The 144,179-nt window shown below is 36.1% G+C and overlaps 1 pseudogene; it reads right to left on the reverse strand.

Moving 5' to 3' along the window:
• Positions 1-48,353: 48,353 nt before the first annotated feature.
• Positions 48,354-111,193, reverse strand: LOC118050911 (glucan endo-1,3-beta-glucosidase 7-like; annotated as a pseudogene).
• Positions 111,194-144,179: the final 32,986 nt, after the last annotated feature.

The raw sequence follows: 144,179 nt of genomic DNA on the forward strand, positions 1-144,179 counted from the left end.
GTTTAAGGATTTCATTAAACTTTTGACTAGTTTAATTAATCAAATCAAGGGTTTAATTGGAGAATTGATAAGTTTTGAGACTTAAGTTTAATTGGGGTCCAAATTGCCAAAATTAAAATCCAAGGACTAGCTTGAAAATGGCGTGGAAATGCAAGGATCCAATTACATTTTAACCAGGGGCTTGATTGCAAAATTATAAGAATTACAAGGACCAAATTGAAAGCAGCCTTTAGAACTAGAAAACGGAGTCGTTTTGCAATGACTGTTCACCGTCTTCTTCCTTTGCAACAGCTCTGCCATTAAAGGCAGAGACGTTTTGTCCGTTGGCATCCAATGCGTATATTTCTTCATTGAAGGCGTTGGTTACAAAGCATTTATGAGGTCGGCCGTTACCACCACTGAGGCTGCCGCTGGCTTTATAAAAGCTGGGCAAAGGCGACCTTGCAAAGAAAAGAGGGAGAGGAAAAAAAAACCGAGGAACAGAAATAAGAAACCCATAAAACAGAGATAAAAAATATACACATAGCAAAAACAGAGACTAGTTCAAGCAGTAAGCTAAGAAAACCAACATTAATATCACCATCTTCTCAATCGCCCTCTGCAAATCAAAAAAAGGAATAACCTAAGCAACAAGCCGTCACCTTCATCATCACCGAAACAAAAGGAAAGTAAAAGGGAAAAGTCATACACATACGAGAGCAAAATCACCATGTTGCAAGCCTCCTCGCGATCTCCAGAAGCAGGTAAGTCGTTCTCATCTTCTATTCATTCTTGTTTGAAATTGTGCAACTGTAAGAAGTGTGCGAAGGTAATTTAATTACCTTCGCACAGTTGATGCACACGTGAAATTGCTTCACGCGTGCATCCTAATTAACTCAGCCGGGTCGAGCCCAGCCCCTTTGGGCTGAGCCAGGCCCAACCAAAAAAAATAATAATAAATAATAAAAATGAAAATAAAAAAAAATAAAAAGTGTAGAAATAAAATTTTTGCATGTCTTAGAAAAATGTATTTTTATCAATTTATTCACTGATATCATGATCAGGAATAAAATATATATATATATATACACCTTTTTCTTTAGCTACGAATTTTTACCAACGCCAGAGTTGGAATTATTTGTAGTGGAATTTTTACCAACGCTAGAGTTGGAATTATTTGTAGTGGAATTTTTACCAACGCCAGAGTTGGAATTATTCGTGGAGGATTTTTTTTTAATTAGAATTATTCGTGGTGGAATATTTACCACGCCAGAGTTGGAATTATTCGTGGTGAAATTTTTACCAAACACTCGAGATCGAATATTGATTGACCCTAGAGTCAAGAATATTACGATTAAACCATCATTTTTTTTAATAAAAATAAAAATAAAAAAATACACATGCATTGATTTAAATTTATTTCGTAAGTTTCTTCAATATTGAAGTTAGAGTCAAGAATATCATATGTTTTTACACACAAATCAACAAATGTTTTTTAGCAATTTAAGAATAAAACAACAATGCAGCTTACCTCAGGTAGGGTGCGCTAAGGGTGCTAATACCTTCCCTAGCCTCAACCAGTCCCGTGCCATAGGATCTCTCTTGACTAGTTTGGGTTCCTAATGACCATAATACTAGGTGACGACTCCTCAAATAAAACATTTTTCCTAAAAGAATAAGATGCTAGAAATATGTTTCTTTTGAAAATCACCAAAGATTATTTTTAGGGTCACCGCGATGTCGGGTGCGACAGAATGACGACTCCACTAGGGAACATTGACTAAGCTTTGCTTTTTGTTTGTTAATTGCTAAAATGCTTGTTATGTTGAGTTAGGAGGTTGTTGCTTATTTTCTTTATTTATTTTTTATTTTATTTTTTATTATTTATAGCTTTAGCATCCATATTTATTCATATCATTCATGCATATATTGGATATAAATTTGTGCCTCCATGCGCCACTCATTTCATTATTTGTCATATCAACTTTAAGTTAAGTGGGGGAGTAACGGTACCCCAATGGCTTTAGCTTGGGTAAGACTCGTGAAACCATCCAACTCTCGTTTGATTGTTTACTTGGAAGTGGTTGATATGCCAAATTGATATTATTAAGGGCCTCTATCTTCACACTACTTGTAAGCCTCATATCGACCTTTCGAGGACGATCACTGAGCATGCGAGAGATGCAAGCCGTTTGTTTCCACGCACCAAATATTTGGCTGATGAGACAAAATTTACCAAGATGTATGAGAGGATTTTGCATCTTTTGAAAGTTCCAGTGTTGTCGTTAGCCATTAAACCTTTAATTCATTTTTGGGATCCTGATTATCGATGCTTTGCATTTGGGAACATCGATATGGTGACTACCATTGAAGAGTAAGGTGTTCTGACAGAATTTCCTGAAGATATCCATAAGGTATACTTTTATCACAAAGGTGAGAATACCATAGAGGAGTTAACCAAGTTGCTTGGAATCCATCAAATGAGCTTATATAGAGAGAAAAATAATTCTGTTGGTCTAAGATGGAAGCGACAAGAAGAGTTGTTGATTGCTAAAAAGTCTAATCCAAGTGCTAAATTGGAGGCATATAGAATATTGGCTTTGGGGATATTCGGGCTAATCTTTTGTCCTTCAACTGCTGGGATCATTAGTTTAGAAGCAGCAAATTTGTTTGTTGAGTATGAGAAGACCAAGATTAATCCTTCTGCCACAATCTTGGCTGAAACTTTCTTATCACTCAACCAGTGCAAAAAGACTGGAAAAGGTTCAATGAGATGTTGTGTTCCATTATTATTCATCTGGATGGTAAGCCACATGGAATCCAAGACACCATTATTCAGAAATTTTTGGTGGTTCGATCAAAAGCCACTCGAGCTATTTGTGTCAAGTGAATGGGAAAACTTTTCTGAAAACGATTGGAGAGTGAAATTGCAAGAACCTCCACAAAGCAATTTTATTTGGAGAGCTCCTTGGATGAAGAATGTAGCATGCCTAATGGGTTATGGAAAGAGGCCTTGGGTACCATTAATGGGAGTGACCGGATATGTTAGTTATGCACCTGCTTTGGTTGCAAGACAGCTTTGGGGCATACAAAGTATTCCAAGAACAGTGGGTATAGCTCAATTCACTGGAATCTATAAAGGAGTCACCATTGAGATGCTGGAAGACATTAAACAGGATTGGAAATCTCCGGTGCTGGTAAAAAAAGAGACTGGAGTAAGTAGTCCTACGGTTAGTTAAAGGTATCCTGAATGGCATAATGGAGGAGTCACCTGCATGGATCAAGTTTCTAAACCAGTGGGGGCATAAAGGAAAAGGGTAGATTGTGAAGAAGAATTAAGAGAACAAGTAAGGTTGTTGCAAGCTAAACTTAAAAACAAAGGAAGAGTTGAGTGCGTCTTTGGAGCATCAATTAACTGAGGAAAAAGCTACGAGAAAAATAGCTGAAGAAGAGAGGCACTCTGTGGGCCAAGACTGGATAAAGGTGATGGATAACCTGGAAATGCAAAAAGCTATTAACAAGATGTGATGGTAAAAGCTAAGCATTAGGAATAGTTGGCTGTCAAAACTCAAGCTACACTAGACTCACACATGGTGGATATAGATAAGTTCAAAGACCAATTGAGAAAAGTTGAGATTGAGACATTTAATGCTAAAGAAGAGCTAAGAACAGGGATCCATAACTGTAAGACCGAGGTGGAAGCTCTGAAATCCAAGCTGACCTGAGAGAAGTTAAAGACATTGCAATTAATAGAATGTAGAAAAATGCTAGAACAACACAATCAAACATTGGATACTTCCAATAACTTCCTATCTAGAAACAACTTAATCCATACCAAGAGGATAAAGGAACTACAAGATCAGATTGATCGTGCCGCCACAGAGGCTCATTTGTTACGAGTGGAAGCACGACAGGTGGAAGGGGATATTATGAAGTATCGACAAAGTTTAGATAACACTGATCTTTTCTTGAGGGCTGTAGCTAATAAAGGCAGTGCTTTGGCTCCTGTAATAGATTAGATCAATTCTTATGTAAACTTTAGAATAAATAATAAAGGGCTAAGACCCACATTTTTCTTTCGTATATGGTTGAAAGTCAAAATGGAAAACGGCTAAGCAGATCTCCTTTCGGTATCACAACAATGATATCAGATTGAAGCTCAAACCACAGATCTAAAGCAAAACGGCATGAGCGAATACTATAAATATCATCAGCAGTTTGGACACGATATAGACTCTTGTGAGGAGTTTAATTGTGAGGTGGAAAGCATGATGACGCAAGGGGTGTTGAGATTAATGAAACATAAAGAAGATGATTTGGTAGGAACATTGACTGGTTATGGCAATAAGGAGGAAGTTTGTCGATATCAACCAACTGAAGGGGGTCCCCCTAAAATGATCCTAACCAAGCCTCCAAATACTACTAGCAGAAATTATAATGCCCTGCCTTATAATTATGGTTATTCCTTTTGTAGCCGAAGTCCTACCCCAGTCTTCAATGCCAAGGTAGGAGGACTCACTAGGAGTGGGAGATGCTTTACTCCCGAAGAGTTAGAAAACCATAAAAAGGATAAAGGGAAGAATGTGGTAGAGATGAAGGAAGTTAATAAGCTGGTAAGTGATGAAGAAGCTAATGAGTTTTTGAAATTGATGAGGCATAGTGAATATAGCATGGTGGAATAGCTTAAAAAGATGCCAGCTAGGATTTCCTTGTTGTCACTGATATTAAGTTCATAACTCCATCGAAATGCCTTCAAAAGGTTCTCAACGAGGCATATGTTCCTCAAGACATCACATATGATTCTATAGAGCATTTGGTGGGTAGAATTCAAGCCACCAACTATCTTTACTTCACCGATGATGAACTTGATCCTGAGGGGGTCGGCCATAATAAGCTATTGTACATCACCGTAAAGTGCAAGGATTATGTTATTGCGAAGGTGCTTATAGATAATGGCTCTCCTTTAAATGTGTTGCCAAGACATGTGCTGGACAAAATGCTTGTTGATGCCTCTCACATGAAGCCTAATACCATGACTGCTAGAGCATATGATGGGTCACCTAGACCAATCATCGGGAATATTGATATTGAACTGGTTATTGGCCCTCAGCCATTCCAAGTAACGTTGCAAGTAATGGATATCCATCCATCATAAAATATTTTATTAGGGAGGCCTTGGATCCACGCAGCCCGAGTCGTCACATCTTCTTTACATCAACGATTTAAATTCATCATCAATGGGAATTTGGTGACAGTGAAAGCTGAGGAAACTCTGTCAATGACAAGAAATATATCGGTCCCTTACATAGAAGCTGAAGGAAGTACAGATGGAAATCTGCATGCGTTTGAGGTGGTAAATGCCAAATGGGTACCAGAAAATACCACACGAAGAAAGCTAGAAATCTCTAATGCGGTAAAAATGGCTGCTAAATACTTTTTGAAGCACGGGCTGCCATTCCAGTATGACCCTATAACAGGAATGCCAGAGAGGATCAACGTGATAAAGATGAAATGCACTTATCAGAGGTTCGGTTTAGGTTTTAAGCCTCGAAAGGCAGATTTCAAGAGAGCAATCGAGTCTAAAAGGGAAAGGAAGTTGGCTCGAATCGAAAGAAAGGAGTCTAATGAAGATCATATACAAATTCCACCAATCCACGTGACATTTCTATGAGCTACACAAGTGATAAAGGTTGATGGCGAAATTGAGAAGATGAGCAAGGAATTTAGCGGTGCTACATCCACTATCTGGAAGGAATCAATAAACAAGAACCCTAAGGAGGTTTTGAAGACGAAGAGAGCCCCTTTGAAGCACTATCCCAACTAACTGTGGGAGCTCTGAAAGATGACCCCTCTAGATTCATGAGAAAATTAGCTGATGGAGAAAAGTTAAACAATTGAGAAACTATGGAACTCCCGATTGTTTTCAAAAAGTAATACTTTCTTTATGTTTTTATTGTTTGAATAATTGTGTGTTGCCAATAATGATGGCTCAATATATTGGCAATTAGGTTTTGTTTGAGCCCTTCTATCCTTTGAATTTTAATGAGATCATGCACATTTTCTTTCAATCATACCTTCTTGTGTTTGAATGTTGTTTACTTTCCTGAAATTATACATGCATAACCAAAACACTTTCCGTTTTCAGGAAATCTAAAAGCGGATTATTGATAAACTCATAAACTCATTACACTAAGAATAATTGGCCCAAATTTGATGAAACTATAATTGCAATGGATGAGGAAGAATTTGGAGAGGAAGACCTCTAAATGTTCACAAAGTTGGTAGAACAATCTGTGCATACATGGAAGCCTGCAAAAGAAGAACTAGAATTGATAAATGTGGGCACCGAGCTTGATAAAGAGAGTTGAAAATAGGGAAGCTAATTACTACTGACATAAGAACAAAATTGATTGCTCTCTTACAAGAATATGTTGATGTTTTTTCCTGGTCATACGCTGACATGCTTGGTTTGGATTTTGATATTGTGGTGCACAAATTACCTTTAATAGAAGGTTATAGGCCCGTTAAGGAAACGTTGAGGAGGACAAGGCCTGATATTCTGATCAAGGTAAAAGAGGAGATAACAAAACAATGGGATGCTGGATTTTTAAAAGTAGTTGATTATTCTCAATGGGTCTCCAACATTATAGTAGTACCCAAGAAAGATGATAAGATCAGGGTATGTGTTGATTTTTGAGATTTAAATAAAGCAAGCCCGAATGATGATTTTCCCTTACCCCATATAGATGTACTTGTGGATAATGCTGCTAAGAGCTCAACTTATTCATTTATGGATGGTTTCTCTGGGTACCATCAGATTAAGATGGTTGAGCAAGATAAGAAGAAAACAACAATCGTCACCCCATACATGTTCATTTCCTCATAATAACAAACATACATATATCATGTTTATTTTCAAAGTTAGTATCTTAATGTTCAAGTGTTTGTATGACTCAATTCTTTTTTATTCTTACATATAATATTCATGTGAAAGTCTACTATCACTGTCTAACTTTGAACTGTTACTGTATAGACATTGCACTGTTATTGTCCAACCATTGTTGGCTAAACATTGAATTGTTTCTGTTTAACTGTTGTTGTCCAATTGTTACTATCTAGACATTGAACTGCTACAGTCCAACGGTTGATGTCCAACCATTGCTGTCTAGACATTGAATTGTTGTTGTTCAACCATTGTTGTCTAGACATTGAACTGTTATTGTCCAACCATTATTGTCTGAACACTCAACAGATTTTTAACAATATCTAGAGTTCTAGAACTCCATTTTAAGTGAGATTGATCTCGTTGGAAAACTAAGACATGAGGCTACAAGTTCTCTGAAGGAAGGAGAACCCAGTTCGGCCTCCAACATAGTCAAAATTGCTCATCAACCAATTAGTTCTACTGCCCTAAAAAATCAGTCACGACCGAGTCTCGGTTGGTAACCCATAACTGGAGTTCTACATCTCCAAATTGAGCAAAACTAGCTTTCTTGGTTAGCTAACATCCAAATCTACAATTTCTATGAGAAACCTGAACCTAATTCCCTCATCCTCCTACCTGAAATCTCACCGAAAGTCAGGAAACAAGTCTGTCCAGATTCATCTCTCCCCCTTCCCTTCACACAATACTTTCATAAACTACATACCACACATGAGCTTTAAATGGCCTCCCAGTTTCCATCAAATTCTAAAGCGCATGCCCTTAGTAAATCCTCTAAGATCTGAATAACTCTTTCAAATTGGCCATCAATTTGTGGATGAAAGGTAGTACTGATACTAAAATTTGTTCCCAAGGCACATTGTATGCTCGGCCAGAGACATGAAGTAAATCTTGGGTCTCGGTATGAAACAATTGATATTGAAACTCCATGAAGCCTCACAACTTCATACACATACATCTTAGCAAACTTGTCAATTGGACATGTCATCTTTACTGGTAGGAAAAGGGTAGACTTAGTTAGTCTATCCACAGTGACCCATATTGCATCATTTCCCCTCTTTCCTCTGGGTAGTCCCGACACAAAGTCCATTATGATCATCTCACACTTCCATTTAGGGATTGGTAATGGTTGTAACAACCCTGCCAGTTTTCGGTGTTCTATTTTTACTTGCTGGCAAATACTACATTTTGCCACGTAGCTAGCCACTTCTTGTCTAATATTTGGCCACGAGTAGTACTATTTCAGATCCTGGTACATCTTAGTACTACCTAGATGTACAATGAACTTAGACTCATGGGCCTCTCGTAGTAACCTTTGTTTAACGGCTTTGTTGTCAGGCACATACATACGTCGCCCCAACATCATTATTCCATCATCACCCATTCAAAAAAGAGTCTCACCCCCCATTTCAGTTTGATTCTTACTTCTGACACTTCATCATCAAGCTGTTGTGCCTCTAATATTTGCTCTCAATATCCTGACTTCACCCTTAATTGAGCCATTAAGGATCCTTCTGGACTCACATTTAATACTGGCCCCAATCTCTTTATTTTCTCATTCCAAATTGCTAGTCCACCCATAATCGCCTTGTCTTTACGGTTGAGAGTATCCGCGACTACATTCACTTTTCTTGGATGTTAATCTATAATACAGTCGTAATCTTTAATTAATTCTACCCATCTCCATTTTCGCATGTTCAACTCCTTCTGCGACATTAGATATTTAAGGCTCTTATGATCCATGAAAATTTGAACCTGGGATCCGTATAAGTAGTGTCTCCATACTCTTAATGCAAAAACTGTTGCTGCCACTTCTAAGTCATGAACTGGGAAGTTGATTTCATGAGTCTTTAGTTGTCTCGATGCATGGGAAACTACTTTTCCATTTTGCATTAGGAAACAACCCAGTCATTTTCTTGAGGCATCACTGTAGACTACAAAAGCCTTATGTTCCAGATGGAAGGGTTAGTACGGGGGCATTAGTTAGCCTTCTCTTCAATTCCTGAAAGCTCTCATCACACTCATTTGACCACTCTCATCTCATGTTCTTCCTGGTGAGTCGTGTCAATGGAGTTGCTATTGTTGAAAAACCTTCGATAAACCTTCTATAATACCCTACCAATCCGAGCAAACTATGAATTTTAGTTACCGTAGTAGGCCTTTCCCATCTCAAAATTACTTCCACCTTCTGAGGATCCACAAAAATGCCTTCTGAAGACACTACATGCCTTAAAAAGGTAACTTCTTTTAACCAGAAGTCACATTTATCCAACTTGGCATAAAGCTGGCGGCTCCTCAAAGTCTATAGTGTCTAACTCAGGTGTTATTCATGCTCCTTATAGGATTTGGAGTAAACCAAGATGTCATCGATGAAGACGACAACAAACTTATCAAGGCATGGTTGGAATACTAGATTCATTAAATCCATAAAAATTGCTGGAGCATTAGTTAATCCAAAGGGTAGTACCAAGAACTGAAAGTGTCCATATCGAGTTCTGAAGGTAGTTTTCGGCACATCTTGCCCTTTGATTCGCATCTGGTAGTATCATAATCTTAAATCAATCTTTAAGAATACTTTAACACCCTTCAACTGATTGAACAAATCATCTATCCGTGAAAGTGGATATCTATTCTTTACTGTCACTTTATTCAGATGATAGTAATCTATGCAAAGCCTCAGCGTTCCATCTTTCTTCACAAATAATACGGGTGCCCCCCAAGATGAGTTGCTTGGTCGTATAAACCCTTTGTCTAAGAGCTCCTGCAATTGAATTTTAAACTCATCCAATTCTTTTGGGGCCATTCTATACGGTGGTTGGGCTATGGTCGACACCTCAGGCAATATGTCGATGCTGACTTCAACTTCACTTTCTGGGGGTAGTCCTGACAATTCTTCCTGAAATACGTTCAGAATTCCCTTACAATTGGAATGTCAAACAATCTTATTTTACCCTTTTTTGAATTGATCACATAGGCAAGGTATATTGTACAACCTTTCTTTAACAATTTTCTTGCATCCATAACCGAGATTATATTTGTAAAGTTGGAAATTATCTCCTCCTTAAAGACTATTGTTTCACCCTTAGCCCCTTGGAAGGTTACTGTTTTTGTAAAGCAGTCTAAACGAGCCTTATTTTTGCCCAACCAATTCATACCTAGAATTATATCAAAACCACTAAATTCCAGGGGTATTAAATATGCTTCTAGTTCACACCCATTAATGTTAATTCCCACCCCTTCGAATACAACATTGGTTTCCACAGTTTTACCCAAAGGTGTCCCAATACTAAATCCTTTTTCTACCCTTTTTGTTTCCTTACTCAATTTTGTTACATTTTTATTTGCTATAAAAGAGTGAGTGGCACCATAATCAATCAAAACATGCATTTGATAGCCATTCATTTACAACATACCTTCCATCACATCTGATGTTGCTCTGACATCCTCGTAGATCATATGGAAAACCCTCCCTTAATCCCTTTAATTTTGCACTCTAGGTCATCCCCTATTTGAGTTAGCTCCTGACTAAGTCGAACTTTCACGGTCTATTTACCATGATGGACTGCTGATCACTCTGACTTTGCTGCCTATGTCTATGAGGCTGTTCAATGTTTAAATGGGGGCATTCCCTTTTAAAGTGACCCTTCTCACCACAGTGATGACATCGTCTTCCCAAGTACTGGCAGGTTTTCCACTTATGACCTTCTCCTCAGCATATATAGCATCATTCAGGAGAAACCAAACAACTCCCGAGGTGTCTTTGTTCACACTGAGCACATCGATTGTAGACAATTTCCTTCTGATTATTAGGCCCACTTGCAATTATAGCCTTGGAGCGGGTTTGACCACTTCCCGACTTCCCACCGGTATCCTGTCAGAAGCTAGTTATTGTCCCCCATTTCCTTTTGAATTGAGGGAACTTTTTGCCTCTACCTTTCTTTAGAAGTGGTGGCCTGCCTAAAAATTCCATATCCTTTCGCTTTCCTACACCCCCGTGACTCTGTTGGCCTTCTTTCATACAAGCCTCCAAGGCTTGTGCTGCTTCAATCAGTTCTCTTACTGTCTTGAATTGTAAAGCAATCAACCCCTGCTTCAATTCTTGTCTAAAGCCATCCCTTAACTTTTCTATCATGTGTTGTTCTGATGGGACATGATGTGGTGCGAATAGATGGGTTATGAAATCGTCTCTTGTACTTGAGTATTGACATTCCCTCCTCTCTCAAGGCTAGGAATCCTTGATCCTTTATCTTCCAATGATATTTGGAGTAATATTGATTCTCAAACTCTATCTTGAAATCATCCCAAGATAGGGTTTCTGTAGCCCTCCTCAACTGAACTGTCTCCCACCAAGTCATAGAATCGTCTGATAGTACTTGAGTAGCACAATCTACCCGCAGATCATGTGGTATCTTAATTTGAATCATTATTTTCTCCACCTTTCTAATCCACCTTCACGCCACTTCAGCATCATATTCATCTGAGTAGGGTTCACAACCCATTTCTCTCATACTTATCACCAAACGAACTAGATGTACCACGTCATTAGTAGTTGTAGCTACTTCTGAAATGGTTGGTATGATGTGTGCAGGTGAGGGTGCTGGCATAGAAGTGGCAGCATTAGACATACCTTTCATTACTGCTTTGACTAGCTGGGCTAGGAGCACTGGATCAACATAAGAAACATATGGCCCTGCAGATGTAGTCTAAGGGGGCTATTAATGATATTAATTATAATAAAACAATAAAATTTATAATACAAATAATAATATTTTTAATATTAACAATATTAATTATAATAAAAATAATAATATTTATAATACAAATAATAATATTAATAATAACAATAAACTTACTCAAGTTTAAGTGAGTGTGGCTACAACACCAAGCCCAAGAGCTTTAAGCCCCTCTTAAATGGCGAACCCAAAAGCCTTGGGTCTGACTGCATTACGAGCCCATTAAAGTTGGGTGAAGACTCAAAACCCAAGAGCATTAGGTCCTAACGCGGACTCATTAGACCAAGTTCTAACTATAGACCCAATAGTCTTGGGTCAGGCAAGACTGCAAGACCCAGGGGACGTGGGTCTGCCTCCTGCCATTCCCAAGCAATGTGGGTCTAGCATGCCCTTCCAGACCCAAGTTAATTAAAATTAAAATATTTGATTTTACCCTTCAAATCACATATATGTTTTTTTTATAGTAAAAAAATTTATTTGAAATTTATGAATATGAATGAATTTAAAAATATTTATGATATTAACAATAATATTAAACTTATCTGACTTAAGTTTTTATAGTTTTTAATACCCTCAATAATATTGGTTTTTTATAATAATAATATTTTTCTTCAAATTTATTAATTTAATAATAATAATAATAATTTTACCCTTGAAATCAAATCTATGTTTGTTTTTCAAAATTAATGATATATTTTCAAATTTTCTTAATTATGTTATTGATTAGTACTTAAAAGTGCATATTTATCAAGGTTTTATATCATCATTTTGCACTTGAAGTATCAATAACTCCTTAACTAAAGCATGTTTTATAATAACAAGTCTAATACTATAAGATACCTTAATATATGGTAAATGCTCATCTTAAATGCAGGCATATCACATAAATCAAAGGATTGATTGATGAATTCAACTACTGAAATTTGTGAAGATAAAGGAGAGGGTGAAACTTAGAAAAGAGATGTTGGTGCAGTACAAACTGGAACACTGTTCAGTAATTGGGTCATTCTCAAGTTCTAGATGTTCAAATGACCTCAAATTTTTACACATATTTGGTAAGACATAGGCCTACAACTTTCATGTTTTCATCAAGATCTAAGAAAGCCGTTTGCAAGTCCAAATTATAGCAACAACGAAGAAGTCCAAATCTGTCCTGCAGCCCGAACATTGTTTAGTGTTTGGCCCATATCTGGAGTTATAGAAGTCTAAATCACCTCCATTTTTTTTTCCTGGAAAGCTGAGTCAATTTCCTACAACTTTCATGTTTTCAAGTGGACCCATTTCTGATACTAGCATTTTCTTTTTATTCAGACAAGTAGATAAGGATTTTCACAATGTCAAAAGTTGGTCACCCACTCAACAATTAGTCATCAAATCAATAATTCCGAATTTTGGCCTATAAAAGGAGGCATTTGCCATTTATTTTGGGGCTGGGTTTGTTCAGATCAAGAACTTGCCATTCCTCTCTCTCTTTTTATTTTTTTTGTAATTCTTAAGTTTTGCTTTCATTAATATCTTGTTTGTGCTATTCATTTCCTTTTCTTTACTTAGTTAACTTGTATCTTGTTTATGTTCTTATTTTGTTTATTTATGTTTCTCTTCTTCAGTATGTTTAGCTAAGTTTATTATGTCAAGGTGAAAAGGTTACACTAATGGTGTAAGAATAAGTATAGTGTAAACTCAACATGGACCTTAATGTTTAATATTAACATGTCTTATCTTTTTATCTTACTAATTCTTAATACCTTGCTTGTTAAATGATTAATCTAGATTTGTGTTGTATAACACTTGGTACAACAAATGCTTAGCACTCTCATAGCCCAACCGTATGGTATTACCTACACCTGTGCTATGAAAGGAACTTGATTTGTTGTTAACATAAGTTAGCATCATGAATTCCTGACAATATTTAAAAGTTTGGTGTTACTTAAATAAGATAATTAATATGATCATGTTAATAATTTATAATGAGCTATTAATGACAAATCATCTAATTGGAACCTCCTTCGTTTCCAAGTTGAGTAATAAGAGTTTATACTATACTTGTTTGAAATACCATTAGTGGATCCTCTAACCTTGACATTTGTTTTTATCATTATTTAATCCTTACATTAATCTTTCATCTCAAAGTTCTCATTAATTTCTTCCTCCTCTTCTTTTTATTATTATTATTATTATTATTATTATTATTATTACTACTACTACTACTACTACTACTACTAATACTATTAGTATTATTATTATTACTATTACTATTAATATTACTATTACTATTATTACTATTATTATCATAAAATCAGTATATATAGGCTGGAAACCTGTGACCCGATCTTTTAGATCATTCTTAGGTATAACAACACCACGTACTGAGTATTATTATTATTATTATTAATATTATTACTATTACTGTTATTGTTGTTGTTGTTGTTGTTGTTGTTATTTATAATTTATACAATTAACCTCTCTGTGGTTCGACCCCAGTCTTGCCGGGTTATTTATTACTTCGACACTCCTGCACTTGGGAGAAGACATCAATCTTTTGATCGTGTCAGTTATTATAATATTAATTATAAAAACAAGAAAGTTTATAACACAAATAATAATAAACAATATTAAAATTAAAAATATTTCTAAAACAAATAATAATATTTTTAATATTAATAATGACAATAAACTTACCCAAGTTGAAGTGGGTCGGGCTACAACACTAGGCTGAAGAGCTTTAGGCACCTCTTAAATGAAGGAATCAAAAGCCTTGGGTTTGGCTGCAATCCGAACCCATTATATTTTGGTAAGGATGCAAGACCTAAGAGCATTGGATGCTAAGGCGGACCCATTAGCCTAGGGTATGACTCTTGATTCAATTGTCTTGAGCCACGTACTGAGTATTATTGTTATTATTAATATTATTATTACTATTATTGTTGTTATTGTTGTTGTTGTTGTATTGTTATTTATAATTTATAGAATTAACCTCTCTGTGGTTCGACCCCGGTCTTGCCGGGTTATTTATTACTTCGACACTCCTGCACTTGGGAGAAGACATCAATCTTTTGATCGTGTCAGTTATTATAATATTAATTATAAAAACAAGAAAGTTTATAACACAAATAATAATAAACAATATTAAAATTAAAAATATTTCTAATACAAATAATAATATTTTTAATATTAATAATGACAATAAACTTACCCAAGTTGAAGTGGGTCGGGCTACACCACTAGGCTGAAGAGCTTTAGGCACCTCTTAAATGAAGGAATCAAAAGCCTTGGGTTTGGCTGCAATCCGAACCCATTATATTTTGGTAAGGACGCAAGACCTAAGAGCATTGGATGCTGAGGTGGACCCATTAGCCTAAGGTATGACTCTTGATTCAATTGTCTTGAGCCAGGTAGGGCTGTAAAATCCAAGGGACTTGGGTCTTCCCCCTGTCACTCTCAAGCAACTTGGGTCTAGCATGCTTTTCCAAACCTAAGTTAATAGTAATAAAAATAATTGATTTTACCCTTCAAATTACATATATGTTTTTTTTATAGTAATAAAAATTATTTCAAATTTAATAATATTTATGATATTAATAATAATATTAAATTTATCTTACCTCAGTTTTTATAGTTTTTAATCCCCTCAAATAAAACTTATTATTTTTCTTCAATACTAATAATATTTTTCTTCAAATTTATTAATTTAATAAGAATAATAATAATAATAATTTTACTATTGAAATCAAATCTATGTTTGTTTTTCAAAATGAATGATATATTTTTTAAAATTTCTTAATTATGATATTAATAATATAATTATAATAAAAACAAGAAAACTTATAACACAAACAATAATATTTTTAATATTAACAATATTAAAATTAAAAAAATTATATTACAAATAATAATAATATTTATAATAATAATAATAATAATAAACCTACACAAATTTAAGTGGGTTAGGCTGTAACACAAGACCCAAGAGCTTTGGGCACCTCTTGAATGATGGACCCAAATATCTCGAGTCTGGTTGCAATCCGAACCCATTATATTTGGGTGAGGACGCAAGATCTATTAGCTTAGGGTTGGACTCTTGACCTAAGGGACTTGGACAAGTTAGGGTTGCAAAACCCAAGAGACTTGGTCTTCCCCCAGTCTCTTCCAAGCAATTTGGGTCTAGCATGCCATTCCAGATCTAAGTTAATAATATTAAAAATAATTGATTTTACCCTTCAAATCACATATATGTTTTTTTCGATAGTAATAAAATTTATTTCACATTTATAATATTTATGATATTAATAATAATAATAAACTTATCTTACCTAAGTTTTTATAGTTTGTAATCCCCTAAAGTAAAACTCATTGTTTTTTCTTCGATAATAATAATATTTTCCTTCAAACTTATTAATTTAATATTAATAATAATAATTTTACCCTTCAAATAAAATCTATGGTTGTTTCTCAAAATTAATGATATATTTTAAAATTTTCTTAATTATGATATTAAAAATATTAATTACAATAAGAACAATAAAATTTATAATACAAATAATAATATTTTTAATATTAACAATATTAATTATAAAATGTTTGTAATGTATTTGATCCAGGGTTTGGATCTACTAGTATTTTGAGCTTCATGTGATTTGTAATGTTTTTTCTAAAATATTTTTGTTTCTTGGTGTTGAAATTTAGCGAACAGATGGTCGACTACGCAGTAAAAGTTTTGGGTTCGGTGAAGGAGCTCATTTTATTAATGAAGACACCTGCAACAAGGCTAAATATATATATTTTATAAAATGGTTTGTTTTTCATGTGTTCTATGGTTTCATTTCTTTTTTTATCTTTTTATTAACAACCTGCAACAAGGCTATACATATATATACACACACACACACCTTTACATATGGTTGCGCATTATCCAAATTGACTAGTATAATCATTTACATAGAAGGGTAATTGTCTGACGCTAAAATTTTCCTTTTACCAGGCCGGACCATTCTTGAAGGTTATGATTTGGGTCTTTTGGCAGACAGCCTACACACTCAAACCAACTAAAGACACCCTACACATCCAAACCAACTAAAGAGTCTACCCCAGAGAGACCATGATGTAGGACAAAGATGGAAGAGATGATGAATAGTCTCAATCTCCTTGCAGCAAAAAGGACAAAGAGCTTCCTCATAATTGATGATTCTCCTCTCAACTAAGAAACCTTTTATGCAGATACTGTTGTTTAAGAGAAGCCATATGAACACATCTATTTTCGGAGGTGCAAACCCTTTCCAAAGCAAAGTAGGGGAGTGAAGATTTGTTGAAACATGAAAACCATAAAAAAGATGGCACTCGGAGGAGACTGTGTAAACGTTATAGCTACGGGATTTCCAAATATTGATGTCTTCACCATTAGAGAAGACTAGAACACGTTCCACTTCTGCTATCAAGCTTTCACGCATGCAGAGCTCTCGGGATCGAAAGGGTCTTCTCCAAGAAAGATTGATTGAGTTATCAGGTGGGTTTTGAACTGTTGCAACGCTTAAAGATTGCTGCAGGGAGAGGTTATAAGGCCAAGGAAACATGAACTGGAGAGGGGCTGCGTAGCCTAGCCAGGAATCAGACCAGAACCTGATGTTTCTCCCATCACCCACCTTGAACCCGACATTGAATTATAAGGGAGCGGCTATGCTGTGATTTAAGGAAATTGTAGATGCCATGCCATGCCAAGTTGGAGATAAAGAACTTGCAAACAAAGGAAGGCCATTTGCAAAATGTGGCTGGTACTTTCATTTGATAAGTTCTTTCCAACCTCCTACCACTCCTTTATCAAGGTTCCAAAGCCATTTAAACATTAGAGCTGGATTTTTGCTGTGAATAGAACCAAGCCCGAGACCTCCAAGTGGTTACTTTTAATTACCTTATGCCAAGCAACCTTACAAATACCATGTGCATTTGAGGTGCCCTTCCAGAGAAAACAACGGTTGATGGAGGATATAGCTTTTGTAATGCTCTTTGGCATAGTAAAAACAGACATGTAGTATAAAGGTAGAGAGTTTAAGACAGATTTAATAAGACATATCCTCCCAGCCATGCTCAGAAACTTCCCTTTTCATTTGCTTAACTATACTCTGATTGTGGACAATACCAATTTCCAAACTTCCCTTTTGAATTTTGATTACCGAAGGTGGATTTGTTCCATTGTCTCAGTCTTTTCCACAGAGTTCCTAGTTTCTTTACCAATCTATAGTCACCTGGAAATTCCTTGCAGCTATCAGACCAGAAGATCTCAAAATCAATTGAGAATGAAGGGTGTGACAACCAACTATTTATGAAGCGGAAAGGCTTCCATCCCCAATCTACCTTTGGTGTCTGAAGAAGTAATTGACAGTGATCAAACATCCCCCAGGGTAGTGGCAGAGTGATAAGAATGGATACTAAAGGTGGAACTCTGGAGATGCAAAGGCCCTATCGATATAGCTCATGGAACCCCCCTGAAACCAAGTGAAACGACTGCCCTGCAGTTTGAATTCAATCAGAGCACAAATAGACAAGAAATTACGGAGAGCTGTTGACCCTGAATGATTAATGTAGCCGCTACTTCTCTTATGAACATGAAGAGTTTCATTGAAATCACCTATCACTACCAATGGTAATTCAAAGGCAAACTTCAGAGTGGTGATGTCTTCCAAGAGCTTAGCACGATCTTGCATAGAAGATACAACATATACACCAACTACCACGAGTTAAAGGAAGAATTAATATGTTTTCTGCATAGGCTGATCAATTGCCCCCCAAATTTTATGGAATTAACCTCAAAGACAGAACTATCACAAATCACTATGATCCCTCTTAATTTTCCTACAAACTCTAGAAAAGCCCATTTAACAGTTACAACATTCCACAAATTTCTGATGTAGAAATCACAGTAGTTATCTTTTTTTGTTTCTAATAGAAAACAAATATCAACATTACTATTGAGCAACCTATTCTGGATGGAATATCGTTTGTTCAACATACCCAACCCATAACTGTTCCAAGCAAATATATTCATAGATAGAGCAAAACCATGACAAATCAAAACTTAGCAAGGTGAGGAACTTACAGCTGGTTGGCTGATGATCACTCATCTACTTCTCTATCAATGTTCCCCCGAACTCCCTCTACATACCCTATAAGATCTTGGAATATTCCCAAGCCCAGAGCCACTGCATCATGTAACATTTACTGGGTCTCCTTTTCTCTAACAAAACCATCAGCTTGATTATTCTCATAGGCTGTCTGGAACCGAACATTTCCTTGCTTAATTCCTGAATTGAGGGAATCAAAAGAGACACCTTTCTCAGTAGTGTTAGCTACACTACCACTAGCTTGCAATAGTTTCAGTTTCCTTGTTTTGCTTCTAGCATTCTTGTTGTTTTCATTGACCGCTTCTAAGGAGGCCTGCTGGCTGCACTAAGAGGGTGTTTGGGAGTGTGGTAGTTGTTGCTTTTCAAATAGCTTTTCGTGCCGAAAAGTATGCCAATAATGTTTTTTTATTTTTTAAAAATCATTTTTGATATTAGCACATCAAAACGATCCAGAAAGTACAAACCGAACTCAATTTTAGCAAAAAAAAAAAAAAATTGAAATTGGGCAAAAAGCCGTTTGGACCGCAGTACCAAACGGCCCTTTAATTCATCTCGGATGCCGTTAGGTGAAGTTAATTACCAGCTCAAGCAACATTTCATAGTCGTTTCAACATTCATCAAGAATTCATTCAAACATTTCATCATCGTTTCAGCATTCATCAATAATTCAATCAACATTTCATCATCATTCCAAAATTCATCAATAACTTGATCAACATTTCATAGTCGGTTTAACATTCGCCACAATGCAATAATATATCATCCACAAGTAAATCATTTCAGAACATTAACATTATACAAGAAAAAGGTGGAAACCACCCACCTGTTCCTCCTGTTGGGTGTCCCTACCCGGTCACACCACCTAACACATCAATGGTCACAAATCATCTCATCTGCATTTTGAAATCACATGACTCATCACCATACATATTTCAATAATCCACATGTTCACATTCAAGTGTTCCAAATATTACCCAATCGCACAATGCAATCATTTCAATCACTAGACCAATTCAAATACATAAATCTGCTGCATAAATTAGTTAGCGAAAATTGGTTCGCCATTGACGTAGATTTGCCAGTGAACTAATTCATTGGAACGTAGAATCGTCAGCGAAACTGGTTTGCTAGTGACGCAGATTATCAGTGAAACTGGTTTGCTGGAACACAAAATCATCAGTGAAACTGGTTCGCTTGTGACACAACAATTTGACAGTTAAAACTGTTTCGCTGCTATCACCACAATTTAGCAGCGGAGCCAATTCACTGTTGGCACCACAATTCGGCAGCAAAAAGTGATTCACTGCCGGCAGTAGAAATAGAATCTGGTTCGTTGCTGACATAGAATTCATCAACGCACACGTCTCACTATTGATATAGAAATCGTTGATGAAAACTAAGTCGCTGCCGACCCAGAAATCATCACCGCAGTCCACGTCGCTGCCGATTTACTCTTCATGGCCGAAACATAGTTGCCCCATTTTATTTAATCTTTCTCATGCATTTTATCAAGTCTAACATAAACATATTCCCAACAACATGACATGATCATACATTTAAACATTTGATTTCAAATTAAACAAGTTCATCCATTACCTACACATAAATCATGGCTTAACAACAACACAATTGTGCACATTAACTATCATTTCAACACATTTTTGCATAACTTCATCCACTATATATGCAGAATCTATGTCATTAATGTTGCGGGGGGGCACGACATCGTGTAGCGACGGCGGAGGCTTTTTGTCGTGCCTCCTGGTGAGGCGTGGTGTGTTGGGAAGGGTCTTTTGATTTAATCATAAAATTATGATTAATTTTTAGGAGTCACCACCTAGTATTATGATCACTAGGAACCTATGGTCTACAAGAGTCTAAGTAAGGGACTGGTTATGCAAGGGAAAGACGCATCACCCCTAGTGCACCCTACTTAAGGTAAGCTGCATTGTTGTTTGATTGCTTTTTATTGGTCTTTCTAAGGCTCAAGGTAGATCTCTCTTCATGAGAGAGTCTCTACCTTATTGGGTTAAATCCTAACCATTCTAAAGTTTGAATTTTAGCACTGCATTTATTTACACCTTGTATCTTTAATACCTGAGGGTGTACTTTATCGTGTTATTTTACACCACACAAATATTAGAGTCTACATTTAGATCCTAAAAAAGATTAGAAAAAAATAGATTTTTTACATGTTGGCCAAATCCTAATGGATAATCATAAACTGGTTACGATTTCCATTTTTGATTTTTTTAAACATGAAAAAGATGCAATTTTTGTTTTTTTTTTTTTTATATGAAAAATATGCTTGGAAAAATTTTAGGATTTGGCCATATGCAATAAGATATTTTTTTATTTTTTAAAATGTTTTGAATTTTTTTTGAAATATTTCGAAGAAAACCGGGTATTTTAATACTGGATTTGTATTTTATAGTGTAAATATACAACCCGATGTTATGCAAAATGGATAGAGAAATATTTGAGAAAATCAAAATTTTTTTAACATGATTTTTGAAAAAAAATTTCAAAAAAAAAAAAACATTGAGGGTCGGGCTAGATCCAGCCCAGCCATGTGGCCTGGACAAAAACTAGCTCGGCCCGAGGCCAAAGTTAATTAATTAGCCGTTGCATGCAGAAATGAATTCTGCATGCAGCGACCTCGACAAAGAAAGGCGAAACGAGGAGAAGAAAGTTGCCTAGCATGGGGGTTGTGGACGTTCTGAGGATGTTTGGCCGGTGGATTAGGAGGCGCTAGCTGAGGTGATGGTGGCCGGATTCGGCAATGGGAGGAAGAAGAAAAAATTGTAAAGGAGAGAGAAAGGCTGGAAGGAGAAGAGGGAGAGAGTCGCGGTGGCCGGTTGGTGGTTGGTGGTTGTACTGGCTTCCTGTGGTGGAGTTGGTGTTCTTAGTAGTAATGGTGGTGGCCGAAGGCCACGGTGGAGAGAGAGGGAAGAAGAAATGTCTTGCATAGGAGAGAAAGAGTTCACGGTGGCTTATTACAGAGGAAGTGGTGGTTGGCCGGTGGTCTTGGCAACGCTTGGTGGTTCTGGTTGCTCAAGGCGGAGTTAGAGGAAGAAATGGTGACGGCGTGGGTTTCCTGTGGCGGAGGAAGAAAGAAGAAGAAACAGAAAAAGAAAATCTGCAGTGGGGAGAGGGAGAAAGGTTGGTTTTTTGCCTTGCTTTGGACCCGATTTTCTCCTCCCTTAGGCCATCAACTCCGCCTCTATTTATAGGTGGTGGAAGAGGGTAATCTCGTCTTCACCGGGGTAAAATTTCAGCCCTTGATTCTTTTGGGAAGGATCCCAACTGTTGGCTCAAAGTAGGCATGGTGCACTGTCAAATCTGCAGAAAAGCTGCCTGAGTTGGCATGTTTAGGCCGGCGTCGGCGCTGCTTGGTTGTCATTCAAACTGAACTATTCACATGGGGATGTAGAGTGACTGTAGAGGATCATTTTCATGCAAGTTTGGTTAAATTTGGTGGACGTTTGGTGTATTAAATGCACCTGGAAAGTAAGCGGCTAGACCAGCTTTAACTGGGTAAAAGAAGAAGACAATGAATAGTGACCACATGACGTGTCGTCTGGTCCTCTCTTTTTTTTTTTAATACGCAAAACGGCGCCGTTTTAGGTTTACTTTAAGGATTTTTACTCATTTTTAATTTAGTCCTTGATCTTTCAATTGCTTTTAATGGAACCTCTAATTGACCCAAAACTTTCGATTTAATGCAATTAAACCCTGATGAACTTCAATTGCAGCCCCATATTTACGCGCCTTTTGCAATATGGTCCTTGGTCTCGGAATTTATCAATTTAACCCCTAATTGACCATCAAACTTTCAATTTCACCCCCAGTTTTTTTTCAATTAAGCCCCTACATTTTGGCGCCTTTTTGCAAATTGGTCTTTGGCTGTCAATTTCTTCAATTTAACCCCTAATTGGCCCCAAAACTTTAATTTTCTTGCAATTTGACCCCTAATCTCAACAAATTAACTTGGAAAAAAAAATTAAATTTGGTCTCTTAAAATTCCAATCTTCTCAATTAAGCCTAAATTAAGCTCCCAAACTTAATTTTTCACCAATTACGCCCCAAATAAAATTAATTTGACCCATTTAAAGTATAATTAAGTTCTTGCACTTATTTAAATCCTTCAATTGGACCCAAATTAATTCTTAAACATAATTAAAATTTAATTTGGCCCATGATTAAATCAAATTGACCTATTAAAAATTTAATTATGTCATTGGACTTAATTTTTATGCAAATTCGTCCAATAATCATTTAATTTGACCTTGAATTTGCATTTTTTTCTCCATTTTTGGGCATAGTAGGGTACAATTAGGCCTTGAATTTCCTTAAAAAAAATTGCAGCTTGATTCCCCGGCCTACTTTCTCCATATTGCCAACCTTTATTTCATTTTTTTGATTTTTATTTTGAAAAAGAAGTTATTTTTTAGGGAATAACCCATAATTGGGTTATGACAATTCACACAAGTATAATCACAACAATCATGTTGCAACCATATTCTCATTCACTTAAACCATATTCATGCAAGTTCATTAACCTCATAATAAAATCAAAGCATTAACATTAACAAAGATTCTATTTCAGCTTAGTTATCACCTAAGGGTTCAACAAGATCATAACTGTAACGACCCGATTTTTTCAAGGCCAAAAATCGCTGGAATTTTTTTTTTAATCATCCGGTTTCTGGATGTTTTTCACCATATCATTCTTCAAGTGTATCATTGCATTATATTCATTAACAAGGCACAATCTATATAGGATAACATAACTCAACATTCCCATAGAACGGATTCTCAATACACGTGCCCATAATATTATATTTCCATCCTCGTAGGTTTACATTATATCATATCGACATACCCATAAATTCACATTCTTGTTCAAATCTCATTATCATCACGAGTTCATACAAAAGTATCGAACAACAAGTTACACAACTAGTACTTTTGCTATCCTAACCTCATGTAATTTCACAACACGACATCCTTATTAGATGAATGTCTCATATGTATGTTCATACACATCATATCAACTTATTCGTATATTCATATCCGTGTTCCATTTCAATTTTTCATTACTAGTCTTTACAAAAGAGGTCAGACGACTAATTGAGTGATTAACACATCTGTTCATGCAGAACTCATATAACCCATAACATGCGAATATATAGTTCTTTTCAAAACGTGTGAGCCGCGAAATGAATTTCCTTATGCACCATGTTGGTATGATATCCCTGTTACAACACAAGGTAATTTCAAGCATTATAGGCAACTTAAGAAAACATAATAAAGCAATATTAACATTACATTTCATTCATGGACCAAAAGAGCATAATTCTTTCATTTCTCCCACCATTAATAATTCATCAATTACCGAGACTAATTACAATACTCAAACCTGATCATTCATCTTCAATACCTTTAGCTAAACTAATGTTATTCTCAGTTTAAAACATAATAATCGTAGTTCTTTCTTATACTTAGTAAATACAAAATATAGTGTACATGAACACATCAGTTCTTAAAACTATCTCATAACACTCAAATCCAACTATTCTCTTAGGATGCCATTAGCCGAAGCCAATTGTTTATTCATCCTGGTCATCCACTTAGGATGCTATTGGCCGAAGAGAGTCATTTATTCATCCTGGTTATCCATTTAGTATGCCATTACCAAAGCTAATCATTTATTCATCTTGGTCATCCACTTAGGATATCATTAGCTAAAGCTACTCATTTGGTTCATCCCGCCCATCTACTTTGGATGCCATTAGTCGAAGCTAATCAATTGTTCATCCTGGTCATCCATTTAGGATGCCATTAGACAAAACTAATCAATCACTTGTCCCGATCATCCATTCAGATGCCATTAGCCAAAGCTAATCATTTACTCAACCCAGTCATCCGCTTTCGATGCCATTAATCGAAGCTAATCAATCATTTACCTCGGTCATCCATTCGGATGCCATTAGCTGAAGCTAATCATTTGTTCATCTCGGTTATCTACTTTGGATGCCATTAGTCGGAGCTAATCAATCATTTATCCCTGTCATCCATTTAGGATGCAATTAACCAAAGCTAATCATTTTTTCATCTCGGTCATCCACTTAGGATGCCATTAGCTGAAGCTAATAATTTATTAATCCTAGTCAACCCCTTAGGATGTCAATAGCCGAAGCTAATCAATCATTTGTCTCGGTTATCCCTTCGAATGCCATTAGCCGGAGCTAATCAATCATTTGTGCCGGTCATCTATTCGGATGTGATTAGCCAAAGCTAATCATCAACCAATCAAACATTCTAGAGGTGGTTTATGAACTCACCACAACATGGTAATATCCTTTGAATTGCTATTTCAAATGATTCATAACAACTTGACATTCCCTGTAACATAATAGCAAACCCTTCGTGATACTCGTATAGGCGTGTCATAACCCATTTTTGGGTTATTCCCTGATTCACATTTTTTCTCTCTTCAAAAAATAAAAATAAAAAAATATTAACAAAAAATATAAGAGTGAAAAAAGGATGCTAGAGCGCCCTAAAAATGGTTAAAAATTGGTTAAGGAGTTTCAAAATTACAAAGATTAAAAATTTGACAGTTTTTTGTTGACTGATAATGGCCCTGTTGACAATGAAAATTCAATTTGAGGAAGAAAAGTCCAAAATCAGATGTTTATGGACTCAATTAAATTTTATTGAAGGTTTAATTGAATTTATGAAGGGTTTGATTGCAAGAACAATTGATTTTGAAGTCAATTTAGGCTTTAATTGGAAGAAATTTAAGTTCTGGAGTCAAATTATAATTTGTAAGAGTTTAATTTGGTCAAATTAGGGGCTTAACTGCATAAATATTGAAGTTTGATGGCCAATTAGGGACTTAATTGAAGAAATCCGAAACCAAGGACGGACTTAATTGAAGAAATTCGAAACCAGAACCAAAATGAAAAACAAGAGTAAATAGAGGGGCTATAATTAAACTAAATCAGGGCCAAATTGAAGAAATTAGAAGTTTATTGATCAATTGAGGGTCAAATTGCATAAATTCAAGACCAAGGACCAAAGTGAAAAAGGCAGTCAACTTCAGGGCTGCTGTATGATTTTTGGTAGGGATGCAATTGCATTGATTTTTAAATCAAAATTGCAATTGAGGACTTGATTGAACAAATCACAAATGGAGGACCAATGTGAGCTCTAACATGTTTTTTTGATGCCTTTTCCTTTTAAATGAAACGACGCGTTTTGCCCAAAATGACGCCATTTCATACACTGTTCATCAAAACAAAAACAAAAGAGCCCAAAACGGTGCCGTTTTGAATGACACTGTAGCCTTTCTTCTTCCCTTGGACGCAAAGAAAACAGAGGAAGAAGAAAGTTTTGTTCCCCTGTTTTCACCGACTTCTCTTCCTCTAAAAAGCATAAAAAAGACGCCGACCAAGGACCCCTGCTTGCCCAAAACTTTCCACGTGTTGGAGGGGCGGCAACACAGTGGTTGCCCCATCCTCTTTCTCCCATGTTTTTTGCCTATAAAAATAGGGGAAGAGAGAGCGAAAAAAAGAAGAAAAAAAAGAGGCAGAACAAAACGAAGAGAGCAGAGAAGAGAGAGTAAAAAGAGAAGAGAAAGAAGAGGATGAAGAAGAGAAGAAAAAGAAACAGAGAGAGAAGAAGAACAAAAACAGAAGAAGAAAAAAGATAAAAAGGAAGCGTTGCAGTGGCTACCACCGGGCTTCTTAGTCACCACCTTTACCACCGCTAGCCATTGCCAACGACAACGAACAAGCTTCTCCACTCCAGGTAATCCTCTCCCCCTCTCCTATCCCCTTTCCACATTCATTTCCGTTTTTGCATGCAGAATGTGAACAAATCCTAAATTCAAAAATCATTTAGGAAAATTTAGGATTTTCCCGCGTATTTTTCTATGTCATTTTTATTAATAATGGTCTGTATTTTACATCATAAAAATACAAATCCGATTTTCAAATACCCGGTTTTTGTCAAAACTTCCAAAATACAAAAAAAATTGAAAAAAAAAATAAAAAATATTTTTGTGCATACGGCCAAGTGTCTCAAAGCTAAAAAATCATAGTGTTTTTTTATAAAATAAAAAATAATGTTTTAGCATGTATTTTGGCTTTAATAACTAGTTTATTAACGTTAATAGAACATTGGCCAAAATTTCAAAAACAACAAAAATTTTATTTTGTTTTTCTTTTAGTATTTGGGGTACAACATTACACGTAATACGTATGCCGAATATTAAATTCTTTTTTTCGGACGCTAGAATGGTTAGGTTTTTAGCCCTATTAAGAGCAGAACCTCCTTATTGAGGAGGGCTTTTCTTGACCCTTTAAATGGACCAACAATTAGAAAACACAACCAAAACCTTAGATTTTATCAAACAATAAAACAATGCAGCTTACCTTAGATAGGGCGTAAGTGGTACTAATACCTTCCCTTTATGCAACTAGTCTTCGTACCCCATCTCCGAAACCAGTTAGGGTTCCTAGTGACCAGAATACTAGGTGGCGACTCCCAGTCCATATTTTACTGATAAGAGACAAGAATTCCTTGTTTCTCTATATTTTTTAGGTAGACACCATTTCCTTGAGGGTGGACGATCGGCGCGACACCGCACACGTGTGACAAGGCGTTCCGTAATAGTTTAACATTCAGTAAACACGATAACAGATCCTTTGTAATACACAAACAAAACATTACATAACAGTTTAGCATTGAGTAACACAACAGTACACCCTTCGTATTACTCATCCAACCATTCATGACAATTAATGTTCAATACAATATAACAACAAATCCCTCATAATACTCATACATCCATCCATGATAATTAATATTCAGTATAATACAACGGTAGATCCTTCATAATACTCATACAATCATTCGTCACAATTACATTCAATAAAATACAATAGTAGATCCTTCATAATATTTATACAATCATTCATCACAATTACATTCAATAAAATGCAACAATAGATCCTCCATAATATTGATACTACCATTCATCAACAACCCAAATTCATAATAGCCCAATCAACATCTCATAGTCGGTTTAATATTCATTGCAACATAATAATATATCCACCTCTAACAGGTCATTTCAGTACATTAACATTTTTGTCATTGTTTCAACATTCAATAACAACCCGATGGACAGTTCATAGTCTTTTCGACAATCATCAAGACTTCATCATCGTTTTATCATTCCACAAGGATTTAATAAAATATCATCATAAGTAAATTATTTCAAAACATAAACATCATACAAGAAAAAGGTGGAAACCGCCTGATTCATTGTGGACAACATAATTCGACAGCAAAAACCTGATTCGTTGTGGATTACTTAATTCGACAGCAAAAACTAGTTCGTTGTAGGCCACACAATTCAGCAGTGAAAGCAAATACGTCATGGACGACACAATTCGGCAACAAAAGTTTATTCGCTGCAGATAACACAATTCAGAAGCGAGGTTGATTCACTGCTAACTTAGAAATTATTGACGAGAGCTGAGTCGTTGCTGACTCAGAAATCGTCAACGCAAACCCTGTCGCTGCCGATTCACAAATGGACAGCAACGACAATCATTTCTGATTTGACTTCTTCCCTTTGGCCAAGCGTAAAGCTTACGGTAGGCTTTTCTCTTTTGTAACACTTCTTAGCCGAAACTTGTACACATAACGACAATAGTCATACTCCAATTCATATCACAAAAGCATGAATAGTGCACCATCAAATCTCAATATGCATATTTGATTTAGGTTTTTCTAACTACTAGCTCAAGTTGTACAAATCCATTCATCACACATCAAAATCAATGCATTGTCAAGGGCAATTTCTGTTTCAGCTGCAACATGCTTCTTCAAGATTTATTATCAACATATTTTCATATAACTACATCAACCAAACATGCTGAATCACACCATTAACACAAGTATAATTCTATTTTTGTTTCGCATGATCTAACATCTCTTATAGGGTTATCATCTATGCATTTCATTCCTTTAATCCCTGTTTTGTCCAACCATGAACAAGGCCGACCAACTTTCCAAGTTTATGCATTCAAATTTGCAATATTTCTTTTGTTAAATATTTTGGAATTAGGTCCCCCATTTAGCCCCCTTTTTGTCCCTCCTTTTAGCTTAGTTCTTTCCATAACAGTTGGAGTAAAGTTCCTAGGCTATGCATCCATAGTTCATACCTCATAGATTTAGTATTTTTGGGACATGTTTGACAGCATTTCTTCCCTTCTACTCCTGATTTGCTTCTTCCTCTTCCTTCTTTTTGGTTTTCTCCTCCTCCTATCAGTTTCCCATCGATTTTAGGCCTGCACTCCCTACATGTTTGTAGTTGTCCAGCCTCCTGTCAAGATCTCCCTTCTCTCTCTCTCACTTGAGGCACATGCAGCAGATTTGTTGAGCTCTCTTTGGGAATAAGGAAAGAACAAGAGCATGCAACTTATTTTAGGAAGTGGGCAAGAGCATGCAGCTAGTTTTGGGAAAAGGGAAGGGGGGCAAGAGCATGCAGCTCGTTTTGGGAAGAGGAAAACAAGCAAGAGCATGCAGCTCGTTTTGGGAAGAGGAAAACAGGCAAGAGTGGGCAGCCACCCTTTCTCTCTCGTATTTATAGCCCCCTTTTAGGTTATCTTGGGCTGGTTTCTATTCCCATTCTCCCCTAGGATAGGCTGGTCTAATTATAATTTTTGTTAGGTCTTACATTGTCGTTGCCGATTTGGAAATCAGCAATAAAAACTGTGTCACTACCGATTCAGAAATTAACAGCCAACTATGCCGCTACTGATTCAGGCATCGACAACCAAAAACTGTGTTGCTGCCGATTTAGAAATTGGAGCTAAAACCTTTTCCGAATCAGCAGCCAAACTACATCGCTACCGATTCAGAAATCGGCAGCCCAAAATTGTGTCATTGCCGATTCAAAAATCAGCAGCGATGGTGGAGTCATTTCAACTTTACTTCTCTCTGTTTTTTTTTTTTTGGGTGTTTACAATAACTCTGCATATTCTTCCATTTTATTTTCACACAACTCTTCACTCATGCATGCTAAATCCATTCATTATCATGAGCATGTATTTTTACCTCAGCTCATGAATGTTTCCATAAGTTAAACAAGGTCACAAATTTCATTTTTTATCATTTCATTTCATCCTTTTCCATTATCTCCCTTGGCCGCCCCTTAGTCTAGGTTTTGTTCATCATGTTCATCCATTTCTTTTTTGTCAATGTTCCTGGAATAGGTCCCCCCATCCAACCCCCATTCTCCTTAATCTTTCTATCTAGTCCTCTCGAGCAATAGGTGTAAGAACCATGCTTTTAATATTTTTTTTACATTTAAAAAAATTGATCAAACCCGTTGTGAAGCACGGGGAATATTCTTGTCAACTTGAAAGCGTGGATCATGATGCATGGAAAATTTACACGTGGTGACATGAACCAAAAATCGCTTTATTGTAGGGGAAATGATATGAATGCTTCCCTGGAATGACCCTAATATGACGCCTATTTTGGATTTTATTATTCCACTATCGAGATAATCAAAGGAATAGTAGGATTTTAAGTGTTTGAACTTATTGATTTTTAAAATTAGGTATTTGAACTTTATTTTTATTAAAATAAGTATATTCTTTTATTTTACACAATAAAGTGTCTAAGTGAATGTATATTAGTTAAATGTTTAGTGTCAACAAAGAGTGAAAATAAAAATTTTATATAAATGAACTAATGTGTCTGTTAAAAAATTTCTAGTCACAAGTTAGCTAACAACATTGTTCAGAATTTCAGTTTGCATGTTCAACACATAAACAATTATTTTCATGCATTTCTTCATTCTTTCTAACATCCTTTGTATACAACACAAGATATTTCTCAACAATGATCATTTTTAAGATTTTATATATTCAAAGTTGGCTTCATAAGAGCATGCACACATAAATTTGTTTACATGTTCATGTTTCAACACACTATAGCCAATTGGTGCTTTCATATTTCCTAGACATTCTATCGCTAGTGCATTTCTGATCTACCACTTGAAGCATGATTAGGTAGAGGGTTCGTGTTCATATTAGGAGTGTCTTCAAATGCTATCCACCCTGCCTTTATTAATTGCAAGAGTTTTCTCTTGAAGGCATTGCAAGTATGGATGCTATGTCGGACAACACTAGCATGGTATTCGCAAGTGAGCTCTAGCTTGCACCAGCTAGGGTAAGGTGGCTACAAAGGCGCCAGAGGTTTAGGAGCAACATGCCCGATGCTTAATAGCTTCTGGTACATCTCATTTAGAGGTAGTGATAATGGAGGTAGTTGTTCTTGGACCCTTTGTAATTTCCAATTTGGCTTTTGTCTTGAAAGTTTTGGGGCTTGATTTTTTTTATGTTGGCAATTTAGGATGGAGTGTGGTAGTGTTGGGATGAGTTTTTCCTAACCTTGTAGTTATCTTCAATATGGTTGACCTCCTTCCTTTTGAAGCCTCTTTTTCTTGGTGGGTGCATAAATTCTACCACTCTTGACACCTTGCTTTATGCGTTCACACACTACCACAACATTAGTGAATTGCTGAGCCAAACTACCCATAACATGCTCACAATATGGTGCTTTAAGTGTGTCGGCAAATAAAATGACCATCTTTTTATCTAGAAGTGGAGGATGTACTTGAGCAACTGATTCCCGCCATCTTTAAGCGTATTTCCTTATGCTTTCTTTATCCTTTTTGTCTAGATTGGACAAGCTAGTTATGTCGGGAGCAATGTCTATGTTATACTTGTACTGCTTGACAAAAGCATCCACCATATCTTTCCATCTCCGAATCTTTGTGTTGTCCACTCTCATGTACCAGCATAATGTTGCCCCACTTAAGCTATCCTGAAAAAGTACATCAGTAGTTTTTCATCATATACTACTTCTACCATTTTATTGCAGTATGACTTGAGATGAGTCATGGGGCATTGTGCTCCACTATATTTTATGAACTCAAGAACATGAAACTTCTTTGGGAAAACCACATTTGGGACTATACACATCTTTGTTGCCCATACTGGATCATATAATTCTACCCCTTCAACGACTCTAATTCTGGCTTCCAGCGCCTCCATCTTATCTTGATCAATGCTATCAGATGACTTGGCCTTGTGGGACTTGTGGGTAAATGCATTAATGAGGCTGGTGTAGGTGTCGCTGACTACACAAATGCTGGATTATGTTGAAGCTCTTGACCATGTTCACTCATTTTTTCTTCGAGCTGAGTTATTGTCAAAGTCTAATTAAAGGTGACTAGTTGGTTAAAAGAACCTTCACCAAAGATATTTCTCAGTGTTTGCTCGAGTAAGCTAGTGAGGTGAGCCACACTTGTCTTCAGAGGCTTCAACTCTTCTTGAAAATAGGCGTCACAATGAGCACACTCTTCATCTTCCATGTTTCTCGCTCGAAGTCGGGTGTTGTAGACTCCTAAGGGAGCTATATTTCAACCTGTTGTGTGTATGTTATTTACCAATGAATTGATGTATGCATATGGATGCAAATGTATGTATGTACATGCGCGTTAGGGAGTTAAGGCACGTATGCCCACCATTACCAAGCAAGCACTCAAAAATGAGTTGGGTGTTTCACGTGTCTGAACCCTAACCAATAGTCATAGGATAAATCGCTAATCCCCCACCTATCTTATAAGCTTGTATGTGCTTCCCAAAAATTTAAGACATATGATGCATAAGGCAATTCTACACAATGCATGAACAAATATATACAAAAATCAAAGCGCGTAAGAAATAAATAAAGGAAATGCATGTTGACAATAAACACACAAACCAAACAATAAAACACAATGATCAGATAAAAACAAAGCTTAGTCCACAAGGTCCCTAGTAGAGTCGCCATTATGTCGCACGTGTGTGGTGTCACGATGATATCTTCCACTCTTAGGTGTATGTGTATCTATATGGCAAATGTGGGGAGACAAGGAATTCTTGTCCTTTATCCATGGAAAGCAGGAATGGGAGTCGCCACCTAGTATTTTGGTCACTAGGAATCCTAACCGGTCTTAGAGATTGAGTACAGGGACTGGTTGCGTAAAGGGAAGGTATTAGCACCTCAAATACCCCTTACCGAAGGTAAGCTGCATTGTTTTATTGTCTGATATATGCTACAGTTTTATTGTATTTCTGATTGTTGGTCTGTCTACGGTTTAAGAAAAGTCCTCCTTGGTAAGGAGATCCTTAACTTATTGGGTAAAACATAATCGTTCTAACATCAGCAAAAGAATTTAATATCTAGAATAAGTCTTACATATAAGGTGTAACCACATATACTAAAACAGAACAAAATAATTTTTTTGTTATATTTTGAAATTTTAACCTAGTTCTCGTGGATTTAATAAACTGGTTATTAAAGCCAAAAATACATGCTAAAACATTTTTTTGAATTTTTCTTTGTTTTATGAAAATACGATATGAATTTTTTTGAGAGACTTTGTCGTATGCATGAAAACAAGATTTTATATATATATATATATACACAATTCTTGCAACGTTTTGACAAATCAGGTATTTAAATATCAGATTTGTATCTTTCGGTATAAAAATACAAACTGATATTAATCAAAATGGATAGAAAAACACGTGAGAAAATCACAAATTTTCAGAAAAAACATTTTGAATTTTTTTTGGACTTGGTCGGACCTGACCCACTCATTTTGGGCTGGGCCACACAAGTCCAGCCTAGTGAACAGTGGGGCACTCTCCACTATTCACATGCAATGTGAACACTAGAGAGTGAATTAATTCACTCTCCATTATTCACTTGTAAAATAGTGGAGGGCAACCATAGAAGAAGCAGAAGAAGGAAACTTACTGGGCGGTGCTGGTGGCACTGTTGTTGTAGTGGCAGACGATGGCTCTTCTTCTTATCTCCTCTACTTCCCTATGTTGTTTTCTTCCTTTGTTTTTTGTTCCCTCAGTTGCTACCCAAATTTTGACCCATGTTTTGATAAATTTTTGGAAAAAAAACTAAAAATAGCAAAAAAACAACGAAAACCCCAAAAAAAATGCATTTTTGATATATTTGCATTGTTGTTTAACATTTTCAACGTCATTGTTGTTACTCATTTTGGGTCCCACATGCTGGAGATGGTGTGAACCTCTTTCAAACTAAATGTAGGAGTGATTGTTAAGGAATTGACAAAAGCAAAGAAGAAAGAAATGTTTTTTGAACCCTCTTTCAGTTGTTTTCTACTCTCTTTATCCTTCCCCTTCGTTGCTGAAATCATCAGGATTCTTGAAGTGATTAGGAGTCTTCGTGATGCTAAACTCGTTCCTTCTTTATCTAGTTTTTAAGGTTGGATAAATCCCTCAGAATTTGCACTAAAAAAATTGATGTTATTGTTGAAATTTTGCTATAATACCAACTTTGTTCCAACTTAGGCTTTCATTCTGACTCAATTTTGTGCAATATCCTACCATCCCAGCTATATTCTGTCATCCATGACATGTAAAAGAATTGATTTACACCTTTATTAGGTCCTAGGGCCCACTGTTGTTATGTCAGACTCTTAGTCAGATTTGGGATGCTCAACATTGTTAATTTTTGAATAAATCATGTTGATAAATCCCTCAGAATTTGCTCTAAAAAAATTGATCATGTTGTTGAAATTCTGCTATAATACCAACTTTGTTCCAACTTAGGCTTTCATTCTGACTTAATTTTGTGCAATATCCTACCATCCTAGCTATATTGATCTACACCTTTATTAGGTCCTAGGGCCCCCTGTTGTTATGTCAGACTCTCAGTCAGATTTGGGATGCTCAACATTATTAATTTCTGAATCAAATCAGGAGACCCTTTTTGACCAAACAGATTGCGGCCAGATTTAGTTCTTCAAAATGATTTATCTCACCTTGAATCCTCATGAAAGTTGTAGTCCTGTACATGTAGATGAATTTGGGTTTTTGAATCGGCTGATTTCAATATCAGAAGCTCAAGATATTCTCGTTTGAAGGTCACGAAAGCATAAAATCCTGCCGTGAGAAGGGTTCTAGCCCGAGTTCGCAAGTTTGATTTGAGGGATTACGGGCTGATTTGAAGGACTTTTTTTCCAAGGATTGAATTGAAAAGTGTTAAAATGAGGGATTTTATTGAAGATGAAATTAGAAAGAAATGGGCTGGTTTTAAAGAAGTTGAAGAGGGGTACTGGATCATCAAAAAATGACAGGAATTCTACCATGCCGGATAAGGAAATACAAATTTGCAGCATGGTACTGTTCATTTGTGTTTTGAACAACGCCCCTCCCTGTCTGAAATTCTTTCCTTTTCTCTGCACAATCCTCCATGTTTGCAATTCTTTCCTTTTCTCTACACAACTATTCCCGCTGGTTTCCATGATTCTCTCGCCTAATTTTTGAGCTATAGATCATGTTTTTTTCTACCTCAGTTCAAAGGAAACAGGTGGTGCCTCATGGTGCTAGCTATGGAAGGATAGAAAGGAGTCGCTCCATCCTCTAATTACTAGAAAGTAATCACTGGAACCATCAGAATATTTTACTTTCCTATTTCATTTTATTTGATTGTAAGTAACCCAGATTAGTTTGTTTTGTTTCCTAAATGGAGTTGCGTATTGGCTATATATAAGCCTCCTCTGCTAACCTAAAAGAGAGGGAGAAAAAAAAAGAGGAAGAGTAATAAGAGAGAGGCAGCAAACATGAAAACAGAGAAAGAGCAAGAAAACATAGAGGGAAGAAAGTCCATTCCACCAACACATCACACCTTCATCATCGTCTTTGCTGTCTTTAGAGGGAGCATCAACAGGAAGAAAAAGACAGAGACCAACACTAGCTTTCCTAGTGCTTTTCATTGTCTCCAGAATTAGTGATTACCAGTTGTGCGCAAGAGCTTCAGCATCATCAATCATTCTTTTCACTTTGCAAATTTAATTACATGGTCACTGTGCATATTTTTGTTATTGTTCAAGTGAATTATAATTCACTTGAACAATAACTAAGGAGGCATTGTTTGCCCAACCGGGTCACTAGTTTGGGCAAGTGACCCGGCTAGGCCTATTGCATTCAACCCAGCCAAATGGGCTGAGTTGGACCCAGACCTAAACAAAATTTTTTCTTGTGTGTGGCATACGGCCAATACCTTAACATATTTTGAACATTTATTTTTTTATATAAAAAAACAAATATTTAAAGTTTTGAAAATGTGTTTTCGCATGAATTTCTTTAAAAAAATTTATTTTCTTGCATTCTGAATTTTACAACATGTTTGTAAAACTTTAGAGAGTGTTGGCCAATATTTCAAAAATATAAAAATCTTATTTTTGGGGAATTCATTTTTATTCACTATTAATATTTGGATAAAGAAATCCAAAAGGGATTAATATCCAAAATATTATTGGGATAAATTTGTTATTATTCACTGTTAATATTTGGTTAAAGAAACATATCCAAAATTCTTTTCTAAGAATAATAAGTCATTATTATTTATTTAATCACACATCCTTGAAATAAGCCTTAATTATAATTGGGGACATTTTAATTTTTTAATCCACGGTTTACGAGCCATGAGAGTATGAAACACTAAGGTAAAAATAGGCTTTTAAAGCGCTCTGAATTTCCTTAGATTTTTAAATTTTTAATTCTTTTCCTTGTGATTTACAAGTCATGAGCACTTGAAATACTAGGGGGGGAATGAGCTTTTAAGCACATTGAATCTCCTTAGATTTCTATCTTAGCTATCTCTTAATTCATAGGTTATAAATTTAGTCCAAATCAAACACAGATTTTCAAGAGATTTGCATCGGTTCTCCTTGCCACTCTATAGACATATCTAAAGGTATGATCGATATTGGCCAGGTTTTTCTTTCCTTTAGACTTTGAGCCCAATTTCGTTCATCATAGCAGATTTATTATAGGAAAACTGATGGGATTAGAAAACATCAGCACCATAGCAATTATAAGGCAAACCAAACGCCAAGCAACTTACCTTAGGTAGGGCGTACTAGGGGTGCTAAAACCTTCCCTTTACGCAACCAGTTTCTTGCCTTAAAATCTCTAAAAGCCTAGTTAGGTTTCCTAGTAACCATAAAACAAAGACCCCGACATCAATCTCCACTCTAGGAATGGTCACCGCGATGTCGCGCTCTCGTGAGGGTGTGACACCCTCTGTCAACACTGTTCTTCCCTCTCTACAGTGGCTTTATGGAGGTGTTGGTGGTGCTAGCGGTGGCGGACTGGGGAGCTGAGGGTGGTCGGTGGTATTTTTTCTGTGTATTCCTTGCCCTCTATTTCTGCTCTCCCTCCTGTTCTTTCTCCTTTTCTCTTTTTTTTTTGGTTTCTCCTGTGTTTCTGCTGGTGGTGGAGTTGTTGTTGACAGTTCTTGTGGTGGCAACGAGGAAGGTGGGCAGTGATGGTGGCAAACAGAAAGTGTTTGCTGTAGTGGTCTTCCTCTCCTCTCTTTTGCTTCCCCATTTGTTTTCCTTCTCAGGTAACTCAAACCATTATCGCCCCCCTTTACATTGGTTTTTATTTTCTTTTTGTTCGTCCTCTTCTGTATTTATTGGAGGCTAGGGGAGAGAGCCACCACTACCTAGTCCAATCGTGCCGAATGGGTAAGGTGGTTGGGTGGCCACTAGGTAGTCGTTCCAGGGACGCCACAAAGCTGGTCTCCTTTGCTTTTTTTTTTTTCTTTGGTAGGTCAATGGGTGTGGGTTGTGTTGATTTTGGGTCTTTAGGAGAGAGAGGGAAAGCTAGAAAAACAAAACATAAAACAAATTTGAGCATAATCAAACAAACCCATAAAATATATCCAACTAATTAGAAAAAAAACATCACTATATTAAGAATTCAAAAAATGTTTGTAAAACTAGCAGATCTGAGAAAAAAAAGGAAACAAAAATAGCATAATTATGAAAAAACATCATCAAATTCTTAACAAACATCCAAAAAAAAAAAATTAAAAGTTTGGGTTACCAATGACCAATTAGCTTGTTTTGTTTGATGAAAAATGAATTAATTTATGGGTTTGTTGTGTGCTTTAGCCTTTCTTCTTGCTATTTCTATTTGTATTCTTATTTCTATTTTTTAACTTTTATGTTAGAGCTCTAAAGAGTGACGATAAAGTCAATTTAGTTGAAAAGGTTTATAACTTTATGTTTTTTCTTTCCATGTAGATAGGAGTTTTAAAGTGATCCTATATCCTTTAGCAAATATATTTACTATGGAAAGGGCCCATCTACTTAAAATAAAAAATATTTCACCTTCCCACACTTAAATACTAAGTAATAAAAAAACTTAAAATATTTTGCAGGTGGCCGAGCCCTTGCCTGCCTCCTTTTAATTCCACCCCTGCAGGTGAGGGGATCGCTATGCATCCACTCCTACGGGGTGATGATGATATTGGTGAAATTAGTATTAGCAATGTGTTAGGCGGAAAAGCAATCTAAATGCTTATATAATAGATTTATCAAAAGTACCAAATAAGCATTAGAACAAACCAAGTACAAAAACATTTAAATAAATATAGAAAATTGAATAAAATATTTGTAAACCCCAAGAAAAATAAATAAATAAAAATGAAGAAATTCATGCATATGGTTAAATAAAAAACAGGAATTCAGAAATTTTTTAATATGAATTTCTGGGTGAAATAATTCGAGATATTATAATGAACCCGGTACTGTTGAGGGTTGGATTTAATTAAAGACAAAAAATACAATTAAAGGAAAAAGGGGGCCTAAATGCAAATAAGGGAAAATATAGAGTATCAATACTCTCTCCTCACCAAAACAAAATCTGTAGGAACCATAAGGAGAGAAGAATCTAAGATTTAGAGCTTATAGACGAGATAAACACTTGAGAGCAAAGGATTACCAATAAATTGAACAAGAAGAAAAGAAAGGAGGGAGTTGAAAATCTTCAACTGGTTGGAGATCAAGATCTTAATTTGTACCAGGTAAGGTATTCTAAACATGATCTTAAAAAAAAATCATTTTTAAATTCAATAAAGAATTGATGCCTTGATATTGAATCATATGTTAGGGTTCTTAAATATAAATTGGGGAAAAAGTACTTATTGTTGAGATTAAGTTAATTTATATGTGTGGTATCTAGTTTATGAAAGTATTGTGTGAAGGGGAGGGGGAGACAACTCTGGATAGACTTGTCTCCTAACTTTCAGTAAGATTTTGGATAGGAGGATGAGGGAATTAGGATTGGATTCCTTATAGAAATTGTAGATTTGAATGTTAGCTAACTAAGGAAACTGGTCTTGCTCAATTTGGAGATGTAGAACTCCAATTATGGGTTACCAACCGAAACTGAGTCGTGACTGATTATGTAGGGTAGTAGGACTGATTAGTTGATGAGCAATTTTGACTACCTTGGAGGCAGAACTGGGTTCTCCTTCCTTCAGAGAATTGGTAGCCTCATGTCTTAGCTTTCTAACAAGATCAATCTCACTTAAAATGGAGTTTTAGAACTTTAGATATAGTTAAAAATCTTATGAGTGTTCAGACAGTAACAATTCAAAGTCAAATAGTAACAGTTGGAAATTGGACAGTAACAGTTCAAAGTCAGACAGTAATGATTCAAAGTCAAACAGTAACAGTTGGAAATTGGACAATAACAGTTCAAAATCAGACAGTAACGATTCAAAGTCAAACAGTAACAGTTGGAAATTGGACAATAACAGTTCAAAATCAGACAATAACGATTCAAAGTCAGACAGTAACAGTTGAAAATTGGACAATAACAGTTTAAAATTGGACAGTAACAGTTGGAAATTGGACAGTAACAATAGACTTTCACGTGAATACTATAAATAAGAATATAAAAGAGTTGAGTCATACGAACGTTTACACTTTGAGATACTAACTCTGAGAATATACATGATATATGTATGTATGTTATTATAAGGAAATGAACATGCATAGAAAGTAACATAAGAGTAATGGATGAATATGAATTCTCTATAATATCGGCTTGAAGAAATCATAACCAAAAAACTTCCTTGTGATTCAGGAGGAGTGTTGCGATGTCGCGGTCGCACAAATTAATTACCCTAGCTTCAAACACAACACACAAAATAGTAAAGAGCAAGCAAGGGGTCGATCCCACGAGGAAGATTCAAGTCAGATTTTTATGTTATACGTTATGCAATTGGGGGGGTTTGGATGTTATATAGGCTAAAGCAAAAGAAAACAGAATACTATCAAACAGAATTTAATAAAATCAGAAAATTATCAAGAGAACAAACCTAGGTCGCAAGCACACATCCACCTATAGAAATCAGAACTGATCATGAAAACAAAACATCAATTTATATTCTGAATATTTATCTCTTCTTAACATTTGTTAGTTAACGGATCCGCCGTATAACTAACCCTAACCAACAAACAATCATAGTGTCTGCACTAATGATTTAATCCAATGGCAGCTTTAAGAACTAGATAAATTCATTAATCTTAACAAACAAGTTGTCTGCTTGTGTTGCTTTGATCGAATGTTCTCCCTAAGTTTAATAACGTAGTTCCGCTACAATTATCAAGCTTAGTTGCTTCATAAGTTTATATACCACAACTCCGGTTTTGATATCAAACTTAGCAATAAATTGTCTACAATAATAACTTAGAGTCCGCTCTAGCAATTAAAATAAACAATCATAGGAAAAATAAGCATAGGAGAACAAACATATTCATCATACAAACTGAAAAGAAAAGGTAAAATAAATCTCATAGTTCTTGAAATCCGAAGGTTTTCGTGTCCTTGCAACCAAGAAAACAAGTTTAGCCTTGCATGTTTGTTGAAGGATAATATGCTTTAGGTTGGCTTTTTTTGGCTCAAGTGGTTAAAATTCCTAATGCCTTTATGATCTTCATGTATATGTGTAATGCGAATGTAATCTCAACAAGATATGAAGCAAGTTCTAAAGATGCATATCATTGAAAGAATGCACACTCAAAGAATATAATGTTAAAGGCTCAAAAGCTTACATTGGTATAACACTATAAAGTCAACATGGCATATTCTCAAAGTCAATCCCTAAACCAATTAAACCTTAAAATTTGCATGCATACTCCTTCATTTGATTTATATCTTCATCTATCTCAATTAATTCTCATACATAATAGTCATATTCTCAAAAACCAATGGGAGTTAAAAGGATCAAACATAATTTTTATTTTTTTAAAGAACAACAAAGAAAACTAAAATAAGAAAACCAAAATTCTCCCAACAATTATAGGAAAAATAAGCATAGGAGAACAAACATATTCATCATATAAACTTAAAAGAAAAGGTAAAATAGATCTCACAGTTCTTGAAATCCGAAGGTTTAAAAATTTGTTGCGATGTCGCGGTCGCACAAATTAATTACCCTAGCTTCAAACACAACACACAAGATAGTATAGAGCAAGTAAGGAGTCGATCCCACGAGGAAGATTCAAGTCAGATTTTTATGCTAGATGATATGCAATTTGGGGGGGGTTGGATGTTATCTAGGCTAAAGCAAAAGAGAATAGAAAACTATCAAACAAAATTTAATAAAATCAGAAAATTATCAAGAGAACAAACCTTGGTCGCAAGCACACATCCACCTATAGAAATCAGAACTGATCCTTGAAACAAAATTCCAGTTTATATTCTGAATTTTTATCTTTTCTTAACATTGGTTAATTAACGGATCCGCTGTATAACTAACCCTAACCAACAAATAATCACAGTGTCCGCACTAATGATTTAATCCAATGGCAGCCTTAAGATCTAGATAAATTCATTAATCTTAACAACTAAGTTGTCTGCTTATGTTGCTTTGATCGAATGTTCTCCCTAAGATTAATAACGTAGATCCGCTACAATTATTAAACTCAGTTGCTTCACAAGTTCATATACCACAACTTCGGTTTTGATATCAAACTTAGCAATAAATTGTCTACAATAATAACTTAGAGTCCGCTCTAGCAATTAAAATAAACAATCATAGGAAAAATAAGCATAGGAGAACAAACATATTCATCATATAAATTGAAAAGAAAAGGTAAAATAGATCTCACAGTTCTTGAAATTCGAAGGTTTCCGTGTCCTTGCAACCAAGAAAATGAGTTTAGCCTTGCATGTTTGTTGAACAACTAATCAAAAAGATGGAAGAATGCATGATTTAGGGTTTCTTAGAGTAGGGGGGCGTTTTTCTCCTCTTGGGTGGCTGGCTCCCTTCTCTTCTCTCATTCTTTTTATATGCTAGGAAACCCTAATCTCTATTTTACAAAATAGTCCTCCCTTAAGTAGACAATTTACATTTAAGTAGTTCAATAACTATTTTCCTAAAAAAGGAGAAATGGCTTTGCATGAAATCTTCAAGCTTTGACTTAGAGGAGCTAAATTGCTGCAATAAAAACTTGGATGTCGGTTAAGATGCTTCGGAACGTAATTTGGACTTGTTTCTTCATGAAACCTGTTTGCTGGTAGAATTAAGTTGTCATCTTTGAAAAATCATATCTCCCTCATATGACATCGTTTTTGGCTGAAAGTTGGAGCGTTTATAGCACTTTGAGTCAGGAATCCAAAAAAATTGAGTTTGCATCAATTGGACTTTTTTAGCTCTAGATATTCAAGTCGTAATGACCGAAGGTCAACACTGGCATATTGCAAGATTTGACTTTGAAAGCTGCGATTTCCGTGCTCTTCCTTAGTTTATTGTCTTGCCTTAGATTTCCAGAAAGGTATGGATGTTAGCTTTTTAATGCCACTAGAATCACTTCATTTCGATCTTTAGAGCTCACGCTTTGCACAAAACATCGACTGAAGGTCAAATATGCCAATTACCTCCAATTTACTCCTTTTTGCATCTTTCATCCAAAAGTGCCTTCAAAACATAAAACAAAGAATATCAATGCATTTTATATATAAAACATATGAAAAACACTAGTTAAATGTGGGTGAAACTATCGAATAATATGGTTGCATCAAGGAGCAACCAGGATTGGATCTTCTGTTAGGGGAGGTCGCGAGACAGGCGAAGCAGGCGCGTGATTTTCCTCCTATTTGCACTTATATAATTTAAAATTCATCTGGTGAATGCAATTAAAATAAATGTCATGTTCAATGTAAATATTAATCTAGAGTAAATACAAGATTAGCTTCAGCTAATGGCATTCGCGATAGGATTGTCGAGAGATGATTTACAAGATTAGTTTCGGCTAATGGCATCTGTCACGGATTGCCGGGATATGAACTACAAGATTTGCTTCGGCTAATGGCATTCGTGATAGGATCGCCGAGAAATGGAGTACAAGATTAGACCTTGCAAGGTCACCCAATTGCAAGTAAATAAGATTTATGTAAATGAGTGTTAATTGGGTTTAAAATATTTACAAGCAAAATATAAGTTCTCTGTTAAAATTCTTATGGTTCGATAGAAAGTTAATACTTCATTTGTATTTATTACATGAACATACATATATTCTTTATCAACATAATGATATATTTATTTATGTAACAGGTCCATCAAACATCCAGGAAGATCATTAGTTTAGGACTCTACTTTGTGAAGCTTATGTAAATATTTAACTTAAACAAAAGGGAATTAACGTGTTTATGTAGTATACTTTTGTGTAAACCTTGATGTATTTGTAAAAGTTCAGCTTAGCATTTAGTATTTTAGTTATCTTGTAACTAACCCTTTTAAAATATTTAGGAATACTTATTATGTTGTAAATACTTTCTTTGCATGTTAGTATTCGTTTTCTCTTAAATTTTGTGATATGATGTTTGGACTATGTTCATATTGATCTTACTCGTAGGATATATATATTATGTGGAATTATGATGTTTGGCATAAGGTCCAGAATTATGGGACCTTGTGATGATGGGTTGATTGAGTAAATTGATAGTAGTCGATAACTTGGGATGTCCTAAATGCAAAAGAAACTCTGGCAAATTTTTGAAAAAAAAAAATTTCACCCTCAAATAAAGAGGATATGTTGTGATCTTTTAACATTGATTGAGTCGTACAGTCGGATTGTTACAATATTACTGGGAGTGAGTTACCTGGTAATAAAATTATCAATATGTAACTATATGAAATTCAAATTCACTCGGGTAAAAAGTTTATGTAGACAAATACCAGGTTCCAGGAATTTTATCTCGGGAACAAGAAATTTACTATTTGGCATATAAAGGGAATTTGGTAAAAAGTTAATGTATATATATATATAAGTGTGCATGTGTGTGTGCACAGGTAAGAAGAAAAAAAAGAGAAAAAGAAAGAGGGGAAACTACCATTTACATGTGAGAGAGAAAAAATAGTAAAGGAAACATAAAATCTTAAGAGGAGATCTTGAGGGAACATTAACCAAGCTTAGTGAGCATAATTGGAAGGAAGAAAAATCTAGCGAATGTGAATATAAAAGGAGAAGGAAAGTTCAACCAAGATTAAAGAAAAAAAGGAGTTGGAAGCTTGAATTGGGTAGTGTTTAGAGTTTAATTACTTGCTTGATAGGCATTCTAAAGACTTTTGATTTGATTTTTAATGGCTTAAAGTCCTTAATTGATTGAATTTTTGAAATTTGGAAAGTTAGGGTTCTTAAATGAATTTGGGGGAAATAAAAATTTACTGTAAATTATCATGGGGAATAATGTGAAAGTTAGAGTAAACTGATTAAATTATTGTAGTTGAAGTAAAAAAAAATTGATAATTAAATAAAGCTTGTGGTCAGCCAATGTTGAGAGTCTTTCAATCTTGTTTTATGCTGCTCTGCTAATGCTTTATGAATTGATGAATAATGTAGGCAGTAGAACTATTGTTTTGAATATCTCTTTACAACTTCTTAAATTTCATGGAGATGTCTGATGAGGAATATAGTTGATTGTTGATCCTTATTAGATTTTGTATGTAATAGAGTTATAAGACGTACTAATTCATTAGAGATGTTAAATTGGTGGCTAAAATCCATGAAATTCAATGGGACTGTTATAAAATATGTGATATCTAAGACAGTAACAATTGAGGTTTAAGACAGTAACAATTCAGGTCGAAGAAAGTAACAAATCAAACAATAACAGTTGAGGTCTAAGACAGTAACAGTTGAGGTTTAAGATAGTAACAAATCAAACAGTAAGAGTTCATGTTTAAGACAATAACATTTCAAGTCTAAGACAGTAACAGTTAAGGTTTAAAACGTAATAGATCAAATAGTAATGGTGGAGGTCTAATCCAATAACAGATCAAACAATACCAATTGAGGTTTAAGACAGTAACAACTAGACTTTCATGTGAATACTTTATGTATATATATAAGAATTGAGTCGTGCGGACACTTGCACGTTGAGATACTAACTCAGAAAATATACATGATATGTGTATGAATGTTATGACGAGGAAATGAACATGCATAGAAAGTAATATATGTGCAATGAATGAATATGGATTCTCTATAACATTCGGCATGAAGGGATCATGACCAAAGAGTTCCTTGTGATTCATGAGGAATGACCAGGATTGGATCTTTTGCTGGGGAAGGCCACAAAACAAGCAAAGTAGGTGCATGATTTCCCTCATCTTTGCACTTATGAAATTTAAAGTTCTTCTAGTGAATGCAATTACAATAAATGTCATGTTCAATGTAAATAACTAGCGTATTTATAAGATTATCTTCGGCTAATGGCATTTATGATAGGATTGCCGGGAGATGAATTACAAGATTAGCTTCGGCTAATGGTATCCATGATAGGATTGTCGGGAGATGAATTACAAGATTAGCTTTGGCTAATGATGTCCGTGTTGGGACACCCGAGAATAATTGATATGACTCGATTTGTAAAGTGTATTCGTGTTTGAATGACCTGGGGGAAATTGATAGATATAATTGCCTCAAATGTCCATGTTGGACTATGCAAAGTCACTCGATTCATGCAAGTAAATAAGAGTATTCAAATTAATGATATGCAAATCAGTTTTAATAGTATTTTATGATTCATAAGCAAATTATAAGTTGATTGTTAGAATTCCTATGGATTCAATATAAAATTTATACTTCATTTGTTTACATTACATGATCATATATATTTCTTTATTAACATAATGGTATGCTTACTGGGTTGTTTGTGTAACAGGTCCATCAAATGTCCAGGGAGATCATTAGTTTAGGACTCCACTTTATTAAGCTTATGTAAATATTTGACTTAAGCATGATGAAATTAACGCGATTATGCATGATGCTTTTGTGTAAACCTTGATGTATATATAAAAGTCTTAGCTCAGTATGCAGTACATCAGTTATCATGTAATTAACCCTTTTGAAATGTTTAAGAATACTTATCATATTTTAAGTTCTCTCTTTACATTTTAGTATCCCTTTTTCTTTTAAATTTTATAATATGAATTGTGGGCTATGTTCATATTGAACTTATTCGTAGGATATATATATTGTGTGGATTGTATGAGGTATTGAATAGTGATGGTTGAAATAAGGTCCGGAATCATGGGAGCTTGTGATGATGGGTTGATTGAGTAAATTGATAGTAGTCAATAACTTGGGATTTCCTAAATAAAAATGAAACTCTGCCGAAATTTTGGTAGAATTCTTTAGCAAAAAAACATTTACCCTCAAATTAAGAGCATATGTTGGGATCTTTTATCGTTGATCAAATTGTACAGTCAGGTCCATTACATTGATCTTATGAAACCTTGAATGAGAAAGAGTTCCAATGGAAACAAAAAGGGAGAAGTCAAAAGAATATGAATACATGTTTGTTTTTTTAAATTATTGGATAATTATGTTACTATACTTATTGTGATATTCATGTTTCAATAATATGTATTTTGTTCACTTTTTGTTATCTATTTCTAGAGAGCATATCCTTGTATTTTGTAATATTATAATATTTATATAATGTAATTTGTATATTTGATGTTTAAACTTAAATAGATAAACTTAACTCTGAAATTCATATAATCATGTTCCATGTATGCATGTTTATCTCATTTATTCCTTTATAATGATATTTGTTGTTCAATGTATGTTATAAATATTATGGTTGTGTTGACGATGATGTTTGTGGGATTGAGACCCAGGATGATTGGGTCGTGATTGAGTTATGAGATGTGAGATATTACAAGTGTAAATGGGTTATATGTCGATAACTTGGGACCTCCTGATATAGTGTAGACTCAGTCAAAATTATGGTAAACTTTTATATGAAAATCTTATACACACAAAAAAAAAATTATTCTATTTTCCATTCGACATGAGATTGTTGTTTTATCCCGGATATGGAGATGTTACATTTTTGTATTAGAGCATCTGGTTGAAATTTCAGGAATTGAAGTAATGATGTGGTTTTGGAAAATATATTGCAGGATGGTTCGCACACAACAAGGAGCAGTGATAAACTCATACTATATCCACATGGATTATTTCTTGATTTTTTCATATAAAATATTAAAACCTCAAATATTTTTTTTTAATTTTCCCGATTTGACCCCAGTCAACCTTTATATCCCAGGACCCAACCCATTGGCCAAGTCAACTCCTAGGTCAAGTTTGATAACTATAGTTGTCATAAGAATATATTTTTTGATTTGTTATATTTTTTGAACTATCAAAATGTGTTGAAAAATATACATAAATATTTGTTTATAAAAAATAAAAATATTTGACTAGTGGCGAAGCGTGGGTCACATAACTAATACACTCTAAAAATGGTTGATAACATAGGTATCTATTACATTCGAATATATAGGATTAACCAAGGCAATAAAAAAAAAATTAATGAACAAAATAATGAATCAGTTCGGTTTTTATAAAAGACTACATTAATATGCAATAAAACTAAGAGATAGAAATAATAATTAGAACTAGATAGATTTTGAAGAGACTTGGTTGCACAATATTGTCGGTCTGATAGCTTTTCATTTAATTTTCTTTTAGTAATATGCGCTTTGTTTATGCAAATCCGGTATTTCATCTTCCCTTTAGTTTCTGCAAATCTGGTATTTCATCTTCCCTTTTGTTTCAGCAATTTAGTATTTCATCTTCTCTTCAGTTTCTACAACTTGGCATTTCTGTTCTATTTTTGCAATTTTTTTGTTTTGGAGTAATCATATAACGTCGAGAAGATATTTGTTTAGTTTTTGTGATATCTGTTTAGTTTCTTCAATTTGGTATTTGGTTTTTTGCTGATTTTGCATTCTGGTTCTCTGTAATTGTTGATTATGGCTACTAAAAGAGATTATTCAGTTCAGTCTGTGAGTGTGAGGTTTGATGGGAAGAACTATTCGTATTTGAGTTATGTAATGTGAAATTTCTTTAAGGGCAAAAAGATGTGGGGATATGTCAGTGGAACCTATGTGGTACCTAAGAATATTGAGGAAGGGGATGCTGCTTTGATAAATGCATGAGAAGCAAACAATGTAAAGATTATTACTTGGATTAACAATTTTGTTGAGCATCCCAAAGGTATGCAGTTGGCGAAGTATGAGACAGTAGAGGTTTGGGATCATCTATAAAATTTATTCATGTAATAAAATTTTACAGAGCAGTATCAATTAAAGAATGACATACAAGCTTGTCACCAGAAGAATATGAGTATTCAAGAGTTCTATTTTGCAATGATAGATCATTGGGATCAACTGGCTATTTGTAGAGAGTCCAACATCATAAACCATGGTGAGACCAGTTTTATTATGCTCAGAATCAGGTCCAGGTTTCAAGTCTTCGTCATAAAGAGCAAAGAGGTATGTATCAATTGATTTTCTTGGCATGAGTGGAGTGCCCACCATCGATCGAAGGCGTGCAATCAAATTGCCATTGTAAGCCTTGGCATTCTCAATGCTTGGCCCTACTTCGTTGTCATCTCCTTTGTATGGCCATCCAGTCTCAACCACTACAATCTTAACATTCTTAAATCCCATAGAATTCAGTGCAGAATAAACTGCATCCACCTGCAATTGATTAAACGTGTGCTAACTAAGCACGCTACAACACAAAATTATTATCATATGAATCAAATATGAGGTTAACAACTGAGTAATGCTTGAGGTTAAGCAGCAAGATAGTGTGATTTGATCAATACAAACAGCAATAAAATATACAAAGGAAATGAAACCATAAAACACTTGTGTCTTTAGTCCACCATCTATTCGCTAAATTTAAACACCAAGAAACAGAAATATTTATGAAAAAACATTACAAATCATAGAAGCAACCGTGTCTTCATTAACAAAAAGAAGTTCTTCACCAAACCCAAAACTTTTACTGCTTAGTCCACCATCTATTCGCTAAATTTAAACACCAAGAAACATAAATATTTATGAAAAAACATTACAAATCATAGAAACAATCGTGTCTTCATTAACATAAATTTTGTTCTTACCTGGCTACTTGTAGAGAGTCCAACATCATAAACCATGGTGAGATCAGTCTTGAAAAGTCCAAATGATCGCTCAGAACCAGGTCCAGGTTTCAAGTCTTCGTCATAAAGAGCAAAGAGGTATGTATCCACTGATTTTCCTGGCATGAGTGGATTGCCCGCCATCAATCGAAGGTGTGCAATTAAATTGCTATTGTAAGCCTTGGCATTCTCAATGCTTGGCCCTATGTTGGTGTCATCTCCTTTAAATGGCCATCCAGTCTCAGCCACCACAATCTCAACATTCTTAAATCCCATAGAATTCAGTGCAGAATAAACTGCATCCTGTCAAAGAACCATGATGCAACCATATTATTCGATAGTTTCACCCACATTTAACTACCATTTTTCCTATGCTTTATATATAAAATGGCTTAATATTCTTTGTTTTATGTTTTGAAGGCAGTTTTGGATGAAAGATTCAAAAATGAGTAAATTAGAGGTAATTGGCAAATTTGACCTTCGTCGATGTTTTGTGCAGAGCGTGAGCTCTAGAGGTCAAAATGAAGTGATTCTAGTGGCATTAAAAAGCTAACATCCATACATTTCTGGAAATGTAAGACAAGAAAATAAAATAAGGAAGAGCATGGAAATCACAGCCTTCAAAGTCAAATCTCGCAATCTCCCAGTGTTGACCTTCGGCCATTCCAACTTGAATATCTGGATCTACAGAAGTCCAATTGATGCAAACTTAATTTTTTTGGATTAATGACTCAGAGGCCTATAAAATTTCCACATTTTAGCCAAAAATGATGTTATATGAGGGAGATATGATTTTTCAAAGATGACAACTAAATTTTGCTAGCAAACAGGTTTCATGTAGAAACGAGTCCAAATTACGTTCTGAAGCATCTAAACCGATATCCAAGTTTTTATTTCTTCAATTTAGCTCCTATAAGTCAAAGCTTGAAGATTTCATGCAAGACTATTTCTCCCTTTTCAGGAAAATAGTTATTGAAGTGCTGAAATGTAAACAATCTACTTAAGGGAGGACCTATTTGTCAAATAGAGACTAAGGTTTCTTAGGATATAAAAAGAATGAGAGAAGAGAAGGGGGGCAGGCAGCCAAGAGGAGAAAAACACCCCCCTCCTCTAAGAAACCCGAAATCATGCATTCCTCCATCTTTTTGATTAGTTGTTCAACAAACATGCAAGGCTAAACTCGTTTTCTTGGTTGTAAGGACACGGAAACCTTCGGATTTCAAGAACTATGAATTTATTTTACCTTTTATTTTCAATTTATACACTACAAAAATTCACTTAATAGCAATGGATTTACCGATGGAATATTTCTGTCGGTAATTTGAGGTCGAACTTACTGATGGAACTTTTTCGGTCCGTAATTCAGTCGGTAACTACTGATGGAATGTTTCTGCCGGTAGTTACCGACTGAATTATGGACAAAAAGTTCAGAATTAAAAAATAAAAGGTGGTTTGCTGGCGTGGAGGTTTTTGCAGGTGATTTTTTCCGACGGATTCAAAACGACAGCTTCATACGGTGACATGATCGGTTCACCGTTTAAAATGCCGACGGACACACCAACGGATTATTCCATCGATGAAACCATCGGAAAAAGTTAATATATGCCCTCTCTGTTGACCCTCTTCTCCCCTATTTCTCCTTCTTCTTCCTAATCCCAACTCTCCCCATCTACAAATAACCAGCCCCCCTCCCCCTCATACAAAAATCTCCCTCATCTTAGCACAACAAGTTATATTTCTTGAAGTTTTGTGGTCACAACATCCATGTTCTGATTTACTAACGGATTTTATCAATTTTTGTATGTAATTCTATCTTTTAAAATTTTAACATTTAAATGTCAATTTTATTGTTTTTTTAGTATATGTATTTTTTTAGTAGATGTACATGTTTTATTGTTATTTCTCAAACAAACTTGTAGTATATGAATGTATAATTTTATACCAGTTATGGTTTGTTTTAGATTTTTTAAGATTGTATTTGTTTGTAAATTGTTAAAACTTTATGGAATTACCGAATTACATGTGCTGTTTTGAAATAATTAATAGCTTGCTTAATGGGTCCGTTTTAAGTTTTATCAATGGTATTGCGGAGTGGTAATTTTTATAAATTTATGTATATTAATTTGTATGGACGTTGATAAATGATAATGAATATTTAATATTTATGAGAAGTTGTGATTGGTTTGTTGGATAATCTCGAGGTAAATTAATATTTTTGCAAGTTTATTTACCTAACTTAGTTAATTAATACATGATGTCATCATAATTTTATAGAGGTTTTGATAAGTACTTAAAAGCGTATTTTTATCAAGGTTTTATATCATCATTTTGCACTTGAAGTATCAATAACTCCTTAACTAAAACATGTTTTATAATAACAAGTCTGATACTATAAGATACCTTAATATATGGTAAATGTTCATCTTAAATGCAGACCTATCACATAAATCAAAGGATTGATTGATAAATTCAACTACTAAAATTGTGAAGATAAAGAGAGGGACAAAATTTAGAAAAGAGATGTTGGTTCAGTCTAAACTGGAATACTGTTCGGTCATTGGGTCATATCTGAAGCTGTAGATCTTGGATTTAGGTATGCTCTATATGGATGGGAAGCTAAGACATAGGCAAAAACATTCATGAGGAGTGCAAGATTCAGAAAGGCCGTTTTCAAGTCCAAATCATAGCAACAATGGAGAGGTCGGAATCTGTCCTGCAGCCTAGATACTGTTTGGTGTTCAGCCCATATCTCGAGTTCTAGAAGTTCAAATGACCTGATTCTTGTTTTGTTGGAAAGCTGAGACAATTCCCCAGAACTTTCATGAAGAGTATCTATTCAAATTATGATGTTAGCAATGCCATTTTCAGCAAACAAAAAGATAAGAATGATTATCAAGTCAAGAGGTGGCCAATCACTCAACAGTTAGTCATCAAATCAATAGTTCCATATTTTGGCCTATAAAAGGAGGCATTTGCCATGCATTTAGGCATCTTGGTGTTCAAATCAAGATCATGCTCTTACTCTCTTTCTTTGTATTTTGTAATGTTTAAGTTTTATTTTATGTTATATTAATCTCTTGTTTATGCTTTTCATTTCCTTTCCTTTACTTATATAATTATGTTCTTATCTTGTTTATTTTTTTTTCTTTCTTTTATTATGTTTAGCTAAATTTATTATGTCAAGGTGAAAAGGTTACACTAATGGTGTTAGAATAAGTATAGTATAAACTCAACATGGACTTTAATGCTTGATACTAACATGTTTTATATTTATTTTCTTGCTCACTCTTAATACCTTGCTTGTTAAATGATTAATCTATATTTGTGTTGAACAACCCTTGGCACAACAAATACTTGGCACTTTCTTAGCCCAACTGTATGGTATGACCGACACCTATGCTATGAAAGGAACTTGATTTGTTGTTAACATAAGTTATCACCATGAATACCTGATAATATTTACAAGTATTGGCATTACTGGAATAAGATAATTAATGTAATCATGTTAACAATTTATAATCTGAATGGAACCTCCTTTGTGTGTGGTTTCCAGATGAGTAATAAGAGTTTATACTATATTTGTTTGAAGTACCAGTAGTGGATCCTGTAACCTTGACATTTGTTTTTATCATTGTTTAATCCTCACATTAATCTTACATCTCAAAGTCTTATTTATTATAACTATTACTATTATTACTATCATTACTACTACTACTACTACTACTACTACTACTATTATTATTACTATTATTATTATCATAATTATTATTAGTATTAGTATTAGTATTAGTATTAGTATTAGTATTGTTGTTGTTATTGTTCTGATTATTATTGTTGTTATGTTGTTGTTGTTATTTATAATTTACATAGTTAACATCCCTATAGTTCGACCCCGGTCTTACCAGGTTATTTATTACTTCGACACTCCTGCACTTGGGAGAAGACATCAATCTTTTGGTCGTGTCAGGTTTGATATAAGTCATGGATGATCGTTCATGGATGTATGGAGATTCACCCCAAGAATTGCGGAGGATAGATTATTGTAACGAGGTTCAGGGTTTTATTAATTTCGCAACATCTATTCCCAAAATTTTTACTGAAGGCGATATTAGGTGTCCATACAGGAAGTGTCAAAATAAAAAGTATCTGCATCCAGATGTTGTAATGATGCATCTTCTACACAAAGGGTTAATAGAGAATTACCAGTGTTAATATGCACATGGAGAAGTATTTGTTAGTAAGAGAAGAATGGAAGAAACGGTGGTTGGGTCAACTTCTAGTGCTAGCAATGTACATGAAGTGGCAAATGACAACACTAATCCTTACAGAAATATGGTTATGGATGCAATGAGAATGAATCAATGTAATGTTAGTCAATGTCCAATCGTAAAAGAACCTAATGCAGATGCAGCTAGGTTTTTTTATTTGTTGAAAGATTCTGACGAACCATTATAGGATGGCTGCACAAACCACAATAAATTATTGATCGTAGCACAGGTGTTCACCATCAAGTCAGATCACAGGTTGAGTGAGGCCGGGTATGACAAAATTATTGAATGGGCAAGAAGCATTTTACCTGAAGGGAACAGGCTGAAAGAGAACTTCTATGCTTCGAAGTCCATGATGAAACCCCTCGGTTTAGGATACCAAAAAAATTGACATGTGCCCTAACTTCTACATGTTATACTACCTTAAAAATGCTGAGATGACCAAGTGCATTACATGGGGGCATTCCCGTTACAAACCCAGAACTGGCAGAGGAAAGACTCTAGTGACATATAAAAAACATAGATACTTCCCAATCACACCTAGACTGCAAAGGTTATTCATGTCACCAAGGATTGCTGAGCACATGACATGGCACCAAGCACATGATGCGGTTGATGGAGTGAGGTGCAACCTTTTGACGGCGAAGCATGGAAACTCTTTAACAATGTGCATCCTCACTTTTAAGCTGAATCAAGGAATGTGCGTCTTGGGTTGTGTACAGATGGATTCAACCCATTTGGTCATTTGCTTCTCCTTATTCTTGTTGGCCGGTCATACTCACAGTTTATAACTTGCCACTAGGAATGTGTATAAGGCTGGAGTTCATGTTTTTATCTACTATCATACTCGGTCCAAGCAGCCTGGGGCGGAATATAGATGTTTGTCTGCGATCATTGATTGATGAGTTGGCACAGTTGTGGTCCTCCAGAGCTCTAACTTATGATATATTGAGGAAACAAAATTTCCTTATGAGGGCGGCTTTGATATGGACTATCAATGATTTTTCAGCTTATGGAATGCTTTCTGGTTGGAGCACGCATGGGAAACTAGCATGTCCATAACGCATGGAAAACAACAAGGCATTCACGCTAGCAAACAGAGGTAAAGCTTTTTTTTTTTACTGTCACCGTCGGTTCTTGCCACTTAATCATAGGTATAGAAAGAACAAAAAAGATTTCTTTGTTGGAAGAGTTGAAAAAGATGTTGCATTCCCGCGTCTTTCTGGTGAAGAATTGCATAATGTTGTATTAGAGTACGGTGACATTGTGTTTGGCATTCAATCAGGTAAGCAAAATTTTTCTGGTTTTGGTTTGACCTATAATTGGGTAAAGCGAAGTATCTTTTGGGAGCTTCCTTATTGGAAGACCAATCTACTCCGCCATAACCTTGATGTCATGTACATTGAAAAGAACGTGTTTGAGAACATTTTCAATACCGTCATGGATGTGAAGGGGAAGACAAAGGACAACATCAAGGCTAGATTGGATATAGCTTTATACTGTAACTGTAAAAATATAGAGTTGGTTTATGATGAGTCACAGGTCGCAAACCCAAGAGCAAGCTTCATGTTAGAGAAAAACGCACAACTGCTAGTCTACAAATGGCTTAAGAGTGTGCATTTTTGGAATGGACATGCATCGAACATATCAAGGCTAGTTAATATAGAAGACTGCAGACTGTATGGAATGAAAAGTCATGACTGCCAAGTGTTTATGCAAACACTCATCCTATTAGCTTTTCGTGATTTGTTGCCAAAGGGAATATGTGATACACTCACGAAGATCAGTCATTTCTTTAGAGATATATGCTCCAGCAAGTTGAATGTTGAGCACATTGAGAGGCTTCAAATGAATATCGTCGAGACACTATGCAAACCTGAGATGATATTCCCTCCATCATTTTTTGACTCAATGGAGCATCTCCCCATACATCTACCGTTCGAGGCAAAATCTGGAGGACCGGTCTAGTATAGATGGATGTACCCAATCAAATGGTTAGATATTATAGTTGCATGTCATTACGAGATTCTCGTTCATTTACTATTTGTAACAACCCGGCTATCCAAGCCCAAAACAACAGTAAATTTTTTATTTTTTTTATATACATATTTAATACACATGGTGCCAGTAATCAAAGAACTTGAATCCTCACATCATCAAAATACAATCCATACAATCAACATTTCATTTAAAAGCGAATCTTACACAAACACATAATATTAAGGTTGCATGATTTGAAGTTCATATTAAAAAATATATACATAGACATGAGTTTGCATTCTTATCCTACTAATAGCCATCACAACTTTAAACAAAAAGGATCTAATAAAAGTTATACATTCAGTACATTGATCCATACAAAATACATTGTGATTTAGAATGCATCTACATAATTCCTTGCAAAAGTAGGTTCCCGTGTATCGGGTATCCTAGACATCTCATTGGTGTGACGTCCCTGCAGCAGTACAAAACATTTAAGAGAATGCAAATACTTAATAATAATAATAATGGTAACTAACGGTCTGGCAATTAAATAAAGCATTAACATTTATAATTTCTTCATGTATTTGATGTAACAACTAGTAGTACATATAGATACACAAGTTTTCGGATGCCATTCGCCGAAACTAGTCATTCATTTGTCCCGGCCATCCATCCGGATTCCATAGCGATAGCCCTTCATCCCGGCCATCCATTTGGACGCCATTAGCCAAAGCTAATCATTATTTGTCCCCAAAGCTAATCATTATTTGTCCCAGCCATCCATTCGGATGCCATCAGCCGAAGCTAATCACTGTTTGTCCCGGCCATCCGTTCGGATGCCATTAGCCGAAACTAATCACTCATTTGTCCCGGCCATCCATTCGGATGCCATTAGCCGAAGCTAATCAACCTTTAATCAACAATTAAGCGTTCGACAATTTAATATCGGTTCTAACAATATGGTAGTACTCAAGTTAAAATATTTCAAGATTCAACGTATTAAAAAGAAAGGTGCAAGTCACCTACCTGCTCCACTTGTGGGTTGTTCCTGTCTTGATGCTGGTCCAATCCCGACCGCACCACCTAAGACATCAATGGTCACAAATCAGCACAGTTGTATTTATTTTATTTTTGAATCATATTCATCATCACACTTATTTAAAGAGTTCATATGTTCACATTCAAGTGTTCCATATTTTACACCATCATATCATGAAATTGTTACTAACATTTAAGTCATTCCTGCCTAGGAGACTTATTGTAGAAATCGGCAGCGAGAACTGGTTCGGTGCTGGCTGCCCAATTCGGCAGCTAGTTCGACAGCGACAACTGCATCGCTGTTGGTGCCACAGTTTCGCTGCACAACGCACAACTCGGCAGCGAATATCAATTCGTTGCAGGAAGTTCAGTTTCGGCAGCGAAACAGAATTTCGCTGCACAACACACAAATCGGCAGCGAATATCAATTCACTGCAGGAGGTTCAGTTGCGGCAGCGAAACAGAATTTCGCTGCGCAACACACAAATCGGCAGCGAATATCAATTCGCTGCAGGAGGTTCGGTTTCGGCAGCGAAACAGAATTTCACTGCAGGAGGTTCAGTTGCGGCAGCGAAACAGAATTCCGCTGCACAATACACAAATCGGCAGCGAATATTAATTCGCTGCAGAATGCTCAGTTTCGGCAGCGAAACAGAGTTTCGCTGCACAACACAAATTGGCAGCGAATATTAATTCGCTGTAGGAGGTTCGGTTGCAGCAGCGAAACAAAATTTCGCTGCACAACACACAAATCGGAACCATCAATTTCAGCACATAATTCTTCAACAAAATTCCAGCAGAATACACACATGGAAAACCATCAATTATAGCATATAATCTTTCAATAAATTCCAGTAGAACACATTAATTTCAGCACAACAACATCACAGCAGAACACATTAATTTCAGCAACAACATCACAACAGAACACACACACACATGCATGCTAGCCTACCCCATAGTTAAAGCCAGCCCTCTACCATGATTTGTTAGATGTTCTAAAATTGACTTTATTTCACTTCTGTTTGCTAGTTCTCCTAGTTAATTTCAGTTTCCTTCATAGCTGGCTTAGGTCTTAGATCAATTTTTCTTAGGGTTTTTCTTCTTCATTTTCGTTTTTGATCTTAAGGGGGAGAGGAAGGGAGTTTCATGACCCATACCTTCTGAATTTAACTAAGTTTGAGGAAGGTTTGACACTATTCTTTTCTCTTCAGCTGCTGGTTCTCCTCCTTCTTCTTCCTCTCACGTTTTCCAGCTCTTTTTTTCCTCTCCTCTATGCAGCTACCCACTCCTCTCTCAAGGTCTCATCTCTCCCTCACAAGTTCACAAGGCAATCTCTACTGGTTTGATTCATGTTTCTGTTGTGAAAGGGGAAGGGAAGAACGGCATGCAGCTGCTGGTTTGGGAAGAAGATGGATCATTCTCTCTCCCCTCTTTGTATTTATACTACCCATCAAATGAAATGGGTTGTTTGGGGTTTGGTTTAGGTGTGTTCTTATCCTTGTTTGGTTTATCTAAAACCAGTTTTACCCCTCCCTCCCAGCTCTACGTCACTGTTGATTGAGAAATCAGCAGTGAAAACTGCATCGCTGCCGATGTTTGCCTCAACAGCGAAAACTGCGTCGCTGCCGATCCAGAAATCAGCAGCAAAAACTGCGTCGCTGCCGACCAAGAAATGGGCAGCGAAAAACTATGTCGCTGCCGATTTCTGTATCGGTAGTGAAGGCTGCGTCGCTGCCAAATCCAGAATCGGCAGCGAAAACTGCGTCGCTGCCGATTTCTGCATCGGCAGTGAAAACTGCATTCATCATCATCTCTCTCTCTCTCTCTAAATATATATATATATATATATATATATATATATTCCTTTGGGTGTTTACACTATTTATTGATGTAAATTACATACAAGGTTTATCAAATGGGAAGGAGTGTGCCTAAGTCATTGTCTTCACTAAGCCTACGGCCTGAAAGAAAAATTGACGGCTACAATGGGTATTTTGTTAATGGATATATTTTCCATACTAAAGAATACGAGCATGGAAGAAAGACATATAATAGCGGTGTTTGTGTTAAGGGATCCACTAGTAGTGAGTTAAAAGTTGACTACTATGGTAGATTAGAAGAGGTCGTCGAACAACAATATCATAGCGAGCATAATAAATTGTTTTCATTCAAATGCTATTGGTATGACACGACGGACAGAGGAATCAAAGTTGATCCGCACTATAGTCTGGTCAAAATCAACTCAAAAGCTAGACTCCGCAACATAAACGATGTCTTGTTTTCTTAAAGCAATGTCAACAAGTTTATTACACATACACCCCTTCATTTAGAAAGGATCGATCAAGAGTGGATTGGTTGTTCGTTTTAAAAATGAAACCCTGGGGTCGTGTCGAGGTTGTTCAGGATGAGAACGAAGACACAAGTGTACGAGATGAAGTCTTTCAAGTTAGTGAGTTGGTTGAACCATATCGAGTTGCTCCTTCAATTGAATTGGAAGAAAATTCAAATTTTCGTGTTTTCGATGATAGTCCTGTTGATGTTGATGCAGAGGAGTTGAATGTTGTTTTGAGCTCTAACGGACAAGCAAATGTCGATGAAGATGATGATATCCATATTGAAGATTGCGATGAAGGTGATGACTATTCAATTGATGATGAAGAAGAAGAAAATTCTGAGTAGCTATCAAAATGAAGCCTTGTGTAAAACTGTTTTTTCATGTAATATAGATTATGGATGATATATTTTGTAACACGAAATATTTATTGTTTAAGCATTGTTGTTATTATTTTGTGCGATGGACAGTTTATCATTTAAGTTTTTGCAGGAAGGTAAATAGGCAATACAAGTACAACCTTTCTTGTACAATGCCACAATCACCGATGTCCATATCAATGAAATAAGGTCCGTCGGCATTTCATAGAGATTTTGAAAATAATTACTTGAAATGCCACAACTATCGACGACAATACTGGCGGATAACAGTCCGTCGGCATTTCACAATAGCGTCACTGGAAACGCCATAACAATCACCGACGAAGTTGTCAACGGAGTTACGTCTGTCAACATTTCACAGTAGCGTCACTAGAAACGCCACAACATCAACGACTTTGCCGACGGATTCATGTCTGTCGGTAAGTTGTCGGCGGGTCAATATTACCGACAGACTGTGCGAATTCAAAAGGCAGTGCATTAAATGCATCTCTGACTGCATTAGCTTGTCGATGGAATTACCGACATACCGTGAAAAATATGGAGGGTAGTTAAAAATGTTGGTGCGAAATTCAAAAATTACCAACGGATTTTTGACACTTCACCGATGGAATAAATTAAAATAATAATAATTTTTTTTATTTCCATCGGTAACACTGCCCTATAAATCCCAGCGACCACCCCTTTAGTTTATTTTTTCATCTACTTTGTTTTTCACCTTAACTTTCAATTTTTGTCCTCTCAATTCTTCAAAGCTTTCACCTACAATCTCTAGCAAGTTTTCTTGTGAATCTTCATCAAATTAAAAAGATATGTGTTTCCTCTATTTCATTTTACTTTAAGGGTTTTTTTGTTTTAGCTATTTTTGTTTTTGTTATGTTTTTTGTTTTGGTGTATTTTTATAATGTAGATAAAGTCTTGAAATCAACATATTATTAAGGTAAGCATATTTCATTCCTAAAGTCTGTAGTTTTTTTTTTTAATTTATTGAATATTTTTTATTGTTGTATTGGCATAATTATTGAATAATTTGTTGAATTGTAATTGTTAATGTTGAATTTACCTTAGAATTAGTAATTGAATATGTTGGAATAATTAGTAATTTTACTCTATTATTGCATGATTTATGTATAATTATTTCCATTGATTTTAATTGTTAGTCTAGAATTGTTTTTGAATTTATTGTATTGTTGTATTGGTATAATTATTGAATAATTTATTGAATTGTAATTGTTAATGTTGAATTTACCTTAGAATTAGTAATTGAATATGTTGGAATAATTATTAATTTTACTCTATTACTGCATGATTTGTATTTAATTATTTCCATTTATTTTGATTGTTAGTCTAGAGTTTTTTTTTTGAATTTATTGTATTGTTGTTGTTGCAACCTAGCGGCGGAATGGTGACTATCGATTGATTCCCGTTTTTTTTTTTTTTAAAGGAGTCGCCACCTAGTATTTTGGTCACTAGGAACCCTAACTGGTCTTTCAGAGATTCTAAGGCAAGGGACTGGTTCTGTAAAGGGAAGGTATTAGCACCCCTAGTACGCTCTATCTAAGGTTAGCTGCTTAGTATTTGGTTTGCTTTTATAATTGCTATGGTGTTTGTGTTTTCTACTCCCATCAGTTTTCCTAAGTTTTATTCAAACTAAATTTATTAACATAGAAATCCAAGGAGATTCCATGTGCTTCAAAAGCTCATTTTTCCCTTATCATTTCAAGAGTTTGCGACTCATAAATTGCAAGGAGGAGGGACAAAAATTTAGAAATCTAGGGCGTTTTAAAAGCCTATTTTTGCCTTAGTGTTTTATACTCTCACGGCTCGTAAACTGTGGAGTAAAAAATTAAAATCTCCTCGATTATAATCAAGGCTTCTTTCAAGGATGTGTGCGGATTTATTATTCCTAGAAAGTTATTTTGGATATTTACCACTCAAGGTTTCTTTATCAAATACTAACTGTGAATGATAAAAAAATTATTCCAGTAATATTTTGGATATTCGTCCTTTAAGGATTTCTTTATCCAAACATTAGCGATGAATAATAGATGAATTCCCCCCAAAATAAGATTTTTATATTTTTTGGAATATTGGCCAATGCCCTTTGGAGTTTTACAAACATGTTGTAAAATCCAGAAATGCAAGAAAACAAAAAAAATTTTCTTTTGTGTTTAAGAAACCCATGCGAAAACACATTTTCAAAACTTCCAAATTTTTTGTATAAAAAGAAAAAAAAGCGTTCAAAACATGTTAGGGTATTGGCCTTATATGGAAAGTAGCAAAACACAAATTCACAATTAGATGTAAACACCAAAATGGAAAGTAGCAAGCCATCATTCATATTATAAGAACTAGAAGAAGCTTGAAACAATTCATAACAAAAACCGTTCAAAGCCAAATCAACTTAAAATTTTGTAACTAGAAAGGACTAAACTCGTATGCATGAGGGAGCCAAAGTTCTGAAACTGAAATTTTGAAATGAAACCCCTATGTCCCTGCCTCAAAACCCCATTATTTCCTCACCTTAAAAACAAACAGAAGATCTAAGACTTAAGCCAACTATGGGGGAAACTGAAATTAACTAGGAGATCTAGCAAACAGAAGTGAAATAAAGTCAATTTCAGAACATCTAACAATTATGGTAGAAGCTGGCTTTAACTATGGGGTAAGCCAGCATGCATGTGTGTGTGTTCTGCTGGAATGAATGTGTTTCTGCTGTGATGTTGGTGCTGAAATTAAATGTGTTCTGTTGAGATGTTGCTGCTGGAATTAATGTGTTCTGTTGTGAATTTTGTTGCTGGAATTTAATGTGTTCTGCTGTGATGTTCTTGCTGGAATTTAATGTGTTCTGCTGTGATGTTAGTGCTGGAATTTAATGTGTTCTGTTGTGATGTTATTGCTGGAATTTTGTTGAAGAACTATGTGCTAAAATTGATGGTTCCGAGTTGCGAAATTCTGTTTCGCTGCCGCAACTGAACCTCCTGCAGCGAATTGATATTCGCTGCCGATTTGTGTGTTGCGCAGCGAAATTCTGTTTCGCTGCCGCAACTGAACCTGCTGCAGCGAATTGATATTCGCTGCCGATTTGTGTGTTGCGCAGCGAAATTCTGTTTCGCTGCCGCAACTGAACCTACTGCAGCGAATTGATATTCGCTGCCGATTTGTGTGTGGCGCAGCGAAATTCTGTTTCGCTGCCGCGACTGAACTTCCTGCAGCGAATTGATAGTCGCTGCCAAGTTGTGCGTTGTGCAGCGAAACTGCGGCACCAACAGCGATGTAGTTTTCGCTGCCGAACTGGCTGCCGCCAGCGAAACAGTGGTCGCTGCCGAACTGGCAGCCCGCAGCGAACCAGTTCTCGCTGCCGAATTCCTACAATAAGCCTCCTAGGCAGGAATGACTTAAATGCTAGTAACAATCTCATGTTATGATAGTGTAAAATATGGAACACTTGAATGTGAACATATGAACTCTTGAAATAAGTGTGATGATGAGTATGATTCAAAAATAAAATAAATGCAACTGTGCTGATTTGTGACTATTGATGTCTTAGGTGGTGCGGTCGGGATTGGACCATCATCAAGACAGGATCGACCCACAGGTGGAGCAGGTAGGTGACTTGCACCTTCCTTTTTCTTACGTTGAATCTTGAAATATTTTAACTTGAGTACTATCATATTGTTAGAACCGATATTAGATTGATGAACGCTTAAATATTGATTAAAGATTGATTAGCTTCGGCTAATGGCATCCGAATGGATGGCCGGGACAAAAGAGTGATTAGCTTCGGCTAATGGCATCCGAATGGATGGCCGGGACAAAGAATGATTAGCTTCGGCTAATGGCGTCCGAAGGGATGGCCGGGACAAAAGAGTGATTAGCTTCGGCTAATGGCATCCAAACGGATGGTCGGGACAAAAAATGATTAGCTTCGGCTAATGGCGTCCGAAGGGATGTCCGGGACAAAAGAATGATTAGCTTCGGCTAATGGCATCCGAAAGGATGGCCGGGACAAAGGAGTGATTAGCTTCGGCTAATGACATCCAAACGGATGGCCGGGACAAAGAATGATTAGCTTTGGCTAATGGCGTCCGAATGGATGGCCGAGATGAAGGACTGATTAGCTTCGGCTAATGGCATCCAAACGGATGGATGGCCGGGATAAAAGAGTGATTCTGCTGCCGATACAGAAATCGGCAGCGACGCAGATTTCCGCTGCCGATTCTGGATCGGCAGCGACGCAGATTCCGCTGCTGATACAGAAATCGGCAGCGACGCAGATTCCGCTGCCGATTCTGGATCGGCAGCGACGCAGATTCCGCTGCCGATACAGATATCGGCAGCGACGCAGATTCCGCTGCCGATTCTGGATCGGCAGCGACGCAGCTTTCGCCATGGATGGCCGACACAAATGAATGACTAGTTTTGGCGAATGGCATCCGAAAACTTGTGTATCTATATGTACTACTAGTTGTTGTAGCAAATACATGAAGAAATTATAATTGTTAATGTTTTATTTAATTGCCAAACCGTGAGTTACCATTCTTATTATTATTAAATATTTGCATTCTCTTAAATGTTTGTACTGCTGCAGGGACTTCACACCAACGAGATGTCTAGGAAACCCGATACACGGGAACCTACTTTTGCAAGGAACTATGTAGATGTATCTTAAATCACAATGTATTTTGTATGGATCAATGTACTAAATGTATAACTTTTATTAGATCCTTTTTGTTTAAAATTGTGATGACTATTAGTAGGATAAGAATGCAAACTCATGTCCATGTATATATTTTAATACGAACTTCAAATCATGCAACTTAATATTATGTGCTTGTGTAAGATTCGCTCTTAAATGAAATGGTGATTGTATGGATTGTATTTTGATGATGTGAGAATTCAAGTTCTTTGATTTCCGGCACCATGTTGATTAAATATATATATAAAAAAAAAAAAATTACTGTTTGTGTTGGGCTTGGAGAGCCGGGTTGTTACACCCTTATTTTAACACCTTTTCCATTTGATCCTTGGTCCATAAAAGGGCTTCAAATTGGCCTGCAAATGGTCTTCAATCTTTAAGCATCTTGCAATTGTGTCCCTGCAAACTTGGAAAAAAAATCCTTTTCGCGGCAGGAATCCTCGCTTTCACACTAGATATTCAAACGAGAATATCTTGAGCTTCTGATATCGAAATCAAGCGATTTAAAAGCCCAAATTCATCTACGTGTCTCGGACTACAACTTTGATGAAGGATTCAAAGTGAGATGAATTCGCTTTGAATAACATAATTGCGACCAGACTCAGCTGGAAACCTTCTCGCGGTAGGATTCTACGTTTTCACGCTAGATTTCAAACAGGAATATCTTGAGCTTCTGATATCGAAATCAAGCGATTCAAAAGCCCAAATTTATCTACGCGTCCAGGACTACAACTTTGATGAAGGAGTCTAAGTGAGATAAAATCTTTTTACAGAACAAAAACTGGCAGTAATCTATGTGATCAAAAGGGATCTCCGGGTCTAACTCAAAAACTGACGAATGCCGAGAATCCTGATATGACTGAAAGTATGAACTAAGAAAAAAAATCACGAAAACTAGGCCAAAAATAGAGTTTTTTTAGTGCAGACTTGGGTCAATATCCTTCTCGCGACAGAATTCTCTACCTTTACGTTAGATATTCAAACGAGAATATCTTGAGCTTTTGATATCAAAATCAAGCGATTCAAAAGCCAAAATTATTCTACGCGTCTAGGACTACAACTTTGATGAAGGAGTCAAAGTGAGATAAAATCTTTTTACATAACAGAAACTGGCAGTAATCTAATTGGTAAAAAAGGTTCTTGATTTGACAATGTTGAGCATCCAAATCGGACTGAGAAACTGCCCTAAGAACAATGATCCCTAGGTCCTAATAAAGGTGTACATCAATTTTTCAACATGTCATGAGTGACAGAATATACCTAGGATGGTCAGATATCATACAAAGCCGAGTCAGAATCAGAGCCTAAGTTGGAACAAAAAATTGCCACAACAGCAGAACCATTTTTTTAGTGCAAATTCTGAAGGATTTATTCAACCTTAAAGACCAGATAAAAAAGGAACGAATTCAGCATTATGAAGACTCCTGATCAACCTAAAAGAAAAAACCTGATGATTTTGGTAGCAAAGGGGAAGGATAGAAAAAAAAAAACAGAAAACAGATCAAACAAGGCTTTCAAAAAAAAATATTTCTTTTTGTGCTCTTGTCAATTTTTTTGGCGAACATGAGCTAAACTCCTATACTCTATTCAAAAAAGGTATACTCTATTCTAAGAAACGGTCTTAATATCGGGTGACCTGCCCATCTTAAAATTCTTTAGAAAACTCCACGCTTTTCTAAGAAACAGTCTCAATATCAAGTTACCGGCCCATCTTAAAATTCTTAGAAAACTCCACGCTTTTCTAAAAAACGGTTTCAATATCAGGTAACCGACCCCTTTTAAAATTCTTAGAAAACTCCACGCTTTTCTAAGAAATGGTCTCAAAATCGAGTGACCAACCCATCTTAAAATTCTTAGAAAACTCCATGCTCTTCTAAGGAATAGTTTCAATATCAGGTGATTGTCTCCTCTTAAAATTCTTAGAAAACTCCACGCTTTTCTAAGAAATGGTCTCAAAATCGGGTGACCGGCCCCTCTTAAAATTCTTAGAAAACTCCATGCTCTTCTAAGGAACAGTTTCAATATCAGGTGATTGTCTCCTCTTAAAATTCTTAGAAAACTCCACGCTTTTCTAAAAAATGGTCTTAATATCGGGTGACCGGCCCATCTTAAAATTCTTAAAAAACTCCACGCTTTACTAAGAAACGGTTTCAATATCAGGTCACCGGCCCCTTTTAAAATTCTTAGAAAACTCCACGCTTTTCTAAGAAATGGTCTCAATATCAGGTGACTGGCCCCTCTTAAAATTCTTAGAAAACTCCAAGCTTTTCTAAGAAACGGTTTCAATATCAGGTCACTGACCCCTTTTAAAATTCTTAGAAAACTCCACGCTTTTCTAAGAAACGGTGTCAATATCAGGTAACCAGCCCCCTTTAAAATTCTTAGAAAACTCCACGCTTTTCTAAGAAACAGTCTCAATATCAAGTGACTGGCCCTTCTTAAAATTCTTAGAAAACTCCACGCTTTTCTAAGAAATGGTCTCAAAATCGGGTGACCGGCCCCTCTTAAAATTCTTAGAAAACTCCATGCTCTTCTAAGGAACAGTTTCAATATCAGGTGATTGTCTCCTCTTAAAATTCTTAGAAAACTCCACGCTTTTCTAAAAAAATGGTCTCAATATCGGGTGACCGGCCCCTCTTAAAATTCTTAGGATACTCCACGCTTTTCTAGGAAATGGTCTCAAAATCGGGTGACCGGCCCCTCTTAAAATTCTTAGGAAACTCCACGCTTTTCTACGAAATGGTCTCAATATCGGGTGACCGGCCCATCTAAAAATTCTTAGAAAACTCCACGCTTTTTCTAAGAAATGGTCTCAATATCGGGTGACCTGCCCATCTCAAACTTCAAAAGAAAACATCTTACCTCAAGGAAATGAAATAGTGCTGGTTCATAATTCATATTCTTTTCGTAGCTCCGTTGATTTGAGATTCTATCTCTTAGTGATTCCCAAAAACTTGGAACTAATTTGGGCTTTCGTCCCACCTTTCCTGCCAGGTTAGTGTTATGACAATATAGCATGCATGTTTTTTTGTTACCTATCTTGGAAACATAGGTCCCCCTTTCGTTGTAAGCTTCTTCGAGCTCTTGTTTCCATTTGTTTGTCCAACCTTTTCTCATGAACCGAAATATACTTCATACCCTCTCTGGTTCCTTATGGGGCCCTTTCTTGCTCCATTGAGTATTGTCTTTTATTATTATTTTAAAAGGAAAACTCAAAAGATTTGGTTTTGTTCATGAAAACTGAAACTTTCAATGCAATTAGCAATTCTCATAAAAGATGCTTTTTTAGAAGTTTTTATTATGATACCCCTTTGGGCTTTGGTTCACTATGGACCCCTATGTGCACTTCGTGCACTTCTTGCCCCCTAGTGTGGTGTGCAAAAATATGTCAAGTTTATATTTGATTTTGTTCTCTTTCAATTGATGGAGTCATCTCCTTAGTCATGCGTAAAAAAAAAAACAGTTCTTTTAAGTAAAAGATTTGAAATACTATAAGATCATATGTTTTATGAAAAAAAAGGTTCTTTACAAAGAGAATTCATGGCCGAACTTTATTTTATTGACTGGGAAGCATAGTATTTCTTTATAGAGTCAGCATTCATAGGTTTAACTAGATTTTCTCCATCCATTCTAGATAACAATAAAGCTTCTCCCGAGAACGCTTTCTTTACCACCAAAGGGCCCTTATTGTTTAGCGTCCATTTACTCTGATCTTCTCCTGGTAAAAGACAACATTTTCTTCAATACAAGATCTCCTTCGTGGAATCCTCAAGGTCGAATCTTCTTGTCGTATGATTTGGCCATCCTTCTTTGATAAAGTTGATGATGACAGATTGCGGCTATCCTCTTTTCACTTATCAGATTCAGCTGTTCATATCTAACCTTTTCCCATTCTACCTCTTCTAGCTCAAAGTCTATCAATACTCTTAATGAGGGGATTTCCACTTTTAAAAGCATCACCGCCTCCATTCCATATACCAACATATACGAGGTGGCTCCTATTAAGGTTTGGACTGCAGTGCAGAACGCGTGAAGGGCCAATGGCAACATCTCATGTCAATCCTTATAGGTGTATCATCTTCTGAATAATCTTCTTGACATTCTTGTTAGCAATTTCTACCGCATCATTCATCTTTGGCCTATATGGCGAGGAATTGGAATGCTTGATTTTCCATCTAGGGTAGAGTTCTATTATTATCTTGTCATTAAAGTTCTGGGCATTGTTAGATATAATCTTTTTCTAGTGAACCATATTGACAAATCAAATCTCTTTTCATAAATTTCTTCACCACTTTTTTCCTCTAAATATCTCAACAAAGTCTCGTCAAATGATTTCTTATACAAGTTTCCTCACCAAGATAAAATTCCATTGCCAATCTCCTTAAAGTCTTCTTGTTGATTTTGGATGCCCCCATGGGATATGTCTGGTTTTGGATGAAATTCTTGATATCATAGTAACAAGGGTTTCCATCTATTTCTCTTTCAACTGAGCAACAATGAGCTAAGTTATTTTTTATATCAATGTGTACCGGTTGTACCTTGTGCCCAAAGTCTATTCTAGCTCTAGAAGCTAGCGTGACCAAAGCGTCAGAATGGTTTCTTTCCTTTCCTAAATGGATGAACTTTATTTCCTCAAATTCTCTAGCCAATTTAGACAGGTATTCTTAGTAAGGTCTCAACTTCTCATCCTTGGTTTTCCATTTTCCTTTCTCTTGGAAAATAATCAAAATTGAGTCTCCATACATATCTATCTTTCTAATATTCTGCTCCAATGCCACCTCTAAAACGAGAATGCAAGCTTCATACTCCTATGTTGTTATTGCACTCAAACTACGACTTAACTAAAACCGGATATTGTTTTTTATCAGGAGAGATTAGCACTGCCCCCACTCCGTTACCACAACACCATCAAAGTATATAATCCAACAATCTGATTTCCCTTCCTCGACTAAAAGCACATCTTCATCAAGAAAATTAAATTTTAACAACTCATAAACTTTCACAACATGGTCAGCTAGGTGATCGACGATGACATTTATGGCTTTCCTTATCATATATACTATGTCGTACTCAGCTAGTAGAACTTGCCATTTTGCAATTCGGCTTGGTAGATAGGGGTGGATTCAGTAGGTACTACTTGATTTTTGTGAAAGCTTCTTCACACTCTTATTCCAAATTCTAAGATTCTTCTTCCTTAGCAATTGAAGATGGGGTCATAAGTCTTGGTTAATTGGGATATAAACTGAGCAATGTAATTCAACCTTTCCAAGAACCTCCTTACATCCTTCTCAGTCATGGGAGTTAGCATAGATTGAATAGCCTTTACTTAACCAGGGTCCATTTCTATTCCTTTGTCACTCATTATAAATCCCAACAACTTCCCAGATTTCACCCCGAATGAACACCTTGCAGGGTTGATCCTCAACTTGTACTTTCTTAGTCTTTCAAATAATTCCTTCAATATTTGACCATGATTCTCTCCCTCTCTAGATTTAGCAATCATGTCATCCATGTATACTTTAATCTTGTTGTGAAATAGAGCCACCATGGCCCTGTGGTAGGTGGCCTCGACTTTTTTAACCTAAATATCATGGCTTTCTAGCAAAAGGTTCCTTATAGTGTTACAATGGTTGTCTTCTCCTTATCCTATTGTGCCATTTTCATCTGATTGTAGCGCGAAAATCCATCCATAAAGGAATATATGGAGCTACAAGTTGCATTGTGTGATAAAGGAAAATTGTCTTTAGGGCTAATCCTAAAGTCCACACAAACTCTGATTTTATCTTCCTCTTTGGGTACTGCCACTATGTTGGACACATATTGAGGATACTTGACTACTTTCTAGAAAACCAACATCCCACTGCTTTTCAAATTTTGTCTTTAACTTGATCAAGGCATCTTGATGCGTTCTTCCCAACTTTTGCTTAACCGGTTTGCATCTTTCTAATAGTAGTACCCTATCCACCAGGCATATCTATATAATCTCGGAGTAATGCAATCAAATCTTCTCACTTTAGGAGTGATCACAATCCTTATCCTTAGTTTTTTCTTATAATTTTTCATTACCCATATCTATTGTTTCAAATTCCTCTCTAGCGGGTTTCCAAGCTTGTTCATAGTGTCCTATTAATTTTGTGAATTCCCTAATGTTATTTTCATCCAATTCTTCCTCTTCTATAGCTACTATGTATTCTTTAAAATCCGGCCATTCATTCTCAGTGTAAAGTGTAAATGTTGTTATGGAAGATCCACTTTGAAAACGGAAAGTGATGTGTAAAAACACCAAGATGAACTTTTGAAAATGCATGATCTCATTAAAGGGAAAAAGTTGTCTAAAAAACATTTGCTTGAGCAAACTAATTAGGTGCACAACATTATTCCAAATTCCTTCAAGCTCTTTTTGGTACCAAGTTCCTAGGTGTGACCTTACTTCATTTTTTCATCCTTTTCCTTAGTCAAGTGTTATGGGTTCTAGAAGAGGGACCTACGTTTCTAGGTCTAGAGATACGTGCATAGATGTATAAGAAAATGCATGATTGTGATAAGAATGCTTTCTATATTGGGTATGGATGCAGCCTCTTGTGAACGAATAATAGCCACCACCTTATAAACATAGGTTCTCTTGTCACATTGCTAGGAGTATTGCCTTTCAAGTCATTTGCTTGAATCATATTCACCAAGAGACATATTTTGCATAGGAAGATGAGTCAACACCCTTTTCATTAATGCTTGATAAGTTTATTACATTTATAAATACAAAATATATTAATCCCTTTCCTCCACAAACTCTCTAGCCAAAGGTAAAAAGGCAAAGCTGTGGTTCTCAATCTTCCCTAGAAAGGCATCGGTTTCAGCTAGGCTTCGATGATAACGAATGATGTCCCCTCCCACATTTTGTGCATTGATTCTAATAATCCGAGCATGTGCAACAACTTCGTCCATTTGCTCATCTGTCTTGGTCATCTTTTCTATGAGCAACATAATGGTTCTGTTTAAAGCAGCATTGTTGGCGTCGATTTGATCTTTGTGTTTTTTCCATTGCTGCTAGCTTCTCATCCAAATACTTCACCTTTTCACGTTTCTTGTTAAGTTTTATACTCATAACTTTTATCTCATTCTTCTTAACCACTAATTCTGTTTCAACAGCCTCAAAACCTTTCCTTTTACTTTCTTCTTTTGGAATCCCCATCGAACAACTTTCCAACTCCATATATTTCTTGTTCAAATCCTCGTACTTCCCAATCCTATCCATCAGTTCGAACTGGACTTGTGCAAATTTTTCTTGCTGATATTCTGCACTTCCTTGGCAATCTTTAATGTCAATCTCCATTGCTTCAAGTTCAGAGCAACTTTGCATCCAATCCAAACTCAACCCTCTTAGCTCCTTCTCACTTCTTTCCCTAGCAATCTTCTCCTCACCCAGCTTTAACTCAAGCCTTGTTATTCGCACATCTCTAGATTGTATTTGCTCATCTAGAAATGCTCTCTTTTTATCTTCTTGTAGCATCATTTCTTCCAACATTGCCTTGTCTTTTTTTGCTTTTGCTAAACTCTATCCGAAGTTTTTATTTCACTTGTCTTCTCAACTCCTCTTCATTATTGACCCTTTTCCTCTTAATAGGCTCTTCTATAGTTTGGGGAGAATTGACTCCTACACAAGGCATGGTTGAAGCTGCTAAGTCTCTCCATCTCGCATATCCTTCACTTGCACTTGGATCCTTTAAACCTTCTATCTCAACCAAAACCAGATGCTTCCAATCTTGTTTGATGATCTCCAAAACTTCTTGTGCAATGGGATCTTTGAACAAACCAAAGAATTGAGCAATTCCCATAGTCCTTGGAATAAACTGCATGCCCCCAAGTTGCCTTACCACTAGGGCAGGAGCATAACTCACATAACCTGTAATCCCTACCCATGGCACCCAACGTCTTTGTCCACAACTCATTAGGACTTCCACTGTCGTTACCCATGGGGCTCTCCATTTAAAATCACTATTAGGCAAACCTTCTAATTTGTCAACCCAACCTTGGTTGTCTAGATCTCCCCATTCTTCTTCTTCTACTAACTTCAGGGGTCTTTGGGTGAACCACCAAAAATTATTGAAGACAAGCTTTTTTTTTTTGTTTCGATATGGCTAACCATCCAGATATACAACAATTGCGTGCAACATCTCATTGCTTCTTTTCCGGTCCTCTTACAATGGTTAAGTGTCAAGATGGTTTTAGCTAAAATAGCAGCCACTGGATTGATTTGTGTATTCTCATACTCTACATAAGCAGCAGCGACCGCCAAACTCACTACACTCGTCTGGCTTGGGAGCAATACAAGGCCAAAAATGCCCAAGGCAATCAATCTCTTTTTTCTAATCCTGACTTCTTTTCCAGTTCAATTTCTAGCATCCTCCATTTTAGACCGGTTGCATTCTTTTTCAAAAACTTTTCTAAGTTGATGATTCTGAGCAGTTTTGACAGTTCGGGGATGATCTTGCCAGATCTCAAAGGAAAATAAATCATATACAGATTGTTTGGAAACTCAGTCAACATTTCATATTCCTCCATAGTGGGACATAAGTATATGCTTCTAAAAGAAAAAAACACCGGTAGTCTGGATTCAAAAATGAACTAAGGCTTGCACAGCTGGGCTTAAAACTTCTACCCTTGCAATTTCCACCAAACGTCTGTATTTCCTAAAAAATGCATCTTTATCTACATTCTGAAAATGAGTCATTAACATGTTCACCTCATTCAAAATGCAATTCAGGTTCTTGATTGGTGACATCTTCTTAGCATCGCTTCTAAGGCAGTCTCCTTCAGTCAATTGTGACAGTTCAGAATTTTTCCCGTACTCTATGATGGAAAGATTTAGAAATGGTGGCCATTTCATTCACAAGTCCTGGAATTCAAGATGCTTTGGGGTTAAACTTGTTTTGATGCAAAAGATATCATGGAGCATACAACCTAAGGATAGGTTCTAGTTCCTTTACGTGAGACATAGGGCAGATTTACTACTTGGTCTCTAAAAAAGGGTCTCTTGTTGTCCCAGTGATCGCCCTCGTAAAGGCAATATGGGGGTTCAGCAGATAATAGGATGGCACATGTACCAATTACTATCAGTCTAAACACTCAGCAAAGAGTTGGGGTTTACACAAACTTAAACCTTGACTCAAGTCATAAGGCAAGCTGCTAGTTCCCCACTTAACTTAAAGTTAAATGTGCGTGCCCTCAAAAAGATAATAATAATAAAGTGATGCATGATTATACCATGTAGGACAGAATGTAAAGATGCATGCTAAAGCTTTTAAACAAAGTATCATTCATATAAGAAAACAAACAACACATAGTATAATAAAAAAAAAATTACCAAGCTTAGTCCTAGAGTCCCCAGCGGAGTCGCCATTCTGTCGCACGTCCCCCGCGCGGCGTCCGATGGTGATTTTTTGTTTGTTTGTCATTTTGCTTGATTGGTTCTTTGGAGTCGCCACCTAGTATTTTGGTCACTAGGAACCCTAACTGGTCTTTCAGAGATTCTAAAGCAAGGGACTGGTTGCGTAAAGGGAAGGTATTAGCACCCCTAGTACGCCCTACCTAAGGTAAGCTGCTTGGTGTTTGGTTTTCTTTATGATTGCTACGGTGTTGATGTTTTCTAATCCCATCAATTTTCCTAAGTTTGATTCAAACTAAATTTATTAGGATAGAAATCCAAGAAGATTCCATGTGCTTAGAAAGCTCATTTTTCCCTTAGTATTTCAAGAGTTTTGCGACTCGTAAATCACAAGGAGGAGGGACAAAAAATTTAGAAATCTAAGGAAATTCAAGGCGCTTTAAAAGCCTATTTTTGCCTTAGTGTTTCATACTTTCACGGCTCGTAAACCGTGGAGTCAAAATTTGAAATTTTGAAATGTCCTCGATTATAATCAAGGCTTCTTTCAAGGATGTGTGCGGATTTATTACTCCCAATAATATTTTGGATATTCATCCTTTAAGGATTTCTTTATCCAAATATTAGCGGTGAATAATAGATGAATTCCCCCCAAAATAAGATTTTTATAGTTTTTGGAATATTGGCCAATACCCTTTGGAGTTTTACAAACATGTTGTAAAATCCAGAAAATGCAAGAAAATAATTTTTTTGTTGTGTTTACGAAATCCATGTGAAAACACATTTTTAAAACTTCCAATATTTTTTGTATAAAAAAAAACGTTCAAAACATGTTAGGATATTGGTCGTATGCAACACACAAGAAAATATTATATATATGTATATATATGTATATTTGTCACATTGCGTCGAAAACTGGATATTCTAAATGCGAGATTGATATTTTTTTAAATAAAAAAAAACACACAAAAAAATAATAAATACACGTTCAAGTGATTTTGCCTTCCCTAGTTACTGTTTAAGTGAATTAAATTTCACTTGAACAGTAACAAATGCAACTAAGAATGCATGCAAAACTGGGAAATAAAATAATAATAATAATAATAATAGACGTTCAAGTGAATTTACCTTCCCTTGTTACTGTTCAAGTGAATTAAATTTCACTTGAACAGTAACAAATGCAAACTAAGAATGCTAGTGTCTTAACATGCAAAAATGCAAAAAAATTAGGAGAGGAGAGACACGGCTTACCTGGTCCGCTGGCGACCCCGACTCTTTCAGTCCTCCACTGTCTGCAAATCCCTGCTTGTTCTAATGCCAAAGATGACTTACGAGCTGATGGACAGAGCTTCTGCTTTCTCGCCTCTGGTATCCAAAGAGAGACTCCTTTCTCCTTTCTCTGTTTCGGTCTCCTCTCTTTCTTCTGGTTTTCTGCACCTTCTTCTCCTCTGTTCTGCAGATTTTATTTGCAGAAAGAATGGAGTAAAGACCGAAAGTCAGTCCCTGCTTCTTCCTTGTTTCTCCTCTCTTTTTTTCGTCTTTTCTTTTCTCTTCTACTGCCTGCCTTCCTCTCTTGCGGTTTTTTGTCTTTCTTTTTCTGTCTTTTTTCTTTTTTGCTCTCTTTTTCTTCTCTTCTACTGTCAATCCTCCCAACCTCACAGTAACGTTACTGTGAGAATGAAAGAAACTTTCTTTATTCTGCGTTTTTCTCCTGTCTTTGGCTTCTTTTTTTTTCTGCTCTTTTCTCTCCGTTTTTTTTTGTGCTCTGTTTTTCTCTATTCCCTCCTCTCTTTTCTCCTCTTTTTTGATGCCGTCTTCCCCTTTTCCTTCTTCTATTGGCTGCCTCTCCATGGAGATGATGAGGGAGATGGCGATGAAAGCGTGTTTATGCTGGTTGAGTTCACGCCCCTGCCTCTGTATTTTTTTTTGCTTTCGACAGTGTAGTTCTGCTCTCTTTTTTTCTTTTGTTCCTCTCCTATATGTCCTCTCTCCTCTTCTGCCCCTTTTAGGTCACCAGCCGAGGCTTCTATATAGCCTATACATGGCTTTATTTAGGAAACAAATATTACATTAACTCTATGGTGTAATAGCGGGTGAGCAGAAATAGAAAACCAGAATATTTGATTCTGATTCTGTGATCAGCAGTGATTTCTTTCCTAGTTAGAGGATGGTGCGACTCTTTTCTTTCCTTCCATAGAGTCAGCTGCTCCCTTTAAAATGAAGCAATAAAAACGTGGTTTGCGGATAAAAGGAAAGAAGATAACCAGGGTAGCTATGTAGAGAAAAAAGGAAAGAAAGAATTGCGGACGGGAGGCATTGTTTTTCCTTTTCTGATCTAATTCCTGTTCTTTTAATTTTGTCAGCCGGTAAAATTTCTTCTAATTTTATCTTCAATCAACTCCCTTATTTTAACACCTTTTCCATTTGATCCTTGGTCCATAAAAGGGCTTCAAATTGGCCTGCAAATGGTCTTCAATCTTTAAGCATCTTGCAATTGTGTCCCTGCAAACTTGGAAAAAAAATCCTTCTCGCGGCAGGAATCCTCGCTTTCACACTAGATATTCAAACGAGAATATCTTGAGCTTCTGATATCGAAATCAAGCGATTTAAAAGCCCAAATTCATCTACGTGTCTCGGACTACAACTTTGATGAAGGATTCAAAGTGAGATGAATTCGCTTTGAATAACATAATTGCGACCAGACTCAGCTGGAAACCTTCTCGCGGTAGGATTCTACGTTTTCACGCTAGATTTCAAACAGGAATATCTTGAGCTTCTGATATCGAAATCAAGCGATTCAAAAGCCCAAATTTATCTACGCGTCCAGGACTACAACTTTGATGAAGGAGTCTAAGTGAGATAAAATCTTTTTACAGAACAAAAACTGGCAGTAATCTATGTGATCAAAAGGGATCTCCGGGTCTAACTCAAAAACTGACGAATGCCGAGAATCCTGATATGACTGAAAGTATGAACTAAGAAAAAAAATCATGAAAACTAGGCCAAAAATAGAGTTTTTTTAGTGCAGACTTGGGTCAATATCCTTCTCGCGACAGAATTCTCTACCTTTACGTTAGATATTCAAACGAGAATATCTTGAGCTTTTGATATCAAAATCAAGCGATTCAAAAGCCAAAATTATTCTACGCGTCTAGGACTACAACTTTGATGAAGGAGTCAAAGTGAGATAAAATCTTTTTACATAACAGAAACTGACAGTAATCTAATTGGTAAAAAAGGTTCTTGATTTGACAATGTTGAGCATCCAAATCGGACTGAGAAACTGCCCTAAGAACAATGATCCCTAGGTCCTAATAAAGGTGTACATCAATTTTTCAACATGTCATGAGTGACAGAATATACCTAGGATGGTCAGATATCATACAAAGCTGAGTCAGAATCAGAGCCTAAGTTGGAACAAAAAATTGCCACAACAGCAGAACCATTTTTTTAGTGCAAATTCTGAAGGATTTATTCAACCTTAAAGACCAGATAAAAAAGGAACGAATTCAGCATTATGAAGACTCCTGATCAACCTAAAAGAAAAAACATGATGATTTTGGTAGCAAAGGGGAAGGATAGAAAAAAAAAACAGAAAACAGATCAAACAAGGCTTTCAAAAAAATATATTTCTTTTTGTGCTCTTGTCAATTTTTTTGGCGAACATGAGCTAAACTCCTATACTCTATTCAAAAAAGGTATACACCATCTCCAGCACGTGGGGGTCCGAAATTGAGTAACAACAGATGCCCCCTCTTTACAATGCTTACGAAGCAAAACTTGTCAAATGCTTTGCGTAGTAAGTGTTGAAAAGATAAATTGTCTGATCATGCTAAAAACTCAGTGCTTTTCTTAAACAATGGTATCCCTATCAAGTCATCTGCCTATCTTAAAATTTCTAGAAAACACTACATGCTTTTCTAAGAATATGAACCTATCATCGAGTGACCTGCCCACCTTAAAAATTCTTAGAAAACTCCATGCTTTTCTAAGAAATGGTCTCAATAATGGGTGATCTGCCCATCTTAAAATTCTTAGAAAACTCCATGCTCTTCTAAGGAACAGTTTCAATATCAGGTGATTGTCTCCTCTTAAAATTCTTAGAAAACTCCAAGCTTTTCTAAGAAACGGTCTTAATATCGGGTGACCTGCCCATCTTAAAATTCTTTAGAAAACTCCACGCTTTTCTAAGAAACAGTCTCAATATCAAGTTACCGGCCCATCTTAAAATTCTTAGAAAACTCCACGCTTTTCTAAAAAACGGTTTCAATATCAGGTAACCGACCCCTTTTAAAATTCTTAGAAAACTCCACGCTTTTCTAAGAAATGGTCTCAAAATCGAGTGACCAACCCATCTTAAAATTCTTAGAAAACTCCATGCTCTTCTAAGGAACAGTTTCAATATCAGGTGATTGTCTCCTCTTAAAATTCTTAGAAAACTCCACGCTTTTCTAAGAAATGGTCTCAAAATCGGGTGACCGGCCCCTCTTAAAATTCTTAGAAAACTCCATGCTCTTCTAAGGAACAGTTTCAATATCAGGTGATTGTCTCCTCTTAAAATTCTTAGAAAACTCCACGCTTTTCTAAAAAATGGTCTTAATATCGGGTGACCGGCCCATCTTAAAATTCTTAGAAAACTCCACGCTTTACTAAGAAACGGTTTCAATATCAGGTCACCGGCCCCTTTTAAAATTCTTAGAAAACTCCACGCTTTTCTAAGAAATGGTCTCAATATCAGGTGACTGGCCCCTCTTAAAATTCTTAGAAAACTCCAAGCTTTTCTAAGAAACGGTTTCAATATCAGGTCACTGACCCCTTTTAAAATTCTTAGAAAACTCCACGCTTTTCTAAGAAACGGTGTCAATATCAGGTAACCAGCCCCTTTTAAAATTCTTAGAAAACTCCACGCTTTTCTAAGAAACAGTCTCAATATCAAGTGACTGGCCCTTCTTAAAATTCTTAGAAAACTCCACGCTTTTCTAAGAAATGGTCTCAAAATCGGGTGACCGGCCCCTCTTAAAATTCTTAGAAAACTCCATGCTCTTCTAAGGAACAGTTTCAATATCAGGTGATTGTCTCCTCTTAAAATTCTTAGAAAACTCCACGCTTTTCTAAAAAATGGTCTCAATATCGGGTGACCGGCCCCTCTTAAAATTCTTAGGATACTCCACGCTTTTCTAGGAAATGGTCTCAAAATCGGGTGACCGGCCCCTCTTAAAATTCTTAGGAAACTCCACGCTTTTCTACGAAATGGTCTCAATATCGGGTGACCGGCCCATCTAAAAATTCTTAGAAAACTCCACGCTTTTCTAAGAAATGGTCTCAATATCGGGTGACCTGCCCATCTCAAACTTCAAAAGAAAACATCTTACCTCAAGGAAATGAAATAGTGCTGGTTCATAATTCATATTCTTTTCGTAGCTCCGTTGATTTGAGATTCTATCTCTTAGTGATTCCCAAAAACTTGGAACTAATTTGGGCTTTCGTCCCACCTTTCCTGCCAAGTTAGTGTTATGACAATATAGCATGCATGTTTTTTTGTTACCTATCTTGGAAACATAGGTCCCCCTTTCGTTGTAAGCTTCTTCGAGCTCTTGTTTCCATTTGTTTGTCCAACCTTTTCTCATGAACCGAAATATACTTCATACCCTCTCTGGTTCCTTATGGGGCCCTTTCTTGCTCCATTGAGTATTGTCTTTTATTATTATTTTAAAAGGAAAACTCAAAAGATTTGGTTTTGTTCATGAAAACTGAAACTTTCAATGCAATTAGCAATTCTCATAAAAGATGCTTTTTTAGAAGTTTTTATTATGATACCCCTTTGGGCTTTGGTTCACTATGGACCCCTATGTGCACTTCGTGCACTTCTTGCCCCCTAGTGTGGTGTGCAAAAATATGTCAAGTTTATATTTGATTTTGTTCTCTTCAATTGATGGAGTCATCTCCTTAGTCATGCGTAAAAAAAAAAAACAGTTCTTTTAAGTAAAAGATTTGAAATACTATAAGATCATATGTTTTATGAAAAAAAGGTTCTTTACAAAGAGAATTCATGGCCGAACTTTATTTTATTGACTGGGAAGCATAGTATTTCTTTATAGAGTCAGCATTCATAGGTTTAACTAGATTTTCTCCATCCATTCTAGATAACAATAAAGCTTCTCCCGAGAACGCTTTCTTTACCACCAAAGGGCCCTTATTGTTTAGCGTCCATTTACTCTGATCTTCTCCTGGTAAAAGACAACATTTTCTTCAATACAAGATCTCCTTCGTGGAATCCTCAAGGTCGAATCTTCTTGTCGTATGATTTGGCCATCCTTCTTTGATAAAGTTGATGATGACAGATTGCGGCTATCCTCTTTTCACTTATCAGATTCAGCTGTTCATATCTAACCTTTTCCCATTCTACCTCTTCTAGCTCAAAGTCTATCAATACTCTTAATGAGGGGATTTCCACTTTTAAAAGCATCACCGCCTCCATTCCATATACCAACATATACGAGGTGGCTCCTATTAAGGTTTGGACTGCAGTGCAGAACGCGTGAAGGGCCAATGGCAACATCTCATGTCAATCCTTATAGGTGTATCATCTTCTGAATAATCTTCTTGACATTCTTGTTAGCAATTTCTACCGCATCATTCATCTTTGGCCTATATGGCGAGGAATTGGAATGCTTGATTTTCCATCTAGGGTAGAGTTCTATTATTATCTTGTCATTAAAGTTCTGGGCATTGTTAGATATAATCTTTTTCTAGTGAACCATATTGACAAATCAAATCTCTTTTCATAAATTTCTTCACCACTTTTTTCCTCTAAATATCTCAACAAAGTCTCGTCAAATGATTTCTTATACAAGTTTCCTCACCAAGATAAAATTCCATTGCCAATCTCCTTAAAGTCTTCTTGTTGATTTTGGATGCCCCCATGGGATATGTCTGGTTTTGGATGAAATTCTTGATATCATAGTAACAAGGGTTTCCATCTATTTCTCTTTCAACTGAGCAACAATGAGCTAAGTTATTTTTTTATATCAATGTGTACCGGTTGTACCTTGTGCCCAAAGTCTATTCTAGCTCTAGAAGCTAGCGTGACCAAAGCGTCAGAATGGTTTCTTTCCTTTCCTAAATGGATGAACTTTATTTCCTCAAATTCTCTAGCCAATTTAGACAGGTATTCTTAGTAAGGTCTCAACTTCTCATCCTTGGTTTTCCATTTTCCTTTCTCTTGGAAAATAATCAAAATTGAGTCTCCATACATATCTATCTTTCTAATATTCTGCTCCAATGCCACCTCTAAAACGAGAATGCAAGCTTCATACTCCTATGTTGTTATTGCACTCAAACTACGACTTAACTAAAACCGGATATTGTTTCTTATCAGGAGAGATTAGCACTGCCCCCACTCCGTTACCACAACACCATCAAAGTATATAATCCAACAATCTGATTTCCCTTCCTCGACTAAAAGCACATCTTCATCAAGAAAATTAAATTTTAAACAACTCATAAACTTTCACAACATGGTCAGCTAGGTGATCGACGATGACATTTATGGCTTTCCTTATCATATATACTATGTCGTACTCAGCTAGTAGAACTTGCCATTTTGCAATTCGGCTTGGTAGATAGGGGTGGATTCAGTAGGTACTACTTGATTTTTGTGAAAGCTTCTTCACACTCTTATTCCAAATTCTAAGATTCTTCTTCCTTAGCAATTGAAGATGGGGTCATAAGTCTTGGTTAATTGGGATATAAACTGAGCAATGTAATTCAACCTTCCCAAGAACCTCCTTACATCCTTCTCAGTCATGGGAGTTAGCATAGATTGAATAGCCTTTACTTAACCAGGGTCCATTTCTATTCCTTTGTCACTCATTATAAATCCCAACAACTTCCCAGATTTCACCCCGAATGAACACCTTGCAGGTTGATCCTCAACTTGTACTTTCTTAGTCTTTCAAATAATTCCTTCAATATTTGACCATGATTCTCTCCCTCTCTAGATTTAGCAATCATGTCATCCATGTATACTTTAATCTTGTTGTGAAATAGAGCCACCATGGCCCTGTGGTAGGTGGCCTCGACTTTTTTAACCTAAATATCATGGCTTTCTAGCAAAAGGTTCCTTATAGTGTTACAATGGTTGTCTTCTCCTTATCCTATTGTGCCATTTTCATCTGATTGTAGCGCGAAAATCCATCCATAAAGGAATATATGGAGCTACAAGTTGCATTGTGTGATAAAGGAAAATTGTCTTTAGGGCTAATCCTAAAGTCCACACAAACTCTGATTTTATCTTCCTCTTTGGGTACTGCCACTATGTTGGACACATATTGAGGATACTTGACTACTTTCTAGAAAACCAACATCCCACTGCTTTTCAAATTTTGTCTTTAACTTGATCAAGGCATCTTGATGCGTTCTTCCCAACTTTTGCTTAACCGGTTTGCATCTTTCTAATAGTAGTACCCTATCCACCAGGCATATCTATATAATCTCGGAGTAATGCAATCAAATCTTCTCACTTTAGGAGTGATCACAATCCTTATCCTTAGTTTTTTTCTTATAATTTTTTCATTACCCATATCTATTGTTTCAAATTCCTCTCTAGCGGTTTCCAAGCTTGTTCATAGTGTCCTATTAATTTTTGTGAATTCCCTAATGTTATTTTCATCCAATTCTTCCTCTTCTATAGCTACTATGTATTCTTTAAAATCCGGCCATTCATTCTCAGTGTAAAGTGTAAATGTTGTTATGGAAGATCCACTTTGAAAACGGAAAGTGATGTGTAAAAACACCAAGATGAACTTTTGAAAATGCATGATCTCATTAAAGGAAAAAAGTTGTCTAAAAAACATTTGCTTGAGCAAACTAATTAGGTGCGCAACATTATTCCAAATTCCTTCAAGCTCTTTTTGGTACCAAGTTCCTAGGTGTGACCTTACTTCATTTTTTCATCCTTTTCCTTAGTCAAGTGTTATGGGTTCTAGAAGAGGGACCTACGTTTCTAGGTCTAGAGATACGTGCATAGATGTATAAGAAAATGCATGATTGTGATAAGAATGCTTTCTATATTGGGTATGGATGCAGCCTCTTGTGAACGAATAATAGCCACCACCTTATAAACATAGGTTCTCTTGTCACATTGCTAGGAGTATTGCCTTTCAAGTCATTTGCTTGAATCATATTCACCAAGAGACAGATTTTGCATAGGAAGATGAGTCAACACCCTTTTCATTAATGCTTGATAAGTTTATTACATTTATAAATACAAAATATATTAATCCCTTTCCTCCACAAACTCTCTAGCCAAAGGTAAAAAGGCAAAGCTGTGGTTCTCAATCTTCCCTAGAAAGGCATCGGTTTCAGCTAGGCTTCGATGATAACGAATGATGTCCCCTCCCACATTTTGTGCATTGATTCTAATAATCCGAGCATGTGCAACAACTTCGTCCATTTGCTCATCTGTCTTGGTCATCTTTTCTATGAGCAACATAATGGTTCTGTTTAAAGCAGCATTGTTGGCGTCGATTTGATCTTTGTGTTTTTTCCATTGCTGCTAGCTTCTCATCCAAATACTTCACCTTTTCACGTTTCTTGTTAAGTTTTATACTCATAACTTTTATCTCATTCTTCTTAACCACTAATTCTGTTTCAACAGCCTCAAAACCTTTCCTTTTACTTTCTTCTTTTGGAATCCCCATCGAACAACTTTCCAACTCCATATATTTCTTGTTCAAATCCTCGTACTTCCCAATCCTATCCATCAGTTCGAACTGGACTTGTGCAAATTTTTCTTGCTGATATTCTGCACTTCCTTGGCAATCTTTAATGTCAATCTCCATTGCTTCAAGTTCAGAGCAACTTTGCATCCAATCCAAACTCAACCCTCTTAGCTCCTTCTCACTTCTTTCCCTAGCAATCTTCTCCTCACCCAGCTTTAACTCAAGCCTTGTTATTCGCACATCTCTAGATTGTATTTGCTCATCTAGAAATGCTCTCTTTTTATCTTCTTGTAGCATCATTTCTTCCAACATTGCCTTGTCTTTTTTTGCTTTTGCTAAACTCTATCCGAAGTTTTTATTTCACTTGTCTTCTCAACTCCTCTTCATTATTGACCCTTTTCCTCTTAATAGGCTCTTCTATAGTTTGGGGAGAATTGACTCCTACACAAGGCATGGTTGAAGCTGCTAAGTCTCTCCATCTCGCATATCCTTCACTTGCACTTAGATCCTTTAAACCTTCTATCTCAACCAAAACCAGATGCTTCCAATCTTGTTTGATGATCTCCAAAACTTCTTGTGCAATGGGATCTTTGAACAAACCAAAGAATTGAGCAATTCCCATAGTCCTTGGAATAAACTGCATGCCCCCAAGTTGCCTTACCACTAGGGCAGGAGCATAACTCACATAACCTGTAATCCCTACCCATGGCACCCAACGTCTTTGTCCACAACTCATTAGGACTTCCACTGTCGTTACCCATGGGGCTCTCCATTTAAAATCACTATTAGGCAAACCTTCTAATTTGTCAACCCAACCTTGGTTGTCTAGATCTCCCCATTCTTCTTCTTCTACTAACTTCAGGGGTCTTTGGGTGAACCACCAAAAATTATTGAAGACAAGCTTTTTTTTTTTTGTTTCGATATGGCTAACCATCCAGATATACAACAATTGCGTGCAACATCTCATTGCTTCTTTTCCGGTCCTCTTACAATGGTTAAGTGTCAAGATGGTTTTGGCTAAAATAGCAGCCACTGGATTGATTTGTGTATTCTCATACTCTACATAAGCAGCAGCGACCTCCAAACTCACTACACTCGTCTGGCTTGGGAGCAATACAAGGCCAAAAATGCCCAAGGCAATCAATCTCTTTTTTCTAATCCTGACTTCTTTTCCAGTTCAATTTCTAGCATCCTCCATTTTAGACCGGTTGCATTCTTTTTCAAAAACTTTTCTAAGTTGATGATTCTGAGCAGTTTTGACAGTTCGGGGATGATCTTGCCAGATCTCAAAGGAAAATAAATCATATACAGATTGTTTGGAAACTCAGTCAACATTTCATATTCCTCCATAGTGGGACATAAGTATATGCTTCTAAAAGAAAAAAACACCGGTAGTCTGGATTCAAAAATGAACTAAGGCTTGCACAGCTGGGCTTAAAACTTCTACCCTTGCAATTTCCACCAAACGTCTGTATTTCCTAAAAAATGCATCTTTATCTACATTCTGAAAATGAGTCATTAACATGTTCACCTCATTCAAAATGCAATTCAGGTTCTTGATTGGTGACATCTTCTTAGCATCGCTTCTAAGGCAGTCTCCTTCAGTCAATTGTGACAGTTCAGAATTTTTCCCGTACTCTATGATGGAAAGATTTAGAAATGGTGGCCATTTCATTCACAAGTCCTGGAATTCAAGATGCTTTGGGGTTAAACTTGTTTTGATGCAAAAGATATCATGGAGCATACAACCTAAGGATAGGTTCTAGTTCCTTTACGTGAGACATAGGGCAGATTTACTACTTGGTCTCTAAAAAAGGGTCTCTTGTTGTCCCAGTGATCACCCTCGTAAAGGCAATATGGGGGTTCAGCAGATAATAGGATGGCACATGTACCAATTACTATCAGTCTAAACACTCAGCAAAGAGTTGGGGTTTACACAAACTTAAACCTTGACTCAAGTCATAAGGCAAGCTGCTAGTTCCCCACTTAACTTAAAGTTAAATGTGCGTGCCCTCAAAAAGATAATAATAATAAAGTGATGCATGATTATACCATGTAGGACAGAATGTAAAGATGCATGCTAAAGCTTTTAAAACAAAGTATCATTCATATAAGAAAACAAACAACACATAGTATAATAAAAAAAAAATTACCAAGCTTAGTCCTAGAGTCCCCAGCGGAGTCGCCATTCTGTCGCACGTCCCCCGCGCGGCGTCCGATGGTGATTTTTTGTTTGTTTGTCATTTTGCTTGATTGGTTCTTTGGAGTCGCCACCTAGTATTTTTGATCACTAGGAACCCTAACTGGTCTTTCAGAGATTCTAAAGCAAGGGACTGGTTGCGTAAAGGGAAGGTATTAGCACCCCTAGTACGCCCTACCTAAGGTAAGCTGCTTGGTGTTTGGTTTTCTTTATGATTGCTACAGTGTTGATGTTTTCTAATCCCATCAATTTTCCTAAGTTTGATTCAAACTAAATTTATTAGGATAGAAATCCAAGAAGATTCCATGTGCTTAGAAAGCTCATTTTTCCCTTAGTATTTCAAGAGTTTTGCGACTCGTAAATCACAAGGAGGAGGGACAAAAAATTTAGAAATCTAAGGAAATTCAAGGCGCTTTAAAAGCCTATTTTTGCCTTAGTGTTTCATACTTTCACGGCTCGTAAACCGTGGAGTCAAAATTTGAAATTTTGAAATGTCCTCGATTATAATCAAGGCTTCTTTCAAGGATGTGTGCGGATTTATTACTCCCAATAATATTTTGGATATTCATCCTTTAAGGATTTCTTTATCCAAATATTAGCGGTGAATAATAGATGAATTCCCCCCAAAATAAGATTTTTATAGTTTTTGGAATATTGGCCAATACCCTTTGGAGTTTTACAAAACATGTTGTAAAATCCAGAAAATGCAAGAAAATAATTTTTTTGTTGTGTTTACGAAATCCATGTGAAAACACATTTTTAAAACTTCCAATATTTTTTGTATAAAAAAAAACGTTCAAAACATGTTAGGATATTGGCCGTATGCAACACACACAAGAAAATATTATATATATGTATATATATGTATATTTGTCACATTGCGTCGAAAACTGGATATTCTAAATGCGAGATTGATATTTTTTTAAATAAAAAAAAACACACAAAAAAATAATAAATACACGTTCAAGTGATTTTGCCTTCCCTAGTTACTGTTTAAGTGAATTAAATTTCACTTGAACAGTAACAAATGCAACTAAGAATGCATGCAAAACTGGGAAATAAAATAATAATAATAATAATAATAGACGTTCAAGTGAATTTACCTTCCCTGGTTACTGTTTCAAGTGAATTAAATTTCACTTGAACAGTAACAAATGCAAACTAAGAATGCTAGTGTCTTAACATGCAAAAATGCAAAAAAATTAGGAGAGGAGAGACACGGCTTACCTGGTCCGCTGGCGACCCCGACTCTTTCAGTCCTCCACTGTCTGCAAATCCCTGCTTGTTCTAATGCCAAAGATGACTTACGAGCTGATGGACAGAGCTTCTGCTTTCTCGCCTCTGGTATCCAAAGAGAGACTCCTTTCTCCTTTCTCTGTTTCGGTCTCCTCTCTTTCTTCTGGTTTTCTGCACCTTCTTCTCCTCTGTTCTGCAGATTTTATTTGCAGAAAGAATGGAGTAAAGACCGAAAGTCAGTCCCTGCTTCTTCCTTGTTTCTCCTCTCTTTTTTTCGTCTTTTCTTTTCTCTTCTACTGCCTGCCTTCCTCTCTTGCGGTTTTTTGTCTTTCTTTTTCTGTCTTTTTTCTTTTTTGCTCTCTTTTTCTTCTCTTCTACTGTCAATCCTCCCAACCTCACAGTAACGTTACTGTGAGAATGAAAGAAACTTTCTCTATTCTGCGTTTTCTCCTGTCTTTGGCTTCTTTTTTTTTCTGCTCTTTTCTCTCCGTTTTTTTTTGTGCTCTGTTTTTCTCTATTCCCTCCTCTCTTTTCTCCTCTTTTTTGATGCCGTCTTCCCCTTTTCCTTCTTCTATTGGCTGCCTCTCCATGGAGATGATGAGGGAGATGGCGATGAAAGCGTGTTTATGCTGGTTGAGTTCACGCCCCTGCCTCTGTATTTTTTTTTGCTTTCGACAGTGTAGTTCTGCTCTTTTTTTTTCTTTTGTTCCTCTCCTATATGTCCTCTCTCCTCTTCTGCCCCTTTTAGGTCACCAGCCGAGGCTTCTATATAGCCTATACATGGCTTTATTTAGGAAACAAATATTACATTAACTCTATGGTGTAATAGCGGGTGAGCAGAAATAGAAAACCAGAATATTTGATTCTGATTCTGTGATCAGCAGTGATTTCTTTCCTAGTTAGAGGATGGTGCGACTCTTTTCTTTCCTTCCATAGAGTCAGCTGCTCCCTTTAAAATGAAGCAATAAAAACGTGGTTTGCGGATAAAAGAAAAGAAGATAACCAGGGTAGCTATGTAGAGAAAAAGGAAAGAAAGAATTGCGGACGGGGAGGCATTGTTTTCCTTTTCTGATCTAATTCCTGTTCTTTAATTTTGTCAGCCGGTAAAATTTCTTCTAATTTTATCTTCAATCAACTCCCTTATTTTAACACCTTTTCCATTTGATCCTTGGTCCATAAAAGGGCTTCAAATTGGCCTGCAAATGGTCTTCAATCTTTAAGCATCTTGCAATTGTGTCCCTGCAAACTTGGAAAAAAAATCCTTCTCGCGGCAGGAATCCTCGCTTTCACACTAGATATTCAAACGAGAATATCTTGAGCTTCTGATATCGAAATCAAGCGATTTAAAAGCCCAAATTCATCTACGTGTCTCGGACTACAACTTTGATGAAGGATTCAAAGTGAGATGAATTCGCTTTGAATAACATAATTGCGACCAGACTCAGCTGGAAACCTTCTCGCGGTAGGATTCTACGTTTTCACGCTAGATTTCAAACAGGAATATCTTGAGCTTCTGATATCGAAATCAAGCGATTCAAAAGCCCAAATTTATCTACGCGTCCAGGACTACAACTTTGATGAAGGAGTCTAAGTGAGATAAAATCTTTTTACAGAACAAAAACTGGCAGTAATCTATGTGATCAAAAGGGATCTCCGGGTCTAACTCAAAAACTGACGAATGCCGAGAATCCTGATATGACTGAAAGTATGAACTAAGAAAAAAAATCACGAAAACTAGGCCAAAACTAGAGTTTTTTTAGTGCAGACTTGGGTCAATATCCTTCTCGCGACAGAATTCTCTACCTTTACGTTAGATATTCAAACGAGAATATCTTGAGCTTTTGATATCAAAATCAAGCGATTCAAAAGCCATAATTATTCTACGCGTCTAGGACTACAACTTTGATGAAGGAGTCAAAGTGAGATAAAATCTTTTTACATAACAGAAACTGGCAGTAATCTAATTGGTAAAAAAGGTTCTTGATTTGACAATGTTGAGCATCCAAATCGGACTGAGAAACTGCCCTAAGAACAATGATCCCTAGGTCCTAATAAAGGTGTACATCAATTTTTCAACATGTCATGAGTGACAGAATATACCTAGGATGGTCAGATATCATACAAAGCTGAGTCAGAATCAGAGCCTAAGTTGGAACAAAAAATTGCCACAACAGCAGAACCATTTTTTTAGTGCAAATTCTGAAGGATTTATTCAACCTTAAAGACCAGATAAAAAAGGAACGAATTCAGCATTATGAAGACTCCTGATCAACCTAAAAGAAAAAACCTGATGATTTTGGTAGCAAAGGGGAAGGATAGAAAAAAAAACAGAAAACAAATCAAACAAGGCTTTCAAAAAAAAATATTTCTTTTTGTGCTCTTGTCAATTTTTTTGGCGAACATGAGCTAAACTCCTATACTCTATTCAAAAAAGGTATACACCATCTCCAGCACATGGGGGTCCGAAATTGAGTAACAACACTCCTAATGAGGGGATTTCAACTTCTAAAGGCATCATCGCCTCCATTCCATATACCAACGTATATGAGGTGGCTCTTATTGAGGTTCAGATGGAGTGCAGTACGCATGAAGGGCCCATAGAAAAATATCATACCAATCCCTTTAAGTGACTATCATTTTCTAAATAATCTTCTTTACATTTTCGTTAGCAGATTCTATTGCACCATTCATCTTTGGCCTATATGGCGAGCAGTTGGAATGCTTGAGTTTCCATTTAGCGCAGAGTTCTATTATCATCTTGCTATTGAAGTTCTTGGCATTATTAATCTTTTCTAGTGGACCATATCGATAGATCAAATTTCTTTCCATAAATTTCTTCACCGCTTTTTGCCTCCACGTCATCCAAACATTTCAACAAAGTTCTGTCAGATGATTTATTATACAAAGTATCCCATCAAGATAAAAATCCATTGGCCAACCTCCTCAAAATCTTCTTGTCGATTTTGGATGCCCCCATAGGATATGTCTGGTTTTGGATGTAATTCTCGATATCATAGTACCAAGGGTTTCCATCTATTTCTCTTTCAACTAAGCAACAATGAGTAGGGTTATTTCTGATATCAATGTGTACCGACTGTACCTTATGCCCAAAGTCTATTCTAGCCATAGAAGCTAGCGTGACCAAATCATCAGCAAAATGGTTTCCTTCTCTTCCTAGATAGGTGAACTCTATTTCCTCAAATTCTTTAGAGTTTAGACAAGTATTCTTGGTAAGGTCTTAATTGTTCGTTCTTGGTTTGCCATTTTCCTTTCACTTGGCAAATAATTAGTATTTTCCTTTCACAACTTTCCTTGTCATATCTATTATGTCATATTCAGCCAACAGAACTTGTCATCTTGCAATTTGGCTTGACGATAGACTTTTCAAAGACGTACCTTAATGTCATATTCCGTGAACTTCTTGCTTAGGTTATAAATGATATTTTCCTTCCTTTTTGTTTCATTGTATTGTCCAAGCACACTTCTTTAACAAATGCAAGATTGGGTCACAATTCGTGGTTAATTGGGATATAAACCTAGCAATGTAATTCAACCTTCCCATGAACCTTCTTAAATCCCTCTTAGTCTTGGGATTTGGCATAGATTGAATAGCCTTTACTTCATCAGGGTCCACTTTTATCCCTTTGTCAGTCACCACAAATCACAACAACTTCCCAGATTTTACCTCGAATGAACACTTTGCATGGTTTAAGCCTCAAGTTATACTTCCTTAGTCTTTCGAATAATTCCTTCAATATTTGGACATGATTTTCTTCCTCTCTAGATTTTAGCAATCATGTCATCCATGTTGTAAAACCCAAAAAAAAAAAAAAAACAAGAAGTGGAACCGAAATGACTCCACCATCGTTGCTGATATCGGAATCGGCAGCGACGCAGTTTCAGGCTGCCGATATTGGAATCGGCAGCGATGCAGTGCGGCTGTTGATTTCTGAATCGACAACGACGCAGTTTCAGGCTGTCGATATTGGAATTGGCAGCGATACGGTTTCGGCTGCCGATTTATGAATCGACAGCGACGTAGTGTGGCTGCCGATATCTGAATCGGCAGCGAGGCAGTTTCGAGCTATCGATTTCTGAATCGGCAACGACATTAAAAAAAAATTATATATATAATAAAAGTTTTAGTGTGGGACCGACCTATCCTAGGGGGGAGAAGGGGAATGAAAATCAGCTCAAGGATAACCCAAAAGGAGGATTAGGACAGCCTTGTCCAACATCCAAACACCCCCTTTCTGCTTTTAGGAGGGGTATAAATGCAGCAAGGAGAGAGAGAGGGAGACACCCTCCCAAAAAACGAGCCGGTCCCCTTCCCTCTCCCTAAAGTGAGCTGCATGCTCTTGTCCCCTTCCCTTTCCCCCAAAATGAGATACTTGTCCCCTTCCCTCTTTCCCTTTCCAAGGAAAGAGCTTGACCAAACCCCAGCTGCTAGTGCCCTCCTTAGACGTGAGAGAAAGAAGGGAAAGCTTGATAGGAGGTTGGACAACTTCAAACATGAAGGGAGTAGAGGCCTAACAATCGGTGGGGAACTAACAAGAGGAGGAGAAAAACTGAAAGAGAGGAACAGGAAGAAACAATCGAGAGCAGAAGGGGAGAAATGTTGTCAAACCCCTCCCAAAAATGCTAAATCCGTGAGGTATGAACCATGTCTTTCTCCACCTGTTCTTAAGGTCTTGAAATCAAAAGGAAGAAGAATAAAAATATGGATGCATGGCCTAGGAACTTTACTCCAACTGTTATGGAAAAGAACTAAGCTAAAAGGAGGGACAAAAACGGGGCTGGATGGGGGACCTGATTCCAGAATATTTAACAAAAGATTATATGCTAAAATTGATGGGTTCAATGTGTGTATGCTGCTAGAATTCATTGAAAGATTATATGCTGAAATTGATGAGTTTCAATGTGTGTGTTCTGCTGGAATTTATTGAAAGATTATATGCTGGAATTGATGGGTTTAATGTGTGTGTTCTGCTGGAATTTATTGAAAGATTATATGCTGGAATTGATGGTTTCAATGTGTGTGTTCTGCTGGAATTTATTGAAAGATTATATGCTGAAATTGATGGGTTCAATGTGTGTATGCTGCTAGAATTCATTGAAAGATTATATGTTGGAATTGATGGTTTCAATGTATGTGTTCTGCTGGAATTTATTGAAAAATTATATGCTGGAATTGATGATGGTTTCAATTTGTGTGTTCTGCTGGAACTTAGTGACAGTTTATGTACTGGAGTTGTTGCAATGTGTGGTGTGTGTTCATGCCAAAATGTGGGTTGGGAAGCGAAATTGTGATTCGCTGCCGAAACTGAGTTTTCTGCAGCGAATTAGTTTTCGCTACCGAAATGTGTCTTCTGCGGCGAATTTGTGATTCGCTGCCGAAGTGGAGTTGGCTGCAGCGAAATTGTGATTCGCTGCCGAAATTGAGTTGTCTCCAGCGAATTAGCATTCGCTGCCGAAATTTGTGTTCTGCCGTGAATTTGTGATTCGCTGCCGAAATTGAGTTGTCTGCAGCGAATTAGCATTTTGATGTTTATGTTTTGAAATGATTAACTTGTGATGATATTTTATTAAATCCTTGTTGTAAGAGGAAACGACGAAGAAGAGTTGGATTAAATTCTTGATGATTGTCGAAACAACTATGAAATGTCGAACAAGTTCTTGATGAATATTGAAACAATGGTGAAAATGTTAGAGTTCTAAACTGACCCATTTGAGGTGAACATCTTATTGAGTAGTGATGAATACTAAACCGAATGTGATGTTGGGGCTGTTATGAATTTGAGCTACTAATGAATGGTAGTACGTGTCGTCCAAAGGATCTAGTTTTGTATTCTTACTGAATGTAATGGTGATGAATGATTGTATGAGTATCATGAGGGATCTACTATTTTATTATATTCAATGTAATTGTGATGAATGTGTTACCAAGGATCTATCATTTATTATACTGAATGTAATGATGATGAATGATTGTATGAGTGTTATGAAAGACCTATCGTTGTATCGTATTGATGGTTAATTACCACAAATGGTGGTCTGAGTATTACGGGGGATTTATTATTGTGTTGCATTGAACATTAACTGTCAGGAATGGTTGGATGAGTGAGACAAAGGGTACTGTTGTGTTATGTTATATTGAATGCTAAACTGTTGTGGGATGTTTGGTTCTGCATTACAAAGGATCTATCATCGTGTTACGGAATGATAAATTACTAGGAAATGGTGGTATGAGTATCCCTAAGGGTCTGCTTTAATGTTGCAAGGAATGTCAAAACAATGATTAGCTTCGGATAATGACATCCAAGTGGATGACCGGAACAAACGATTGATTAGCTGCGGCTAATGGCATCCGAGTGTATGACCGGAACAAATGTATGACTGGAACAAATGATTGATTAGCTGCGGCTAATGGCATCCGAGTGTATGACCGGAACAAACGATTGATTAGCTTCGGCTAATGGCATCCGAGTGGATGATCGGAACAAACGATTGATTAGCTCCGGCTAATGGCATCCGAGTGGATGATCGGAACAAATGATTGATTAGCTCCGGCTAATGGCATCCGAGTGGATGATCGGAGCTAATGACATCCGAGTGGATAACCGGAACAAACGATTGATTAGCTTCGGCTAATGGCATCCGAAGGGATGACCGGGGTAAATGATTGATTAGCTCTGGCTATTGGCATCCAAAGCAGATGACTAGGATGAACAAAGATTAGCTCCGACAAATGGCATCCTAAATGGATAATCGAGATCAATAAATGATTAGCTATGGTAATGACACCATAGATGAATTACCAGAATGAATAAATGATTAGCTTTGGTAAATGGCATCCTAAATGGATAATCGAGATCAATAAATGATTAGCTATGGTAATGACACCATAGATGAATTACTAGAATGAATAAATGATTAGCTTTGGTAAATGGCATCCTAAATGGATAATCGAGATCAATAAACGATTAACTATGGTAATGACACCATAGATGAATTACCAGAATGAATAAATGACTAGCTTTGGTAAATGGCATCCTAAATGGATAATCGAGATCAATAAATGATTAGCTATGGTAATGACACCATAGATGAATTACCAGAATGAATAAATGATTAGCTTTGGTAAATGGCATCCTAAATGGATAATCAAGATGCATAAATTACTAGCTTCGGCTAATAACATCCTAGGTGGATAATCGAGATGAACAAATGATTAATTATGACTGATGACATCCTAAATGGATAATCGGGATGAATAAATGACTACCTTCGGCTAATAGCATTCCAAATGGATAATCAGGATGAAGAAATGACTAGCTTCAGCTAATGGCATCCTAAAGAATGACCAAGATGAAAAAAAAAAGGAAGAAGAAGAAGAGAAAGAAGAAGAAACGGTTAATGGCACCCTAGTGGATGGCAAGATGAATAAATGATTGGCTTCGACTAATGGCCTCCCAAGAGGATTGTCGGATTTGAGTGTATGAGTTAGTTTTAAGAAGAACTGATGTGGTCATGTATACTACGTTTCGTATATACTAAGTATATGAAAGGACTATAATAGTTATGCTTTAACCAAAGAAAAACATTAATTCGGCTAACGACTTTCGAGATTAATGATCGGGTTTGAGTACTGAAATTAGCCTCGTAAATTGATGGATTATTAACGGTGGTATTTACATAAGTAAAGGGAAATTAAAGAATTATGCTTTTTGGTCCATGAATAAAATGCGACTTTAATCATGTTTTATTATGTTTCTTAAATGACCTATAAGGCTTAAAATTTCCTTGTATTGTAACAGGGACATCATACCAATATGGTGCGTAAGGAAATTCATTTCATGGCTCACACATTTCGAAAAAGAATTATATACTCGCATATTATGGGTGAATCAAATATTGAAATGGAATACGGATCATAATACAAGGTATTCATCTAATGAGGACATCATGTTGTAAGAATCACAAGCGGTCAGGATAACAAAAGTACTAGTTGTGTAACTTGATGTTTGACACCCTTGTATGAACTCGTGATAATACGAGATTAGAACAAGAATGGGAATTTATTAATTAGTCAATATGATGAAATAAAAAAAAAATCCAGTGACTTTGGCCTTGAAAAGGTTGGGTCGTTACACATGTATACTTCAATCTTTTTGTGCATCATGGCATGACCTTATAGCAAAAGGTTCCCCATGGTGTTAAAAATATCATCTTCTCCTTTGTGCCATTTTTATCTGATTGTAGCCTGAAATTCCATCCATAAAGGAATTTGTTGAGCTACGTGCTACATTGTCCAAGCAAACCCTAATTTTATCTTTCTTTTTGGGTACTACCATTATATTGGACACCCAATATGGATATTTGACTTCTTCTAGAGAATCGGTGTTCCACTACTTTTCAATTTATGCTTTTACTTTGATTAAGACATCCGTATTGATTCTTCTCAACTTTTGCTTAACCAGTTTGCATCCTTCTACCAGCAGTACCCTGTGTACTATGATATCCGTATCTAAGCCAGACATATCCTTATAGGACCAAGCAAAAAAATCTACATAATCTCGGAGTAATCAACTCTTCTCTTTCTTTAGGAGTAATCATAGTCCTTATCTTCAGTTTTTCTCTTATTTTTTTTCATTGCCCACATCTATGGTTTCAAGCTCCCCTCTAGCGGGTTTCCCAGCTTGTTCATGTTATCCTATTAATTTTGTGAATTCCCTAATGTTATGTTCCTCCCATTCTTCCTCTTCCCCTAAGTTTGGCCATTCCTTATCAGTATAACATGCGAGTGTTGTTATGGAAGATCCAATTTGAAAACAGAATGTGATGTGTAAAAACACCAAGATGAACTTTTGGAAATGCATGATCTCATTAAAGGGAAAAGTTGTCTCAAAACATTTGCACGAGAAAACCGATTAGGTGCGCAACATCATTCCAAACTCCTTCAATCTCTTTTTGGTACTGAGCTTTTGGGTGTGACCTTTCTTTATTTTCCATCCTTTCTCTTAGTCAAGTGTTGTGGATTCTAGAAGGGGTCCTATGTTTCTAGGTCTGCATATGCATGCATAGATGTATAAGAAAATGCATGATATAATGCATGATTGTGATAAGAATGCATTTGTATATTGGGTATGGATGCAGCCTTCTTGTGAACGAATAATAGCCACCACATTATAAACATAGGTTCTCTTGTCACATTGCTTTGATAGGAGTACTGCCTTTTGAGTCGTTTGCTTGAATCATATTCACCAAAAGACAAATTTTGCATAAGAAGATGGGTCAACGCCCTTTTCATTAATGTTTGATAAGTTTATTACATTTATAAATAAAAAGGAAAAACAACATGTTAATCCCTTTCCTCCACAAACTCTCTAGCCAAAGGTAAGAAGGCAAAGTTGCGGTTCTCAATCTTCCCTAGAAAGGCTTCGGTTTCAGCTAGGCTTCGGCGATAGCGAATGATGTCCCCTCCCACATTCCACGCATTAATTCTAATAATTTGAGCATGAGCAGCAGCTTCGTCCATTTGCTCATCTGTCTTTGTCATCTTTTCTATGAGCAACATATTGGTTCTGTTCAAAGTAGTGTTATTGGTGTCTATTTGATCCTTGTGTTTTTCCATTGCTACTAGCTTCTCGTCTAAATACTTCAACTTTTCACATTCCTTGTCAAGTTTTATCCTTATAACTTTTATCTCATTCTTCTTAACCACTAACTTTGCTTTAACACCCTCGAAACCTCTCCTTTTACTTTCTTCTTTTGCAATCCCGTTGAACGGCTTTCCAACTCCATATATTTCTTGTTCAAATCCTTATACTTCACAATCCTATCAATCAGTTCGAACTGAACTTGTGCAAATTTTTCTTGGTAATATTTTGCATTTCATTGGCAATTGTTAAAGTCAATCTCCATTGCTTCAAGTTCAGAGCAACTTTGCATCCAATCCAAACTCATCCCTCCTCGCTCCTTCTCACTTTCTTTCCTAGCAATCTTCTCCTCACCTAGCTTTAACTCAAGCTTTGTTATTTCCGCATCTCTAGATTGTATTTGCTCATCTAGAAATGCTCTCATTTTATCCCCTTCCAGCATCATTTCTTCCAACATTGCCTTGTCTTTTCTACTTTTGCTCAACTCTATCTGAAGTTTTTCCATTTGTCTTCTCAACTCCTCTTCATTGTTTACCCTTTTTCTCTTAATAGGCTCTTCTACAGTTTGAGGAGATTTGGCTCCTACACAAGGCATGGCTGAAGCAGGTAAGTCTGTCCATCTTGCATATCCTTCACTTGCACTTGGATCCTTTAAACCTTTTATCTCAACCAAAACCAGATTCTTCCAATCTTGTTTGATGATCTCCAAAACTTCTTGTGCAATGGGATCTTTGAAAAAACCAAAGAATTGAGCAATTCCCATAGTCCTTGGAACAAACTACATGCCCCCAAGTTGCCTTAGGACCAGGGCAGGAGCATAACTCACATAGCCTGTAATCCATACCAATGGCACCCAACGTCTCTGTCCACAACTCATTAAGACTTTCACTATCGTTACCCATGGGGCTCTCCACTTGAAATCACTATTAGACAAACCTTCTAATTTGTCAACCCAACCTTGGTTGTCTAGATTTCACCATTCTTCTTCTTCTACCAACTTCAGGGGTCTTTGGGTGAACCACAAAAAATTATTGAAGACATGCTTTTTTGTTTCGATATGGCTAACCATCCAGATATACAACAACTACGTGCAACATCTCATTGCTCCTTTTCAAGTCCTCCTATAATGATTAAGTGTCAAGATGGTTTCAGCTAAAATAGCAGCCACTGGATTGATTTGTGTATTCTCATACTCTACATAAGCAGTAGCAACCTCCAAACTCACTACAACCATCTAGCTTGGGAACAACACAAGGCCAAATATGCCTAATGCAATCAATCTCTCTTTTTCTGATCCTGACCTCTTTTCCAGTTCAATTTCTAGCATCCTCCATTTCAGACCGGTAGCATTCTTTTCCAAAAACTTTTCCAAGTTGGCGATTCTAAGCAGTTTTGACAGTTCGGGGATGATCTTGTTAGATTTCAAAGGAAAATAAATCCTATATAGATTGTTTGGAAACTCAGTCAACATCCCATATTCCTCCATAGTGGGACATAGGTCTATGCTTCCAAAAGAATAACACCAGTAGTCTGGATCCCAAAAATGAACTAAGGCTCGCATAGCTGGGCTTAAAACTTCTACCCTTGCAATTTCCACCAAACATCCATATTTCCTAAAAAATGCATCCTTATCCACATTCTAAAAATGAGTCGTTAACTTGTTCACCTCATTCATAATGCAATTCAGGTTCTTAATTGGTGCCAGCTTCTAAGCATCGCTTCTAAGGTAGTCTCCTTCAGTCAATTGTGACAATTCAAAATTTTTCCCATATTCTATGATGGAAAATTTAGCAATGGTGGCCATTTCATTCACAAGTCCTGCAAATCAAGATGCTTTGGGGTTAGACTTGTTTTGATGCAAAAGATAATATGGAGCATACACCCTAAGGATAGGTTCTAGTTCCTTTACGTGAGACATAGGGTAGGTTTACTACTTGGTCTCTAAAAAAGGGTCTCTTGTTGTCCCAGTGATCGCTCTCATAAAGGCAATATGGGGGTTCAGCAGATAGTGGGATGGCACGTGTACCAATCAGTATCTGTCTAAACACTCAGAAAAGAGTTGGGGTTTACACAAACTTAAACCTTGACTCAAGTCATTAGGCAAGCTACTAGTTCCCCACTTAACTTAAAGTTAAATGAGTGTGCCCTCAAAAAGAAAATAATAATAAAGTGATGCATGACTATATCATGTATGACATAATGTAAAGATGCATGCTAAAGCTTTTAAACAAAGTATCATTCATATAAGAAAACAAAAACCAATAACACAACATAAACAAACAAATTATCAAGCCTAGTCGTAGGTCCCAAGTGGAGTCGCCATCCTGTCGCACCCTTGCGGTGGAGCGCAGCGGAGCGACGACCCTCGATTGATTTTGGGTTATTTGTTTTTGTGAATATGGGAGTCGCTACCAGTATTATGGTCACTAGGAAACCTAACTGGTCTTTCAGAGATTCTAAGGCAAGGGACTGGTTGCGTAAAGGGAAGGTATTAGCACCGCTAGTATGCCCTACCTAAGGTAAGCTCCTTGGTGTTTGGTTTTAACTTATAATTGCTATGGTATTGGTGTTTTCTAATTCCATCAGTTTTCCTAGGTTTGATTCAAACTAAATTTATTAAGATAGAAATCCAAGGAGATTCCATGTGCTTTAAAAGCTCATTTTTCCTTTAGTATTTCAAGAGTTTGCGACTCGTAAATCACAAGGAGGAGGGACAAAAATTTAGAAATCTAGGGCGCTTTAAAAGCTTATTTTTTCCTTAGTGTTTTATACTCTCACGACTCGTAAACCGTGGAGTAAAAAAAATTGAAATGTCCTCGATTATAATCAAGGCTTCTTTCAAGGATGTGTGATGACTTATTATCCCTAGAAAATTATTTTGGATATTTATCACTTAGGGTTTCTTTATCCAAATATTAACAGTGAATAATAACAAGTTATTCCCATTAATATTTTGGATATTCATCCCTTTTGGATTTCTTTATCCAAACATTAACGGTGAATAATAGATGAATTCCCCCCAAAATAAGATTTTTTTAGTTTTTTGGAATATTGGCCAATATCCTTTGGAGTTTTACAAACATGTTGTAAAATCCAGAAATGCAAGAATATAATTTTTGTTGTGTTTAAGAAATCCATGCGAAAACACATTTTTGAAACTTCAAATATTTGTTTTTTTTTTTTAAAGAGGAAATTCAAAATATGTTAGGGTATTGGCTGTATGCAACACACAAGAAAACATTTAAAAAAAAACACAAGCATCATAATTAAATACAAAAGTTGCAATAAAGGTTAATCAATCGATCACATATATTCTAAAATTTATAAGAAGCTTAAAGCAAAAAAATTATAACAGGAGAGAAATAAAACATGTGTACAAGGGAGCCAAGATTATGAAACCAAAATTTAGTGACAGTGTTCATACCCACAAACCCATTCTTTGATAAAACTAAATCCCGCTTTACTCATCCCATGCAGACAACAAGGAAAAAAAAACTAGAAGTAAAACATGAGAGAAGTAAAACATGTGCACGAGGGAGCCAAAAATATAAGACCAAAATTTTGAAATCAAACCCCTATGTCCGTGCCTCACAAACCCCATTATTTCCTCACCTTAAAAAAAACAAACAACCTTATTCGTTTTACAGCGCCAACAAAGAGAAACAAAACAGAAACTGGGAAGGCATGCTTTATTACAAAAAAAAAAAGACAAAAGTCATGGCCGACTATTTCATCTTCAAAGAGTAGGGAGGAAAAAAAGAACATAAAAAAAGAACTGATGATGAAGAAACAACAGCCCCCCCCCCCCCCAGTTCCTTATGAACTTATACCTAAAACAAAGATCTCCCTCATTTTATGCAACTCTCTCCTCTCTCTTTCTCTTCTTTTTCATTTTTCTGCTCTCTCCCTGTTCCTTATGGTTTTCACAGTAATGAAGGGAGGGAAAGAAACTCCCTATGTTCTCTGTGTTTTATATCTACTCCCTCTGTTCTCTTCTCATTTTTTTTTCTGCTGCTCCCTCTTTCACGTTCCAGTGAAGGCTTTTTAGTGTAAAAGAAAAGCCTCCTTTCTTTCTTCTTGTTTTGCCTCCATCTCCTTTTTTTCTTCTGTTTTTTTTCTCCTCCTTTAGGTCAGCAGAGGCAGCGTATATATAGTCTATACATAGCTCTTATTAGGAAAGATTCAATACAATAATCTCAGATGCAAATCCCAGCTGATTTGCAGCCAAATAATTAAAATGAGGAAACTACAATATTATCATTGATTATGTGCTGATTCTAGTGATTTCTTTCCAACATTAACACATCATCCCAACCATCTATGTTAGGGATAAAATCCCAGCCATTAGATGATGGTGAGGTTCTTCTCTTTATGGCATTTTGCAGTTGTCAAAAGCTGTTGTTTCCTATGAATTATAGCTGCACAAAAACATGATTTTTGTTATCAGTGTGGTAGAAATCATGTCATTTATGATGATCCAGCCCCCCCTCTAGCTTCCAATATCCTTCTTCAATTAAATCCCTCATTTTAGCACTTTTTAATTTAGTCCTTAGTCCAGAAAAAAAATCCCTCGAATCAGGCCTACGAACTTGGGCAAAAATCCTTCTCACGGTAGGAATCCTTCTCACGGCAGGAATCCTTGCTTTCACACCAGATATTCAAACGAGAATATCTTGAGCTTCTGATATTGAAATCAAACGATTCAAAGCCCAAATTCATCTACATGTCCCATAATACAACTTTAATGAAGGATTCAAAGTGAGATAAATTTGTTTTGAATAACAGAATTGCAACCAAACTCGGCTGGAAACTTTCTCGCGGCAAGATTTTATGTTTTCATGCTAGATTTCAAATAGGAAATCTTGAGCTTCTGATATCGAAATGAAGCAATTTAAAAGCTCAAATTCATCTACATGTCCTGGACTACAAATTTGATGAAGGATTCAAAGTGAGATAAAATCATTTTAGATAACAGAATCTGACAGGGATCTAGTTAGTGAAAAAGGTTTTCTTGATCTGACGATGCCGAACATCCAAATTTGACTGAAAGTCTGCCCTAAGAACAGTGATCCCTAGACCTAATAAAGGTGCAAGTCAATTTTTCAACATGTCATAAGTGATAGAAAATAGCTAGGATGGTCAAATATCGTACGAAACCAAGTAAGAATCAGAGCCTAAGTTGGAACAAAAACAAATTTCGACAGCAGCAAAACCATTTATTTTTAGTGCAAATTCTGATGGATTTATCCAACCTTAAATACCAGATAAAGAAGGAATGAATTTAGCATTATGAAGACTCCTAATCAATCTAAGAAAACCTGATGATTTTGGCAGCAAAGGGAAAGGATAAAGAGAGCAGAAAACAACTCAAACAGGGTTTCGAAAAAAATATTTCTTTCTCTGCTTTTGCCAATCTTTCAGCAAACATGGGGTCCAAAAATGAGTAACAACATTATGTATTCTAAATAATGTTTTAAAAACACATTTAAAAATATTACAAAGGTTTTAACCGATGAAATGAATATGTCGACATTTGACAGTAGATGCCACATTCACCAATGAATTTATAGACGCATATATTCGGTCAGTATTTCATACACTCACTGACAGATTTACCGACGGAATTAATCTAATTGCATTTGACAGTAGCTGCCATAATGACCGATGAATTTACAGACAGATATATTCGGTCGGTATTTTAAACACTCACTGACGAAGTTACTGATGGTATTTGTCCATCAGTAAATATCGCTATCACCGACGAGATAAATCCGTTGGTATATTTAAAGCAGGAAACTTTTTTTTTTGGCACGCAAATTCCGTCTGTAAAACCATCGGCAAATGGTTTTTTTGTGCTGCTGACCGATATAGCGACATAATGTGGAATTACCGACGAAAGGAAAGCGGATGGACGTATTCCATTGGTAACTAAATTACCGAAGACCTCGTAATCACACATCGAAGGAATATTTCTGTCGGTAAAACTGTGAAATCTTGTAGTGATATGATGAATATGTTTGTTCTCCTATGCTTATTTTTCCTATGATTGTTTAGTTTAATTGCTAGAGCGAACTCTAAGTTATTATTGTAGACAATTTATTGCTAAGTTTGATATCAAAACCGAAGTTGTGGTATATGAACTTGTGAAGCAACTGAGTTTAATAATTGTGGCGAATCTATGTTATTAATCTTAGGGAGAACATTCAATCAAATCAAACATAAACTGCGGGCAATTATGTTTTCTTGATTAATCAACTTATCTAGTTCTTAAGGCTGCTAATGAATTAAATTACTAGTGCGGACATTGTGGTTGTTTGATGGTTGCGGTTAGTTATACGACGGATCCGTTAACTAACCAATGTTAAGAAGAGATAAATATTCAGAATATAAATTGATGTTTTGTTTCCATGATCAGTTTTGATTTTTGTAGGTGGATGTGTGCTTGCGACCAAGGATTGTTCTCTTGATAATTTTTTCTGATTTTATTACATTTGGTTTGATAGTTTTCTGTTTTTTTTTGCTTTAGCTTAGATAACATCCAAACCCCCCCAAATTGCATATCATCTAGCATAAAAATCTAACTTGAATCTTCCTTGTGGGATCGACCCCTTGCTTGCTTTATACTATCTTGTGTGTTATGTTTGAAGCTAGAGTAATTAATTTGTGTGACCGCGTCATCACAACAAATTTTGGCGTTGTTGTCAGGAAAGTAATTTTAGTTGATTCTTGTGCTATTATTTTTATTTGTTGTGATTGTTATTTATTTTTCTGCCAAAAAAAGAAGAGACATAATTTTTGCTTGCTGCGGTACTATTCATCACTGCAGCGACATATTTTTTTATGGAATTAGGTATATGCCTTTTGTTTCCTAAAGGGAAACGAAGTTTTAAATAGGACTGGTGATACATCACTAGCTCCACCCTATTGAGGCCACATTCCACTGTTTTCCAGGGTTTTTAAACAATTTTAGTTTTCTAGCGTAGGATTTTCGTACAATTTGAATTGTCTTCGATCTCTTGTGTGGTTGGTTTCTTTTAAGTTTTCTTAATGATTTATAACTATAACCCGTTCTACTAACCAGATTCAAGTGTAGGTGGATCTCGAAATAAAAACACTTTACGCTGGTTACGAAAGGAAGCTCGTGTCAACACCATGGCTGTTGCACGACAACAAACACTCAAGGAGCTTGCTGCTCCTAACATGGAAAACCAACCATTGTGCATAAAAATCGACAATAATGTAAACTTCGAGCTCAAATCTGGTTTTATACATTTGCTACCAACATTCAATGGTTTTGTAGGTGAAGATCCTCATACTCATCTTAAGGAGTTCCATATGGTTTGCGTTGGCATGAAACCAAATGGAATTGACGAAGAATAGGTTAAGTTGAAAGCTTTCCCTTTCTCTTTAAAAGGGGCAACAAAGGCATGGTTTTTCTCTATTCTCCCAAGTTCCATTGGAACTTGGAATGCCATGAAGAATATTTTCCTTGAAAAGTATTTCCCAGCATCTTGAGTTGCCAACATAAGGAAAGAAATATGTGGGATTCGACAATCTCATGGAGAGACACTTTCCAAGTATTGGGAAAGATTTGAGCAACTGTGCATTCAATGCCCTCACCATCAGATACTTGATCAGCTACTCATTCAATATTTCTATGAAGGACTGATGCCTATTGATCGTAGTGTCATTGATGCGGCAAGTGGAGGGGCGTTGGTAGATAAGACACCCGAGGTTGCATGCCAATTGATCTCAAATATGGTAGCCAACTCGAAATAATTTGGTAAGCAAGGAGACTTCGCAAACAAATGAGTAAATGAGGTAAGTATTTCTAACCTTGAAAATAAAGTTAATAATCTTACTTCTCTTGTTCGTTCTTTGGCTTGTGGCAATGTACAACAGGTGAAAGTTTGTAGCATATGCTCCTTATAAGGACATGCCTCAGATATGTGCCCAACAATGCAAGAAGATTACATTGAACAGGTTCATGCAGTTGATGGAGGATTCAACAGACAACCCCAGCATAAATATGATCCCTTTTCCAACACGTACAATCTCAGATGGAGAGATCATCCAAACTTATGTTATGGGAACCCACCTCAACAAGGCAATCAAGGCCAACAGTTCCATCCCCATGGATTTCAATCCCAATAGAATTATCAAGTGAGACAGCCCCTCCATTCATAAACTCCAATGTTATGGGGTCATCATCCAATGATGATCTTCATGAGATGATGAAAACTTTGGTTTCTAACACTGTGACCTTGCAATAAAATGTCATGTGTTTTCAACAGGAAACAAGGTCAAGTATTCACAACTTGGAGAAGCAAATGGGACAAGTAGCTTCAAGTGTGGGGAAATTGGAAGCACAAATGAATGGAAAATTGCCCTTCCAAGCATTAAATCCAATAGAGAATGTTAATGCGATCATGCTGCGAAGTGGGAATGAACTTGAAGAGAAAATATCGAAACAAATTAAGATGGAGAAAGAAGAAGAGATAGAAACCGAATTGAGTACAAAGAAGGAACATCCTCCTCCTCTAAAACTGAAACATCGACCAACACTCCAAAGGTAACTCCTCACACAATGAATTTCAGCTTTAAAACAATTCCACCCTTTCCTATGAGTTCTTGTAGGTCAAAGGAAGAGGACAAAGAAAAAGAGATTTTAGAGGTTTTCAAGAAAGTAGAACTCAACATTCCTTTGCTTGATGCTATCAAGCAAATTCCCAAGTATGCCAAATTCTTGAAGGAGTTCTGTACTACCAAAAGAGCTTTCAAACTGAAATGTCATGAATTGGTAAGTATGGGTGAAGTTGTATTTGTTGTTGTTCAAAAGAATATGCCTTTGAAGCAAACAGACCCAAGTGTGTTTACTATCCCATGTGTTATTGGTAATGCTAGTTTCAAAAGGGCCTTGTGTGATTTAGGTGCATCCATTAGTGTTATGCCTAAACATGTTTATGATTCTCTTAGTCTTGAGCCTTTGAATAAAAATAGCATTGTAATACAACTTGCAGATCGTAGTTTTGTTTACCCACTTGTTGTGATAGAAGATGTCATAGTCAAGATTGATAGTTTGGTCATTCCATGCGACTTTTATATTCTTGATATGGAACATGATTCTTGTGATTCATCAAACAACACTCCTATATTGTTTGGGAGACCATTCTTGAAAACTGCCAATACAAAGATTGATTGTGGTAAAGATACTTTGTTTATGGAAGTAGGAGATGAAAAGATTGAACTTAATTTTCATGATGCAATGACATATCCTTATAGCAATGTTTATTATATCACATGTTATGACCAAGTTGATAAGTGTGTGCAGCAAGTTTGTGATTTTGATAGTGAGGATGGATTAAGTGTAGCTTTGAGCTATGGCTATGATTTTACCAAGATAGAAGAGATAGAGAGGCATATATGTGTTCCCTAAAACATGCATGAATCAGCATTGGCTTTGCAAGCTTTGCAAATTGTTCCCCATGATGCAGGAGTCATTCACCCCATCATGGATAGTGAATGGGTGGCGCCTATCCTTTTGGTGCCCAAAAAGATTGGAATTACGTTGGAAGAAATACAAAATGATGCTTATAAGAATGCAAGGATTTACAAAGAAAAGATCAAAAGTCTTCATGACCAAATGATTACAAGAAAAATAGTTTAATGTTGTAGATAAAGGCCTTCTTTATCATTCGCGTTTGAAAATTTTTCCTGGAAAGTTGTGCTCTCGTTGCATTGGACCCTTTGTTATTTCTAATGTTTTTTCTTATGGTGTAGTTGAAATTACAAGTTTAGAAACGAACAAAGCACTCAAGGTGGCATTGCTTGAAACCTTTCTATGAAGGTTGGATGACAGAACTCACAGCTTCTGTGGAGTTAGCTGAACCAATTTATGAAGAATGAGCATGAAACATGTCGAGCCAATGACATAAAACAAAAGCGTTTACTAGGAGGCAACCCAGCCAAAAAAAAATCAGATTTGCTTTCTTTTTCCTTATATTTTATTTTTTGCATTTTACTTTATTTTTATCATTCTCTTATATTCCTTTTCTTTTATTTCAATATTAAGGATAATGTTGTGTTTTAAGTGTGGGGGTATTGGGAGAATGTTGGTTTTCTTATTTTGATTTTCTTTGTTGTTCCAAAAACAAATTTCTATGTTTGATCTTTTGAACTTCTATTGGTTTATTAGAATGTGAGTATTATATATGAGAATTAATTGAGATAGATAAAGATATAAATTCAATGAAGGAGTGTGCATGCAAGTTTTAAGGTTTAATTGGTTTAGGGATTGACTTTGAGAATATGTCATGTTGACTTTATAGTGTTATACCAATGCAAGCTTTTGAGCCTTCAACATTATATTATTTTATTGTGCATTCTTTCAATGATATGTACCTCTAGAACTTGCTTCATATCTTGTTGAGATTAGATTCGCATTACATAGATACATGAAGATATAAATGCATTAAGAATTTTAACTACTTGAGCCAAAAAGACAACTAAAGCATGTTATCCTTAGTGAACCCCTTTTGAGCTTGTTTATCTTTTCTTTGCTTTATCCATGTATAAGCCTTAACTTTTTATATATTTTCCTTTTCCCCTGGCCAAGGATTAGTAGAGCATATACTTGTGATATCTCATGGAATTATGGTTGGAAATTATGTGAAAAGAAAGAAGAAGTGATGCTTGAAGAAAAGATGATGCTTGAAGAAAAGATGGGCAAAGTTGCCAAAGGTGAAAAAAAGAAAGAAAGAAAGAAGTGTTTCTTTATGTTCTTAAGATTTTATGTTGAAAGAGTTTGAAATCAAAAGAAGTAAAGCATCAATGATTAAAGATGGAAAATTTATGTGCTTTGATGGAATATCTTGTTGAAATATCATTTTTCAGAATGATCTACTTTCTTTGGTTTGAACCTTTTTTTTTACTCTCTTTTACTTCACCTTAACCTTACCCCCACTACAACGGGAAAATAAGACCTTTTGATTCATGCATTGCTTGTAATATGTTAGTAATGGAGATGAGATTGAAGAGCAAGCTTATGGTAAAACATATTCATTGATTGAATTTGAGAGATTTAAACACATAAGCCCTAAACACATGAGTGTTGGATTGTATATCAATGAGAGGACCTATCGCTTTGGCGTGGCATAGATTTCATTTAAATCCCGACGATTAATTGAGTTTTGAAATTTACATGTAAATAAATTCATGAAAATTTATACTCTTTATCCTTCTTGATTGTGTTCTTGTTTATAATGCATATATTCTTGGATATTGATGGGAGATTAGGAGATTAGTCATAGTGATTTAATTTAATTTAACTTCAATTTTATTTTACCTATCCTTTCTCGAGGACGAGCAAGAGCTAAGTGTGGGGGTATTTGATGCAACCATATTATTCAATAGTTTCACCCACATTTAACTAGTGTTTTGCGTATGTTTTATATATATAATGCCTTGATATTCTTTGTTTTATGTTTTGAAGGTACTTTTGGATGAAAGATGCAAAAAGGAGTAAATTGGAGCTAATTGGTAGATTTGATATTCGTCGATGTTTTGTGTAAAGCGTGAGCTCTAGAAGTTGAAATGAAGTGATTCTAGTGGCATTAAAAATCTAGCATCCATACCTTTCTGGAAATCTAAGGCAAGAAAATAAAATAAGGAAAAGCATGGAAATCACAACCTTCAAAGTCAAATCTTGCAATCTGCTAGTGTTGACCTTCGACAATTCCAACTTGAATATCTGGATCTACAGAAGTCCAATCGATGCAAACTCAATTTTTTTGGATTACTGACTCAAAGGCCTATAAAAAATCCACATTTAAGCCAAAAATGATGTCATATGAGGGAGATATGATTTTTCAAAGATGACAACTGAATTCGGCCAGCAACAGGTTTCGTAAAGAAACAAGTTCAAATTACATTCCGAAGCATCTAAACCGATATCCAAGTTTTTATTTCAGCAATTTAGCTCCTATAAGTCAAAGCTTGAAGATTTCATGCAAGGCTATTTCTTCCTTTTTAGGAAAATAGTTATTGAAATACTTAAATGTAAACAGTCTACTTAAGGGAGGACCTATTTGTAAAATAGAGACTAGGGTTTCCTAGGATATATAAGGAATGAGAGAAGAGAAGGGGGGTAGCCAGCCAAGAGAAGAAAAAGCCCCCCTCTTCTAAGAAACCCGAAATCATGCATACCTTCATCTTTTTGATTAGTTGTTTAACAAACATGCAAGGCTAAACTCGTTTTCTTAGTTGCAAGGACACGGAAACCTTCGGATTTCAAGAATTGTGAGATTTATTTTACCATTTCTTTTTAGTTTATATGATGAATATATTTGTTCTCCTATGCTTATTTTTCCTATGATTGTTTATTTTAATTGCTAGAGCGAACTCTAAGTTATTATTGTAGACAATCTATTGCTAAGTTTGATATCAAAACCGGAGTTGTGGTATATGAACTTGTGAAGCAACTGAGTTTAATAATTGTGGCGGATCTACGTTATTAATCTTAGGGAGAACATTCAATCAAATCAAACATAGACTGCGGACAGTTATGTTTTCTTGATTAATCAACTTATCTAGTTCTTAAGGCTACCATTGAATTAAATTACTAGTGCGGACACTGTGGTTGTTTGATGGTTAGGGTTAGTTATACGGCGGATCCGTTAACTAACCAATGTTAAGAAGAGATAAATATTCAGAATATAAATTGATGTTTTGTTTCCATGATCAGTTCTTATTTATGTAGGTGGATGTGTGCTTGCGACCAAGGTTTGTTCTCTTGATAATTTTATGATTTTATTAAATTTGGTTTGATAGTTTTTTGTTTTCTTTTGCTTCAGCTTAGATAACGTCCAAACCCCCTCAAATTGCATATCATCTAGCATAAAAATCTGACTTGAACCTTCCTCGTGGGATCGACCCCTTGCTTGCTCTATAATGTGTGTTGTGTTTGAAGTTAGGGTAATTAATTTGTGCAACCACGATATCACAACAACTACATTCGCTTTTCCTGGATGCTTGGCACTTTTTCGTTGTCATCTCTTTTATATGGCCATCCAGTCTCAGCCACCACAATATCATAATTTTTAGTAGCATTTTTATTGACACAAAATTTTCACACTTGCAATTCGATTTACTCTCACCTGAGCATCGAACATGTTCATGTACTTGATCTTAGTGTTTCCATCCATTCGTCCTGCATTCGGCTGGAAAAGGCAAAAAGCAAGAGTGTCAGGCCTTGTATGGCTTCTTTAGGCAAAGTAAGGGTAGGGATTGATTGCGAAAGGCGAACCATTCGCACTATTAAACTCCAACAAGCCCTTCATCAGATCCCCATAACATGGATCAAAGCTTCCAGAAGAAGGTGGCTCAGACCGCTTAAGCACTCCCATCAGATGAACTGTGGAGACCTTAATTTTACCCCCGAGCGATGCATCATTTAGAGCATTCTGTACATTTTGCATTGCTGGTAAGAGCTTGTTCATGAGATTCTGGTCATTGGAAGTCATGACCTCGTTGCCAACAGTGATGAGGATGATATTGCTAGCTGGATAGAAGGGAAGCGCGTTTGTGTTGATCCAGCTCTTGGAAAAATTGGGATCAGAGGCTAGCCCTGGAATTTCACCATTTGCAGTGCCGATAACAATTCCAATTCCGGTGTTGGCTAAGGCTTTGATTATGGCGGGGTCCGATCCATATAATCGGACCTTTTGGATTGAAGTAGATTGAAGAAGCTTTGCGGTGGATGGTGGTGGTGGAAGGTTGTCCGCAACTTGGCCATGAATGATTGCGAACCTGCATAAAAAGCAGCAAAATTTAAAGCAGATGATCAAACATCTATTTTTAAACGACAAAACAGAACACCAACATTTTTTGTTTTCATAGACTGAAATGAAGACAGCTCAATAAAGGTAAATTCTTATACATTGTTTTAAAAGACTCTGTTTTTACGGTCTGTAAAGAAGGAAAGGAGTAGGAAAGCAACAGTATAAGGAAGCACCGCCAAGGCTTAGGAGGTATCTCAAATATTTTAGCGTTTTAAAATAAATTAATTAAAAATATATCTGGAATATTTTTTATTATATACCGTTCAATTTTTATTTTAATTTCTAATAAAATTGTAGCATTTTTTTATAATATTAGCAAATGCTATTTTGTACAACCTTTTTGTAATGTTTTATTTGTGTTTGTTTTTTTTTTTAAAAATTTTATTATGTTACTTTTATAAGCATCGCTGTTTTTTATTATCAAATAATTAAATAAGTAATAAATTTCACAAAATAAAGTTATTACACCTAATCAAGCTCATGACCAAGGTGATAGGTTTGGTGGTGTTGTTACCCAATTTTGACCCACCTTTTTTATTATATTTTCGGAAAAATCCAAAAATTGCGAAAAAACAAAGAAAATCCAAAAAATATGTTTTTAATATATTTGCATCGTTTTTAGCATTTTCAACATCGTCTAAAAAAAAGAAGAATTTAAATTTTCAAAGGTCTTTCGAACGTGTTCGACTTTTCACGCGTCATTTTTTAAAATCCTTGATTTTCTCATTTTGAGTTGACGTTGATATTGCTTGTTTTAAAAAAAAATACAAAAAATTAGAAAAATCAAAACTAACAAAAAAAAAAGAAAGTTGAGGGACCAATTTTGAGGACCAAGCAACATCTTACTTATAAATATAAGCCAAATTTTATTTTTTATAGGGGGGAGAAAAATTCACAAAGGGGAGGGGGCAGTTTGAAAAAAAAAAGGGAAACCCTAAATCTATCTCTTCTCCAAGCCGTCGCCGCCTCCCCCTTCATCACCATTTTCCCTTCTTCTCGCCAGCCAAGAGCTGAGCTCCCTCATCCCTTCACTATCGCCCCACCCCCCTTCTGACTTTGTTTTCTTCTCCCTCAACCAGCCACACCCGACCTTCATCCCCTCACCAAACTGACCCCAGTCTCCTCCCCTCAACCACCGTGAACAGCCGCCTCCAGCATTTCCTTCCCAAAGCAGCCGACCACTGCATCCGAAGACTAGCCCCTTCCTCTCCTCCCGCTGCTCCTTCTCCCTTAAACCAGCCACCCGAAGATCCCACTCCATCGTCCCTCTCCACCGCTAGAAGTCCTCTGCCTGCCTCACCGCCAGCTGAAGAAGAAAGAAGGGTCGACAATCTACCCGATCTAGCGGGTAACCGACCGCACGAGTCGCCAGTGAGCCACTCAACACTCCACAACAGATCTGCTACCCGAGGAAGAAGGAGAGAGAAGCAGATCTAAACAGATCTAAGAAGAAGAGAATCGATTGTGTTGTTGCATTTTTTTGTTGTTTTACAGGTTATGGGGTCGCCGGCGGTGCAGAAGGGAAGAGGAGAAGAAGCCAATTTCAGCCGGTTGCTTTCGTGTTAGCACGTGAATCCACGCGCCGCTACTAGCGGAGGCGCGTGGAAGGATGTGCAACCACTATTCCAATGGTGCAGGAGGACATCCCTGTAATTTCAGATTGTTTTGGGGCTATTTTTGTAATTTTAAAATTGTTTAATGTATTTTTTTGTTTAAGTTTGGACTTTTTATAATTTGTAATGTTGATGTAGCAAAAAAAGAAAAGAAAAGGAAAAAAAAGAAAGAAAAAAAGAAAGTATAATGAAAGTGAATGTGTGGTTTGTATTTTGTTTATGAATGTTTTTTTTTTTATGATAAAATTGCAAGAATAAAGAAGAATTTAATATTTTGATTTGCTCACGGATAAAGAATTATGAACTTACACCTAAGTCGTATTTCTAATATTCTATGAAAGAACATAATTTTTAAAACTTCTTCAACACATCAAGTCCACGAAGTAGCTTATCTCATGTAGGGTGCGTTAGGGGTGCTAATACCTTCCCTAACGACAACCAGTCTCTTGCCCGTGAATCTTTGACAAGACCAGTACACTCGGGTTTCCTAGTAGCCCTCAATTAAATACTAGGTGGCGACTCCCAATGAACGATTCAAAGCAAACAATGAGGAAAAAAAAATCATTCAACCGATGCCGCACGGATTTGACGTGCGATAGAATAACGACTCCACTGGGGAAGGTATTGTTTTTGACATTATTGGACTAAGCTTTGTGTTTTTGATGTGTTTAAGTTTTTTGCGTTTTGTCTTATTTTATTTTATTTTTTTTATTTATCCATGCATTGTATAGAATTGTCTCATGCATCACATATTGTAATTTTTGTAAGCACACACATGCTTCAGGTTAGGAGGGGGACTATCAGCTTACTTTATAACTTTTAGTCAAGGTTTAAGTTTGTGTAAACCCCAACTCTTCGTTGAGTGCTTAGACTAGTAACAGTTGATACACATGCCATCTCATTGCCTACTGACCCTTATATTGCCTTCAAGAGGGTGATCATTGGGACAACGAGAGACCCTTTTTAGAGACCAAGTAGTAAACCTACCTTTTGTCTCACTTAAAAAGATTAGAACCTGCCTTTAGGATGTATGCTCCGTATACATTGTTTTGCATCCGAGCAAGCCCCTCTTGAAGCATCTTGAACTCAAGACTTGTGGGTGACATAATGACCGTCACTTAGAAAATTTTCATTGTAGAGTTTGTGCAAGAATCAAGATTCTTGTTTCATCATGCAAGAGTTGCGATCATATGTCACCTCTCGAAGGGCAAGTTCATCATATAGATTAAATATTCATACATTTATCATGCATGTATCAGGTTGAAAGGTAGGTTCCCCCACACAAGCTATGCTACACGTGATTGAAAAAAAGATGATGGAAATGAAGAAAGATGTCAAATAGAGGCTCATTATCAAAATAAAGTTGAGAGCATCAACAGTGAAGTAGCTAGACTCAAATCTCCTTGAACAAGAGTTGGGCATCAAATGAAAAGAGAATGTCTGCACAATCTTCTGTGGGAACACTACTAGTCCACGTCCAATTGAAGCTGCACCTCTCCTTTTCAGTCATGAACAATAGCAGCAATGCCTTTAGTCAATAACTAATGACAACCTTTGTTCTTGTTCGGTTGCACTGTTAATTGTTCATCGCCTCCACTTCTTCAAATGGAACCAAATAACTACTAGGCTCCTGTGCATGGTGCATTAGTCTTCTTTGAAGTTACCCTAATTGTGAGCTCAATTCCAGTTCAGCAGCACAAGAGGTTGGTTTACAAAAAAAAAAACAACAACATGATTAGACACTGAACTTCTACGTGGCAGAGCTCTCTCTATAGAGATTTGTTTGTGGATCTACCGGTGGAGGATGCAAAAGGGGATGTAGCAGTTCATAGACTATAAACATTTCTCTCATCAGTTTCAACATTGAAACATTGTAGTAGGCAGAGGAGTCAGACCTGGTCTGAAAACATGAGCAGTCGTCAAACTTTAACGTGGCAAAGCTCTCTATAGAAATTTGTTTATGGATCTGCCAGTGGGGAATGCAAGAGGGGATGTAGTAGTTTCATATGCTTTGAAACTTTCTCCCACCAAGGGCACCAGTAAAACATTGTAGTAGGCAGAAGAGTCAAACCTAGTCTGAAAATATGAGTAATCGTCGAACTTCAATGTGGCAGAGCTCTCTCAACAAAAATCCGTTTATGGCTCTACAAGTTGGGAATGGAAGAGAGGATTTATAAGTTGCATAGGCTACAAATATTTCTCTCATCAGTTTCAGCATGAAGACACTGTAGCAAGTTGAAGAGACAGACTTGGTCTGAAAAACATGAGCAGACATCAAACTTCAATGTAACAGAGCTCTCTCGGCAGGAATCTTTTTGTGGATCTGCAAGTGGGAAATCCAAGAAGGATTTAGTAGTTTCGGATCGTCTAAAATTTTCTCCTACTAGTATCGGCATTAAAACACAAAAGTAGGGAGAAAAGACAAACCTGGACTAAACAATATGAAGAAGACTGAAACTTCAACAGAGCATAACTCCCTCTACAGATGTCTGTTTGTTCCACTGTCTGTAAGGAATCGAAGAGGAGATAGATGAGCTTTAGATTTATCAGGCTCTCTTCTAGTTTTGACAATGTGTGATTCCATATGTTTTTGTTTTTGTGCGCTGCTAGGATTACCTAGCTATTGAGAGGTTTCCAACAATCCTAAAACAACAACAACAACATTGGAAGATTGACATGAAGTTTTATGGATTTCCAAAAAAAATGAACAAGCTATCAAGATGGGAAAGATTGAAGATTCTGCCAAGAATTCCAGAGCAATGATGAGAGATGAATCAAAAGAAGACTTTGACAGTGGGAAACCTTAATTATGTGGTCTAGCCAAGTCTCGTTGTATCAATGACCACTCCAATGTCTTTGTCGAAAAGAGACATTCTTTTTCTATGTAAGTTTATTTACCCGCATCTGCCAGATTCCAGACTTTTGCTTGACTTCGACAAATCCCATGCAACCACCATTTTCTAGGTGGTATAATCCAGAACAGAGATGTGATGTCATGGTAGGGTCCTCAGCCATTTCAATTGAACAGTTGCAAGAATTTCAAGAATCGAGTCTAAAAGTTGGTGAGCAAGAGATGAGTAGGTTCTGTGAAGGAGGGTGTCATTGGCTATATTGTTCCTCGAACATCTTCAGAATGACATGTGATAAAAAATGTTTGGCAAAACACGGATATCGCCAGAAAAGCTGATTCAAGAATGGCGATGAATTGTCAATCATATTGTTATGGAATTTTGCATTTTTTTTTTGGGATCACATCTCATCCTTCAACGAAACATGTCTTGTTTTTGTCTCTTTGCTGTTTTGAAATCAACAGATGTTTAGCCTTTTATTCTGACAAAATATTTTGTTCAAACTCCAACATGCGATAAAGGTTAATCAATCTTGGAGATTAAAAGTGTTTTGATTACAGAAATGACTCGATGATTGTTGAAATGACATAATAAACAACAAGAGGTGACTAAACAAATTTTGAGGTCACACACAAAGTTGAACCACACATCATATAACTAAGTTTTAGCAATATGCATAATTACATGTAGTGGATTCAGTAGTTATGGACTCATGAATCATGATTCTTACAAGTCCAAATCATTACACTGGACGGGGTCAAAATTTATCGATTCTAACCGACCTAGCTTGAAATGAGAAAAGCCCATCTTTGATATTCCTTCACTTTCCAAATATTATATCCCTTGTAGTCCCATTTTGAGCTGGATAGAATATTCTTTTCATAAAAACCCTGACTAGGATCACCCCCCACACTAGGGGCAAATGAGAGATATTTTCAAGACATTGATATAATTAATGGATAAAGGGGAAGGCTTAGAACAAAAGTCCAATGATTGAGAGAGCGCTAGAAGAAAACATATAGACTGGGGGCATATAAGAAAATTTTGAGGAAGGCTATGAGAAAAAAAAGGGGATTGAAAAAAAAAAGAAGTTGAAATTACCTTCACTTAAAGACAAGTCAAAGATAAAGGAAGGAGAACGCCTATCAAGTCTATGAAGAGCAAAAGAAATTTCAATCAAGGAAAGGCAAAACAAAAGTCAATGCTAGAAAAAAGACTAAGCTATAAACGTGACTTTTGGTATCCATTATAAAGCCTATGATGTTATCAGATGATTAAGGTTGGTTATTCATCAAGGAAAGACGTATTTGCATTATGACTTATGTTAAGAGAAGTCTGATCTTTGAAGTTAACAAGGTTATATGTCGTTTCCTCTACAAAGACAACAATAGAAAAGGAGTTGATGAATAGTTGATGTTGATCCTGGGTCTTTAAAACCCTCAAACACCTTTTAAGCCGGTGAAATTCCTTTATTTCATAGCCATGAACCATAGCTTGCGTTACGTGCTTTTAAAAACCCTTTTTAATCAGGTAAGCAATCTGAACCGATAAATGGAGATCTCAAAACTTGAAGAGCTTTCCATAAGAGTTGTGGCTTCATGGATTAAGCTATTTGTTATTATACATGCTGATAAAATTAGTGTTAAGAAAAAGAAAAAAAAATCTTTCTTGATGAATCCTCAAGTTTTGACTAAAGTCTTTTGTTTTCCTTGAAATTCACAGAAGGTCACCTCGTCCCAGACCATCAAATGATACACCCAAGATCAAAGATTAAAATAGACCCAAAGAACCGAAAAAAAGAAGTTAATTTAATCTCACAACGAGTCAATTTCTATTTTCAAAATACAAGACAATCAAAGGACTACATTGAACGGCATGTTGGGACTTTGATCAAAGAGGTTTGATTTTAAAAATCTTTTCCAAAACCAATATCTCTGATTTCATTTCAACAACTAGACTTTGAATAGACATGATCTTCAAAATATGAGATTTGATTCCAGAACAAGAAATATTGCCAAACAAGAAGAATATCGATCAAATTGGCAAAATCCTTGAAAAAAAGACAACATTTCTCGACACTCCTTGAAAAGTTGACCACTTGGGGGCAATATAGTGGACCCTAAAAAGGAAAAACAAGCAGTATTCTGATAAGCTATGAGGCAATGAAAGATGATTAAATGATGAATAAGTGAACTGAAGACAATGATGTTCAAAGAAAGATAATCAATGAACGAGCACATTCAGATCATACTGGGGTAATGTCGTTCCAAAATAGTCCATGCTCTAGTGAACCCTGTCAGCAATGGAGAAACAAGGATGTACCTAAAGGACACTTTCATATCATCATCTTTTGAAACATGGTTAGCGATCGATGAGGATACACGAATGAATGTAATTGAATGGTGAAAAGATGCATACCACCAAGACTGACTATGGAACAATTCTGCACTTGAAGGACAATCTCACATTATCATTCATTGAAACATGGTTATCAACGGATGTTATCACACAACTGCATTGAATGAATGTTGTAAAGGCACCCACCCTGAAGACTGACTGTGGGGGCAATTTTTTTTTAAGCCAAAGGCGCACTTCACCGTATGAGTATGGGTGATAAAAGCAACATCACTGATGAGGCCGAGACATTTATTTTCACAATCTGATTAGAAGAGCGGAGAGGAATCTATTGAGAAGAACATTGAGCATACAACCATGAGCCTTTGTACTGTAAGCTATGAGATGCATGTCTGGATGATTGGATAGTTTCCAAGAAGACTGATGATAATATATACTTGAAGAGTATTGTTTCAACTTGGGGCAAGTCCATGACTAATTGGAAATCTAAAATGAGGTTAAACACTAGAAAACCTCTTGACGGGTGGTGGCAAAACACGCATAACCAATTAAAGGACAATTCTTGAGAGAATCTAGGAGATGAATGATTTGTTCCACTCCTTCAGGATGAATCGAGCAACACCACACTTGGAAGCATGGCTAAGCTTGAGAACAACCGAGAGCAGTAATCGTTGTGGACAACCCAAGATGGGCACTGCACTTACATCTGAGTGGAAGGCTAGCACACGAACAAGTTAGTACATTGAAAGAATAAAGAAAGCTTTGAATAACAAACAAAGGCACCCTGTGATGATGGAACATCGAAGAGGGGGGACCTATATTTCAAATCAGGTAAGGATGCATGCATGCCATCTAACATCAAAACATTGCATATATTTTTTATTTGTTGCAGGAAAAATCCTCAATGTAATCCAACAAGATTGGGGACCAAAAAAAAAAGAACCATTGAGTTGATGAACAACAAAGAATCATGGTTTTGACCCTGGAATGAGAGGAAGATGAGATAAACCTTAACATTAGGGAAATCTCAAAGAAATAAGAAGATCAACGAAGAAGATTCTTCAATTTGAACCCTATCATCTTGAAGAAAGAACATATTTTTTTGGTTAAATGAGATTGCCTGAAGGAATCTCAGGTTAACCACAACATGAAGATTTTAGCTTTGGTTGAAAGGAGTCGCCAGATAAGATTCCAGGTTGACCTAACCACACAGATTATGGTTCTAGTTAAAGGGGATTGGCGAAAGGAATCTTAGTTTATCCTAACCACACAGGATTATGGTTATGGTTAAAGGGGATCGACAAAGGAATCTCAGTTTATCCTAACCACACAGGATTTTGGTTATGGTTAAAGGGGATCGGCGAAGGGATCTCAGTTTTTCCTAACCACACAAGATTTTGGTTCTGGTTAAAGGGGATTGGTGAAGGGATCTCACTTTATCCTAACCACACAGGATTTTGGTTCTGGTTAAAGGGGGTCGGCGAAGGGATCTCAGTTTATCCTAACCACAAAGACTTTGGTTCTGGTTAAAAGGGATCGGCGAAGGGATCTCAGTTTAGCCTAACTACAAAGGATTAAGGTTCTGGTTAAAGGGGATCGGCGAAGGGATCTTAGTTTATCCTAACCACACACAGAGCTTTGGGTTCTGGTTAAAGGGGATTGGCGAAGGGATTTCAGTTTAGCCTAACTACAAAGGATTTTGGTTCTGGCTAAAGGGGATCGGTGAAGGGATCTCAGTTTAGCCCAACCACACAGATTTTGGTTCTGGTTCAAGTGGATCGGCGAAGGATCTCAGTTTAGCCTAACCACGTAGAATTTAGCTTCGATTAAAGGGAATCGCTAGATGGGATTTTAGGTTGACCGGGCTACACACTGATTTTTGTTCTTGTTAGATCGCCAGATGGGATCTCAGGTAAACCCAATCAAAGGGGCAGGTCGCCCTTGAAAATAAACCATTTTGAGTATGTGTGGGCTGGTCACCCTTGAAAATAGGCCATTTTGAGTATGTGTGGGCCGGTCACCCTTGAAAATAGACCGTTTTGAGTATGTGTGGGCAGGTCGCCCGTGAAAATAGAACAGTGTGAGTGTGTGGGCTGGTCGCCCCTGAAAATAGACCACTTTGAGTATGTGTGGGAAGGTCGCCCGTGAAAATAGAACAGTGTGAGTGTGTGGGCTGGTCGCTGATTAGTACTTAAAAGTGCATGTTTATCAAGGTTTTATATCATCATTTTGCACTTGAAGTATCAATAACTCCTTAACTAAAGCATGTTTTATAATAACAACTTTGATATTATAAGATACCTTAATTTATGGTAAATGCTCATCTTAAATGCAGGCCGATCACATAAATAAAAGGATTGATTGATGAGTTTAAGTATTGAAAGTTAAAGGACAAAGAGATGGCCAAACTTAGAAAAGAGATGTCGGTGCAGTCCAAACCGGAACATTGCTCGGTAATTGGATCATATCTGGAGCTCTAGATCTCGGATTTAGGTCCATTTTATATGGATGGAAAGGTAAGACAAAGGCCTACAACTTTCATGGGAGCCCAAGATCTAAGAAGGCCGTTTTGAAGTCCAAATTGAAGGAACAACGAAGAAGTCCAAAGCTGTCCTGCAGCCCAGACACTATTTAGTGTTCAGCCCATATCTTGAGTTCTAGAAGTCCAAATGACCTCATCTTTTTTTTGTTGGAAAGCTGAGACAATTTCCTAGAACATTCCTGAGGATTCTGGGAAAATTATGATGTTATCAATGATGTTTTGTTCAGACAAGAAGATAAGGATTGTCACCAAAGTCAAGATGTGGCCACCCACTCATCAATTAGTCAACAAATTAATAGTTCCAAATTTTGGCCTATAAAAGGAGGCATTACCATGTATTAAGGCATCTTGGTTTCCAGATCAAGATCATGCTCTTGCTTTCTCTCTTTGTATTGCTTATGTTTTGCTTTCATTAATATCAAGTTTATGCACTTAATTTCCTTTCCTTTACTTAGTTAACTTCTTTCTCATTTATGTTCTTACCTTGTTCATTTATGTTTCTTTCTTTCATTATGTTTAGCTAAGTTAATTATGTCAAGGTGAAAAGGGTACACTAATGGTGTAAGAATAAGTATAATATAAACTTAACATGGACCTTAACGTTGGATACTAACATGTTTTATATTTGTTATCTTGTTCACTTTTAATACTTTGCTTGTTAAATGGTTAATCTAGATTTATGTTGTATAACACTTGGTACAACAAATACTTGGTACTTTCATAGCCCATACTGTATGGTATAACCGACACCTGAGCTATGAAAGGGACTTGATTTGTTGTTAACATAAGTTATAATCATGAATGCCTGCCAACATTTACAAGTATTAGCTTTATTCGAATAAGATAACTAATGTAATCATGTTAACAATTTATAATCTGATGGGAACCTCCTTTATGTGTGATTTCCAATTGAGTAATAAGAGTTTATATTATACTTGTTTGAAGTACCGTTAGTGGATCCTCTAACCTTGACATTCGTTTTTATCATTGGTTAATCCTTACATTAATCTTCCAACTCAAAGTTCTCATTAATTTCTTCATCTTCTTCTATTACTACTACTACTACTATTGTTATTATTATTATTGTTATTGTTGTTATTTATATTCTGTAATATATCCCTTTGATCTTTTCATAAACTCAGTATATAGGCTGGAAACCTGTGACCCGGTCTTTTGGATCATTCTCAGGTGTAACAACGCCACGTACTGAGTATTGTAATTATTATTGTTATTATTATTGTTGTTGTTGTTGTTTTGTTATTTATAATTTATACAATTAACCTCTCTGTGGTTCGACCCCGGTCTTGCCGGGTTATTTATTACTTCGACACTCCTGCACTTGGGAAAAGACATCAAGCTTTTGATCGTGTCAAGTTTTTGGCGCCGTTGCCGGGGAGGTAAATTCTTGTATAAATTATAATATTTATTTCATTTTCTCTTTTCACTTTTCATTTTATTTAACTTTTGTTTCTTTTGTTTTCTTTTGTTTCTTTTTCTTCTCTTCTCCTTTCTTCCTTTTATTCTCTTCTTACACGTGCATGAGAGTTTGGTCACGTACATTAAGTGGTCGACTTTGTAGGGTATCTTCATCATTTTCAGAAAATATGGCCGAAGAAGATAATCAATCGCTTCATAATGAGAATAATGAGAATAACCGTATGAGAACACTTAGAGACCACATGAATCCCACAAGAACAAGTGCACCCTCATGCATAGTTTTCCCTCCTGATGCATCTCATTTTAATTTTAAGTCAGGCATTATTCAACTTTTACCATCTTTTCATGGCTTAGACTTAGAAAATCCATACTTGCATTTAAGGGAATTTGAGGAGGTCTGTAATACCTATAATGACTCAAATTGTAGCATGAACACCATTCGATTAAAGCTTTTTCCTTTTTCATTAAAAGATAAAGCTAAAACATGGCTACAAAATTTGAGACCAGGATCCATTCGTGCTTGGGATGATATGCAACAATAATTTTTAAAGAAGTTTTTTCCATCTCACAGAACAAACTCTTTCAAAAGACAAATCATCACTTTCACTCAAAAACCAGGAGAAACATTTTACCAATGTTGGGATAGGTATCGAGATTTGCTTAATACTTGCCCACATCATGGTTTTGAAACATGGAGATTGGTTTCACATTTTTATGAAGGTTTAACACCTAGAGATAGGCAAATGGTTGAATTGATGTGCAATGGAACTTTCGAAGATAAAGACCCTAATGAAGCAATGGAGTACCTAGACTTGCTAGCCGAAAATGCTCAAAATTGGGACACCACAGGTACTTATGAGGCACCAAGTAAAACTCAACCTCATACATCTAGTGGAGGTATGCACAACCTTAGGGAAGATCATGACCTCCAAGCCAAGTTTGCATCTTTAGCTAGAAAAGTCGAAGCACTTGAATTGAAAAAAAGTGGTCAATTAAAATCTGTTCAAGATATTGTGTGTCAAATCTGTGAAACCAATGAACATTCAACAAATGATTGTCCAACTTTGCCTTCTTTTAAGGAATGCCTCCATGAACAAGCCCATGCTTTAAACAGTTTCCAAAGACCCAACCATAACCCATACTCCCAAACGTACAACCCTGGTTGGAGAAATCACCCAAATTTCAGTTGGAAGAGTGATAGAAACAATGCACAAACTTCACAGCCACCGTTTCAAGCACCTCATAATTTTCAAAATTCTCATGGATATGCACCTCCTTATGCTCCACCTCCTAGAAAAAATTTTGAGGAAACATTGCATGCATTTATTGAAAAGCAGGAGACAATCAACACTCAACTTGCTCAAAGCATGACAGATTTTAAAGATGCTCTTGCAAAATTAACATCTGCTCTCAGTTTCCAAGAGAAAGGTAAGTTTCCATCCCAACCACAACAAAATCCAAAAGGGCAATACAATGCAAATGCTAGTAGTTCTGGAAGCCAACACATGGATCAAGTCAAATCAGTCATCACTCTTCGTAGTGGTAAGGTTATTGAAAAACCCATTCTTGAACCTTGTGAGAAAGATGATGAGTCTATCTCTGAGGATAAGGAAGGGGTTGAACCTGAACATTGCAAAGAGAAGGCTGATTCCTCGCCAGCACTTCCATTTCCTCATGCCATGACCAAACAAAGGAAAGTCAATCACAACTCTGAAATCTTTGAAATTTTCAAACAGGTAAGGATCAATATACCTTTGTTGGATGCTATTAAACAGGTACCTTCCTATGCTAAATTTTTGAAAGATCTGTGCACTGTGAAGAGAAAACTGAATGTGAAAAAGAAAGCCTTTTTAGCTGAACAAGTAAGTGCCATTCTTCAAAACAATAATGCTTTGAAATATAAAGACCCTGGTTGTCCTACAATTTCTTGCTTTATTGGAGAACATAAAATTGAAAGAGCCTTACTTGATCTTGGAGCTAGTGTGAATTTACTTCCATATTCAGTCTTTCAAAGTCTCAATCTAGGTGAGTTAAAACCAACCTCTATAACTCTTTTACTTGCTGATAGATCTGTAAAAGTGCCTAGAGGAATAGTTGAAGATGTGTTAGTACAAGTCGATAAATTCATTTACCCTGTAGATTTTGTTGTCTTGGATACACAACCTGTTGAAGCATGTAATTCAATTCCTGTCATTTTAGGACGTCCATTTCTTGCCACTTCTAATGCATTGATTAATTGTAGGAATGGACTAATGAAGCTATCATTTGGAAACATGACATTGGAGATGAATATTTTCAACATTTACAAGCAACCTGAAGATGATAATGATTTACAGGAAGTGGACTTTATTGAAAAATTAGTTCATGATCAATTTCAAACCACTTCCAGTGAAACTGAGATTGATGAATCTGATGATTTGCAAATGGTCTACTTTCAGGAATCAAAGGCATGCAATTGGAAACCACAAATTGAAGAATTGCCACCACGATCAATTGAGCCCATACCTTCAAGTGTTCAACCACCAAAACCTGAATTGAAGCCGTTACCATTTAATCTCAAATACTCATTTTTGGGAGAAAATGAAACTTTTCCGGTAATAATCTCTTCCAAACTTAATGCACATCAAGAAGGTAAGTTATTACAGATTTTGAAAATGCACAAAAATGCATTAGGATGGACCATAGCTGACATAAAAGGAATTAGCCCTTTGATTTGCACACACAGGATTTATTTGGAGGAAAATGCTAAACCTTCTAGAGAAATGCAACGAAGGCTTAATCCTAATATGAAAGAAGTAGTGAAAAATGAAGTCATTAAGCTTCTAGATAATGGAATCATTTATCCTATTTCTGACAGCAAATGGGTAAGTCCTACCCAAGTTGTACCCAAAAAGTCTGGAGTCACTGTGATAACGAATGAGAAAAATGAGTTAATTCCAACTAGGACTGTTACTGGTTGGCGCATGTGCATTGACTATAGGAAACTTAATTCTATGACTAGAAAAGATCATTTCCCTTTACCTTTCATGGATCAAATCCTAGAAAGAGTTGCAGGTCATGAATTTTATTGTTTCCTAGATGGCTATTCAGGTTACAATCAAATTGAAATTGCATTGGAAGATCAAGAGAAGACTACTTTCACATGTCCATTTGGTACTTTTGCATATCGAAGGATGCCTTTTGGACTATGTAATGCACCAACCACGTTTCAAAGATGCATGCTTAGCATATTCAGTGATATGGTTGAACGTTTTCTTGAAATTTTTATGGATGATTTTTCTGTTTTTGGTGATTCATTTGATGATTGTTTGACTAACTTAGAAAAGGTTTTGAGCAGGTGTGAAGAGAAGAATCTTGTATTGAATTGGGAAAAATGTCACTTTATGGTAACAAACGGCATTGTACTTGGTCACATTGTTTCATCGAAAGGAATTGAGGTTGACAAATCTAAAATCGAGTTAATTGCCAACTTACCAACACCAAAATCTGTTAAAGATGTTAGATCATTTTTAGGACATGCTGGTTTTTACAGAAGGTTCATCAAAGATTTTAGTGTAATATCTAAGCCCTTGAGTAACCTTCTAACAAAGGATAATATTTTTGAATGGACTGAACATTGTGAAGAAGCCTTTGTTAAACTTAAAAACTTGCTTACTTCTGCTCCTGTCATTCAACCTCCTGATTGGTCATTACCTTTTGAAATAATGTGTGACGCTAGTGATTATGCCGTGGGTGCTGTCTTGGGACAAAGAAAAGATAAGAAACCTTATGTGATTTACTATGCAAGTAAAACTTTAAATAGTGCTCAAATGAATTACACCACCACTGAAAAAGAATTACTTGCAGTAGTATTTGCTTGTGATAAATTCAGATCTTATCTTGTTGGTCACCTGTTGTTGTTTTTAGTGATCATGCATCATTGAAATATCTTCTTTCTAAGAAAGATTCTAAGGCTAGATTGGTGCGGTGGATTTTGTTACTTCAAGAATTTGATATCACAATCAAAGACAAGAAAGGCACCGAAAATGTTGTTGCAGATCATTTGTCAAGATTGACAACAGATTCTAAATCTGACATCACACCAATCGATGACTACTTTCCCGATGAATCTTTATTTTCCGTTTCTACGATGCCTTGGTTTGCTAATATTGTTAATTTTCTTGTTTCAGGACAATTGCCAGCTCATTGGAGTACCCAAGACAAAAGAAAGTTCTTGAACGAAGTGAAGAACTTTTATTGGGATGACCCTTATTTATTCAAATATTGTCCTGATCAAATATTTCGAAGATGCATTCCTGACAATGAGGTAAGTAGTGTCATTAAATTTTGTCATTCTGAGGCATGTGGGGGTCATTTCTCATCAAGAAAGACAACTGCAAAAATCTTACAAAGTGGATTTTATTGGCCCACCATGTTCAAAGACTCACATGCATTCTGCAAGACTTGTGAAAATTGTCAAAAGTTGGGATCTATTTCAAAACGTCACATGATGCCTTTAAATCCTATTCTTGTCATTGAGATCTTTGACTGTTGGGGTATAGATTTCATGGGTCCATTTCCTCCATCATTTGGTTTCGTGTACATATTAGTCGCAGTAGATTATGTTTCAAAATGGATAGAGGCAATTCCAAGTCGAAACAATGATCACAAAACAGTGATAAAGTTTTTGAAAGACAATATTTTGAGTCGATTTGGAATTCCTCGAGCCATAATAAGTGATGGTGGAACACATTTCTGCAACAAGCCATTTGCTTCTTTAATGAAGAAATATGGAATCACACACAAAGTTGCCACCCCTTATCACCCTCAGACAAGTGGACAAGTAGAGCTTGCTAATAGGGAGATCAAACTGATCTTGGAGAAAACGGTGAACCCTAATCGGAAAGACTGGTCTTTAAGACTTAATGATGCACTTTGGGCTTATCGAACTACATATAAAACATCATTAGGTATGTCACCTTATAGACTAGTCTATGGAAAACCTTGTCACTTGCCTGTGGAAATTGAACATAAAGCTTATTGGGCTATTAAAGCTTTCAATTCAAACATTGATGATGCTAGTCAACTGTGAAAATTGCAAATAAATGAGCTTGAGGAAATTAGAAATGATGCATATGACAATTCAAGAATTCATAAAGCAAGACTCAAAGAGTTTCATGACAAGAAAATACTGAGAAAAACATTCAGTGTTGGTCAAAAAGTCTTGCTTTATAATTCTCGACTCCATTTATTTCCTGGAAAACTAAGATCAAGATGGAGCGGTCCTTTTATTGTGAAACATGTGTATCCATATGGGGCCTGTGATATCGAGAATCCAAAGAATGGCAATGTTTTCAAGGTAAATGGGCATCGGTTGAAAGTTTATTTTGATAATTTTTCAGTTGAAAATGACTCTACTGAATTGAGTGATCCTGTATATAAAGATTGATTCTTTTTTCTCACATTGTTTTGTGTTTGTTTTGGTGTATCTTTTGTTTTGCTAGTTTCTCTCACCCCGGTCAAATGGCGGATAACGGTACTCCGTGACTCTTAAGTCGGTTCTTTCAGTTTCCCATGATAACTGATATTTGTGTATATAATTGTGCAATTCTCTGCTCTTTCTTCTTTCTTTGAATCTCCCATCCAATTCTCATTTGAAAATGGACACCACTCTTGAAAAATTGAAAAAGTATTTTCCCGCTCTGCCTCAGAATGCGATTACAAAAATTTACCGTGCTAGGTGTGAAAGATTGAGGTTGTTAATGAACCATGGAATTCCTGAAGATATTCGTTGGCTGATTGAAGCAAAGGTCCGATTATCAGGTGAGTCCTCCAATTCTTTCATTTCACACATGCCTGGAACAGGTAAAAGCACTTTTGCAAAGAAACGTCGTGCAAAACGACTGAAAGTCTGTCACAGATGTGCCAGATGGACTTGTAATGCGACATGTCGTTCTTTAGGAATGGTATCTGTAAACCGTGAAGATAAAATACAATTCATTAAGGATGGCCTGAGTAAGGGGTCTTTAGATAATCTTTTAGTGACCCTTGAGACGCATCCTAGTGGAGATGTGCATCGTGTAATTCATGATTTATGGCCACAATTCCATAAAGAACATGATCGACTTAGTCTTGGGAATCTGACTAAAAAAGACCCTGTTTGGACGTAAAACCAAGGGAAGATGTGAGCCACAATCACAACTACCTGTACATGTAGGTGGTATGATTGCATTTTCACTTTTTCATCTATAAATTCTTCTCTTCCTTCCCTTCATTTCTACTCATCCCATACATTCATAGAAGTGTGTAGAAATGGCAGGCTCCTCAAGTCATCACATAAAAAATATTTGTGTTTTCGGTGGATCCAGTCCTGGGAAAGAAAAAGAGTTTTTAGAATCAGCAAATCATCTTGGTCAAGTACTAGCTGAGAGAAAGATTCATTTAGTGTATGGGGGAGGCAGCCTTGCGTTAATGGGAGGTGTTTCAATGGCTGCATTTTTAGGAGGCAGTCAAGTTTTGGGGGTTGTCCCCAAAGCTTTAGCAAATGGGGACATCATTGGAAAAACAATTGGAGAGGAACTACAGGTCCCAACAATGTCTGACCGACTGAATACCATGTTTAACCATGCTGATGCCTTCATTGCCTTACCAGGTGGTCTGGGCACATTGGAAGAGATCTTTCATATTTCATCTTGGGCCCAACTGCACATTCACCATAAACCTATAGGTTTGTTAAATGTTAATGGTTTTTATGATAAGTTGCTATCTTTCCTTGATCAAGCTGTGGAACAGGAATTTATAACATCTTCGGCACGACAAATCATAATCTTTGCTGCTACTGCTGAACAATTGATTGACCAACTAAAATCTTTCATCCCTGTCATTGATCCTTGCATGAGTCGCCTAGATTGGTCAGCTAAGGAAAGCCGTAAAAAGCTTAGATTAGATTTGAGCCTTCATCTGTGAAACCTTGTGTCTTTTGTGTTATTAATAGCATATTATTTTGTTTTGTTACTTCTTATATTTGTTTAAGTGTGTTTCAGGTTTGTCATTGTTTGCTGTTTCAGGTGATGTCTTCTATACTCTATCTTTCTACCTTAGGACATTGAGGACAATGTCTCGTTTTGGTTGGGGGAGAGGGTAGTAGTTTAAAAAAAAAAAAAAAAAAAAAAAAACTAACCAACTAACTGTTGTTGTTTTTAAAAACCATTTGGCAAAACTGTTATTACTAGGATGGCAGAGTAAAGAGGAATTATTCTTGAGACGCATCGTAGTAAAAAAAAATTTTTTTTTTTAATGGTTATTTGCAATATTCATAACAAGGCCTATTAGAATACTTCTTGAAATATTCAGGTTTACAAACTCTCGCATTGTTATCACTTGATTCTGCTCATATACTCATTTAACAAGTATTATTAAACCTTCATTTTCACACACACACTTTAACATATGATTGTGGGTTGCACATTGGATTATTACATTATTTATGTTCTTTTGTTAAAGGTAACAACTAAGGGAAAGGGATAGTATATAATTTGCAAAAAAAAAAAAAAATGATAATATTGATGATAATAAAAACGTAGATAAGTTTGGTTTCGTAGCCTCCTTAACCTAAGCAATTAAGCCCGAAGGGGTGTTTTAACACCTAATACCCTAAAGTCAACTGACTTGGGAGTTATTGGCCCCAAGCTTGTTACATGGGTTAAGGAGAAAAGCTTAAGGGAATCAAACATTGCACTATCTACGTATCAGTATCTGCAACCCGAGTTGTTAAGCTCGTAGGGGTGTCTCAACACCTAATGCCCTAAAACCAACTGGTCTGGGAGTCATTAGCCTAAAACTCGTTACATGGGTTAAAGATACATTATGTTTTAAGTTGTATGTGTATATAAATAAAATTAAAAAAAAAAACAAAAAAAGAGAAAAAAAAAAGAAAAAAAAAAAGAAAAAAAAAGAAGAAGAGTAATAATAATAATAATCCCAACCCAAGGAAGTTCACCTTAAACATTTGAACATAATATTGTTTTCTTCCAACAAAAGCCCCATCATCTATGTTTTCATATATTGAGCACGTAAAAAGAAGGTTTATTAATATCTTGTTTAAGAAGTATGAAGCAGTAATATAAATTTAGTGAGAGTTTGTTTATCTGGATAGATTAATAGAAGTTGAATGATGAATGCCTTGCTTTGTGATACTTGCAAATTGTTTCTCTATTTTAACGCTTTAGATTACTAGGGACTAGTAATAAGCTGGTTGGGGGGTGTGATTAGTACTTAAAAGTGCATGTTTATCAAGGTTTTATATCATCATTTTGCACTTGAAGTATCAATAACTCCTTAACTAAAGCATGTTTTATAATAACAACTTTGATATTATAAGATACCTTAATTTATGGTAAATGCTCATCTTAAATGCAGGCCGATCACATAAATAAAAGGATTGATTGATGAGTTTAAGTATTGAAAGTTAAAGGACAAAGAGATGGCCAAACTTAGAAAAGAGATGTCGGTGCAGTCCAAACCGGAACATTGCTCGGTAATTGGATCATATCTGGAGCTCTAGATCTCGGATTTAGGTCCATTTTATATGGATGGAAAGGTAAGACAAAGGCCTACAACTTTCATGAGGAGCCCAAGATCTAAGAAGGCCGTTTTGAAGTCCAAATTGAAGGAACAACGAAGAAGTCCGAAGCTGTCCTGCAGCCCAGACACTATTTAGTGTTCAGCCCATATCTTGAGTTCTAGAAGTCCAAATGACCTCATCTTTTTTTTGTTGGAAAGCTGAGACAATTTCCTAGAACATTCCTGAGGATTCTGGGAAAATTATGATGTTATCAATGATGTTTTGTTCAGACAAGAAGATAAGGATTGTCACCAAAGTCAAGATGTGGCCACCCACTCATCAATTAGTCAACAAATTAATAGTTCCAAATTTTGGCCTATAAAAGGAGGCACTTACCATGTATTAAGGCATCTTGGTTTCCAGATCAAGATCATGCTCTTGCTTTCTCTCTTTGTATTGCTTATGTTTTGCTTTCATTAATATCAAGTTTATGCACTTAATTTCCTTTCCTTTACTTAGTTAACTTCTTTCTCATTTATGTTCTTACCTTGTTCATTTATGTTTCTTTCTTTCATTATGTTTAGCTAAGTTAATTATGTCAAGGTGAAAAGGGTACACTAATGGTGTAAGAATAAGTATAATATAAACTTAACATGGACCTTAACGTTGGATACTAACATGTTTTATATTTGTTATCTTGTTCACTTTTAATACTTTGCTTGTTAAATGGTTAATCTAGATTTATGTTGTATAACACTTGGTACAACAAATACTTGGTACTTTCATAGCCCATACTGTATGGTATAACCGACACCTGAGCTATGAAAGGGACTTGATTTGTTGTTAACATAAGTTATAATCATGAATGCCTGCCAACATTTACAAGTATTAGCTTTATTCGAATAAGATAACTAATGTAATCATGTTAACAATTTATAATCTGATGGGAACCTCCTTTATGTGTGATTTCCAATTGAGTAATAAGAGTTTATATTATACTTGTTTGAAGTACCGTTAGTGGATCCTCTAACCTTGACATTCGTTTTTATCATTGGTTAATCCTTACATTAATCTTCCAACTCAAAGTTCTCATTAATTTCTTCATCTTCTTCTATTACTACTACTACTACTATTGTTATTATTATTATTGTTATTGTTGTTATTTATATTCTGTAATATATCCCTTTGATCTTTTCATAAACTCAGTATATAGGCTGGAAACCTGTGACCCGGTCTTTTGGATCATTCTCAGGTGTAACAACGCCACGTACTGAGTATTGTAATTATTATTGTTATTATTATTGTTGTTGTTGTTGTTTTGTTATTTATAATTTATACAATTAACCTCTCTATGGTTCGACCCCGGTCTTGCCGGGTTATTTATTACTTCGACACTCCTGCACTTGGGAAAAGACATCAAGCTTTTGATCGTGTCAGTCGCCCCTAAAAATAGACCACTTTGGGTATGTGTGGGAAGGTCGCCCGTGAAAATAGAACAGTGTGAGTGTGTGGGCTGGTCACCCCTAAAAATAGATCACTGTGAGTGTGTGGGTAGGTCGCCTTTGAAAATAGACCAGTATGAGTGTGTGTGTAGGTTGCCCAAGATAATGAAATCATTTTCCTTTTGTTTTCTTTACAAAGCTTACTATGCAAAACATTGAGGAGTTTTGCTTCGTAAGCATTGTAAAGAGGGGGCATCTGTTGTTACCCAATTTTTGACCCACCTTTTTGATAAAATTTTTGGAAAAATCCAAAAATAGCGAAAAAACAATGAAAATCCAAAAAATATATTTTGAATATATTTGCATCATTTTTAGCATTTTCAACGTCGTCTAAAAAAAAGAATTTAAATTTTCAAAGGTCTTTCGAACGCGTTCGACTTTTCACGTGTTATTTTTTAAAATCCTTGATTTAATCATTTTAAAATCCTTGATCTAAACAGATCTAAGAAGAAGAGAATCGATTGTGTTGTTGCGGTTTTTTTGTTCTTTTGCAGGTAACGGCATCGCCGGCGGTGCAAAAGGGAAGGGAGAAGAAGCCAATTTCGACCGATTGCTTTCGCGGCGGGGCTTGAATCCATGCACCGCCAGTAGCAGAGGTGAGTGGAAGGACGCACCGCCACTGTTCCGGTGGTGCAGGAGGACATCCTTGTAATTTCAGATTGATTTGGGGCTATTTTTGTAATTTTAAAATTGTTTAATGTATTTTTTTTGTTTAAATTTTGACTTTTTATAATTTGTAGTGTTGATGTAACAAAAAAAGAAAAGGAAAGGAAAAAAAAGAAAGTATAATGAAAGTGAATGTGTGGTTTGAATTTTATTTATGAATGTTTTTTTTTATGATAAAATTGCAAGAATAAAGAAGAATTTAATATTTTGATTTGCTCACAGATAAAGAATTATGAACTTACACGTAAGTTGTATTTCTAACATTCGATGAAAGAACATAATTTTTAAAACTTCTTTAACACATCAAGTCCATGAAGCAGCTTACCTCAGGTAAGGTACGTTAGGGGTGCTAATACCTTCCCTAACCATAACCAGTCCTTACTTGTGAATCTTTGACAAGACCATTACACTCAGGTTTCCTAATAGCCCTTAATTAAATACTAGGTGGCGACTCCCAACGAACGATTCAAAGCAAACAACGAGAAACAAAAAATCATTTAGCCGATGCCGCACGGATTTGACGTGCGACAGGTGGGTTGACCCGGGTCAATTCAAAATATTAGTCTCTATATTTAAGAAAAAAGTTAAAGCGACATTCTCTTTATTTGTTTTAAGTCAATCTGAGTTGACCAAATCAAACGGGTCACATCAAATCAACTTCAACCCATTTTAATTTGAAACTCGATCGGGTAATGGGTCTGCATAATGAGTCTTCGATGTCAATTAAAATGCCATTAAATTATTTGTTTGTTTTTGAATGATATTATAACATTTGTTTTATAATATAGAAAGCACTCTTTTTGTACAACCCTTCATGAATTGTATTTCTTTTTTTGCTTCAATTTTATTCAGTTGTTTTCATGTGCATCTTTATTTTTATTATTTTATAATTAAATAAAAAATAGATTAAATTTTTTTTATTAAACCTAATTCGATCTATGACCTGGATCGTGAGTTTGACGAGTTAACTTAGGTTAACGCAGGTTGATTCAAAACATCTCCTAAATGTTTTTTTCAAAAAATTAAACAAAGTCATCTTGAATTTTTTTAAGTCAAATCGTGTTTTGACCGGGTTGTGTTTGGACCTACATGTCAAACGAGTCATATCATGTCAACTTCAACCTGATTTAATTTGAAACACGGGTCAAGCAAGGAACCAAGTATAAGGGTCTCTAGATTGCCCTGTTGAGCTAGACTGGATTTGATAAATTAGCCAAAATGTTCCCTGAATCAACACACAGTTATGTTATTAAACTTTATAAAATACATGGACTTATTTATAGGGTTGGCTGGTTGACTTGGTTTGTGGGTCTAGCAAGTTTAACCTTTTTAAATTATTTATTTTCATCCTTAGATACTGGGTTAATTGAGAATTCAGTTTGATAATTGATTTTGTTTTGTCTTTTATAAGGTTATTGCGATCTAAAAAAAACATCTCAGAATTGGGTTGGTGTTTGATTTCACATTCATCTATTTTTTTTATCATATAGTCAAATAAATTATAGTTTTTTTAGAAAAAACAAATTATAATCTCAGTGGAGTCTATAACCTAGTTTACAGGTTTGGCGTACTAGCTCGGCTTACCCAATTCATAGGTTTAACGAGTTTACCCACCGATAGGATATGATTTTTTTGTTTTTGGTCTTTTAATTGTTTTTTTTTTTTTTTTTCAATTTCGTCATTTAATATTAAATTGGTTGAGAAATGATTTGCATTATTGATTTTTGTTTGCTTTCTAGGGATATATAATTGTCTCTAATAAGTGTCTATTTTTAGGTTAGTGCTCAATTTTGTGAGCATATGTTTTTATCATATAATTAAATAAAAAAATTATTAAACCCAATAGAGTCCATGACCTAGGTCATGAGGGAGCCAAGGTCAATCCAATTTATCAATGTCTCAATATTTTTTAAAAATTATCATCTTGAAATTCCTTAAAAAACTAAATCATGTTTTTATTGATTGTCAAGGTTGTATTTGAACCTATGAAATTGATCGATTTAAGATGAGTTAACTCTCACATAGTGTAACTAAAAACTTGAGTTAGGCAAAGAGTTGAGTCAGGAGGTTTCAAAATTACTCACTTTATTAGGTTGAATCATACTATTAAAAAAATTCTTCATGCTTTTTTTAAAAATTAATATTTTACAAAAATGATCAAACCCACCGCAAAGCATGGGGAATATTCTAGTAAACTTGAAAGCGTGGAACATTTACACGTGGTGACATGAACTGAAAATCGCTTTAATGCAGGGGAAATGACATGAATGCCTCCCTAGAACGACCCTAATGTTACGCCCATTTTGGATTTTATGAGTCCACTCTAGGAATAATCAAATTAACAGTATGATTTTAAGTGTTTGAACTTATTGATTTTTAAAATTGGGTATTGGAACTTTATTTTTATTCAAATAAGTATATTCTTTTATTTTACACAATAAAGTGTCTAAGTGGATGTATATTAGTTAAATGTTTAGTGTCAATAAAAAGTGAAAACAAAAAATTTATTTATTTAAACTAGTGTTTCTGTTAAAAAAATTCTTATCACAAGTTAACTAAAAGCATTGTCCAGAAATCTAGTTTGCATGTCCAACACATAAACAATTAGTTGCATTTTCTACTCCCTAAAACCTCTTCCGAATGGATAAAATTTCTACCAAATGAGCCAGTTGATCCATATATAAAATATATAAAGAACTCATAATGCAGAACACACAACACCTTTCCTCGTCCCATTGGATTGGGAACTGAGCACACCATGTACAAGTGTAGATGAAGCTTGCTCATAAACTTAACTTTTCCTTTCTTTTCCTTTTGGCTAAATTGTTTTTCTTTAAAATAATAATAATATTCAACCAGCAAATATCACCTGAACTGATTTTCTAATTATTTTTTCAATTTACTCCTAAACAATAGAATTGATAGAGAAACATATAGAATAAAGAGAGAAAACACTACCAGAAATTCGCTTAATAGCAACGAAATTACCAACGGAATATTTCTATAGGTAATTTGAGGTTGAAATTACCGACATAACTTTACTGTCCGTCGGTAGTTACCAATTGAATTATGGATAGAAAGTTCAGAATTAAGAAAAAAAAGGTGGGTCGCTGACGTGGAGGTTTTGGTGGGTGATTTTTTTCGATAGAATCACCGACGGATTCAAAACGGCAGACCCGTACAGTGACGTGACCGGTTCACCGTTAAAAATACCGATGGAATCATCGAGGGATTTGAAATGGCAGATCCGTACGGATGACGTGACCGGTTCACCATTAAAAATGCCGATGGAATCACCGAGGGATTCGAAATGGCAGATTTGTACGGTGACGTGTTGATTTTTCCGTCAGAATAGCCGACAAACTCACCAACAGAAGAATTCTATCGATGAGTCCGTTGGAAAAAGTTAATATATGCCCTCTCTGCCGACCCTCTCCTCCCCTATTTCTCCTTCTTCCTAATCCCAACTCTCCCCATCTGCAAACAACAAGCCCCCCCAAACAAAAATCTCCCTCATCTCAGCACAACAAGTTATATTTCTTGAAGTTTTATGGTCATAGCATCCGTGTTCTGATTTACCGACGGGTTTTATCAATTTTTGTAAGTAATTCTATCTTATTAAATTTTAACATTTAAATGTCAATTTTATTGTTTTTTTAGTATATGTATTTTGTTAGTAGATGTACATGTTTTATTGTTATTTCTCAAACAAACTTGTAGTATATGAATGTATAGTTTTATACCTGTTATGGTTTGTTTTAGATTTTGTAAGATTGTATTTGTTTGTAATTGTTAAAACTTTATGGAATTACCGAATTACATGTGCTGTTTTGAAATAATTAATAGCTTGCTTAGTGGGTCCATTTTATGTTTTATCGATGGTATTACAGAGTGGTAATTTCCGTAAATTTATATATATATATATATATTAATTTGTATGGATGTTGATAAATGATAATGAATATTTAATATTTATAAGTTGTGATTGGTTTGTTGGATAATCTCGAGGTAAAGTAATATTTTTGCAAGTTTATTTACCTAACTTAATTAATTAATACATGATGTCATCATAATTTTATAGAGGTTCGATATAAGTCATGGATGTATTGAGATTCACCCCAAGGATTGCGGAGGATGGATTATTGTAACGGGGTTCAGGGTTTTATTAATTTCACAACATCTATTCCCAGAAATTTTACTGGTGGCGGTATTAGGTGTCCATACAGGAAGTGTCAAAATAAAAAGTATCTGCATCCAGATGTTGTAATGATGCATCTTCTACACAAAGGGTTTATGGAGAATTACTAGTGTTGGTATGCACATGGAGAAGTATTTGTTAGTAAGAGGAGAATGAGAGAAACGGTGGTTGGGTCAACTTCTAGTGCTAGCAATGTGCATGAAGCGGCAAATGACAACACTTATCCTTACTGAAATATGGTTATGGATGCAATGAGAATGAATGAAGGTAATGTCAGTCAATGTCCAATCGTAGAAGAAGAACCTAATGCAGATATAGCTAGGTTTTTTGATTTGTTGAAAGATTCTAACGAACCATTATGGGATGGCTGCACAAATCACAGTAAATTATCGACCGTAGCACAGGTGTTCACCATCAAGTCAAAGCACTGGTTGAGTGAGGCCGGGTATGACAAAATTATTGATTGGGCAAGAAGCATTTTACCTTAAGGGAACAGGTTGAAAGAGAACTTCTATGCTGTGAAGTCCATGATGAAACCCCTTGGTTTAGGATACCAAAAAATTGACATGTGCCCTAACTTCTGCATGTTATACTACCTTGAAAATGATGAGATGAATGAGTGCATGACATGTGGGCATTCCCGTTACAAACCCAGAACTGGTAGGGGAAAGACTCTAGTGGCATATAAAAAACTTAGATACTTCCTGATCACACCTAGACTGCAGAGGTTATTCATGTCACCAAGGACTACTGAGCACATGACATAACACCAAGCACATGATGTGGTTGATGGTGTGATGGTGCATCCTTCTGACGGCGAAACGTGGAAATGCTTTAACAGTGTGCATCCTCACCTTTCAGCTGAATCAAAGAATATGCGTATTGGGTTGTGTACAGACGGATTCAACCCATTTGGGTCATTTGCTGCTCCATATTCTTCTTGGCCGATCATACTCACAGTTTATAACTTGCCACCGGTAATGTGTATGAGGTCGGAGTTCATGTTTTTATCTACTGTCATACCCGGTCCAAGCAGCCGGGGGTGGAATATAGATGTTTGTCTTCGATCGTTGATTGATGAGTTGGCGCAGTTGTGGTCCTCTAGAGCTCTGACTTATGATATATCGAGGAAACAAAATTTCCTTATGAGGGTGGCTTTGATGTGGACTATTAATGATTTTCCAGCTTATGGAATACTTTCTGGTTGGAGCACGCATGGAAAACTCGCATGTCCATATTGCATGGAAAATAACAAGGCATTCATGCTAGCAAACGGATGTAAAGCTTCTTTTTTTGACTATCACCATTGCTTCTTGCCATTTAATCACAGGTACAAAAAGAATAGAAAATATTTATTTGTTGGCAGAGTTGAAAAAGATGTTACATCCCCGCATCTTTCTGGTGAAGAATTGCATGATGTTGTATTAGAGTACGGTGACATTATGTTTGGCCTTCAATCAGGTAAGCAAAAGTTTTCTGGTTTTGGTTTGACCTATAATTGGGTAAAGCGAAGTATCTTTTAGGAGCTTTCTTATTGAAAGACCAATCTGCTCTGCCATAACCTTGACATCATGCACATCTAAAAGAACGTGTTTGAGAACATTTTCAACATCGTCATGGATGTGAAGGGGAAGACAAGGAACAACATCAAGGCTAGATTGGATATAGCTTTGTATTGTAACCGTAAAAATATGGAGTTGGTTTATGATGAGTCACAGGTCGCAAAACCAAGGGCAAGCTTCGTGTTAGAGAAAAATGCACAACTGCTAGTTTACAAATGGCTTAAGGGCTGTGTTTTCCGAATGGACATGCATTGAACATATCAAGGCTGGTTAATATAGAGGACTGCAGATTGTATGGAATGAAAAGTCATGTCTGCCATGTGTTTATGCAAACACTCATCCCATTAGCTTTTCGTGATTTGTTGCCAAAGGGAATATAAGATTCATTGACGGAGATCAATCATTTCTTTAGAGATATATGCTCCAGCAAGTTGAATGTTGATCACATTGAGAGGCTTCAAACGAATATCGTCGAGACACTATGCAAACTTGAGATGATATTCCCTCCATCATTTTTTGACTCAATGGAGCATCTCCCTATACATCTACCATTCAAGGCAAAAGCTAGAGGATCGGTCCAGTATAGATGGATGTACTCATTCGAACGGTTAGATATTATAGTTGCAATGTAATTCATATATAAATGTATTTTCTATGTTTATCTTAATTTAAAATACTTGATTAATTCAATGCAGGTACTTGTTTAATTTCAAGAAAAAGGTTAAGAACAAGGTGCATGTTGAGGCATCGATATGTGAGGCCTATATTGTTGAGGATATCTAAACATTTATCTCGAACTATTTCGAACCTCATCTAAGAATGAGAATCAATCGCGTTCCACGACATGATGACGGCGGTGAAGTGCCTTCCAGTGAGAACTTGTCAATATTCTCCAATACTGGACGACCCACGCCTAAAAATGCCGTAAGAGGAAGATATTTGTCGGAAATAGAGTTCAAACAAGCACACAACTATGTTCTATTTAACTGTGATGAGCTGAGACCTTTTATTCAGTAAGTTTATATATGTGTAATACTAATTAATTAAACTTTGTCAGTAATATACTATTAATTATATATTGTAATATCATACACTCATTATCACTTGCAGGCAACATCAACAATAGTTGCTCTCCAATAATTCACAGCTGACTGAATCCCAGATCTTTCAATTACAAGATGAACAATTTGCCACGTGGTTCAGAACACATATAAGCACTATCACAAACTCATTCTAACTTGCAAAATTACTGTACGTATGCATGGCATTACGAGATTCTCGTTCATTAACTGTTTATTGATGTATATTACATACAAGGTTAATCAAATGGGAAGGAGTGCGCCTAAGTCATTGTCTTCACTAAGCCTAGGGCCTGAAAGAAAAGTTAAGTGCTACAATGGGTATTTTGTCAATGGATATGTTTTCCATACTAAAGAATATGGGCAAGGAAGAAAGACATACAACAGCGGTGTTTGTGTTAAGGGATCCACTAGTAGTGAGTTAGAAGTTGACTGCTATGGTAGATTAGAAGAGGTCATCGAACTACAATATCATTGCGAGCAGAATAGAGTGTTTTTATTGAAATGCTATTGGTATGACACGACCGATAGAGGAATCAGAGTTGATCCGCACTATGGTCTGGTCAAAATCAACTCAAAAGCTAGACTTTGCAACATAAACGATGTCTTTGTTTTCGCAAAGCAATGTCAACAAGTTTATTACACATACACCCCTTCATTTAGAAAGGACCGATCAAGAGTGGATTGGTTGTTCGTTTTAAAAACAAAACCCCGGGGTCGTGTTGAGGTTGTTCAGGATGAGAATGAAGACACAAATGTGTGAGATGAAGTCTTTCAAGTTAGTGAGTTGGTTGAACCATATCGAGTTGCCCTTCGATTGAATTGGAAGAAAATTCAAATTTTCATATTTTCGATGATAGTCTTGTTGATATTGACACAGAGGAGTTGAATGTTGTTTTAAGCTCTAGCAGACAAGCAAATGTCGATAAAAAAGATGATATCCATATTGAAGATTGCGATGAAGGTGATGACTATTCAATTGATGACGAAGAAGAATTAAATTCTGACTAACTATCGAAATGATGCCCTATGTGAAACTCTTTTTTTCATGTAATTTAGATTATGGATGATATATTTTGTAACACAAAATATTTATTGTTTAAGCATTGTTGTTATTGTTTTATGCGATGGACAGTTTACCATTTCAGTTTTTGCAGGAAGGTAAATAGGAAATACAAAACAACCTTTCCTATACAATGCAACAATTATCGACATCAATACCGATGGACTCACGTTCGTCAGCATCTCACAGAAAGTTCAAAAATAATTACATGAAATGCCACAATCACCGACACCCATACCAACAGACTAACGTCCATCGGCATCTCACAAAGAGTTTGAAAATAATTACTCGAAATGCCACGATCATCGACGACTATACATATGGACGTGAGTCCGTCAATAAGTTGTCGGTGTGTCAATATTACCAATGAAATTACCGACGGAATGTGCGAATTCCAAAGGGCGGTGCATTAAATGCATCTCGGACCGCATCATCTTGCTAACGGATTTATCAACGGACCACGAAAAATGTAGAGGGTAATTAAAAATGTTGGAGCGAAATTCAAAAATTACCGACGGATTTTTGACACTTCACCGACGGAATAAATTAAAATAATAATATTTTTTTTATTTTCGTCGGTGAATCCGTTGGTAAAACTGCACTATAAGTTCCCCGGACCGCCCCTTCAGTTCGTGTTTTCTTATCCTCTGTTTTTCACCTAAAATTTTGACTTTTTTCCTCTCAATTCTTCAAGACTTTCACCTAGAATCTCTAGCAAGATTTCTTGTGAATCTTCATCAGATTAAAAGGTATGTGTTTTCTTCTATTTCATTTTATTTTAATGGTTTTTTTTTAGCTATTTTTTTTTATGTTTTTTGTTTTGGTGTATTTTTTGTAATGTAGATAAAGTTTTGAATTCAACACATTATTAAGGTATGCATATTTCATTCCCAAAGTCTATAGTTTTTTTTTTTTGAGTTTATTGAATATTTTTTATTGTTGTATTGGCATAATTATTATTAGTTAATTTGTTGAATATTTGTTGTTAATGTTGAATTTACCTTAGAATTAGTAATTGAATATGTTGGAATAATTAGTAATTTTACTCTATTATTGCATGATTTGTGTTTATTTTTTTCCATTTATTTTGATTGTTAGTCTAGAGTTTTTTTTTGAATTTATTGTTTTGTTGTATTGGCATAATTATTGAATAATGTTTTGAATTGTAATTGTTAATGTTGAATTTATCTTAGTATTAGTAATTGAATATTTTGAAATAATTATTAATTTTACTCTATTATTGCATGATTTATGTTTAATTTTTCCCATTTATTTTAATTGTTAGTCTGGAGTTTTTTTTTAATTTATTGAATATATTTTATTGTTGTATTGGAATAATTATTGAATAATTTCTTCAATTGTAATTCTTAATGTTGAATTTACCTTAGGATTAGGAATTGAATATGTTGGAATAATTAGTATAGATTGGGTTAATTGGTTGTGGCTATTGTTAATATTTGCAAGTTTGTGGATTTGGGTACTATCCAATATAGGGGAGGTGTTGTCAAATTGTTTTTTTAGCATTTGAATTTAATTATATAATTATTTGTGTAAAATTGGGTAGATGCGTAGAACGAAAACCAGAGTTAGTCGTTCACGTAAGGTCGTAGCTAGTTCATCTAGCAGCGATGATGATATTTCCTTAGGTGCCTCTCAAGAAGAGGCACCTACACCACCTGCGCCATCAACCAATGTTGTGTCTTCTAGTGCTACTTCACAGCGCAGAGCTGACGTGCCTTCACAGCGGAATCAATTTACCCGCAAGTACGAGGCACATTGGAAGGACGACCTTTCAATGTAAGTTTGTTAAGGTTTTAGTTTTTTTAAAAAAAACAATTATAACATAATTTATGAAGTAATCACTATTTCATTAATTTCATTTATTTTCAGGTTCACAAACATTGAGGCCGCCCGAGTAATATCATTGGAGTTTAAATCGTCGATGGTGATTCCATTGTTTCAATGGAGTTAGATATCCAGGCATCCTAAATGGATGCCTCAAATCAATGCATGGTTTGATAGATTTGAGGTTGGTGTTAATTTATAATTTTTAGCTTATTTCTAATAAATTATTAATATAATTGTAAATAAATTATTATTTTTATTTCAAATTAATTATTTATACATAGGACAAATTCAGTTGGGACAGTGAGCAGAACACTGTTGTGAGGAGGGTGTGGGAAAATCACACAGCAACTAGGTAACATTGAAAACAATACAAGATTTTTTTTAGACAAAAATTTATGTTTCGAAATGTAATTTTTGGTTGTGTGATTTTTGGTACGAAGCACAAAAAAGGGAAAACAAAACAGCGAGGGATAAGAGGTTCCAAGGCTGGAACGATGTTGCGGTTTGGAGGGATTTCAAACCGATATACATCCCGGAAGATATATGGTCACACCATCTTGAGCACGTGACGTCTGAACGGTTCACTCGACGCTCACAATCCGATGCTGGCAACTGGAATCAGCCAATTCATGGCTCGGTGACAACGCACACCGGCAGCTCCGTTCTGTTTTCTGCACATGCGAAATGGATGGTAAGATTAATTTAAATGAAATATATTGTTCAATTAATTTGTTGTTAATAAAGTTTTTTCATTATAGGCTACGTCTCTTAGACGTGAGCCGAGCCCAATGGAGCTGTTTGTGGAGATGCACGTTCGGAGTAAAGACCGCCAAAAGGGGGCGCAACAGTTCGTTGACAATCGTGCTCAACATTTCGTGGTATGTTTGTTAAACCATTTTATTTTGTAAGTTATTATGTTTATTGAATTGAATATGATGATTACTTTTTTATTTATTTTCAGGATACCTATAATAATCGGTTGAGGGAGAGATACGGTGTGAAGCCCGAGAATAAAGTATACAAAGAGGGGGAGGTTTATAATAATTCAAAATGTTGTTATAATATAAAATAAAGCAAAAATAATAATAAAAAAATAATACTGAAAAAAAAGGGTGAAAGATGGGCCAAAATGGAATTAAGAAGAGATGGGACTATAAATACCCATCCCTTCTCTCATCCATGGCCGGCTGATAATAAGAATAAGGAGGGGGGAGAATTTCAGATTTTTCTTTCATCAAAACTTGGAGTAAACACCTAAAATTAGTAAACCCAAATAAGCCTTGGAATTATTAAGTGGAGGAACACAATCGGGTGGAAGAATTAACAAGAAGAAAAGTGAAGAATTGGTGAAGAAAAGAGGGGGGAGAGTGGCTGACAACATACAAGGAGAAGAAGGCTAAGATTCTTCTAAAATTTGTGAAGTAAAGTTTAGATTTCCATCCAAGTAAGGAGTTCTAATTCCAATTTCTATGAAATCAACTTCAATTTGATTAGAAGTTTATGCCTTTCTTGAATTGGGAATTAGGTTTCTTTAACATAAAATGTTGGGAAAATGCAGAAATGAGTGAGGTTAAATGGATTAGATTAATCTATGTGCCTTAAAGAAGAAGAAGAAATGAGTGCATAAAAGAGAGGAAGGGAACTCTTGGTTCCCTTGGCCACGTTCTCTGCTGGATACAGTAGAGAGGGAATGAGAACTGATGATGTGCTTAATTAATTAATTTGGTACCAGTGACCTTAAGAGGACATAAAAGGAGACGGGAATGCCATGAATAAAGGGAAGGCATGGCTGTGACTGATGAGGAAGCAGGGATTTAAGATGAATTGGAGATACCTTCTCCATTAGCAAAACAGGGCAGGTTCGTTGCTCTGTTTCCTGGGGGGATTTTGGACCTGAAAACTACAAAATTCAGGGAGGGTCCCCTCATAGAAGTGTAGCTAGAAGTGTTAGCTTTCCAACGAATCTGACCTCGCCTAATTTGAAGTCCTAGAACTCCAGATACAAATAAAGAACTGAGGAGAGGTCGAGCTGCCACCCCTGTTGGCAGATTCGGCCAAGTTGATAAAACGGCGAAATTTAGCCATATCAAGGGTAGAATTTGTTTTCTTGCCTTTCATAAAGTGTGTCTTGATCTTCAAAAAGAATAAATTGTAATCAAAAATTGAATTTATGATGTCCACTTGGACTACTAATGAGCTGAAAAGTTAAAGGATAATAATGAGGAATGTAAGTGATGAGAAAGAAAAGATTTGGTAAAAGAGAAATGAATATTATTTTCAATGTTGATGTTGCGTGTGATATGTGGATTAATATGGAATAATGATGGGTGTTTGTGGTTTCAGGAGGAACCGCAGGAGGAGTACAACAACCACAGGGGAACGCAAGTCGAGCGTCCACAACAGGTAGGTACTTGGTACCTATATCTCCTCTAGTTAATAATTATTTTAACTAACTTTTGAACTATAAAAATTTGGTGCTTATTGATGAGGAAAAAAAAAAGGGAAAGGAAAGGTTAAATGACGAAAAATAAAATGGAACGGAGAACTAGATTTAATTTATGGGTTCTTTTGGAGGAAATAAATCGTAACAAGGAATTTTGGTAATGATTATTTCTTGAATTTGATTTGTTTGTCCTTGATATGGGAGGCTAATGATGTTAACCAAGTTGGATAACATCGGCATTACTGGTACGTGAGAGGAAAAATATAAACTTTGTTAGCTTTCCGAGATGAAAGCTAATGATGTCAAGAATTTTGACATCGGCATACCTGAGAACCTCCCAAGGTAATATGGAACAATGATTAACTATTTTAGTTTTAAAAATAGTTAATGACACAAACGTTTACATTTGTGTCGGCATTTTCATGAAACTAATTAGTTGTTCCAGGACAGGCAACTAAAGACACTAATGGAGGTCATTGGTGTCAGCAATAGTCTTTCTGATGAGGGGGGGAAGAAGTAGTTAACAGAAAAAAAAAAAAAAAAAAAGA

The sequence above is a fragment of the Populus alba genome, chromosome 14 (assembly GCF_005239225.2).
Source record: "Populus alba chromosome 14, ASM523922v2, whole genome shotgun sequence".
Taxonomy (NCBI): domain Eukaryota; kingdom Viridiplantae; phylum Streptophyta; class Magnoliopsida; order Malpighiales; family Salicaceae; genus Populus; species Populus alba.